This window comes from Mustela erminea, chromosome 9, assembly GCF_009829155.1.
Source record: "Mustela erminea isolate mMusErm1 chromosome 9, mMusErm1.Pri, whole genome shotgun sequence".
Lineage (NCBI taxonomy): Eukaryota > Metazoa > Chordata > Mammalia > Carnivora > Mustelidae > Mustela > Mustela erminea.
The window spans coordinates 25,373,338-25,517,164 of record NC_045622.1 but is presented as its reverse complement, the minus strand read 5'-3'; the positions used below and the strand labels follow the sequence as shown (position 1 = coordinate 25,517,164).

At 46.2% G+C, this 143,827-nt stretch overlaps 2 protein-coding genes and 1 pseudogene across 3 annotated transcripts; 2 read left to right on the top strand and 1 right to left on the bottom strand.

The window, feature by feature from the left end:
• Positions 1 to 37,936: 37,936 nt before the first annotated feature.
• On the top strand, positions 37,937 to 38,715 carry LOC116598858 (annotated as a pseudogene).
• A 7,071-nt stretch (positions 38,716 to 45,786) lies between these two features.
• Positions 45,787 to 72,369, bottom strand: ADAMTS15 (ADAM metallopeptidase with thrombospondin type 1 motif 15). Of its 2 annotated transcripts, XM_032358234.1 has the most exons (9): positions 70,947 to 72,369; positions 68,912 to 68,968; positions 59,536 to 59,668; positions 58,874 to 59,041; positions 58,354 to 58,637; positions 52,890 to 53,067; positions 51,452 to 51,633; positions 51,171 to 51,346; positions 45,787 to 49,312 (listed from the first exon to the last, which is right to left on the bottom strand). In XM_032358234.1, the coding sequence occupies exons 1-9, from the start codon at positions 71,901 to 71,903 to the stop codon at positions 48,538 to 48,540; spliced, it is 2,910 nt and encodes a 969-aa protein (XP_032214125.1). In that variant the 5' UTR covers positions 71,904 to 72,369; the 3' UTR covers positions 45,787 to 48,537. The 2 variants fall into 2 exon arrangements, with proteins under 2 accessions (XP_032214125.1, XP_032214126.1); XM_032358235.1 differs by lacking the exon at positions 68,912 to 68,968 and having other exon boundaries at positions 70,947 to 72,368.
• Positions 72,370 to 89,256: 16,887 nt separating this feature from the next.
• On the top strand, positions 89,257 to 110,557 carry ADAMTS8 (ADAM metallopeptidase with thrombospondin type 1 motif 8). The gene is made up of 9 exons (XM_032358163.1): positions 89,257 to 90,512; positions 98,153 to 98,392; positions 99,713 to 99,848; positions 100,510 to 100,677; positions 101,634 to 101,935; positions 104,307 to 104,490; positions 106,923 to 107,095; positions 107,217 to 107,392; positions 109,105 to 110,557. Exons 1-9 carry the CDS (start codon positions 89,325 to 89,327, stop codon positions 109,673 to 109,675), a joined length of 3,138 nt encoding a protein of 1,045 aa, XP_032214054.1. The 5' UTR covers positions 89,257 to 89,324; the 3' UTR covers positions 109,676 to 110,557.
• Positions 110,558 to 143,827: the final 33,270 nt, after the last annotated feature.

Genomic DNA, 143,827 nt, shown 5'->3' with positions numbered 1-143,827 from the left:
AAAGAAGGATGAGATCTTGCTATTGGCAACAATATGGACAGACCCAGAGAGTATAACACTAAGTGAAATAAGTCAGAAAGAAAAAAACAAATACCATATGATTTCACCCATATGTGGAACCTAAAAATAAATAAATAAATAATGAATAAACAAACAAAAAGCAGAATCAGACTTACAAATACAAAGAATAAGCTGGTGGTTGTCAGAGGAGAGGGGTGTGGGAAATGGGCAAAATTGGTGAAGAGGGGTAGGAGATACAGGCCTCCAGTTATAGGATGAATAAGTCATGGGAATAAAAGGGACAGCATTTGGAATATAGTCAATTGTGACAGATGGTAGCTGTACTTGTGGTGAGCATAGCATAACCTACGACTTGTTGAATCACTATGTTGTACACCTGAAAGTAATGTAACATTGTGAATCATATACTCAAAGTAAAGCAAACAGCCATCAAGTATCCTTCCAATAAATTATTTTTTGTCTAAATTAATCAAATTGGCTTCTTTTCATTACATCTTAGAGCCTCACTAATTCTGAATTATGACAGGAAATGTATCAGAAAAGACTCCCTTGTTTGTTTTGAGGTACCCATCTAACCCTATCTAAGAGCCCATCAAGTACCCTTTTCTCTGGTGATGTTCACCAGACAGTGAAGAGTTACCTGTTCACTGGGCAGTGAGCAAATAACTAAGGAAACTCTTACATTTGTATTGGCTTCACACACCACGTGGGACTCTGCTCCTAACCCACAACTCAACATTCTGCCCTCTGGGAAAGGACAAGTTCACACTCATTGCACACTCACGAATGACCTCATTTCGTTTGGTGTCCTCCTTTCTTATTTCCTTTATTCCAGTGATGTTTTCAGCAAAATATCTGTCTGTAAGACATAAGTGTTCTATAACCCACAGGGAATGATCTGAGAAAGGGAGTAGGTCTCAAAGCCTTCTACCGGTTTCCACCATGGCCATCTTGCCCACATCTCTCCACTCCAAACCATTTGCTGTGACCCTGTGCGTAATTCTGTTGTTTTTCCCCCACAAGGCCTTCTTGAAGAGAGAAATTTCACTCCACCAATCGAGTTTTCTCTTTTTCTCCAAATTCCTGTTCAAAATCTCCCTCTTCTGTGGAATCTGGCTCCAGAAATCAGGGGCTGCATAGGTCTCTGAGTGCATCATTGTGTGTTCTTTTTCTCCTTCTCCAGGAATTCCTGACTTGTTCTCCATGGCCCCACACCCAAAAATCTTCACTTAACCTGACTAGGTTCTACTTCTTTGAATTTAGCTCAGGTACCACCAACTCCAGGAAGTATTTTCTGACCCATCCAGGGTATATCAGAGGCTTCTCCTCTCCCGTCTCCAGATACCCCATGAATACTTCCATCATTGTATTTACCATGTGTGTTCTACTCTCCTTATGTGTTTGTCCTCCCAGGCAGATCATGAGCAATTCGGCAGCTGGCACTTTGTCTTCCTCATCTTCTTACACCAATACTTGGTGCAGTACTGGGCACGTAGTGAGGGTTCGATAAACATTTGTTGAATGAGTGAGTGCGTGAGTGAGTCAGTACTGGGATTCAGCCCCAAATCTGAACTTACTCTGCCCCTGACACCTCATCTGTCAAAAGAGTAAATACAGAGTGTTCACAAAGGTCATTTCCATCCCCAATATCTTGGGAATCATTTAAGTTTTCCCTCATGAAACAACATGTTTCCCATGGAACAACAGTAATAGTCATAGCTAATATTTACTGAAGAGTCAATAAGGCAGCTATACTGCTGAGCACTGGGTAGGGTTATCTCATTAAACCTAGCCAAAGCCTAAACATGCTTCTGGTATGTTTGTGTGATAGCTGTACAGTAACCAAGTGCCCAGCATCATAGGTGAGTAAGAGGGGGGTGGACGCATGTACGGAGCAATTTAAAAAGGAGACAGTCAAGTAAAGGGAAAAGAAGGGGGCAAGTAATTGGATGTGGTTTTCCTGCCAGAAGAGTCTTAAGGAGAAAGCCAGGAGAGAAATAGGAAGGAAGGTCACAATTGTTGAATGTTCCCCTGTGCATCCTCATGAAAACCCAGGAGCAAGGCATTGGTATTCTTTACTAAGAGGAAAACTAAGGCTCAGAGTAGTGAAGGACTCCATCAGAGTCCTGTAAATGGAGGCAGAGTTCAAAAACCCAGGCCTGTTTGATTGACAAGGTTGGTTCATTCTCTGCCCCAAGATGGGAAAGGTCTGACTCTAGGAAAACAGTCCCCAGAGCAAACACTCAGAGCTCTGTCCCAGAGCTTCCCTCAGCCTGTTCTCCCAGAGGAAGTGACTAAAATCACACAAACAGTCACGGCACAGCTGGCAATTTCCAAGGGGACTTCTAATGTTATCTAGGCTAACCTACCAAAGTGGATTATCACTTTGGAATCTAAGAAATTGAATGCCAGGCCTCCATTAACTCTTTGTTGGCTAGTGACCTTCGGACTTGGGAAACTGTAAAGCATTAAACAAATATTAGATACTGTCATTATGGATGATCTGGGAATCCTGGCTTTAATGTACAGTCAGATATGATCTGGCCCTGGATGTTGGTCCCTTCAAGCACGCCAGTGCCTTCAAAAAGGACAGCATGTCTCAGCTAAGCCTGACACAACCTCTCCAAGTCTTCCTGGTCTGTTTATTTGTTCTAAGCATCTGTTTGGTTAGAGAAACACGACAAAAACTGGAAGACTGGTGTCCCTGTGCCTGCAAACCTCCCCTTCAGCTGGACAGATGGGCCAGAGAGCCCGGCTTACAGGAGTGGGGGCGCTAAACAAAACGCAGATGGTCAGCTGACCGAGGCAGGCAGCTCCACGTGCCGGAGGTTGAGCAATGTCACAGACAGCTCCTTCAACACTCCCTCACCATTGCTGTGCTGACCCCTCTGGCAAAGAGCTGATGGCTAGGATGGGCATGACGGCTTAGAAATAAACCAGCTCCAATCCTCTCCCCACCCCCGGCCAGCCCTCCTTCCCACACTGGCTAGATTCAGAACTGTTGTCATCAGGAACGCCTGGAGCCTGGACTATAGTCAGCCGATAGGAACCATGCATGTGTTGGGGGGCCCTGACACTGCCGTCTATGATGCAGAGTAGGAGGGCTTGGGCTCTGTAGTCCAGATGTGCTCTGGCCTCCTATACCTGGCCTGGGCAGGCCTGAAATGAAGTGCCTTGCTCTCACTCACTTCCATACCCTGGGAAGTTTGGATTCCTACTTGGAAGACCTTCCACCCTGCACTCTCCACAGATGCAGATACAATCTCAGAACAGCACTCTGACCAAGACAACTTGTTCTCTGGGAAGCCTCTCCAACTCCCAGGGGCGAAGTTAAATATTCTCATTTCTAACCTCCTGTTTCACCCTGTATAGAGCTCTCTTGAGAGGCTGTATGGTGGGGTAATTAAGAGATAGAACCCAGAGGAAGGCTGCCTGGGTTCAAGCCCAGCTATGCCACTTAACAGCATACAGTTTCTGCAGGGATTGCTGAGTTAGTAGAGGTGAAGGGCAAAGGCAACGTACTGTGTATGCTATGTACATACACATTTATATCATACTACACAGTGTGTAGTATGCCTGTATATATGTATACACATGTAATAACAAATATGTATGCATATGTATTTATGTATATTTATACTTCTAATTTACTACATATAGTTATATGATTTATATATACAAATTATATTATCATATTAAATACTAAGAAATTAATATGTGATTATTATTTTATTATTAATTATGTTCACACTGTATTATATACTAATACATAAAATACACTATTTGTATTCTGAAGGATGAATAATATGACATAGCATCATCTATTTGTCTGTCTTCGTTCGTCACTAGACTGTGCTTTTTTTTTATTTAAGATTTTATTTATTTACATGACAGACTGAGATCACAAGTAGGCAGGGCAGAGAGAAGGGGGGGAATGGGATTCCTGATGAGCAGAGAGCCCGATGCGGAACTCGATCCCAGGATGCTGGGATCATGACCTGAGCCGAAGGCAGAGGCTTTAACTCACTGAGCCACCCAGGTGCCCCTAGACTGTGCTGTCCTAAGAGCAGGAACCATGACTTCTATATTACCTAGCCCCTAAGCCGGGGTTTGGAACACAGTAGGTACTCAGTAACCAATTGATGAATGAATAAAAAACAAAATACTGTGTTGCCTACCCCAACATACATACTATCAACTGAGGCAGAAAAATCCAACTCACTACCCACTCCTCCAGAATCTTTTTAATTTCCCAACAGAATCTCAAATAGAACGTTCCAGTGGAGGCCTGGCTTTAATTTTAAGAGATAAAGAGAGCCAAGTGCTGGAAAAATGCGTTATCCCAGTTTTCAAGCCCTTTTCTCCTTAATCCCCCAAGACTCCCACTCCTGCCTTCCCTCTCCAGCCCCTCCCTGGCTACACCCCATGCTGTCCCGTCCTCCACCCCTGGGCGGCCCTCCTTTCCCACACAGTTTGTGACACCACTGCCTGCTCCCAGGGATACAGAGGAAACTGGCTACCTCAGAGGCCAGGCAGGCCGGTGCCATTCCCACGGCCATCATCCATGGCCTTCAACACCAACCAGCTCTGCTGGAAGCAGCCCAGATGCCTCCAACGCTGAGAGTGACATCCAAACCAGAGCCTCCCGTGGCCTGCAAAGCCTCCCGTGGCTAGAAAGACCACACACAGCAGGATATGCACACCCCCACCCTCAGGCCTCACCCCGCACCCAGGCCTCACACAGACACCCACCTCACACACAGTGCTACGCACAAAAGCCCCTCTCGGGGGCATCCTTCTGCCTCCATCCCTAGACAAAAACATCACCATTAAGTACACAGCTCACTTAAAACTGTCACTTCCCCAAGTCTGCAGAACTTCCTATCATGATCAAATCATGACGGTAGGGCAGAAAGGAGAGCAGGAGTCTTAAGCAAAAATATCACCTTCAGGGCACCTGGGTGGCCCAGTGCATTGGGCATTCAACTCTTGGTTTCAGCGCAGGTTATGATCTCAAGGTTGTGAGATCGAGCCCCAAGTCAGGGTCCATGCTCAGCGGCGAACCTGCTTCTCTCTCTCTCTCTCTCAAAATAAGTAAAGAAAAATCTTAAAAAAAAAAAAAAAATCACCTTCAGTTGCATAGCCTCATAGAAAGACATGAAATTTAAGTGAGCACTGAATGTCAGGTCCTACTCATGCTAGGCACTTTCTAAGAGTGAAAAAGACACAAGCATCTATCCATCTATTTATTTATTTATTTAGGCAAGAACAATGAGGTTCGTGATACCAGTAATTTGACAGTGTACTTGGTGAAGCTTCCATGGTCTCTCTTCCCACCTGGCATTGCCCCAGAACAGCTCCATCTTGGTTTATGTACGAACTTGTAAGTAAACTTTAGTTTGGGGAAAGAACACGATAGCTGAAAATGGATGATCATGTAGTTTCCGTGTCTCATTTCTCTATCATATCCAAATGTAGGGGTTCAACCTGGATGAAGTTTTACTGCCACCTCTTCCCCTCTCCTCCAACCCTCTCTAGCACACACACACTCACATCCACAAACGCCGTCCCTCCCAGGCCAATGCTTATTTGTTCTTGGCTAGGGAAGGGCTACTTATAGATACCAGGCTTAAAGGGCAAAGAAGGCTGAGGTGGCGCCAGTCTTTGCTCTGGGACCAAGAGTTCCTCTGGGAAGCATGCTCATACCGCAGCTGCCGTGCAGCCTCCTGCAGCCTCCCTGGGCTCTGAGGTCGCTTCTTCCTTGGGTTTTTGCAAACCCAGAATTCCATGTTGGGAAATGAGGCCGGAGGGTAGAACAGACGCAATCTCAAGGATATTGTTGGGAAATAGAGGAATCTGTGGAGTAAACACTCCACTGTTCTCAAGTTTGTGTTCCCACAAAAACTCGATACTAGGGAGGAGGATGTATCTGACTTTCTGTAAGTTGTCATCAGATACCACTGCATGCATGACGCAGCATCTGTACTAAGAGGGGATAAAAAAAGAAAGACTTCCGGGGCGCCTGGGTGGCTCAGTGGGTTAAAGCCTCTGCTTTCGGCTCAGGTCATGATCCCAGGGTCCTGGGATCAAGTCCCACATTGGGCTCTCTGCTCAGCAGGGAGCCTGCTTCCCCCTCTCTCTCTGCCTCCCTCTCTGCCTACTTGTGATCTCTGTCTGTCAAATAAATAAATAAAGTCTTTTAAAAAAAGAAGAAGAAGAAAGAAAGACTTTCTGTCTACGAGCATCAAACCATCTCACTGAAGACATAAGACCATGTCTGCTCTCAGGAAGGCACACCTCAACCCAAAGCAGCTTGAAATCAATGTCAAGGGGAGGAAGGAACTCAAGAGGACAGACAGAGAACTCGGGAATTCTCCCTGGAGAGCTGGGACTCCAGCAGGTTCTTAAGCACTTGGACCAGAAAAAAGGGTGAATGGAAAGCATTTTAAAGGACAAAAAGTAACCTGGGGAAGGCCAGAGTGGAAATGAGCAAGAAGTATGTGCAGGATGCTGGCTAGAATGGGGCAGGCTGAGAAGAAACACCAGCATCAGGAGTGGTTACTGTGGGATTACTTATGTCAGGCATCTTGTTGATGGATTTATAAAAATAATGTCTTACTCTTCTGAATCATCCCGGGAGGTAAGTAGTGTGGTCTCAGTTTTATAAAGGAGGAAGGTGAGCTCAGAGAGCTTAAGTCACTTGCTCAAGGTCTCATCCCTACCTCCTCCCCTCAAACAAAGCCCGAGCCTACTCTTCTTGAATCAACAAGTTATTTGGGCCCAAACTCCATAATTTCTACAACAGCTAGAGGAGTGTTTTCTCCTACGAGATTGGGAAAGCTTGTGAGGGCAGATTTGATGTTAAAATTCATCTTAATGGTTTCTCCATGGCCCATATCACCTTCAACAAAGCTAGTGATTTCTTCATTCATTCCATTCACTATAGTGAATATAGTAAACTGGTGACCTGAAGGAAATAGATGTTGAAAGTTTTGAATTTCAGTTAGCCACTGGCTTAATCAAACCACAGCTCTCCAAGAAAGTATCAGGTGAAGCTATGTCTGGCTCGGTGCAGCTCTGCCGAACTGAAACTGAACAGAGTAAATGGCCTTGAACTGCACAAATGAGATGGGAAACCATCCGTGTGCAAGACACTCTGCAGAGGCTTCATTTTTTCTAACTGGAATGCCAACCTGCAAGGCAATTATGTTCTCCTCGCTACGTGAAGAAGAGCCCTGCTGGCTCAGAGAAGCTAAGTAACTGAGGTAAAATCACACATGTAGGATGGAACTTAGACGCAAACCTGGGATCCTGTCTCATTTCGGAGCCTGTGCTGCTGCTGCTGTAGAACGTTACACTTTGCATAAAGCCCATGTGCCTGAGCTGCTGAAATGGGGGTTGGGGAGAGGAACTGTCCAGAGGGAGAAACGACTCTCTGCACATTCCCCTGCGGAGAAGCCACTGGCCATACTCCTCCTCCTTGCGGGGGACCTTACCAAAACATCTGTGCTCTGAGGGCTTGAGGCACCACAGACAGCCAGGGAAAATGTGACCCCTCCCGGGAAGAGCCTCAAGTATGCACAGTACCCATCACCTCTAGGCATTTCCTTCGTCCACAGCGATGTGTTCAAAAAATGGCCGGAGACGGAAGAACAGCCTCAGGCCTTGGGCAACACAGTCCATAAGCATAAGGAAACGCTGAGGTTGCTGTTAGGCACTGAGCCACAGGGGAGCAGGCAGTGCTTCCCTCAGCAGATCAGACCCCAGACTTGAGCACTGGGGGAGTGGGGATGAGTAGGAAGAACTGGAAAACATGGCAGGTATTTTCCTGAAATTCCCAGGAAGCACTGGAACCAAGGGAAGTTTAGACTGTTTTTCTCCCCAGTTCTGGCTACAGGACTCCACGTGGCAGCCCAGTTACCTCACCCTAAGGCAACCCTCACATGACTGGAAGGCAGGGGTAGGAAGTGAGGGGCTACAGGGAACCCCAGCAGTCCCATTTCCTCTGCCCTCTGCTCACCACCTCCTCATCTGCAAGTGCAAACTCAAGGTTGAGCTAAAGGCCAAGCTACTGTGTACAATTTGTCATCTGCACCAATGTGCTCTTTAGAACATAAGGAGGCATCATTAATAATTATGCTGTGACAACAGATGTAAGTCAGAGCTGTGGCAAACTGGAGATTTTGGTCCCCCTAGTTGGAGGGCTCAGAGCAAAGTTTCTGTGGGGTTTTGTCTTTTACGGTAAACTGGTTGATTTCAGTTGAAGGCAGAGATTTCCCAAAGATTATTTTAGAACCCTCAAGGTTTTCAGCTCCTTCTCCTCTCTGATCTAAGGGTTTGTAGTCAGTTTCAAAAACAGGTAGGAGGGTGGGGAGATGAGATAAATGGGTGATGTGTATTAAGGAGGGCACTTGTGACGAGCACTGGGTGTTATATGTTAACTGATGAATCACTAAATCCTACACCTGAAACTGATATTACATGGTTTGTTAACTAACAGGAATTTAGATAAAAATTTGGAGAAAAAAGAAAAAGAACTCTTTTCTCCCATAATTCATAATAGCTCTGCTCCCTGGGGATTAAACCCCACCTGACACATATCTAGAGAGAGAAGTCTTTAAACATCTGGAAAGGTCCAGGCAAATAATATGCAAAGGTATCCGGGCCTTCTGTTATACCCCCACACACCAATGACTCCAAGGAGAGCCTTAGAGGAGGGCTCAGAAGAGGACAACCGGGAGGTAGAGGAATTAGATTCCAGGCTCGGGGACCATGGGTTCCTAGAACCAAATTCCAGTCCTGCCAACTAATAGCTACCTTGGGCAAGTGGTTAACTCCTATATCTCCATTTTCTCCTCTATAGTTTCTCTGGCTCTGCTATACCAAAAGGCAAACACAGAAGTGGACACTACTGCCCCCCTTCTCCCCATATGCCACTTCCGTGCTGGGCTACAACCCCCACATCCAAGGAGAGGTGGCAGGGCAGGAAGAATCAACAATGCCAAACTAGGCTGGGTAGGGAGAGGAGGCATTAGGTAGAGCAGGCAAGGAGGAGGCACAAGGGAGTGTCTGTGAAGAGAGAGGTGTCCTCACGTGGCCTTCCCCAAGCTGCCTGGCTGGGAAGCTTTCAAGGGATGGATTTCAGAGCAGAGTGTCACTTTTCAAGATGTCCATCTCATACAGGGCCAGCATCTGTGTGCCGTTGTGGTTTTGGTGAGCTGACTCACTGTCCACGCCCCTCACCCTCACCGGCCCCTGCTCCTTTGGCACTGCTGAAAGACGAGTGACCGGGCTGCCCAGATGTCATCTCTTCCCCGCCACATGAGCACTGACACCTCAGATCACCATATCTTTGTTCAGACCTCAGCCTGAACTGCATCCTGCATCTTGCTAAACAGGAACAAAGACAACATGGCCCTCCTAAGAGCTGGTGACCTGAACACTCACACATGCAGCAGAGCTTCAGTGGGACCTCCATTCATTCTGGTGCTGAGTGGGAAAGAGATAGGAAGAAGATGCCCAAAGGTAGTGTCCTCAATGAACAGAGCTGGAAAGTCGATGCTGGGGCCCCTTGGCCTCCTCAGAAGACAATCGTTTCATCAGATGATTCAACCTCCTCAATACAAGACTCTTTCCACACCACTCAGTGAGCAGACCATGCTCAATAACAGACGTCCAGAGCACAATAGCTATTGTGGCCATACGTGAGCCCACGAACCAAGCTCAACAGGCTCTCTACCAGATTCTAGTATTTGGGTTCTGAGACTGATCCAGGGATGATTAAAGAAACAAATTTGCTTCAAGCCCACTTTGAAGCTTGAGAGATCTACACTCCACAACAACTTGGTATTTGGCAATCTGAGTCCCTAGAATCTTCTTGGAACTCAGCATCTGAAACTTTTCTAAGCCAATCTTTCATCGGTCTACCTGAAAGCCAGTCAGCCCCCCACCTCAGCCCTGAAGGACCTGGTAAACCTCTAACCCTTCCAGAGAAGTGTCCCATTCCAGGATTGGTCAAAACCAGTGGTTGTTAAAGAGGGGGTCCCAGGCCAACAGCATCAGCATCAATGGGAACCTTTTAGAAATACAAGTTATTGGCCCCCTCTCCCAACCTATTGAATCAGAAGTTCTGTGGGTGGGCCCACAAATCTGTGTTTTCAAAATCCTCTAGGTTTAAGAACCACTGGTCTAGACTTAGGATCTTCTCTTCCTCCATCAGAGCCAGCATATGAGGGCAGGTTCTAGAGGCAAGGGGACCAGGCAGAGGCCCAGGACACTGCTGCACTCAGGGCAATGGCTGGAGGTAAGGAAAAGGTCTGTTTGCTCTCTAATGAGCTAATAGAGACCCTGGCTTTCCCCAAGCAGCAGAAGTCCAGCAGTCTGTCCCTCTGTATCCTCTCTGAGCATCATCTCTCACCAGATGAGTCTGACCATATGTCACTGCAAACATCACAGCTTGCTCTACCAGAGAACAGATGTTCCTAAGAGTTCAGCCGTTTGAACAGAGTTAATGGGCAGCCACAAATCATCAGCTGGAGCCAAGGGGAGGCTGCAGGGGAGATGAGGCCACTTGGCTTGAGCTCGAGCATGAGAACTAGGTGTGTGCTTCATTTGAGCCAGTACGCAGGGCATCAGCCAAATAGGAAGGTCAAGCAAGGCTCCTCCCTGTGCCAGCTCAGAGCTCAGACGGCAGCTGATTCTCACTAATGGAGAGATCCTGAGCTAGGAAAGAATGGATCCCAACTGGCCAGGGTCATATCAACTGCTTCAGTGGGCAGTGTGAAAAGGGCACCATTCCCTCTCCTTTTGCCCCCCTTCCTTTCTCTCTTCATATTGTCTTCACCAAAGTTCTTCACCAAGAGCATGAGTTAAGAAGAGAGGTAGACAAGGAAGAGAGCCTAGAGAGAAAAATGAGCCTGAGAAGCTCCAAAATGCTGGGGAAATGGAAAGGGAGCCAGCAGCCCGGAGGGGAGCCTTTTCCAACATTACTATTCAGTCTTCCCAATTGCAGTATCCCTCAGTCCTGAACTGAACCTGATACTAGATACCTCACTGTCCTATGTGCTGAGGCTCTCCCATGGCAGAGGCACCTGTGCTGAGCCCTGGTCATTTTCTACCAATCATGCTGAAGGATGTGAGCCACTCTAACACACCAGAGCACACTCTTCTTTCTTCATGTCCATATCCTTTCTTCCATTCCCACCCATGTCCATGGTGAATGGCCACTTAGATCTGAATCTCTATCTGTGAGAACCCCCTACCAGATCTGGAGTTCAACGCTGGAGACCAGTGCTATTCAGTTGGAACCATTTATCTAAAACTGAGGTGGGGGGAGGATGGGAACAAGGTAAACTTCCAAGATAGGTATGTGGGGCATTCATACCCAGTCATTTACCAGGAGGATAAAGAGGGGAGAAATCAGCCAGGATTTTTCAGGGAAGGAGTGTAACTAAAATTAGAAGGATTTAAATTCTGGGCCTATTAAATGTGTAAGGAGATGCTAAAATCAGTTTTACTAGAAGAATCAATATAATAAGGACTAGTACCACCATGACTATAAGACCAATCCTGATGTGTGGACCTCACACCACTAATGTTCCAGAACAAATTGCATTACTGTGGGGCCCTTGGGCAGATGAATGCTATAGAAAGGGAACAGAGAGGGCGCCTGGGTGGGTTAAGCCTCTGCCTTCAGCTCAGGTCATGATCTCATGGTCCTGGGATCAAGTCCCGCGTTGGGTTCTCTGCTCAGCAGGGAGCCTGCTTCCTCCTCTCTCTCCGCCTGCCTCTCTGTCTACTTGTGATCTCTCTCTGTCAAATAAATAAATAAAATCTTTAAAAAAAAAAAGAAAGAAAGAAAAGAAAAAGAAAGGGAACAGAGAGTTGTGAGAAAATGTAGAGGAAAAAAGTTCTATGGAGATAGCTGAGGCTGAGTTATCTCACCCCTCTTGCATTTGGGATTACCTTTCAACCTCAGGGATAGTGACATAGGGTTTCTAGGGAATTCCTCAGAAAATGTACAGGGTTTCCTACTACCAGAAGAAAATAAAGAGACCTGGTGTGTGAGTCACTCCTTAGATGTAAAAATGTCTGTGGCTTAGGTAGATATAGCCACATTATCTATTCCTGGAGAATGTGTGCCTGAGAAGAATGTGCATTTTACTGGTATTGGTTGGAATGTTCTGTATGTTAAGTCCATCTTCTCTAACATGTAATTTAAATCTAATGTTTCCTTATTGATTTTATACCTATCCATTGGGGTTTTTTTTTAAGTTTCTATTTAAATTCCAGTTAGCTAACACACAGTGTAATATCAGTTTCAGGTGTACAATTTAGTGTGCTTCAATATTTCATACAACACATCATGCTCATCACAAATGCCCTCCATGCTCCCCATCACCTATTTAACCCATCCTCTCCATGCACCTCCCTCTAGTAACCATTAGTTTGTTCTCTGTAGTTGAGTCTGTTTCTTGGTTTGCCTCTCTCTTTTTCTCCCTTTGCTCATTTATTTGTTTCTTAAATTCCACATAGGTGTGAAATCATATGGCATTTTAGGGGTGCTGTGTTTTATATGTTTTGGATACTAACCCTTTATCAGACATGTCATTTGAAAATATCTTCTCCCATTCTATAGGTTGCCTTTTAGTTTTGTTGATTGTTCCCTTTGCCGTGCAGAAGCTTTTCATTTTGATGAAGTTGCAATAGTTTATTTTTGCTTTTATTCACCTTGTCTCAGGAGACATATCTAAAAAGAAGTTGCTATAGCTGATGTCAAAGTGGTTACTGCCTGTGTCCTCCTCTACAATTTATATGGTTTCAGGCCTCACATCTAGTTCTTTAATCCATTTTGAATTTATTTTTGCATATGATGTGAGAAAGTGTCCAGTTTCATTCTTTTGCATGTTGCTGTCCAGTTTTCCCAACACCATTTGTTGAAGAGATGTCTTTTTCCCATTGGATATCTTTCCTGTTTTGTCAAAGATTAATCGGTCATATAGTTGTGGGTTCGTTTCTGGGTTTTCTATGCTGTTCTATTGATCTGTGTGTCTATTTTTGTGCCAGTACCATACTATTTTCATCACTACAGTTTTGTAATGTAAGTTGATGTCTTGAATTGTTATGTCTCCATCTTTGCTTTTCTTTTTCAAGGTTGCTTTAGATATTCATGTTCTTTTGTGGTTCTATACAAATTTTAGGATTCTTTGTTCTATTCTATGAAAAATGCTGTTGATATTTTGATAGGGATTGCATTAAATGTGTGAATTGCTTTGGATAGTATAGAAATTTTTTTTTAATATTTTATTTATTTATTTGACAGAGAGAGATCACAAGTAGGCAGAGAGGCAGGCAGAGAGAGAAGGGGAAGCAGGCTCCCCGCCGAGCAGAGAGCCCAATGTGGGGCTTGATCCCAGGACCCTGAGACCATGACCTGAGCTGAAGGCAGAGGCTTAAACCACTGAGCCACCCAGGCACCCCGATAGTATAGAAATTTTAATACTATTTGTTCTTTTCGTTCTGTTTGTTCTTTCAATCCATGCGGATGGAATGTCTGTTCATTCCTTTGTGTGGATGATCTATCCGTTGTTGAAAGATAAGTATTTTATTTGTATGAAATACCTTTTTAACATTCCTTCACTTTGAGGGTGCCTGAGTGGCTTAGTCATTAAGCATCTGCCTTCAGATCAGGTCATAATCCCAGGTCTTGGGATCAAGCCCTGCATCAGGCTCCCTGCTCAGTGAGAGGCCTGCTTTTCTCTCTCACACTCCCCCTGTTTGTGTTCCCTCTCTCATTGTCTCTCTCTCTCCGTCAAAAAAATAAATTCTTTTTTTTAAAAATTCCTCACTTTCAACCTATATGTGCCCTTAAAGCTAAAGTGAGTCTCCTGTATGCAAAATAGAGTTGGTCCTGTTTTTTTATCCATTCAGCTACTCTATGCCTTTTTATTGGAGAATTAACCCATTTACATTTACATTTAAAGTAATTATTGATTGGCATGTGCTTACTAATGTCATGTTGTTCATTGTTTTCTGGCTGTTTTAGAGTTCCTTTGTTCCTATCTTCCTCTCTTGCTCTCTTCCTTTGTGACTTAATGATTTTCTGTACTGATATGCTTTGACTCCTTTCTCTTTATCTTTTGTGTATCTACTACAGATTTCATTTGTAGTTACTATAAGTCTATAAAACATCTGTATTTTAAGCCCATAAAAACTATTTACCTTTACCAGTGAGTTTCATATTTTCATATGTTTTCATGTTACTAATTAGCATCCTTTTGTTTCAACTTAAAGAACTCCCTTAACATTTATTTTAAGGCAATGAACTCTGTCAGCTTCTTTTTGTCTGGGAAACCCTCCATCTTTCTTTCAATTCTGAAGGACAGTTTTGCCATGTAGAGTATTTTTGATTGGCAATTTTTTCTGTCAGAACCTTAAATATATCATACCATTTCTTTCTGACCTGCAAAGTCTCTGCCAAAAAATCTGTTCATTGTCTTATAGGGGTTCCTTTGTGTACCAAGTTACTTCTTTCTTGCTGCTTTTTGTTGTTGTTGTTGTTCCAATATTTTATTTATTTATTTATTTATTTGATAGGAAAGAAAACACAAGTTGGGAAGAAGGGAAGAGAGAGAGACGGAGAAGTAGACTCCCCACAGATTAGGGAGCCTGATTCGGGGTTCAATCTCAGGACCCTGAGAGCATGACCTGAGTCCAAGGTAGATGCTTAACTGACTGAGCCACCCAGTCACCCCTCTCTTGCTGCTTTTAAAATTCTCCCTTTGTCTTTAACTTTTGACAATTTAATTATAATTTGTTTTATTGTGGATCTCTTTAGTTCATCCTCTTTAGTATTCTTTAGGCTTCCTGGATCTAGATGCCTGTTTTCTTTCCCCAGCTTAGGGGAGTTTTCAGTCATTATTTCTTTGAATAAGATTTCTACTTCTCTCTCTAGAATAGCTTTAAAGTATATACTCATTTGCTTGATGGTGTCCTTAAGTCCCTTAAGCTATCTTCACTCTTTTGTTCATTTTCTTTTTGCTCCCCCCGATTGAATGATATCCCTTGCACTGTCTTCTGGTTCATTGATCTTTTCTTCCACTCAATCCAGTGTGCTGGATTCAATAGAAAACTTTTATTGAATTTTTCAGTGCCTTTATTGTATTTTTCATTTCTATGATTTCTGTTTGGTACATTTCAATGCTTTTTATCTCTATTGAAATTCTCACTTTGGGGGCACCTGGGTAGCTCAGTGTGTTGAGCCTCTGCCTTTGGCTCAGATGATGGTCTCAGGGTCCTGGGATTGAGCCCCGCATTGGGCTCTCTGCTCAGTGGGGAGCCTGCTTACCCCTCTCTGTCTGCGCGCCTTTGGCTACTTGTGATATCTATCTATCTATCTCTCTCTCTATGTCAAATAAATAAATAAAATCCTTTTTTTAAAAAAAGAAAAAAAAAGAAATTCTCACTTTGTTAATACATTATTCTCCTGACTTTAGTGAGCATCTTTATTTCCATTAATTTGTACTCTATATAGAACAAATCACTTATCCCTAATTCATTAAGATCAGTTTCTAGAGATTGATTTTGTTCTTTTGTTTGAAACATATTCCCCGGTCTCTTCATTTTCCTTGACTTCCTGTATTAGTTTTTGTGCATTAGCTAAAACAGCCACCTTCCTTAGTTTAGGTTAGTCTTATGTGGGAGATGAACCTCATCAATCAGCCATGCCTGAGCCCTGGTTACCTCCAAAACTTTGTGAGTGCCCAACCCACTATCTTTGCTCTTAGTCCCAGTAGATACGCATGTTCAGACTCTCAGAGGACTACTAATTACTTGCTCCTTCAGATCTACAGTGTGGATTAATTGTATACCCAACTTTCAGGTGGCAGCTGGAAAGAAAAACCAGAATGTTGGATGTCCATTCTAGCTTCTATCAGGGAAAAATTGGGAGCTGGGTGTTTTTGTCTATTCTGACAAAATAAGCAGAATAGACTCTGTGCTGAGCCAGAGGTAATAGTCACTGGGAATGCTTATGTGCCTAAATAAAACCATCTCTTTGTTTTGTGTGGCTCCAGGGAACTTTTTTTAAATACCAAGCCCCACTGACTCTCAGAGCTAGGTGATTTGAGATTCAGTCTCTTGGACAGCAGATATAATATTTGGGGTACCAAATATGTTGACAAGCTCCCTCCAGAAATAATATAGAGACTTATTTTTGCTGTTGAAGTGAGCTGGAGGCAGATGGTGAGGGACATATACACACATCCTGCACCCAGGAGGATCCAAATCAGCTCCCAAGTGCAGAGTAGCTGTAGGAAGTGCTTGCACATCCATTTGAAAACTGTTTCTGTTGTTATTGGTTTTTTGTTGTTGTTGTTATTTAATATTTTATTTGGTACTAGTAAATATTGAGCTTCATGGGCTATCACAGTATGAAGGCTCATCCCCAGGTGAGAGCCTTAAAAGTTGGGGTGTTAGATGTATGGACAAGCTCCTTCCAGGTAGAAGCTAAAGGTCTGGTTTTATTATTGTAGTGGGACAGAAGGAGACAGCAGGGGAAATGTCCCCCAGCTCTTTCAGGCACCCGCAAGGCTCTCGGTCAACACCCAGATGCAGACTTATTAGAAGTTGGATGCTTAGGCAACAGCTGGGAAAATATAGTCAAACCTTTTCCAGGAAAAATCTGGGAGATGGGCACTTTTGTCTTCTGCCACTATACTGTGTCCAATGAGATAACCACAGGAAGTGCTTGTGTGCCCATTTAACAACTTCCTCTCTGCTTACTATAATCCTACAGGACTTCTGAATGCAAGACACATTGGCTCTTAGAAGTGATTTAGGGCCCATACCTTGGGTGACAGATTCAAAAAGTTGGGATTCTAGATGTGTGATACAAAGTCTTCACTCCTCAGGGAAAAACTGGGAGTTAGGAGCTGCATCCTGATGATAAGCACTGTGTTGGGAGTGAAGTTTATGGTGAGAGTATGTCTCAGCCTTTCTCGCCTATTTTAATGTCTGTATTTTCTCAGACCTGAGGTGTTTCTGGATTTTTTTCAGAGGTAATTGGTCCATGTGTAAGTGTCTACTCAGTACATCCATGGGAGAAAATCAGGAGCTTCCTGTGTTGCCATCGTGGTGACATCTGAAGTAGTTCTGTGAAAATCAAACCTCTTCCCCACAGTTTGTCAGGGCAAGTGTGGATCATATCTCCCAAGTATTAAGATATTAGCCCAAGAGAGAAAAAGGCAGATTAGGGTGTCTTATAAATTTGTTAAGAGGTTTCACCTAATTGGAAGAAAGTTCCCAGCTTCAAGAGGATAGAGATTAATTCAGAGGTCTGTAGGAGTTGAAAGCAACCACCAACATGAGGCCTTAAGTCTGGACACATAGGCAAATAGACATAACAAATATTACCTTACAATATATGGCATGTTCAGTGACATTACACAATACTTTCAGTGTGTTAGCCCTCATTTGCAGGGCAATGTGTAAAATTTCAGTGGGTATGATTATTTTAACATAGTATTTTCCATTTTCATCCATTATTTTATACTGATGTTCTGCCTCAAATTATTTAGGGTTTTGATTTTCACTGAATAAGCCTATGCTTTTAGCATAGCCCAAAAAAGTAATTAGAAAGATACAGTATTTTAAGAAAAAGAAAATAATATTGTCTAGATTTCCTTTTTTATGGCCCCTGTAGATTAAAAACACAGCCACCAGGTTAAGGGGTCTGCAGAAGGGAGTGGTGTTAAGAATGTGGAAGAACCCACCAAAGTGCCCGCAAGTAGAGAGTGCTCTACACACCCCAAGCACAGAGCCACTTTGGGACTTTTCCAGTCAATAAGGACCTTTCCTATGTCTTTCCTTGCTTTTCTCACCACTCTTCCCCCCACTTTCCAGCCAGGATAAGAAGAGAAACCAACCAGGAATTGAGGAAGGAAGATGAAAAGAAAGAGCTAGAAAAATGAAGAACCAACCACATCCCCTACTTCCATCCCAGTGTCAGCTACAGGGGGGAATCCTACCTGAGGCTCACTTGAGCCAAAAGAAGGTAGGAGACAACACAAAATCTGGTTCAGAATGATTATTGTCTTTGCCTGGACATTGCAGTTTCTGAATTGAGGCTCTTATGGACTTCATGTATTGGTAAAATATATCTGCTAGGCATTTCCTTCTAAGGCAATGGAAGATTGTAGCAGTTGAATAATTTTAAAGGTAAAATAAAAAGTTGTATTTTGATCATGTCATGAGTTGTGAATGTTTATAGAGTACTCACTACATTCTGGTCATTTTCCTTGCAATATCTAATATAATCCTCACAACAGTAACTCTGAGAGTCTGAGTGAGCATTGTTATCTTCCCTTTCATAGCTGAGGGAGTTGAAGCTCAAAAAGCTTAAGAAATTTTTCCAATGACACCCAAATTCAAGTAGAGAATCTAAGACTGACCTAACATGTCTCTGATTCCAAAGTCCTTGCCTTTGATCATTTCAAACTTGACACATTCTTTCTGCCTGTGGGTTCATCACAGATTCTAAAATGTGGGTGTGGGAACCAAGGAGCCCTCACTTGTTTGTTTGCCTATCACTAAATTCCCTAGACCTCTAAATTCTGAACTCTATCTCTTTGACACTCAGCCTTTACCTTCCCTGCAGCCCAAGCTGCTTCCCCAGTAGAAGCAGGCCCCACACAGACAACAGCATTAAAAGTGGCTTTCAGTTCCAGCCAGGAACAGAGATGTGACGTATGAAGGGTGTTCCTTTTTTTTCTTCACCACATACTTTGGAGTTACAACTGCACTTTAAAGAGAATGTCAGATTGGTGGAGTTGGTTAAGGTCCAAGATAAATGTTAGATGTTTGTTTTTAAACCAGGCCTCCTGAGCTAAAAAAACCCAGCAAGCTTATGACAGGGAAAAATCTCCTTTTACGGGCATTCACAGACACAATGACAGAACTCCTTGGACTAAGGAAGATTTTCTTTTCTAGTCTATATAGACTCAGGGGTACAAACAAAGTCAGGTATGACCTGATCGAACTTTTAAACAAATCCAAGTTCTTATGAAGCAGTTTGAGACCCTTTTAAAGGAAAGGACTTGTCTTGGCTTAGAAACTAGAAAAAAGGAAGAGATGGCCTTGAGGTCCTGGGATGAATCCTTGACTATAAGAATTGTCCCCCAGGGGCACCTCGGTGGCTCACCGGATTAAAGCTTCCCTTCAGCTCAGGTTTTGGGATCGAGTCCCACATTGGGCTCTCTACTCCGTGGGGAGCCTGCTTCCTCCTCTCTTTCTCTCCGCCTGCCTCTCCACCTACTTGAGAGCTCTGTCTGTCAAATAAATAATAAATAAAATCTTTGAAAAAAAAAAAAAAAAGGAATTGTCCCCCAGTACCCTCCTGGGTCAATGAGAATCCTGAAAGACACCAACAACCACAGCAAGTGAGATTCTGGCCAAACCACTTAACTCCTACAGTCAACAACCCATCAATAAGCCAATAGCCTGCCAGACTTTCCAGACAGAAAAACTTGGCAGTTAACATCTCAGTAGAATCTTTGAAATCAGGTGCAGGTTCAGAACCCAGCCCTGTACTCACCATCTGTGTGACCCTTGGTAAGCTGCTCGCCAAGCCCCAGTTTCCCGATCTGTAAATTCAGAGTTATAGCAATGCCCACACAAAGTGCGATAATGAGGGTTCAATGAGAAGATATTTATAAAAATCTTGCATAGTTCCTGGCTTTAAATCTTAATATTAAGTGTTAAATACATTTTCACTAATAAAGTATAAAAAATTAAATTAAAACATTATAAAAGCTACCTTTCATCCCAGTCTCCAGTTCGGATAATTATGAAAACTTCAGTGAGGTTCAGAAGAAGGGTTAAATCTCCATTTGTGTGAAGAGGAGTAGATAGAGTTTTCCCTATGCCTTCCACCATGTACAACTAAATGTCCTGGACAGGCTATATAAAACAAACACAAAAGACCCCAGCAGGTAGAAGAAGGCAGATGATATAGGAAACTAGGGAACCATGGACAACAGAGTGGTGACTTCCTTGGACTTATTTTTTGCCTCACATATACCAGACTTAGTGTTGAAGGCAGTGGCAAACAGACCAGAAGACAGACAAACTCCCAATGAAAGACTTCTCTCTTTGGCCAAAGAATCAGGAAAAGTAAGCCAATTAAGACAGAAAACTTGTAAACAATCACTGTTCCATTCAAGCCAGATGCCACAGAAAATGATGTGGTCCCACCCTATCTCTACTGGCAGAGTCTGAAAGAGGAGTTACTTTTTATCACCTCATTAGGCTGTAAAAAGACACCCTAATATCCCAGCATGGACTGTCACAAAAATGAAGAAGGGAGCCAGGAGCTTTGCCCCGCCCCCCCGGGTGGAGATCTATGGGAAAGTGAACATCACATCCACATAGAAATAAAGGTGTCCCCACCCCCTGACCCTGTGTCAAAGGAAACTTAGTGAAATTTCAGGATTCACTGACACCCACCTGTAATGAAACCACCACACCTCCCTTCCCTATTGTCACTGGAGGCCACAAGTTTCTCCTACCTCTGGCAGCCAGATTTCAGTGGAGGTCTAGTGAGGAGCCAGAAACTCCACCCACTATTCAGCGGGAAGTCCCTCTTAGTTGTCATTGGAGGTCAAGTGAGGGACCCAGACATCTATTCTCACCTGGCCATAGTAAGGTGTTCTTCCTCTGCTAGAGCAGTAACTTAAATAAAAAAAAAAAAAAAGCTAAAACAAAAGATTTAAATAAGAATCAATCTCATAACATAACACCCAAAATATTCAAGTTTCAACTGAAAAATTTCTCAATACTCCAAGAACCAAGAAAACTTTGAATGAAAAAAGATGATCAGTAAACATATACACCAATATAATAGAGATTATAGTATTATCTGAGAAAGATTTTAAAACAGCCACCATAAAAATGCTTCCATTTATAAGCATGCTTGAGACAAATGAACCATAGGGGACTGGGGGCAATTCAAATGACTGTAGATTTCTCACCAGAAACCATGAATGTCATGTGAAGGGGGCACAATATTTTCTAAGTGTTAAAAGAAAATAATTATCCCAGGAATGAACCCTCAACTCTATGATCAACTAATCTTCAACAAAGCAGGAAAGAATGTCCAATGGAAAGACAGTCTTTTCAACAAATAGTGTTGGGAAAATGGACAGCTACATGCAAAAGAATGAAACTGGAAAACTTTCTTACACCATACACAAAAACAAACTCAAAATGGATGAAAGACCTAAATGTGAAACAGGAATCCATCAAAATTCTAGAGAAGAACACAGGTAGCAACCTCTTTGACCTTGGCCACAGCAACTTCTTGCTAGACACATCTCCAAAAGCACGGGAAACAAAAACAAAAATTAACTGTTGGGACTTCATCAAAATAAAATGATTTTGCATGGCAAAGGAAACAGTCAATAAAACTAAAAGGCAACCTACAGAATGGGAGAAGATATTGGCAAATGTCTTAACAGATGAAGGGCTAGTATCCAAAATCTATAAAGAACTTATCAAACTCAATATCAAAAAAACAAAATATCTAGTCAAGAAATGGGCAGAAGACATGAATAGATATTTCACCAAAGAAGATATGCAAATGGCCAACAGATACATGAAAAAAATGCTCAACATCACTAGGCATCAGGGAAACAAAGCGAAACCACAATGAGATACCACTTCACACTGGTCAGAATGGCTAGAATTAACAATTTAGGAAACAACAAATGTTGGCAAGGATGCAGAGAAAGGGGAAGACTCTTACACTGCTGGGGGGGCGGCGGAATGCAAGCTTATGCAGTTACTCTGGAAAACAATACAGAGGTTCCTCAAAAAGTTAAAAAAAAAAAAATAGCCTATGACCCAGCAGTTACATCACTAGATATTTACCTAAAGGTTACAAACATAGTGATCTGGAAGGGCACCTGCACCCCAATGTTTATAGCAGCAATGTCCACTGTAGCCAAACTAAGGAAAGAGCCCAAATGCCCATCAACAGAGGAATGGATAAAGAAGACATGAGATATACATATATAGAGATACATATATATATATATATAGAGAGAGAGGGATATGTATATATATATATATATATATATATATATGTAATATCATATGAGATGTACACACACACAATGGACTATTACTCAGCAATCAAAAAAAAATGAAATCTTGCTGTCTGCAATGATGTGAATAGAACTAGAGGGTATTATCCTAAATGAAATAAGTCATTCAGTGAAAGAAAATTATCATATGATTTCACTCATATGTGGAATTTAAGAAACAAAACAAAGGATCATAGGGGAAGGGAGGGAAAAATAAAATAAGATGAAATCAGAGAGGGAGACAAATCATGAGAGATTCTTAACTATAGGAAACAAACAGGGTTGTTGGAAGGGAGGGTGTAGGGAGATGGGATAAATGGGTCATTGGCATTAAGGAGGGAACTTGAAGTAATGAGCACTGGGGTGTTGTATACAACTGATGAATCACTAAACTCTACCTCTGAAACTAATAATATAGTAGATCTTAATTAAATTGAATTTAAATAATTTTTTAAAAGAGACCCATTACATATATAAAGGTCAATTCTCAAAAAAAGACCTATCAATCTTTAATGTATATGAATCTGCCAACAGAGTGTCAAGCTATGTGAGGCAAAAACTGATAGAACTGCAAGGAGAAATAGAATCCCCTATTATAGCTAGAGACTTCAATACCCCTGTATCAAAAGCAGACAGATTCAGAAGACAGGAAATCAGTAAGGACAAAGCTGAACTCAACAAAACCATTAATAAAGTAGATATGATTGACATTTATAGACTACTTCATCCAACAACAGAATATAGATTTTTCTCAAGAATTCACATTCTTATCTAGTTCATGTAGAACAGTCACCAAGAAAGATCACATTCTGGACCATAGAACAAACCTTAATAAATTTAAAAGAACGGAAATCAAGCAGTATCTGCTCTCAGGCCACAGTAGAATTAAACCGGAAATGAGTAACAAAAAAATAGGTGGAAAACTTGAAAACATTTAGAGATTAAACAACACAATTCTAAATTATACATGGATCAAAGAAGAAATATCAAGATAATTTTTTAAACAGTTTGAATTAAATGAAAATGAAACAAAATTTGCAGGATGCAGGGGAAATGGTGTTAAGAAATCCATAGAATTGAATACATATATTAGAAAAAAAAGGAAGATTTTTTAAAAATCAATAATCAAAGCTACACTTTAAAAAACTAGAAAAAGAAAAGCAAATAAACCTAAAATAAGCAGATAAAAAGCAGTAATCAATAAAATTAGAAAAAGGAAATTAATAGAGAAAATCAATAAAACCAAAAGCTCGTCATGTGAAAAGAGCAGTGAAATTAATAAACCTCTAGCCTAGAGAAAAAAGGGAGGACACACAAATGAATGGGGGACATCACTACAGATCCAATAATCATTAACAGGACAATAAAGAAATATAATGAACAACTCTATGTCCACAACTTTGATAATCTAGATGAAGTGGACCAATTCCTTGAAAGACAAAATTTGCCAAAATTCACACAAGAAGAAATGGATGATTTGAATAGGCTTATATCTACTAAAGAAATTGCACCAATAATTACAGACCTTACAATAATTACAGAAAGCAACAGACCTAGATGAGTTCACTGGTTAATTCCACCAAAGGAAGAAATTATATCAATTCTCTGAAATATCTTGCAAAAGAAGAACCAGAGATAATACTAACTCATTCCATGACATTAGCTTTACCTTAGCACCAACACCAAAGACATTATAAGAAAACTACAAATCACTATCTCATTAACTTAGATGCAAAAGTGCTCAATAAAATATTAACAAATATAATCCAATAATGTATAAAAAGGCTTATACACCACAATTAAGTGGAATTTATCCCAGATATACAAGGCTTGTTCAACATTTGAAAATCAGTTAAAATAATCCATTATATCAACAGACATAGGTGATAAATGACTAATAACAAAAATAAGCAAAAACCCTTAGGACTCAACAATATTAAGTTGAACAACCTGACTGAAAAATGGACAAAAGACCTGAGCAGACACCTCACCAAAGAAGATACACAGATGAAAAATAAACATATGGAAAGATGCTGCACATCGTATATCATTAGGGAGATGTAAATAGAAACAATGACATAACCACAACACACCTGTTAGAATGATCAAAATCCACAGACAACACCAAGTACTGGTGAGGATGTGGAGCAATAGGAACTCTCATTCATTGCGTGGGAATGCAAAATTGTACAGCCACCTTGGAAGACAATTTGGGAGTTTCTTACAAAATTAAATATACTTTACCATATGAAACAGCATCTCACTCCTTGGTATTTACCAAATAGGTTGAAAACTAGGCCCGCACAAAAATCTGTAGATGGATGTTGGGTTTTTTTATTTGTTTGTTTGTTTGTTTGTTTAATTTTTATTTATTTTTTTAAAGACTTTGTTTATTTGACAGAGATCACAAGTAGGCAGAGAGGCAGGCAGAGAGAGAGGGAGGAAGCAGGCTCCCTGCTGAGCAGAGAGCCCAATGTGGGGCTTGATCCCAGGACCATGAGATCATGACCTGAGCTGAAGGCAGAGGCTCAACCCACTGAGCCACCCAGGCGCCCCTAGATGGATGTTTATAGCAGCTTTATTAATAATTGCCAAAGCTTGGAAGCAACTAAGATGTCCTTCAGTAGGTGGGGGATACATATACAGTGGTACATTCAGAGACTGGATATTATTCAACATTGAAAAGAATGAATTATCAAACCATAATGTAAACTATGGACTTTCGTTAAACTATTACTTTAGGTAATAATGCTCTATTCATGCAGATTCATTGATTATAAAAATGTACCACTCCGATATGGAATTTTGATGGGGGAAGCTGGGAATATAAGCAAAATCGCTGTACCTTTGGCTCAAATTTGCTATAAACCTAATACTGCTCTTCAAAAAGTCTCTTTTAAAAATTACATTCTCCAATTTATTATAAATACAGCTATAACTTGTTGCAAAAATATTAACAGCAAAAAATATTTGTGGATTTGGTTTTCTTTTCTTTTTTTTTAAGATTTTATTTATTTATTTGACAGAGAGAGATCACAAGTAGGTAGATAGGCAGGCAGAGAGAAAGAGGAGAAAGCAGGCTCCCTGCCAAGCAGAGAGCCCGATGCGGGACTCGATCCCAGGACCCTGAGATCATGACCCGAGCCAAAGGCAGAGGCTTAACCCACTGAGCCACCCAGGTGCCCGGTTTTCTTTTCTTACTGAAGTATAGTTGACATACAAAAAAATCTATTTTTAAGTGTATCTAAATTTTTCTAAATACAACTACTAGACAACCTAGCAGTTGCACATCTTAGCATTTACCCAGAGAAATAAAGCCATGTCACACAAAAACCTGTACACAGATGTTTGTAGCCGTGTTTTACATTTCAGCCCAAAAACTTGAAACAGTCCAAATGCCCTTCAGAGGGTAAAGGTTGAACTGCACAGCCATACCATGGAATGTTACTCAGAAAGGAAAAGTAAGAAGCCTTTGATACAGGGAATAAAATATGCAACAAGGAAACCTGAAAGGTGACATATTGTGTGATTCCGTCTGTCTACAGAAATGGGAAGCTGATTAGTGGTTTCCAGGGGTAAAGGAGGTGTAGGAGAGGGAAGTCTCTACAAAAGAGCAACATGGCTCAGAAAGGGCAACATGAAGATAGTGCTGATAGAAATGCTCTGTGTCACTGTCAGTATCCTGGCTGTGACATTATACTCTGGTTTTGTGAAATGTTACCCTTGGGGGTCATGAGTCAAAAGTATGCAGGCTCTCTCTGTATAGTTTCTTCTAATTGTTTGTAAATCTAGAGTTATTTCAAAATTCAAATCGTACTTTAAAAAATAACAGAAGAATGGGGCGCCTGGGTGGCTCAGTGCGTTAAAGCCTCTGCCTTCAGCTCAGGTCATGATCTCAGGGTCCTAGGATCGAGCCCCGCATCAGGCTCTCTGCTCAGCGGGGAGCCTGCTTCCTCCCTCTCTCTGCCTGCCTCCCTGCCTACTTGTGATCTCTGTCTGTAAATAAATAAATAAAATCTTTTAAAAAAAATAAAAATAAAAAATAACAGAAGGAAAGCTAGAGAGATCCAGAAATGGAACCAACATACAGCGTCCTAAAGCCATGGGGGCAGGGAAATGCAAAATGCCATATGGAGGTATTACAAACTACCAGTTCCCAATGCCACTTCCCTTCTCCTATCCAAAGAACCATGTGAAGCCAGTTGCCCTCAAGGCTGTGAGAAGCTTTGGGGAGGGAAGGTGGTTTATACATACCATTGCTTTGGAAGGAGGCAGACAGAGAGTAAGTTCTGTATCAGTTCAGAGGAAGGGCAGACATCTATAGGCTTACATGCACCCATGTGCCAAAGTTGCTAATTTGACGTCAGCTTCAGAAAACGAGCACCAGCTATGGGAGTGGGAAATGGGAGTGGGAGAGGAAATGAGACTGAATCCCCTGTAGAACCACAGACTACAGACATAGGGTGGCTTCTTGTGGCATGCCTGGCCTGGGGCCAGCTGTCTCTGAGCCCCAGCTGCTTCTTCAACCCATCCTTAAATTGTCCACCACGCTTCAGTGGCTTCCATGAATTTCCACTTTTTACCCTAAGTTAACTCGAAAGTAACGTTTTGTCCCTTGCAAATAAAAAACGTACTGCCCCAAATATCAAGGCTTGGGCCCTGGCATGTAATTACCATAAACTAAATAATTGTCACTCAGAACAAATGGAATCCAACCCTCAGTTGCCCTCAAGCCACAGGACTAGCTTCAATACAGGGAGGCAGTGGGACGCCTATAACAGTAGTCACTTCCATGTGATGCAAAGAAATGGCCTTCTTCTTTCTGCATTGATTTCATCCTTAAAAATGGGATAATAGCAAGGATAAGGTTCACATAGCGATGCCCTACATTCCCTCTCCTTCAAGAATCAACTTGAATGCCAACTGTGTATACTACGTCTATCTTCACTCATCTTCACATAGCTTCTCCCTTCTCTCAACTCCTATAAACTTTATCTGAAACTCTCCCACACTTTTTATTTTGTGTTATAATTAGATGAACATTCTGATATTCCCTATTAAGCTGTAAATTCCCTAAGGACAATGTTTGTTGTATCCTTATTCATCTAGCTCTAGTGTGTAATATGATACAGATAAAGTAGGCAGCCAGTATTTGTTGAAAGAATAAATCAAGGACAAATTGAGATAATTTGTTCAAGATAGGAGGAAGCCCTTTCGAAAGTATAAACCATAGATTACTAAGTGTAAATGTACTGCGTATAAATAAGGTCTGGTTATCCCTCCCCTACCACTTACTGATTGTGTGGTCTGGATCTAGAACCTTAACCTCCTTGGGCTTCTCACAACAAAGACTCTATGGATAGGGATCATGGGGAGGTACAGTTGAATTGTTTGCTTTTGTTTTTGATCCCTACCACTCCTAATTTCAAAGTAACGAAAATGAAACTTGGATACAATAAAACGCCTGTGCATATAAAGGCATATAACAATAAAAATGAGAAATCAGAAATCATATAGAGGAAATGGGGGAAGATAAGTTAACTGGAACCACAGGTGACCACAGGTCACTGTAATTAGGCTCCACATTTAGTGCTAAGCTTCCTGGTAGCCAAGGCAAAAAGCAAAATGCAATAGTGTTCTTAGTTCATAGTGTCAGGGGAAAAAAAAAAAAAAAAAGTTCATTCCAGATATCAGGAAAGACAAACCCTTTCCCGGAGCTGCCTTTTGCAAGAATTATGGTGTAATTACTTTTAAAAGTCTGATGAATAACATTGTGGGTAACATCTTCAACTGCCCCCTCCCTGAATCACAAGGCTGCAGGACAGCCTCTAACCCAGAGAGGCCCTGCTTCTAGGAGAGGATCTGCAAGGGCTCCAGTAAGGAACCAGCCCCCAGCTAACCTCCCCCACCAGCCCAAAGCAGCTGTGTAAATTAGCCAGTCACATCATTATTTAATGCTGTCTGATTGGGTGTAGGAAAGTGCCTGCCTAAAACAACTATTTTCCATTTGGCATAGGGTTGAGCCGTTCTCTCTGACAGTAATTTGCCATTGGACTAGCTCTCTAGTAAAACAGATCATGTCTCCCAAGTGTAAAACATAAGCCATGATAATAAACCATGATAATAGCATTGGTTTCCTGTTTACTGTGGCACAAAGGCATGTGCCAGATGCATCTAAAAAGTCATCATTTGTTTGTAAGTTAAAGAGAGAAGTGTTGCAGAGAGAGGTGAGGAAGTGAAAGGCTGAGGACATGGCCACATGGCCAGGCCTCTTTGAATCTGGGTAATGGGGTACCTGGGTTTCTATTCTCTCTGCTTTTATGTGTTTGAAATATATATATATATATATATATATATATATATATATATCTTTTCCTCTCAAAAGAAAAAAAGAAAAAGCTTAAGAGCATTACAATTTATACCGCAAGATCCTGGCTACAAAATGATTTGAATGGGTAGTAAAGCAGGACCCCGGGCTCACCAACTATTCGCTGCCCCTGCTATGACTCCGCAGCTCCAGGAGGCCCCCAGTGGCTCTCCAGAATTCACACACTGGCCTTGTCCCAGTCCTGGCTGAGGGCACCCGGGGACCCTGTAGACTTTGAGTGCTTCAAGAAGCATCTCAATCGATGAGTTGTTTGTTCCCGTCAGTGGCTGGGCCTTGGAGAACTGGTCTCAGCTGCCTCAGTGCTGACAACAAGAAACTCTGACCCTCCACGGATACTAGGGGAGAAGAGGGGCTTTGGCCCTCCCTGAAGAGGGGGGAGGGAGAATATAGCCCTAGCCCTAGGGGCTGGTGGTGTAGGATGGGAAGAAGAAAAGGAAAGGAGCTGAGACCTGAGGAGGGGTGGGATGACTTTCCTGTCAACTCAAGACCTCTCCACCTGCAGACGTCTGAAAGTGCAGTAACTACAGAATCTAGAGGAGTGGCCCAGAAAGAAGGTGCCTCGAGCCACAGAGTCTGGATCGAAGGGGAAGCTTCTGCAGGGCAGGTGGCACACGGTTGTGACCTGGGCGTGAGAAGATCGTAGAAGCAGATGAACCCTGGGCGGCATCCTCTTGCTGAGGCTGATGCCAAGCCCCGAGTCTGGGTACTCTGATACAGTCTACCGCCTACAGACTGGCCCAAAGGGGGGCATGCTAAAGAACAGAGGGCAGGCAGCTAAGAGGGAAGTTCAGATCTGACCCCTCTGACCTCAGCAACCCCTGCTCCCAAGCAACAGCCAGCTTTGCTCTTCCTCCCTTTGAAGAAAGCAGAAAAAGAAAGTGCTTTGATTCCCCTAAAACAAACACTATGTTGAGTAAAGAGATAAGTCCAGCCTTGGGTTGGCTCAGACTCCCCTGTGCAAGGGAAGTCACACTTCATATTTCCAACATGAAAGCCCAAAAAGGGCTGGGCTTTGTGCAGGCTGAAAGCTGGAGAGGCCACTGGCCCCCCTTTTCTTCCTAAGAGAGAGGCCTGTCAAGCCAAGGGGGAGTCTGCCATGATCCAGCAGTGGTGGAAACTGAGGGCACATTTCTCTGGCTGGCAGGCCTGAAGATCCAGAGCCAATCAGATCTAACAAGGAAAGAACCACATCTGCCCCCAAAGGGACCTTGGTGGCTAATGGTCAAGGAGGGGCCACCTCCCAACCTTGGCAAGTTGGAAAAGTGACCTTGTTGGTCCATTAGTTTGAGTAACACAAGATGGGAAAGGCAGGAAGGAACATGTGTGGCTTGAGGGCAGCGGGAGGACTTCCCCTTCCCCCATAGCTAAGTGCTCCTAACTGCTCTCTGCATTCACATCTTTGTGCCTTCTTGGTGTGACAGTAGGAACAGCCAGGCACTCGGTGTTCTGTTTCTTGTATGTTGTGTCACTTAGTCTGCTCAGCAAACCCACCAGGCATGTACTGCCGTACATCATCCTTACAGATGAGGACGCCAAAGCACAGGGAAGAGCAACCATTGCCAAGGTCACACAAAGTTCAAACTGAGGTTTGAACCTGGACCCTTGGTTCTGGAGCCTGAGCTAGACCATTGTGCCTCAGCTCTCTCTACCCCTCCTGGTTGCAGGGCTTCCCAGAGGCCCTTTTAAACCACTTCCCACCCCCAAGGTGTGATTCCCACCCTCAAGCCACTCACCTGAACTTCCAGTGGCTTGTTTCCATCCATGAGTAGTGTTATACCTACAAACAGTGCTCACATGCCCCTGTCTCTCAGCCCACCCAGCTTAGCTCTGTGGGCCTCTTGCTATATAACCCTCAGGCCATATTCACTGCTAATCCAGAGCTTCTGACACAAAGCCTACAAGCATATATCCTTCTCTCTCACGAAAAAGCCAATTACACATGAGTTCCCTCAAAAGAAAGAACAGGGAAAAAGCAGAAATCAGCTGCTCCCCTCTTTCTAGCTCAAATATTTTTATTTTTTGCCAAATTGACCTTGATAAGCCAATCTTTTAGGATTAAATGGCGGGGCCTGATGGCAATGGGCTCCGGGCTGCCTACAGTGAGCAGATGGGGTCAGGATGGACACACACCCTGAGTACAAAGAACTAGGACATCTTAAGACCAAAATAGCAAAGCTCCAGCATCACTGTCACCACTAACTGAAAATGACCACAGTGGACTTGACCATGGACTGGCCAACAGGGGACCAACAAAACTGGGGCAAGGGACAAGAATTAGCAGGAAACCAGAAATAATCCATTCTCTGCGGAGAAAGTGCCAAAAGCCAATCTGATAGGTTGGGACAATGACCTAAGAAACTATAATTTATCTCCATATATTCAAAGAAGATCTATATTCAGCTATATTCAAAGAAGATCTTGATGACCAAAAAGGAATATTGAAAAGAAAATTTGTCAGATCCCCCCTCCTCACTCTACCTCCCCTGCCACTGCCCAGTGTTGGGGAGATGACACCCAGCTATCATAGGTATTGCTAATTCTCGAGATGTCCAGAATGAGCTGGAATATGCATGACTTAGTGGCACTTCTCTTAGGTAATTTTCCCTGATTTTATTCTTCCAGAGCTGCCTTCTAAATTTACTTTCCTAAATAGATTTTGTTACTAAAGAGAGGTAAAAAATAACAAGAATTGTTGTCACATACTGAATTCTTACTAAGTGTTTTCTAGGTATTCCTCCTTAGGCAGTCACAAGACTCCTGTGTTGTAGGGTTGTTTTGCAAATGAGGCCATGTCTGCCTATTGTTAGGTTACTACAGGCAGGCATTGACCTAAGGACCTTTGTTCATCTGCAGAGTTTAGCATGACACCTTGTATACATAGTAGACCCTAAAATTATTTGTTCATTTGAACCAGATTCAATTAACAACACTTTGGGATTAAGAACACACCTCTTTACTCCAAGTTTCAAATGAGAGCTTCTTTTTTTTTTTACCAGAATAATAAAAATAGCCAATATTTATTGGTCTTAGTAGATGCCAAATACTGTGACTAATGTTTCATATTCATTATTGAATGTGGCTGTCATAAAAATCTTACTATTTTCCCCTTTACAAATGACGCTGTGAAGATGTAGAGAAGCAGTTACAAAGGAGCAAAGCCAGAATTTGAGCCCTATATTCAAATCATGAATCAAGCCATCTGACTCTAGAGTGCGTGTTCTTTATATCTAAGCTAATACCAGAAATAAAACAAATTAAAAATGAAATTCAACCAATAATAAATGGGAAAAAATTCTCCCATAATCCATTCCTGAGAAGCCACATCCCCTTTCCCACAATGTCTACCTCTTTCTCACAAATATCCAGTTAAACGTATGATGAATACTCTTCTCAATGTTTTTTGGTATATGTGTACATATACATTACATACATATTATGTTTTCAAAATGGAATCATACTGACTAAACTGATCTTCAGTTTTTTACTTTTAACAATACTAGAGGCTTTTCCATATGAGAATATATATTATTCGAATTGTTTCCCCAAAAATTCATATGCTGAAGTCTTAGCCCCCAGTACCTCAGAATAGGGCTGTATTTAGAGATAAGAGTGATTAAATTAAAATGTGGTCATTAGGGTCCCTAGTCCAATATGCCAGGTGTCTTAATGAAAAGAAGAGAATAGGGCACAGACGTGTACAAAGGGAGGACCTTGTGAAGACACAGGGAGAAACAGCTGTAAGCCCTGGAGAGAAGCCTCAGAAGAAACCAAACCTTCCGACTCCTTGATCTTAAACTTTTAGACTCCAAAACTGTGAGAAAATTTCTTAAGACACTCAGTCTGTAGTATTTGTTAAGGCAGCTCTAGCAAACTAGTCCCTAGTTTTCCCACAGTTAAAAACTGCCCCGTAGAATTCACTTTTTAAAAAATATTTATTTATTTATTTGAGTTGGGGGAGCAGCAGAAGGAGAGAGAATCCCAAGCAGACTCCAAGCTGAACACAGAGCCTAATGTGGAGCTCGAGCTCACAACTCTGAGATTACAACCTGAGTCAATACCAAGAGCGGGACGCCCAACTGTGCCACCCAGGTGCCCCATGATCAGAGTTCCATTTTATAAACTTATCATAATTGATTTAAATAGTTCCCTTTTTGATAGACATTTAAGGCCTGCTTGCCTGCCTACCTCTCTTTCTTCGTTCCTCTTTCTCTCCCTCCCTTCCTTCCTTCTTTTCTTTCCTCTTTTTTCCTTTTCAGTTGCAAATAGTGCTGTAATTAACACATCTACATATACTCTTGTGCACTGATCGATGTGTATTTCTATAGGTTAAATTCAACCAAAAAGAGTTCCCATATCAAATAAGAAGCGTATTTTATAAGTCAGTACATATTGCCTGGAGGTTTTGAGTTTTGCATGCATGTAGTTTGTTAACTCCTCATATTTCTTTTTCTGTACTAAACTGGCTTCCTGCTCTCCCTTCCCTGTCGCCTGTTTCATTTTTTGAATTTTTGACCTTTATCATAGAGAGCGAGCTAAAAAAGTAAAGAAAAGAGAGCCAGTCACATGTTTAGCTTCAGAAAATGACAAAAACCCTCAACCTTATAGAAGACAAATAGCCCGTTCTATCTCTAGCTTCTATTTGGGTCTCTTCATTTCTTCATTCTTAAACTTACATTAAACCATCTGGGAAGCCACATGATCCTAATGGCCAATATGGTTGCCCTTGCTAAATCCCTCCAGGAATGGTTGTGGGTAGAGAAAGGCAGTGGTGGTGTTGGAGAATTCTCCATAGTTGGTTTCAAAGAGTTCACTCATTTCCTTCTATCTTCTCCTCTTTCTCTTACTTTAAAAAAAAAGTCTATCCCATATGATTTCCCCTGTTTAGAAACCGTATTCACCATTGCTATAGCTTGGCATAAATCCCCAACTTTCTGGGCAGAAATTAAATCCCTCCACAGTCTGGTTCTTATCTGCTTTTAGCCACCACACCTTTCAGGCACAGTGCCTCTGCTTCAAGCCAGCTTCTTCATCATCCTGAAGGCGGTGAAGTTCTCCCTGCCTGGTACCTATTCTCAGGTTAATTTTACAGTCTCTCCATTAGAGTCTGAGCTCTGTCTTGCATTCCATATTCCATTTCATATTCCATATTCAATATGCCTGGAATCAAGTGAAAAAAATTATTAATATTGAAAAAAGAAGAGGAGGAGAAAAAGAATAGGAAGGACATAGTGCCTACTCAAGAAGACAACCTTCCAAGCCACCCACACTCACTCTCTCGCAGCTATCCTCAGCCTCCACATTCAGCCTGTGCCCTCCTCGTCCATCTCAACTCCTGCTCTTCTACAAAACTTTCTGGACTACTCTGCACTATTTATTTATTTCCTAAATGTATACGTAACCCCCCCTGCACTGAAAGATAGGCCCTTTAAGGGTAAGGACCCTTCCTTGGGCTTCTTTCTTATACACCATGGCTCCAAGCACACACTGCAGTACAAAGATATTGGACTGAACTGAAAACACTGTCCAATGATTAGTTCATTCTCCTCTGATGCTTGGGAAAGCAGGTGAGACAGAAACTTCGTTATTGAGAATTTCTATGCAATCAGAGGCCCAGGAAGAATGATTCCCACTGTTTCTAGGCCTAAAACCTACCAAGCTGGTTGTCACTTACCAACGTTGGTTTTCTAATCTGCAAAATGGTAATAATAATGGAACCCACTTCATCAAGTCACTCTGAAGATAAGCCAACATATAACATGAAAATACTCATAATCTATAAACACACATAACATACACAACGTATAAGGACTTAACAGTACCGGGGTGAGATGTAGAAAACCCTCCATGATTAGCCACAGCAGCCTTATTTTTACCCACCTTCCAAAAGGTATCCAGCTTTCTTTCCCCAAGGCCCAGTAGGAAGAGAATGCAATAATGAGAGCTACCCACTGGGCGGCAGTGCAGGGTTCAAAACAGAGTTGGGTGTCTAGACATGGGCAGGATAATTACAGGGAAGAAATAGAAATATTTCAGTACCATTTTCCTGTCCCCTGACATCCAAAACTACTTTCAAAGTCAAGAAAGACTAGGGAAACCACAAAGGCAATAACAAGCCTCTGTACTGAGATTTCTCAAATATTTATACTCCTTTCAAAGGCTGCCTACCGATAGAAAAGCAGGTAGGCATGTTTTGGGTGGGAAAGGTCCAAAAGGAGTGAAGGATCATGGAAATTTCTAAAGTATAAAGCCAGAAGATACATTTCCTTTTGTTTCAGAAGAAATGATGGGCAAAAACCTTTGGAAAATTCCCCTGGAACTAGCTTTTTCAATCTATGGGATTGATGAGTCTTAGGGCTTGAAATGAACCATGCCATTAACGATCAAATCCTATTAATACCTCATCTAACAAGTGAAAAAAATGGGACACCGAGAAAAGACAAATCACTTGTAGAAGGTCAGTGAGCCCAGTTTTAGCAGAATCAAGGCAAAAATTTAGGTCTCCCTGACTCCCACAGCCATGATTTTCCATTTATAAAAAGGTGGCTTTTGAAGAAACAAGAACAAAGTGACTTACTAAGACATTGTGCCCTGGCCTCGTGGAATAGGACAGACTTTCCCACTAAGCAATGGGGCATCTATCTAATTATCTCGAAGGCAATTTGTACATGTCAAACTTTCCCAGGATGGTGTGGAAAGAATAGCAGTGGCCTAACCAATGCAATTTCCATTTCAGGTAGAAATTAGGCAGCCAAGAGATTTACCCAGGTTACTTTAAGAATGTTTTCTTACCCAGAGACAGTACATAAACCTTCTCATTCAGAAAATCCACATTTTTCTCAGCCTGACTCCAATCCACTTGCCAATCCAAAATAGAGTGTGTTACACATTAAAGCCACAGGATTCTTTATGGATAACATATGGAGCCATAATATCTTGTAACCAGTGGAATTGTCCCTAGAGTTAATATAACTCTGTTAACATATGGTTCTGCTATTCCCATCCTGAGAAACGTGTATTAAAATATATTATGCACAATGTATGCTTAATTGAAAGATACAGGGGGTATATTAAAAAATAAATCAGTTTATATGACCTATGTTTAAATACATTTGAAATACCATACAGTTGCTTCCACACTAATGTATGGGGGCTATCTCTGTCTTTTCCCCTGATCACTCTGTCCTTTTCCTTTCAAGCTTGTATGTCTCCTTGTATGTTTTCTTAGTACCAAGGTTACCACAACATAATAAGGTTAGAGGTAGGGTGTTGTTTTGCCAGAAACTAAGGCAGTCAGTAAGGAGGTACGGTAGGAAGTGAGGAGCAACAGGAAAAAGAAAAGTATCAGTCATCCCATCCCTTCCAATCCTGGCAGTACTGAATTTTAGAAACATAATCCAAAGATGAGATCAAGAATATCCACTTTCCTCTCCCTTTGTTCCATGGTCATATCCATGTGTCCAGGGATGGTCTAATTTTATACTTCCTTTTAAAGAGAGAAAGCCATTGAGAGGGAAAACATTAATCTGCAGCTTCCTTTGATTCATTCATCATCATGCCCTGTACACGGTTATGAAGACTGGCTCTTGATGCTGCATATTTCTGGAGTTTATTTCATCCTTTCCCTCTATCATGGAGAGAGGGACCTAGGCATTTCATCCCTAGTCCAGACTATCATGGTCTTAAGTCTGGATTATTGCAGGGGCCTCTTACTTGGTCTTTCTACCAACAGTCTTCCCATTCCAATCCATGCTTACTATAACCTCATCAGAGTTGTGAGCTAATTAAAATCTAATCTGATTTTAAAATCTGATTTAAAATCCTTCCATGGTTCTCCATTGCCCAGAAAACAAAGCACAAACTCCTTAACATGGCATAGAAGGCCTTTCATGATGAGACTCCAGCCCAACCTTGAAGCCTCCTCTTCCACCTCTCTGCCCCTTGCATTCTGTAGTTCAACCATACCATACCACACTATCTCCATTCCTAACATTCCCACCCTTTCCTACATGCTGGCCCCACTGTGAGGCATGCTTTCCCTCCTATCTACTAACAAATTCTATTCATTCTTCAAGAGCCAGCCCCAACACCATTTTCTTTGTGAGGTCCTCTGAGAGCCACTGAATATTATTACCACAATTTCTTCTTATATAATCCCAAAGATCAATATACATTGATATATAATCCATTACCCAATACAACCCTTCCCATACTGCATCAGAATCATTTGCTTATCCCTGCCCATCCCCCTATAAAATGTAAGCCTCTTGAGAACCTCAGGACAAGTGGTTTCTTCTATATCTCATTCAATAAATATGGAGCTTAGTGTCCTAACTCTGCCACTTACAAGTTGAAAGAACACATGCTAGATCTTAACATCTTTAGCCCTCAGCTTCCTCATACACAAAAGAATGCAATAATTTAATATAATTCATAATGCTGTGATGAAGAATAAATAAGATGATACAAGTGAAGCCCCAACATAATACTTGTATATAGTTATCCTAAGAGATGGCTGTTATTATTACATGTATGTCAAGCACTTACTAAATGCAAGGTCGATTAAGGCCTACTCTCAAGGTCCTTAGAGTATAAGCCAAGAGATAGATAACACTTTGTGCAATGTCAGTAGGACATAGAGGATGCCAAAGGAACATGAAATGGGGCATCTTCTATTAAGCCTAGAGGTCATTCTAGGAGGAAGGGCTGACAAGTGTTGAATCTGGGACCAGAGTTGTCAAGGATAGTCTAATGATGTCCTCCAAGTGAGACATGAGGCTGGCCTGCAGTAAGGTAGCTGCAGTGGAAAGGAACATTTAGGAAGTGGGCATTTAGGAAGACAATGAGGAAGTGGAATCCAATCATGTGACTCACTGAATGATGAGATGTAGGGGTCCCCGTCAGGGAGGACTCAAAATGTGCACAGATTCAGGAGAAGTTTAAGTATGTAGATTTTTTTTTTCAGGAGCCATCAATATGCTTGTTTATAACTGAAGCAATGTGAAAGCATGTTTTTACCCAGGGAAAGTGGACGAAATGAGCCAAACAGAGACCTGCAAGAAGCACCACACTTTAAGGCTAAAGAAGCAAAATTTGCCTGGGAGGGACACTGAGAGGGAACAGCCAGAGAGAGAAAAGGAACCCAGCACAGAAGCAGAGAAAAGAATGTTCTTGATATTCTTCACGCCTGATACCTGGTAGATAAACAGGTATTTGTGGAATAAACGATTGAATCACTGAATTTAAGTGGCCCACTTAAAGCTGAAGACACATGAAATTCCTTTCATAGGAATAAGAACTTATCTATATTTCACCCTCAGAGTCTGTGGGGTACTTATTATCATGGACAGAGGGATCTTGGCATTCAGTAGAAGAGTAGGGAAACAAAAGGCTAGCTGAACCTCTTTTTCCAGCTAGAACCATGGAGGGTCCAGAAGAGAAGAAAAAGAATGTTCCTGTTGTGCCAGAAACCCTTAAAAAGAAGCAAAGGAATTTCGCAGAGTTGAAGATCAAGCATCTGAGGAAGAAGTATGCTCAAAAGATGCTTCGAAAGGCAAGGAGGAAGCTTATCTATGAAAAAGCTAAGCATTACCACAAGGAATATAGACAGATGTACAGAACTGAGATTTGAATGGCGAGGATGGCAAGAAAGGTGGCAACTTCTATGTACCCATGGAACCCACATTGTCATTTGTCATCAGGATCAGAAGGATCAATGGTGTGAGCCCAAAGGTTTGAAAGGCATTGCAGCTTCTTCGCCTTCGTCAAATCTTCAATGGCACCTTTGTTAAGCTCAACAAGGCTTCAGTTGACATGTTAAGGATTGTGGAACCACATATAGCATGGGGGTACCCAAACATGAAGTTGGTGAATGAATTGATCTACAAGCATGGTTGTGGCAAAATCAACAAGAAGTGAATTGCCCTGACAGATAACACATTGATTGCCCAATCTCTTGGTAGATATGGCATCATCTGCATGGAGGATCTGATTCACGAGGTCTATACAGCTGAAAACGTTTCAAAGAGGCAAATAACTTTTTATGGCCCTTCAAATTATCTTCTCTATGAGGGGAATGAAGAAAAAGACCACCCATTTTGTGGAAGGTAGAGATGCTAGCAACAGGGAAGACCAGATCAACAGGCTTATTCAAAGAATGAACTAAGGTATCTACCATGATTTTTTTGTAATCTGGCCAGTTAATAGAGGACTGCTCTCAAATGGGAAAAAAAAAAAAATAAAAGGCTAGCTGAAATCCATCTCATAAATGAAAGAACAGCAGGAAGAAAGCCCAAATGTCCTCAAGACCATCCAGAAAAGGTCAGAGAAACCAAGTAATCCAACAGCTTCACTACTAGTGGAATAGCTGCAACATGAGAGCCACACAAGAAATACTGAGGAGAACAGGACAATTCAAAAGGCACCTTGAGGAAACAAAGAATGAAATTCAATGTGAGAACCTTGATGGATCCTAACAAAGACATTCTCGGGACAATTGGGGAAATTTGAATATGTCCTGGATATCTGGTGCTATAATGGGTTTGTTGATTTATTAGGTATGATAATGGTATCACGCTTATGTAAAATACTGTCTTTTCAGGCCCCTGGTTGGCTCTGTTGGTTAAGGGTCGGACTCTTGATTTCAGTTCAGGTCTTGATCTCAGGGTCATGAGGTTGAGCCCCACGTTGGGCTTCAAACTGGGCGTGGAGCCAACTTTAAAAAAAATAATAAAATAAAATAAAGGACTAGCTTTATTCTTAGGAAATGCATGCTAAAGTATTTAGGAGTAAAGTGTCAGATGCAACTTCCAAGTGGTTTGACCAAAAAACAAGTCTCTCTAGGAAAGAGTTGCTGCAAATACTGTAAAATAATAATGGTAGATTCTAAGTAGAGGATATGTTGTTATCTATTACTCTATTCTTTCAAGTTTAATATGTCTCTAGAACCTTGGAAAGTTATCTCCCAAAAGCCATTCTGCAACATCCAGGAAGCAGGAACCACACTGACTCCTGAGGAGCTAGATAAAAGGTAGGAGGCAGAGTCCCAGAAAAGTCCAAAAAAAAAAAAAAATGGGGATAACACATGTATTATTTTAAACATTAAGGAAACAACTATGAGAAGAGTATCCTTAACCTACTTATATTTCAACACAGATTGGGAAAGAACTATGAAAATTCTTTGAGTTATTGATGCAATGTAACTAATTCTCGGTTTAGAGTATAACTAGCTGGCATTGAATAAGCACATTCACACACTTGAATTCACACAAGAGCTGTAAGAGTTAGGTACTCTTGGGGTGCCTGAGTGGCTCAGTGGGTTAGGCCTCTGCCTTTGGCTCAGGTCATGATCTCAGGGTCCTGGGATCAAGCCCCACATCAGGCTCTCTGCTCAGCAGGGAGCCTGCTTCCTCCTCTCTCTCTCTCTCTGCCTGCTTCTCCACCTACTTGTGATCTCTGTCTGTCAAATAAATAAATAAAATCTTTTTAAAAAAAGAGTTAGGTACTCTTATTTCCCCTTTTACAGATAAAAGCAACTGAAGCTGTGTCCTCCAGTCAAAAGTCTCAGCTCCTGTTGGGCAGCCCCATCTGCACAAACTTTTCTAACTCTGGTCCTCAAAACCATTGCTCCCTTCACCCTTCAAGGCCAGTATGGAAACTGAGCCCCACAGTTACTAGCCTGGGGTTCTACACTAACTCTTGGGGTTTCCATCCCACACACAGATCTTTGGAAACGTTTCTCTATTCTACTGTCTCCTCAGATCATCCTAACTGGAGTGTTCCATCTACTTCCTGCTGGAATCTTAGCTGATAATTGCGATGGGGGTGGCGGTGGAGGACTAGAAAATGCGAATCCTACCCAATAGTAAGGTGAATTAGGAAGCAACCCCAGTTGGTGGAGAAGTAGCTCCTAAAAAAAGAAAGGCAAATTGGCAAAACCCTGAGCATGGTAAAACCACTTGGGAGATTAATTTGGAAATAACCCATGATAAAGTTGAAGAATATACCCCATGGCCCAGAAACTCCAACCCAGAAGCTCTCATATACTACATGCACTGGGAAACATTGACAAGAATTTTCACAGCAGAATTTTTGTATTAGCAAATTCTGAAAATAACCTAAATGCCTGTCATTCACAGCCACATAATGAAGTAATATACCAGATTGAAAAACAAGTAAGGTAGTGCTACATGTATCCCTATGAATGACTCTCACAGACCATCTTTTTTTTTTTTTTTTAGATTTTATTTATTTTTTTGACAGGCAGAGATCACAAGGAGGCAGAGAGGCAGGCAGAGAGAGAGAGAGAGGGAAGCAGGCTTCCTGCTGAGCAGAGAACCCGATGCGGGGCTCGATCCCAGGACCCTGAGATCATGACCTAAGCAGAAGGCAGAGGCTTAACCCAGTGAGCCACCCAGGCACCCCTCCCACGGACCATCTTAAGCAGAGAGAGTGAATTGTTGAAGGTGCTACCCTGCATGTACAGTCGAAAAGCATGCAAAGCAAACTGTGCATTGTTTAGGGATGCAGATATACACAGTGAATGGTTGACGGAATGGCTGGGGATAATAAACACCAAATTCAAGATAACGGTTAACTCTGGCAGAGAAGGGAGGGGCATGAAGGGCAGGCATCCTCTGGGAGCTTCAGCTGTATCAGTGATGTTCTAGCTCTCGAACTGAGTGATTAGCACCTGGGCTTCATTTTCTTTCTTTTTTTTTTTTTAAGATTTTATTTATTTATGTATTTGTCAGAGAGAGAGAGAGAAAGAGAGAGAGAGCACACACACCAGTAGACAGAATGGCAGGCAGAGGCAGAGAGAGAAGCAGGCTCCCTGACGAGCAAGGAGCCTGATGCGGGTCTCGATTCCAGGGCTCTGGGATCATGACCTGAGCTGAAGGCACCAGCTTAACCAACTGAGCCACCCAGGCACCCCTTGGGTTCATTTTCTTATTCTTTGTTCCTTCTGTTTGTTTTAAATACTTAATAAGCATTTTAAGGAAGTGAAGGGAGGAAACAGACAGACTTCTGGAGGTTTCCAGGGAAAATGAAGAGCGACATGGATTCCTGGACTCCAGTTTTACTCCTCGTCATTCCTTTCTGCCTCCTTGACACTCTAAATAGTTCAAACCATTGGAGGTTTCTGGCGCTTCTTTGAACTCTGGGCTCATTTGATGGCAAGGTGCTTTCAAGAGCCAAACATCAGCCCTAAAAACCTCAAAGACGGCCCACTAGGAAGCATACCAAATAAGCAATGGAGTGAATAGGCTTCCTATTAAGAGCTGATGGGGATCAGAGCAAGTTTGGGTTAAGAGGTCCTTTAGGAACCATAAAACCTTGCCTCAAGAACATGCTCCTAGGTCATTTGAAGAAATCTTTCAGGACAAAAGAAACAGTTGATTGTCTCTCTGCTGTAAGAGGGGCTGGCAAGGCCTCCGAGAGTCCAGCAGAGTAGTGAAGAGCCTGGTTCTGGAAGGAAACAAACACACTCTTGCATCCTGGCTCCCACTCACTAGGCTGGCTTTGCACAGGGTGCTTCATGTTTTGAAAGCCAGATTTCAGCATCTGTAAGGCTGGATTGGTCTACCCTTAGATGGTTACAGAGGCCAAATGTGTTTGTAGGCTCCAACAGTGCCTGCACAGAGAAAGGGTCCTCATAGTTCCAGAGAAGATGGGCTCTGCCATCTGTCTCAGGACCAGACTCCCTTGGCATTGCAGACCCAGTCTATAAAGGGTTCTTGAAGAGGCACGTCATCTTCCTGAGTACATCTCCTTAGGCTTCTCAAAGGTTCTTTCCTCAAAATCCTCAACACCAACACCACAACATGAGTACCTGCCAGATCACCCATGATGGAGGTGAGAGGTGTTCTCTGCTGATAGTAGAACCCCTAGTCCCACAAGGTTATCTGGACAGTTGGTCAGAAGTCCCAGACATAGTGGTTTAAACTATTGTGTGTACAGTCTAAGACTGTGGCCCAGATGGGGCAGGGGAAGGGGGTAGGTAGGAGACTGTTTGTAACAACTTAGGGATGCAACTGAAATTTCAACCTCCAACTACTCACGTGACCATATTTTCACCATTTTCCCAAATCCAATTCTTCGTGAGGAGATTCCCTCTGTCTTCCTCTCTATCTTGCCCTTTCTGCCAAAATAGCTCTCCTTTGGGAACAAATAGTTCTGTTTCTTCTTTGGAATGCCTCTGGAAGCCAGGAACTCTTATCTCCCTTAACAACATTCTGGCCAATGCTTGGAATGTGATTTACATTACTGACCACCATGAGCACAGGAGAACAAAACAAAGAAAGGGCTTCCCAGTAGAGCATGAAGGGGGCAGGGCAGAAAGTGCTGAGGTGGGAGAGAAAGAGTGAGTGCAGAGTTTCTGGGGGAGCAAGGGGTCTGCCCCACTGCCCAAACCTTCTGCACACAATGGGGAGCCAGCAACATGTCACTGCAATCCCCATCACTGGGGGTGATGTGGCGGTGTCTGGAGAGGCTGAAAAGAGACCTTCTGCTTTTCTGCGATTTGTTGCTTGGACAGCGGTCTTCGGGGCTGACTCACTCAACAGTGATGGCTGCAAGCCAAGAAGTCACGGAAAGACTCTCAGGGTCACACGCGCTGCCCTTGGCGTGCCAGCTCAGCCTGCTGGGGACCAGCCAGGGCTCATTGGGCAAGGGGAGTGAGGCCCAGGGAGTCAAGACCTTTTTGCAATTATGGAGGTTATTTCCCCACTTGGGCAAGAAAGCATTCCTCTCCTGAGGATGGATGACAAAGCAAATGGTTCCTGCCTCTCTCCAAAGGCCAAGAAGGTTAGGAAACCACTCCTTCTTTCTCCAGAAAGCCTAAAAATCCAGGCAGAGTGGTCTGCTCCAGATGCTTCCAGTGTGAAATGCTGTCCCCTCACTTTATTTGGCTCTCAAGGACTGCCCAACTGGCAGCAGGGTGGGACTCAGACTACGCTCCTTCCTCTTTTATTTGTTAAGCTCCTACAACATAAGAAATACACATTTGACTGTGCCTAGTTCCTGACATTGAACTTCTAAAGCCTTTTAAATTTCCTAAGTAATAAGGGAACAAGCAGCATTTTTTGTTCTGTTTGGCCTTTGACCTTGGTTCCTAACACAGGGCTCCTAAATGCCTGGGTTTCCTGAGTGACAGGAGTGGTTCTTTCCTAGTAAGGTGACTCTGGGTGGGCTTCTGGATAGCTTCAGAATGGGGACTTGTTGCCAGAAAGACAAACACGTGATTAGCTGAGAACTTTCAGCCCAACCCCCATCCCCCAGGGAGAGGAGACAGACTGGAAATTGCATTAAAAATGAGAATGCCTATATGAGAAAGCCTTCCCCAAAATCTTTAAACCACAGGGTTTGGAGAGCTTTTGCTTTGATGAACACACCAGGAGGGTGACACAGCCCAACTCCACAGGGACAGAAACTCCTTCACTCTGGGACCCTTCCCAACCTTGCCCTGTTTCACTGGGCTCTTCATCTGTATCTTTTATCATATCCTGAATAATAAAACACTGAACATAAGTAAATGTTTTGTGGGCCAACCCAGCGAATTATCAAACCTTCTAGGGCACCTGGGTGGCTCAGTGAGTTAAGCCTCTGCCTTCAGCTCAGGTCATGATCTTAGAGTCCTAGGATCAAACCCCGCACGGGCTCTTTTTTCAGCAGGGACCCAGGTTCTCCCTCTCTCTCGCCTGCCTCTCTGCCTACTTGTGATCTCTCTCTCTCTCTCTCTCTGTCAAATAAATAAATAAAATCTTAAAAAAAAAAAAAAAACCTCTCCCCAGGGACTGTGGGAAAACTCAGTTTTGTAGCTATGTCCATCAGACGTGTGGATACCCTGGGGACCCACTGCTTATGACTAGTGTCCGAGGTAAAGGCAGTCTCTTGGGACGGAGCCCTTAAACCTGATTCTAATTCCAGCTAGTTACCATCAGAAATGATTTAAATTCTAGGACACTCAGTTGGTGTCTGGAGAGTTGGAAAAGTGGTTGGCGTGGGAAACACACACACACACATTTGGTGTCAAGCATTGTAAGTAGAGAAACCATTTTCCTTTACCCAGAGACCAACCCGTGGGAATTTTCCTTAGAAAGGTTTTCCTGGCAGTCGCTACAATACAAAACAGAAGGGGTAACAAAAATAAAATAATAAGCCCAAATATGCCAAATGTCTTGAGATGGTTTACAAAGACTTTGAAGCTGCTGACTTCCAGCTTAGACATCAACACTCCTGGTCCCTTCCAGGCCTCCAACTAGGTCATCGTGTCAAGTGGACTTTTCTGACTAGCTTCCCCTTCCACAAGAACCTTCTATCAAGTGCCGAAGCTTTGTCCAATTTCCTACTCGGGCACCCTTGCCCTGGGCCCCAGGTCTACAATCAGCCTGTAAAGAAGTTATTTACCCCATGGCCTTGCCCTGCAGGGAAGGCATGAGAAGAAGCCCGTTCTTCTCTGAATCCCAAACTAAAACCAAACAATCATCTGCCAAAGTGTAAACCGTCACTGTGCTTAGAAACACTGACTGTTAAAGCTGGAAGCACCCTAAAACATTAATTCTACCTTTCTCACTTTGCAGATAGAAAATGGGGTCCCGGGAGAGGATCTCCGATCTAAGACCAAGGCGAGTTTCTGGACTCCGCGTCGATGTTCTTTAAAATGTGTCACACCACTCCCCTGCTTAGGTATTTGCTAACATTGTCAGAACAAAACAGAGCTAAGAAGAGGGAAACATTCTTCAAACAGGAGGATACCTTCCATCAGGAAACAGGATTTCCTCCTAAGGCAGGTGCCTGGGAGACCCCACTGAAGGGACCCTCCAGCCTCTTCTTGTGCCTTGCCCCCTTCACCACAGTCCCGACCCAGGGGCCTTCTTTCAGACCCTCCTGCACACACACCTGCTTCTTCTGGTCACCAAGCCCTAGCATGCTGTCCCTTGCAGAAAGACTCCCACCCCTCTCAACAGGGCCATGTCCCATCCTCTGCTGGGCTTTCCTGGTCACTCCACCCATACACAGTCCATACACAGATCCTTGCACCTCCCACATCTGCCACTATTCCGGGTCTTTGCTTCCCAACTGTTTGCCCTACCTCCCCCAGCTGCATGGGACAGAGACAGTGCCTGTCCTTGTCGCTGTGGTACTGTAGCCCCTGGCACGTGGCTGGCACGTGGGCCAGTTCAGCAGATCTGGGGCATGTCTGCGCAAATGAGGTGAAGTCACGGAAGCAGGACACGGATGTTAAATACTTACAACTTTATTAGGAGCAGGCTGTTGTCCCCGCAGCAGCCAGCTCCCATGTATACACAGTATACACAGCCCAGCCAGGACCTAGGTCCTTCCATCCGTCTGCTGCACGTGGAATGCGAAAGAACCAAACACAAAAGGGGGGCTCTGTAAGTGACAGTGTCTAGTGCCTTCGGGAGCCAACTCCCAGGCTGGGAACAACCAAGCCCTTCAGCTCACCCCAGCCCCCTACTCCAACATGGCCAGGCTCACAAGGTTGGACTCCTCCAATCAGTGCACACAAAAGGCAGAGGAGGCAGGGGACTCCTGAGCCCAGATCCTTACTGGTCCACACCCCATGGACGAAGTCTCTGGAACCCCCAGAATCTTCCTCGTCTTCTATAGATATGAGATACCACCTTTTCATTCCATCACCAGAAATCTGTACCTTGAGGCTTGTCTCTGCTCAGCCTTGGAGAACATGGTTGGATTAGCAAAATGGTCAAAGATAAGACAAACCTCCCAAGTTGTCTTGGTCATACTTCTTTTTTAAATGAAAAAAAAAATTCATGACAGAAAAGAGCATTTGAGACCCAGCTCGTGTCAGGAACAAGATAGGTCGTCTCTCCTCGAAATGATTTCTAAAGCTGCTCTGCTAAGGGACCAGTCACCCCCACTGACGGCAGCACCCTTCCCCCCCTCCCCATTCCCCTGCCCGTTCTGCACAGCCCCCGCGCCACCCTCTCCTCACCGAGGAGGGGTGCACCAAGCACGGAGAGCAGTGCTATCGTCGGCTCGTGGGGGTCTACATCTGCCCTGGTGCCCTGCGTCCTTTTGATGGTCTCAGCCCCACGGTTTCTCTATACAGGGAGGAAGATTCCTCCTTGCTTCATTCTCCAGGAATGGCTGCAGCTCTGCTTCAGAGATCCACACGCCCTCTACCCTGCTGTGGGGGTTCCGGTCAAGGGCTCAGCCCAGGGCTGGGCTGGGATTGGAGCACCATCCCAGAGGTTTACCTGAATGGCTGGTTTGTGGAGTCTGCCTACTAGGGGAAGCCAAATAAAAGGACTGAGGCCCTTTCTCAGGGAAGATACTTGCCCCCGTATCACCTCACTAAAGTCCAGGACATATTACCTAACTCAGAAGCAGAATCTCCCACATTCGTGCGGGAGCAGCTGCACCCTCAAGAAATACCCTGCTTGACCAAACGCTCTCTCACCCCAGAACATCTTCCCACTTGGAGCGCCAGGAAACACCCTGGTTTCTACAGCCCCAACACGTCTCTAGGATAGACAGGAGTTCCCGTTGGTGGCTGCCAAGTACCTCTGGGTCAGGTCATTGATTTTCTTTCTTTCTTACTTTCTTTCTTTTTTTTTTTAGGTCATTGATTGTTGTGTCTCCTGAAGCCTGTCCCCAAGGCACCTGAGATCCTGCTTTCATTTTTGGAGCCCTAGTGGGTGGCCAGGCTCTGGGGGAAGGAAGCCATGTACCACACGCTTATCTTTGTGTCTGGGCAGCTCAGTCTGCAGAGGACAACAGCCAGGTCCACTGGAAGCACCAGAGTCACCACTGCCCCACGAAAGGGACAGGTGTGTGTACCCAAAAGCATAGCCTGAGGTAGCAAACAGTGAACCCCATTATCCAACTGCAATGCCATGTGATGTGCCCAAAGCCAGACCACATGTAGCTGTCCAGATGAAGGACCCACCTCCAGGCATATGGATGTTCAGCACCTAACCCTCCTGGGCATCTCCCACGTCCCTCTTAGTGGCCACTCTGAAGGTTCTCTGAGGCAACACAGAGCCCAAGGCAGCAGCCCTATTTATACCTACCTCTCTGGAGGAAGGAGTCATTGAAACTGAGGACTCCTCCCCATCCCAGGGTGACATTGCCCCAAACCTCAAGCCCAGTCCCAGTGACAAAGAACATTCTAGGCCACTGCTCAAGCTCCCTGTTTCACCACAGAATCCATCATCCCTTCCATCTTTTTTCAATGGTCCAGTCCTTCCTGAAGAAGGCAATAGACTCCTTATTGACTTCCTGTACCTATTTGCAAAGCCTCAGCGAGCACGTACTTGGAAGCCCTCCACCCAGCCTAATGTCCTGGACAACACAGGAAGAAGAGGCAGCTCTTGACGGAGGGTCAGGAGTAGAAGGAAGATGAGAAAGCTCCGGACTCCCCCTACACATAAACCTCTTCCCAGATTTGTTATTCCTCACCCCACTCTCCTACCAGTTTCTGCCCACACCAGTCATTGTTTTTTTCATTATTCAGTCCTGGTCAGTCAGAAAGGAAAGGCGGGCTGACAGCACCATAGAAACCTGCCTTGTTCAGAAACGGCTTAGAGCCCCCGGGGCCACCTGAGGGTGCCAAGCTGCTGGGCCATGGCTCTTCCAGCAGCCTGTGGCCTCCCTTACGGGGGCCAAGGTCCCTGAAGTTCTGCCTGGGAGGTGCCCATCCTCCAGGTCCCTCGGAAACTGGGCCCCAGAGCCTCTGCCCAGTGCCCGCACCTCTCAGCCTCTCCCAGACTGGGCCCTGGAGGAGCCGGGCGTGAGGTAGACTGTGCGTTAGTCACTTGGCTTCCCCCGCCCAGGCCAGGGAGGAGGAAGGGACCTCTTAGCCCTGCCCATGGTCCTTGTCCCTGGAAGTGAGTGACGTTATGGCCTTGACACCCGGCCACCGCCCTCTGCCCATGGCTCCAGCTGGCCAGAGCCCTGGCAGCACCAATGGGGCGGAGAGTGAGGAGGAGAAAAGGACAGTCCCATTCAGCATGGCCTCAAGACACAGAAGTCCAGCTCCTGGGGCTTCCGGCGCAGGTTGCACTGGTCCCGGGCCAGCAGCCGCCCTCCAGGGCCCAAACACTTGAGTGGACGCCTCTTAAATCCCCGGCCACAGCTCTTGGAGCAGGGCGACCAGGCGCCGAGCTCCCAGGTTGGGCAGGGTTCCCCACAGGCTCTCATCTCCACTGGCCGATGGGCTGCATCACAGGCAGACGTGGAGCGTGGCCCTGGGGGCCCACGACAGTCGACCACCCTCTTCTGCAGGCCACTGCCACAGCTCACAGAGCAAGGCCCCCAGCTGCCTGCCACCCAGCGCGCCAGGGGCCTGTCGTCCTGCTGTTCCACTTGATTGGAGAGGCTGAGGACACTGTTGTGGTGCACCGAGGAGCCACGGGGGTCCTTGGCGTGGGAGGCCTTGTCCTCCCAAGGCTCTTTGGGAAGGTAGAAGGAATAGCGGACCCGGGGTGGTGTCATCTTGCCCACGGAGAGGACCTCCACAGTCAGGGGCTCCAGGATGGGCCGGGAGGCCTGCAGGCTCTCCACCGCCGTCCCCGTGCCACTGTAGCGCAGTAGGCTGCCCTTTACCACCAGGTCCCGCTCCACGGCCGACACCACGAAGTGCCCATTGAGCAGGTACTTGCCTTGGCTGTTCTTCAGGGCCAGGTAGTTGTCATCTCCAACCAGCCCCTTGTAGCCACGCTGGCGGATGTCAATGCTCGAGGCACCCGCAGGGATGGCCACCACAAAATTGTAGCCGTGCCTGTGGTGGAAAAGGGGATTGTGCCTTAGACAGATGCCTGGACGTTAGGCCCTCTCTCCCAAAATAGTCACAGCTGATTCCCCTTTCAGAAACCCAAGCTGGCAGAGAACAAAGACTAGGCAGATGGCTTCAACTGCCCCTCAGGAAGTCGGGAGGCACACAAACTGAAAGACGGTATGAGATTGTCACCACATCATCTAGAGTTACACACCCTGACTGTGTGCAACCTTTTTTATTCAGGTCATAATCATAACTATGATTGTCATAATCATGAGATTATGAGATCATGACCTGAGCCGAAACCAAGAGTCCGACGCTCAACCGACAGTCCACCCAGGGGCCTCTATACTGTGGTAAATCCTAAGGCAAAGTAAAGCCAAGGTTTTAGAGCCAGACCCATCCCTACCACTGGCCTAGCTGTTGGCCTTGGATAAGTCTCTAAGCTTCTCAGTGCCTCACCTGGAAAATGAAGATCATAATCACATATACCTCATTAAAGCCCATAAAGCCTATGGCCTAGGGCCTGCCACCCAGTAAGCACTAAATATGTATTAACTGTGAGAAGGAGGAGAGGAGGGGAAGAAGATAAGTCTACAGTCCCTGAGTCCAAGGCTGGGGCCAGACACCATACTGAGACACACTGGCCCTGGAGTCGGGCCCCCAGATCAAGCCTTGGATACCAGCTCCATGGTGGCTCAAGCATATTCATCTCTCTGGGTTCCGGTGTCCTCACCTATACAATGAGGAGGTCAAACTAAATGCTTTCTAAGGCTCCTACCAGCCCTACTAGTCTACAAAGGGGGCACCTGCCATTTAGCCAGTGAAGCAAGTCTGGGAATATTTACCTTTAATTCTCCACTTGGCCTCCCCCTCAGATCCCTGTGAATGCCATCCACTTGCAGTGCCCCCAGTTCCCAGAAAAGCTGCCCAGCTAGGGGCCCAGCAGAGTGCACTGTGTCCAGAGGGGGCAGCGGAGACTCCTGGATAGCCATCTAGACCTTGGACTCCCAACTTTTCAGAGCCCACCATATCCCTGCTCAACTCTCTGCTTCCCCCAGATTCTTCCAGACCATGAGTCAGGACTTTCCAAGGAGTACATTCCCCTTGAAAATATAAGGGAATATGCTGGACTTCAGAAAGCCAGGAACCCCAGCTCTGGAGGTAGGAATTGGAGAGACCTATAGACATTTCTTCAGCTGACCCTACACACATCTCTCAGGAAGAGGGAATTCTTTGGTCTTAGCCCCCTGCTTTGCTGTTTATTGCTGTTCTCAGCTCAGTCTCACCCCTGAGGACAGGGCCTCAGCCTCTGTGAGATGGGGAGGCTGTCACATGTGTCTCTAGGCTTGTTTTGTTTTGTGATTGTCATCATGAACACTTAGTGAGCATTTATTATGTACCAAGTAAAATGCTTAGCATTTTAACACCTTCATCTTCACAACAGCACAACAGGAAATATATTCATGTCATACGCACTGTATAAATGAGCAAATCCAGCATTCCAAAGATTGTGTCACATGCTCAAGGTCATCCAGAAAATGGGGAACTGAGATTTGAACACAGGTGAGTCTCACTCTAGAATTCTAGACAGACCATAATGACCCTCTGCCATCTCCTTAACTAGCATCTCCTGTTCAGTAGTGGACTTACCAAGCATTCATCTCTGCTTGACAGATGAATGGATAAAGAAATGAATGAATGAATGAGTGAATGAATGAACGTCATACTCTCAGAGGAAGAGTCCGAGTGGCCTCTCCAGTAAGGGCACTGCTGGTTTACCCCAGTCTGACCCAAGCTTTCATCACCTGGGACAGCTGCCCTCAGCCCTCCTCCCGCTGCTCCAGGACCCAGAACTCACATGGGCTTGGTGAAGAGGCCTGTCACCTTCTTACAGCTCTTATTGTCGCCCCCACACACCCCACACTTGTCGAATTTCTTCTTGGAGCCCAGGTTCCCGTCACAGCCAGCCTTGATGCACTTGCCTTGGACACAGACCGAGGTGGAGTCAGGAGTACACGGTGTACCATCCACCACCTGCAGTGGCCCCAGTGGGGGAGAAAAGGAGAGAGGGGCAGCTCAGCCGGATGCCTCTCCAGAGACTTTCTCTCCGCTTTGGTCTCCTGCCCCACACCCACTCACCTTCGGCGCCAACACATAGAAGTAGCCAGTGCCATTGGCTCGGCAGATGAGCTTGCACTTGTCCCGAGGAGAAACGCCAGAGTACTTGGGCACCCATGCCACGGCAAGGGTAAGCCGGTTGGTGCTGTGGTTATAGCCGTTGAAAGCCTCACACTGCTCCTCCCGGAAGCTCTTGCTGGAAGCTGAGGAGGGAGGAAGCACAGGCAGGAAGCTAAAGGGAGGGGCAGTGCTGGGATTGCCCTCACCAGGATGCTCAGCTGCCTGTGGTTCCAACAGCCCTTCCCCTCAGCCAAGTTACCCTCATCACTGACGCCACCCCATCTCAAAGAACTAAAGTAGACTAGGACCAAAGGATGCAGGTCGCAGACGACCATGCCTCCCCCAGGAGCTCTGCCAATTTCCCCAGTGATCTGACCTCCAATTCTCCATCTGGGATAACAGGTACCCCTGAGAGTTTGGGGCTATCAAACCCCTCAGGAGTCTTTTGAAACTATTTTCAGGATGTTATTAAGTGGATAAAATAAATTACATAGGTTCCAAACAATACCAATTATACTGATAGACAACTATCAATATATATTGAAACATATTTGTGATATTTGTGCTTGTTAATCCAGTTCATAAGATACAACGATTCTAATAACCACTGTCATTTTCAAGTCATGACGTGAATAAATGACATACTGAGAAATCCCACCAACTGAAATGTCATATAGAAATATCCATGATTTCCATTGGTGACAAAGTCACAGGTACTGCTAATAGTATTACAGTTTGTTGCCTAATTAGAAGACATAATAGGGGCGCCTGGGTGGCTCAGTGGGTTAAGCCGCTGCCTTCGGCTCAGGTCATGATCTCAGGTTCCTGGGATCGAGTCCCGCATCAGGCTCTCTGCTCAGCAGGGAGCCTGCTTCCCTCTCTCTCTCTCTCTTCCTGCCTCTCCGTCTACTTGTGATTTCTCTCTGTCAAATAAATAAATAAAATCTTTTTAAAAAAATAATAAATAATAAATAAATAAATAAATAAAAAGAAGACATAATAAATTGTAGATAGAAACAGCAGCAAAATAATATTAAACTCTAATTGAAGGAAATAAAAAATTTAAATTAAAAAAGGCTAGTAAAAATAGAGATGTAATTTCCTTTCCTCCCAAGCTCATGGACCCTGGATAAAGAATTCCTGCTCATGAAGGTGGGCTTGTGAGTTCTTAAATAAGGGGAGATCTAGTGCGTCATTCCCTTGGTGCACTTAGGTTCCCAGCCTAAGCATCAAGAATAAAACACCCCTGCCCAAGGGGAGTGGGCAAAGAAGTGATCCCAAGAGGAATCTGCTCTTCTGCACTTCCAGAATTGGCCCTAGAGGAAAGAATCTTGATTGCAGTAATCTGCAGCCAGGAAGTGGGGGAAAGGGGGAGGGAGAGGGGCCGTCCCCTCCTCACCTGAGCTGGGGCAGGGCTCCAGGTTGCAGGATCGGTATTTCACTCTCACTCCCTCACAGTACTTGCCCCCATTGGCAGGGGTAGGGTTGCTGCACTGCCTCTGGGCCAGCTGCACGCCCCCCCCGCAGGTGCGTGAGCAGGTTCCATAGGGCTCCCACTTGGCCCAGGAGCCGTCCACCTATAAGAAAGAGTCCGTCATACTCATGCAGGGGTTGAGCTGCACATCCACACTCTAACCCTGCAGAAGGGTTACACGGGTACAGCCTCATGGTCCCATCCCACCGGAAGGAAATCCACTGTGCATCACACGGGGGAATTGGGAAAATAGCAAGCAAACGGTCAGCACACACAGTGCCCAGGCAACACTTCAACATGGTAATTAACCTGTGCCAACTGCACCCAGTTATAAATGAGGCTGCTCAGAAGAGAGGCCCCTTTGGGCTCTGGAGTCGGATGGCCAAGTTCTATCATTGCCTCTGTCCTCACCATATGGGTGGTCTTGAGCAAGTAGTAAAACCTCTTTAAATTTCAAGGGCTTTATCTGCAAAAATGGGGCCGATAATACTCAGGTGTGAGATCAGACAGAACTTTAAATGATGCAACATGTATGAAAATTCCTAGCACTGTGCTTGCCACAGAACAAAAGTTCAGAGGTTCTCCGTACCTACTACTGTTGGAGACACAAGTCTCTTAATCTGAGGCAGCAGCAGCCCCCAGGCTTGCCAGGAAACCTTGTTGCCCTAGATATCTGGATATTTTTCTTTGTCAGTGTTCCATAATTCTGACTTCTCTCCCAACCAGACTTAACCAGATGTTCAGCTTAATCAGGAGCTGAATCTGAGAAAGTTTCACTCGAAGAGGTTCTAGTGTTTGTGCTCGGAGGAGATGAAGATAGGAAACTACAAAGCAATCCTAAAACTCTATTTGGCTTCGAGGTGAATGATGCAGTGTTGTTTCATTTTTTAAGAGGGTGGGGAAGGGGTCGAAAATGTATCTTCATTATGTTTTTCTTAGGATGCCAGCAAAGCGAGTTTTCATCCCCTGAACGCACATCAGTTGGGCAACAGGGGAAGCAGCCCAGTTGTACAAGCCTGGGATTAAAATGTTGTCATGCATCCTCCAAAGAGACTAACCCGCGTGGAGCTGATCAGGAACTGGCTGCATGTCACGTAAATACATTAGTTTATGCACACATGCAGCATAGTCCGTCTGCCTGGTCGGATAGCTCTTGTGTCACTGTGTCAACATGTCTCTCCTCCTGTGAGAGAAACACTGGCCCATAGCCCTGCTTCCTCCTCCAGCCAGCGCCCCACCTCATTCCAGCCTTTCATTCCCTAGGAGTGTCTACATCTGCTCTTTGCGCCTCCTCCCTCCTCAGTGCCTTGCACCATGGGCTCGGTCCCCATCACACCAGGGAAGCTGCTCTTTCAAAGGTCTGAGATGACCCTCCATAGACTAGAAGAGTCTGTGCTTAGACCTCGCTATCTCCAGTTTTCCTTCAGTTCTTCACATTGTCTCTGTGGCTTCTGAGATGATGCTGTGTGGTGGTGGTGGTGGTGGTTACTTTTGTTTTTACCCTGGTATCACCTGTACCTACAGAAAACATTCCTCCCCCAGAAAACACTCCTGCCCTACCACGTGCCATTCATTCACCAAATATTTGTTGCATTCTCACTAATGCCTGGCACCTTGTGCAGAAAATCCCTGCTCTCCCAGTGACTGCAATCCAGCAGAAGAAACTAAAGATAAGCCTGTGCTTATAGGAGGGGTTAAATGCAGGTGGGAGAGGGGGAGGTGAGCTGCTCTATATTACAGGGGTCACGAAGCTTCATTGCAGAGGTGACCCTAGTGAAAAGATCTGAAGGAAGTACAAGAGGGAGTTGAGCAGATATGAGGGCAGGAATATTCCAGACAGAAGGAGCAGTGCAAAGACCCTAGGGACAAGCCTAGAGTACTCCAGCCTCACAAGAGGAAGAGAAGCAGGAGATGAAGGCAGAGATAGGGCTCACCATCCTGAGCAGAGAGGAGAGCCCCTGAAGAGTTCTGAGCATGGGCATGACCTGAGCTACATTGTAAAGGATCCTTCCCGCTGCTATGGTGGGAACAATCTGTAAGAAGACCGGCAGCAAGGAGATCACTTAGGGTACAAGACCAATCATCCAAAGTAGCTTGGAGCAGGGTGACTGCAGATAAGATGGTTTAAAAAAAAAAAAAAAAAAAAAAAAAAGACTCAATTCTGGCTCTGTTTTGAAGATAGAGTCAACAGGAGTTACTGAAATATCAGAGGGATGGATGTGAGAGAAAAGAGGGTTGGCCCAAGCCGTGGGCGGATGGGAGCTCGGTCTTACACACGTCATGTTTAGGATGCTTATCGGTTATCCGGATGGAAGTGTTAAGATTCAATGAGATGTGCCCATCTGTAGTTCAGGACAGAGGTCTGGGCTGGAGATACAAATCTGGGGGACTTCAACGTATAAATGTAAGTGATACTTAAAGTCTTTGGTCTAGATCACCAAAGAGGTCAGTGTGATAGGGAAGAGGGCTAAGGACAGTGCTAGAATGCCCAACATTGGAAAAACGAGAGTATGAGGAAGACCCAGTGAAGGGGACCAGAAGGGGCAGCCAGTAAGGGGGTGGGGGGGGAAACCAAGACGCAGTGGAGCCCGTGTTCCCAGAGGAGAGGGTAATCAGCTGTGTCAAATGCCGCTAACAGGTCAGGCAATATGAGGAACGATAATCAATCACGGACTTCAGCAGTGTAGAGGCCATTTGGCGACTATAGTGAGAGTTATTTTTAGAGGAAGAGTAGGACTGAAAGCCAGACTGGAATGGGCTCCAGAGAAAAAATGGTAAGACGGGAACCAGAGAGAGCAATTTCATACCACTCTTTCCAGGAACTTTGTGGTAAAGGAAGTCAGAGAGAGAGAGACTGTGATTTATGGAGAGGAAGTAGGATTAGGAGAAGTTTGTTTAAGGTGGGAGGAATTACAGCAAGTCTGTATCCTGATAGGAATGATTCGGCTCGAGAGAGGGGAAATCTGACACTGCAGGAGAGAGACGGAAGAATTAAAGGAGTGCTTTTCTTGAATAGAGGGGATAGTATCCTAAGTGCAAAGCACAGTGCCGGGCCTCCAGTGAGAGCGTGGACAGCTCATCCATCACAAAGGAGGAAAGATAGAGATTACAGGCACAGAAGTAGGCTGACGGCAGATGTGGAGGTGGGAGCTGGTGGACGTTCTCATGGGATTACTGATTGCTTCTTTTTTCTTAATGAGATAGGAAGAAAGGTCACTGGCTGGAGTGGAAATGAGGAGAAAGAGTTGGTAATGGAGGAGAGAGGCAAAGGTGTGACATGATCGGGCAGGACACGGGGAGAATGAGTGCAGTAAAGCCAATAAAATATGAGATGCCTGCTGAGCGGCATTCCGGGCCCACCTGCTTGTCAGGTCATTAGTTTAAACTGAGACTGCTGAGCACGGTTCCGTGTCTCTCTCCCGCCACACTCAGCCACACTGGCCCAGCTGAACAGGTGGGAGCTGGATTTCACCAGGACGGTAGCTCATCCAAGTGAGTATAGCCAAGAAAGAGAGGCAGGAACATGGGAGCCGCAAGCATACCTGAAGGAGTGGTTGTAGCCATGGTCCATGGAATCTCAAGAAGAAGGTGGATGAAGGCATGAGAAGAGCAAGTGGAGCTGAAGAATCGTTGGAGTCCAGACTAAAGGGCCAGACAACAGGGCCTTGGTGGTCAGAGTGCGATTATGGCACCTGAGATTCTGCCGGCAGGGGGGGCGGGGGGGCAGCTGGGCACAAGGAAGCTGTGTGATTAGGAAGATAAGCTTTGTGCTTTGACCTCTGCTGATTAGGGCAGTATCCTCCACGAAGGGCCAGGGTGGAGAAGGGACCGTCCATAAAAGAGATTGAGGATGTAGTGGATTTTGCTGCTGATGGATCATCTTTCCACAGGCTTCTCAGATCACATTTCCTGTTTCCTATAGCCAATATCCTCTTGGGCAATGTCTTTATCCACTAGACTCATCTTCCCAAGAGAAGGAGCTGGCCATGGCTGGCCTGTCCTCAGGACCGTCTAATTTAAACCCACAGCCTGGTGGTCAAGGCAAGCCCAGACTAGCCCTAAACCATGCCCCCAAAGATCTTTCCCATAGAGCCCCAGCCCGTCTAGCCCTCCAGCTTGCCCCACCTCTCTGCCTGTTGAGACCCTCAAGGCTCTCTCCAAACCTGATGTCCTCACCAAAGTTTGTTCAGACCTCTCTAGTCATCATCAGTCTTTCATCCCTTAGTCTCCCAGGACATGTTTCGCACTTCAGTCTTAACAGAACACACCTTCTCTGTGTCTGGGATCACAGGAACATTTCTAGCTTCCCCACTAGACTGTGAGCCCACTGAGACACGACCCAGGTTTTATTTCTTTTTCTGACGACCACAGTACCTCGCACAGTTCTCTAAACACAGCAGGCTGGTGCCCAATAAAGGGCTAATGGCTTAATTAAATACATGTTTCCAAAACACAGAAAAAGATCTTACATAATTGTGTATGAAACCCAGCTCAGGGCAGCTGATGAAGTGCTGGCAAATGCTTTTTTATGTTATGGTCTCCACGTACTACACCCCCAGTCAAGGTGGTCTGCGGCAGAGGCAGGGCTGGGAAAGGGACCATCACCAGGATCAAGGGAGAGGAGGGACATCTTATTCCTGGCTGACAAAGTCCCAATCCCTCTGTGACCCCAACCCCTAACCTGAAGTTTTGATTATATTCAGAGAGCATGTGGGGTTTGGGATTTGTTCCTATTCAACTGATAGTCTTTTTTACCAGAAAAAAAGAAAAGAAAGAAAGAAAGAAAGAAAGAAAGAAAGAAAGAAAGAAAGAAAGAAAGAAAGAAAGAAAGAAAGAAAAACTTTTGCTCTATTTTGTTTCAGCTTCAAAAACCAATCTTGACAAAAAGCGAAGCTGGGTTCGGGATGTAGGAAATTACTGGAGCCTGCCCAGGGATCTGGTTCCTTTCAGAGATGAGCCTGGCTCCCCTCTGGCCCAGAGCTCCCTGGAAACCAAACACACTCAGAAATAACTGATAAAAGGAGGAGTGGGGGCTGGAAGGAGCCAACAAGTGAGGAATGTCGAAGATCTAGTGTGGGGCTTTGGGTTCAGGGCTCCTCCCCAGGTAGGATGAGGCCCAGAGCTCAGGGCTGGGCCTCCTGGCGCCCGGGGCGAGCCTTCTCCCCCATGTCTAAGGAAGGCTTCAGCAAGTTCTCTGACCTACCGTATGTCTTGTCTCCAGTCTCAGAATCAAGACAGGAAGAGGAACCCAGACAGGAAGACAGAGACACCGAGCTGCGATGTGCACAGTTCCGGCCACGCAGCAAAGCTGTTCCCCCCAGACGCATCCAAGTCCGCCCCCGGCCCCCCAGCAGCCCCAGGAGCTGCTATGCAGCTCCCACACACTCACCTTGTACTTGTTGAGGTTATGTCTCTCCACACAGGTCCCCTTGAGGCAGAACTTGCCCTCGCCACAGCTGGTGCCATCTGCCCAGGGGAAGTGGCGGGTCTGGCACACCATATGCCCCTTCGCCTTGCCGGTGCACCACAGCTTGGTGCAGTACTGCATGTAGGGACAGGGCTTTGAGCCCACGCCAAAGGCCAGCTCACACTGCTGGCTCAGGGTGTAGCTGGTACCAGGCAGGTCCTCAGGCAGGGAGATGGGCTTGCTGGGTGGGTCCAGGAGGCAGTCGCCTGTGGGGAGCCAAGGGCATTCATGAGAGGTGAGTTGAGAAAAGTGGGATTTGGCCAGCCCAGAGTCTAAATGGTAGGGAGACAATGAAGCAAGGGCCAGTGCAATGGACCCCCTTTGAGAGCCCAACCCTTTGGGGGTCATGCACACCTAAGGTCATAGAAGACAGGTCCAGAGAGGTGCTGAGCACTCTCTCCAGGGACAGCACCAAAATCCCTCCTCTGTCCTCCTGGCTTACCATGCCCACTGTCCAGGAAGTCAGTGATGATGGCAGCGCTGCAGGCAGACCAGGGGTTGGCACGGTCGATCTGGATGAGTGTTGGGGACATCATGTGGTTGGCTCGGAGTTTCCCAAACACCTCCTCGCACACTTTCACATTGTCATGGGGCATGTTGAACACATGGCCTGTGGGGTGAGGCAAGAGGACTCAGAGGGTAGAAGGATGTGGGCTCTGCAGTTTTACAAGGAGAAGGGCTCAGCCGGGGAAGCTAGAGAGCCCGAGTCAGCAATTCTCAGGCTGGTCATTTCAACCTAGAGAGAGACTGCTTTGCAAATGTCAAGATGATGTTCTTGTGTTCTCGGTCCTGTCCATTGGGCTGTGGGCTCAGTGGGGACAGCAGTGTATTTAAAATATTCTCCCCTTAGTGACTGATTGATGAGATACTCTGACTGCTAAATCGGACAATATGGCTGGCCAACTGGGCTGGGGCAACTGGAAAAAATAAAACCAAGCCATTGCTAAGGCAGACTCTGACCCTAAGAAAGGATCCCTAAGGCTTCGGGACATGAAGAAGCAAAGATAAATGTCTACCTCCTGCCCAAAGCACCCAGGACAAACCCAGAAAGTCCCCAGAGGGGAGTTCTACGCCCTCCACACAAGAACCGCCCTCTAGACTTACCCAGCTCATGGGCAGTGGTGAAGGCTGATGGAAGCCCATCATCCTCGATCACGGAACAACTTCTCTTGGGGTCACACATAGTGCCCACATCAGCCATGCCCAACGTATCACAGGTGGTGGCCCCACACAGGTCCTGCCAGGTGAGGGGAGAAGCAGAAGCCAGCCAGAAATTAGTAACAGCTACAGAAGGGACCTGATGGGAAGAAAAGGCATCGTATGGGAGATTCCAGCTCATCCCCGCTCCCAGCCCAACCAAGCCCAGCACCTTCCTAGCCAGCCCCTTTCTCCCAAAGCATTTCAGGGTTATTCATGGAATCAACCCCAGGCTGAGGCAGGAGGCTTCAGGAGAAAAGCCCTGTGGGTCTCTAAGAAGATTCTACCCAAATCCTACTCAGGGGCATCCTGTGGGAGGAAATTAGGAGGTACAAATTAAACCACAAGGCCATTGCTGTATGCAGAGATAGATTTCCAAGCCAGAAAATGGTGAGTTCCACAGCCAGGCGAAGCCCTGGTTATGGCTAACGGAGGCAGGTGGGGGTGAAAGACAAGCGTGTTCCTCATCCGGAGTCAGCCCTGAGCTTTTCAGTCCTCGCTGAGCGATTGCCTTTGGACAACCATGAATTAAGCTCAGATTCTCAGCCAAAGGGTCACGGGCCAAGGACCCACCCAAGCCAGAGATTTGGCTTCCTTGGGCTGGGAGGAGGCGGACTGAGGTGGATACAAGCAGCTATCCAGACACAGCTCAACTGGCTGCAGAAGCTCGGGAAAAAAAATCAATGGATCGCCGCCTAAGACAGTCCCTCTCTCTGTAATAAAACTCAACTTGCAGCAGAAGCTAGGACTTCCTGCAACAACCCCGATGGGAAGGGTTTTTGGGGATGTGGAAGGGCAAAGTGGGGCAGCAGGGCAGATATCTCAATGAATTTATCGAGCATTATGGACCAGCAACGCACCCACATACCTTAAGAGCCAAAGAGTTGGAAATAGGATAAGATACTTATCACTTAACAGAAAATACCCTGTTGAATCAGTGACACTAGGGTTCTCTGCATTACATCCTTGCCTTTCTTTACAGTTGACAAGAAACTATTCCATGCATCATCTCACTTCATCCCCAACAGCGTTAGGAGGCAGATATATTATTATACCTATTTGTCAAAGGTGAAAACTGAGGCTCATGCTCATAGCTAATCATGGTGATGATTTATTAAATGCTGACATCGTGTGTGCACTTCACACGCGTGACCATATTTCATCCTCGCAACATCCCACTGGAAGAATGACAGCTATTATCACCTTCCACAGTCAAGGAAGCCAAAGCTCAGAGAGGTCCAAGTCACAGAGCAGAAATGTGCACTGGGGTCTGTATGATTGGATACCATCAGCACTCTTTCCACCACGTCAAAACGGATTGCTCAGCAACCCCTAAGTTAACTCTGCAGAGAAAGAGCTGCGTGTGTTCTCCATGGGAGCCAAGGTATCCGCAGAAACACCCCCCAGAACTGTTCTCAATCTTCATTCTCTTTACGGCTTTGCGCACATGCGTGTGCAGGCACATGCTGACATGGGGGGAAAGGTGGGCAGCAGAGTTGGTGGGCCAGGGGGCATAGGAGGAAAGTGGTCATAGTACAGAAAATCAGCAAAATTTAACCCAGAGTGCTCAGAAGTTTACCAGCTGAGCAGTCAAACTTGGCTTCCCACGGTCAGGTGATGGTCACACCTCCTAATGATGAGTTAACAGTTTCTCTGGCCAAAGATCGGAGAGGGCGATCAGACTCCAGAGTACATGGGTCAAAACTGATCTGCTCTTCTGTGCTCACACATGGCAAGCCTGCCACTTCGGGGAACCCTCGGGGAGAACCTCAAATTCCCCCTCTTCCAAATAGTCTTCCTTCTCCAAAGGCTCACCCTTCCAGAAAGTTCTCCTTCCCCTAGAGTTCTGAAACCTAGAAGAGGTTGGACAGGAGTCTCTGAAAACTCTTGTCTGGTGGTCACAGCCCATAGGGAGAACCTGTAGGACAAACAGGACACTGCCCCAGGGCCACCATGCACACTCACTGCTGGCTTTGTGTAAGAGAAAGGCCACAGGAGGAAGAACCAAGAAGGCTAGATTCTGGTCCTGGCCCCACCACAGATATGTGACTTTGGGCAGGTCACTGGCCCCACAGCAGATATGTGACTTCGGGCAGGTCACTTCTTTCCTCAGGGTTTCCTCCTCCAGAAGAAGGGCCAGTTCTCAGCTAAAACCCAGACTGGACCAGTGCCTTAATTAAGCCTCTGTTCCTGCCCCAATCCCAGGGTGCTCATCCCCCTCTGGTCCTCTCTAGGTTATAAAAGGAACACAAAGAATGATATACTTCAGAATGGAAAGAACCCTGATCTTGTCTGCTAACCCACAAAACTAACTCCCAGAAAAGGGAAGGTCACCCATGTGGACATTCGGAGTCCTAGCCCCTGTGCTGCTCAGCAGAAATGAGGACGCCAGACTGACAGCTCAGACAGGGCTCTCAGAAGCCACTGGACCTCCACTGTCCAGCAGCCTGCCTCTGCCGCTGGCAGGTCCTTAAAGTCAAGAGCCTCTTTCCTCCCTGGGAGGGTGGGTTCTCTCTGGAGTGAAGACATGCAGCTGCAGGCCCTTTCTGGCCAGGAGCAACCTGTTCTTTCCATCAAGAAATCCCGGTTTCCCTGGATCAAACAAGAGGAACAAGGAAGGAGCCGGCGCATTTCCTGAGGGTCAGGGTGTAGTTGAGAGCAGCCAGCCTGCAGGAACCAGTGTCTTCACTGTGGGAAGATGCAGCTGTTTGGGGTCACAGGCTCTGCCTGTCCCTCTTCCCCCAGTCAGAGACTCCAGTGAAGAATCGCTGGACCTTAGTTCTTTGAACGCCCACAGGCGGGTACCCAAGGCTCAGCAGTGCCTCATTTGTGGCACTGAAGATCTCCACCCTTCTGGAATGAACTCAGATGCACTCAAACTGCTTTAACCTCTTCAGCTCAGGCACTTGTCTCCAGCAATAGAAACTGTTCTGGTCCCTTTTGCCTGGAGGGTGTAGGCACTTCCCACCCAACCCCTATCTACCTCACTATTTCTGGTCATTTGCCATTTCTCCTTGAAGCTGCAGCTGCTTTTCCAGATAACCCAAGAATCACCTTGGCCAAGATCCTAGTCCTCCCAGATTATTGTTTTCTAACTGTCCTTCTTCACAGAATAATTTAGGATTGGAACCACAGTTGGAGACAAGACAAACAAGCAAGCACCTTGCAGTGGCTCAACCCACATTTCCCAGGCGCACTCCCTCCACCTCCCACCACAACTCCCTACGGCCCTCCTTCTCAGCTCCTCTCCTTTGCCCTGCTGTGCACTGAGATGCTCATATTTTCCAGCTATAAGGGTGGAGGACCTACAAAAATCAAGCATGCTAACTTTTTTTTTAATGTAGCAGAAAATACATGTTGTCATGTAACCAACTTCCTCTTCATGGAAGAGCAGGGTTCATCTTCATGGCCACACCATAACATCCAAGACTCGCACTCACACAACTTCAGAGCCGCCCTCTCGTTCTGCAGATGGGGACACTAAGGCTCGGTGGACTAAGATTTCTCACCCAAGCTTTTAACACGGGAACTGAACCCCATGCCTTTTGACACCAAAGCCGGTAGTGGTCTTGGGTCTGAACCACAGCATGCTAGTCAGGATATCGTAATTACTGCTGAAAACCACCCACACTGGTATTAATATTGTGCCTTTAATTTGTTTCCATCTCAATCTCTCCCATGCATCACTGTATTTCCTTGTCCAACCCCAAATCCATGGCTGTTTGTGATCCCCAAACATGGGAGGGCCTTGTTTTGCTAGAAGAAAAAAATTCTACCAATTCTAGGTGTCCGGGCAATGTGGCTAAGGATGCCTGATGAAGAAGGGAATGCACCCTGGTCAGGTCCATCCAGGTTGGTTTCGCTGGAATATAAATTCCTCAAGGTGTACAAAATGGCATTACAGCGAGAGACTGAAGATAACTAAGACAAGAATTACCTCAATGAGGAAGCAGAGAAATCTGAAGCTTACAGGAAGACCAAGCTTTCTCTCGGAAATCATCAGTTCAAGTGAGGGTGCACACCTAACGCGATGTTGGTGGCGAGCACTTACTGGGTTGCTCCTGTGAACCAGACACTGTTCTAAGAGCTTTTCTTATTAGCTCATTACATCTTCACAATGGCTTTATGGGGTACATGTCATTATTAGGCCCATTTTACAGATAAGGCTCAGAGAAGGTAAGTTACTAGCACAGGGTCAGTGAGCCCCAGGTTAGACAGGAAAGGAGAGGCAGAGTGAAGGTTGAAATCCAAAAGCGCAGCCTCAGAGCTGAATGCTTCCCTTGCATTAGTACGTTTCTGGTACAGATGCACCCCACAAATGAAGAGACCAGGGAATCTCAAGATAGCAAGGCTGTCCACCCCATACCCTCAGCCCCCAAAGTGCATGTTAGCCACAAAGTGGGTAGAGGCCTGGGAGAGGCTGATGAAGAGGGAAATGGCAAGATTAAGTGCCAAGAGTGCTCTTAGCACAATGCCTGTGTCCCCTTCCTGGCTGAGGAAGATCTTAAGTCCTTGCCTCACACCTGCACTGACACACTGACCCCCTGCTCTGCACCATGTCTGCTGGCTCCTCGCTGGGGCCTCTCCTCTCTCCAGGGCAAAAACTGATGGCAAAGAGCCAAGAAGAAATGCCAGAAGAACCTGAGACTCCCTCTCCCAACCCTGCAGCCTGACAGTTGCAAAGTCTGGAATAATGATCCCCAGTAAGCACCTAAGAACCACCTAAGCATGCATAGCCACACACAGTCTTTCGCTGACATCGGTGCCTTCCTCCCATGAATACATACTGGACAGCGGCAGTATGCAGGGGCCCACTGGAGTGGCCACAAAGATATAAAAAGGTCTTGCTTAAAGGAGCTTACAAGTCAGGGGGAATGGCAAATGCTGGAGCTATGGTTTCCACACAAAAACAGACAAATATTAAGTATACTTACAAGTGCAATGCAACAAAATAGTTCAAAACAAGACTGTCCCAAATGTAAGTTCTGGCAAGGGACCTATAGGTAATTATTCAAAACAACAAACACGTGCTGAGTGACCACGAAAGTAACAATGACAGTAGATGCCATTAACTGGGTGGCTGTTCTGGAACATTTTCTAACTTGCCCTTGATACTGCCTTTAAGCTCAGTACCATTGTCATCGTCATTGTCCTTCTATGGATGAGGAAAGTGAAGTTCAAGTGGCTGATTCATTCAACGTCCATTGTGAAAAGTCAAGTGCCAGAACTGAAACTCAGCTGTGCCTGACTCCAAGTCTGTGTTCTTTCCACTGTGCCACACAACCAAGGACAGGCATTGAGGCAAGGTGTGGGGGGCCAAAGGTATGCACCAAGAGTGATACAAACATCTACCAAGAAGTTCAAAGGTAGGACAAGAGCAGGACCAAAGAAGGGGAAAACACCTCACCTGCCTTCCTGACTCAACCTCGTGTTTAAGAAAAAGAAAGAATATCATTCTGGTGCACATTCCTCCCAAATGTTTATAGCAGCATTATCTACAAGAGCCAAATTATGGAAGGAGTCCAGACGTCCACTGACTGAAGAATGGATGAAGAAGCTGTGGTGTGCACACAGCGCATCCGAAGAATGGTACCTTGCTAGTTGCAACAACACGGATGGAGCTAGAGAACGATACGCTAAGTGAGGTAGGTCCATCAGAGAGAGACAAATACCATGTGATTTCACTCATATGTGGAATTTGGGAAACAAAACAAAATGATCATGAGGGAAAAGAGAGAAAGGCCAATCAAGAAACTCTTGACTCTTACTGCAGAGAACAAACCAGTGGTGACCGGAGGGGAGGGGATTTACGGAGTGCGCTACTTATGGTGATGAGTACCAGGCGTTGTATGGAAGTGTTGAATCACTAAACTGTACACTTGAGGAAAGCCTGGGTGGCTCAGTCAGTTAAGCGTCTGCCTTCAGCACAGATCATGATTTCAGGGTCCCGGGATCGAGTCCTACATTGGGCTCCCTGCTCAGGGGGGGGCCTGCTTCTCCCTCTGCCTGCTGCTCCCCCCTGCTTGTGCTCTCTCTCTCTCTCTCTCTCTCTCTGACAAACAAATAAAATCTTAAAAAAAAAAAAAAACTGTTCACCTGAAACTAATATCACACTGTATGTGAACTAATTGGAATATAAATAAAAACTAAAGAAGAGATACAGAGAGATTCAGGTGCACATTCCTTCCTCCAAACTTCCTCCCCCATCTTCCACTATTAATATCGGCTTTCTTTTTTTTTTTTTAAGATTTTTTTTTTATTTATTTATTTGACAGAGAGAGACCACAAGTAGGCAGAGAGGCAGATGACAGAGAGAGGAGGAAGCAGGCTCCCCGCCGAGCAGAGAGCCCGATGTGGGGCTCGATCCCAGGACCCTGAGATCATGACCTGAGCCGAAGGCAGAGGCCTCAACCCACTGAGCCACCCTAATATCGGCTTTCTTATTTGGTGCAAGTCAAAGAAGGAGGGAGAAGACCTTCCAAGTCAGGGAGCAACAGTATTCCTCTCCTTCCTCTCTCTTTCTCCTCCTGCCTAGAAGTAGTGTTGAGTTTCCATTCAGTGATAAAGATATACAAACTCTTAGATACCGAAACTAAAGATGCTGCTCTCTGCTAATATCTTCCAAGGCCTGACTTCAAAAAAGATCCTGACACAATTATGATTCTCTTTATTGTATTAGGAGATATGTATAAAATACACATTATCATTTTATTAACATTTTCATTGAACACTAAACTTCACTGCCAAGTGGCAAGCCGTTTATTACAGGAAGAACTGACCTCTGTGTCAAATGAGGTTCCAGGCTGCCGTTCCACTCTGCGCAGTATAGAATACACGTACGTCCCTGCCCACCGGTCCCTCAAAACGTAGTACAACTCAAGGCCAGAACAAGAAGGAAGGCGCCAAGCTTGAGACCGAAAGACAGAGAGGTGAGGACATTGGATGAAGGAAACAAAAGAGAAGAGAGAGATGACAAAGAACGGCCCTGGAGAATCTCAAAAGAGGAGAAAGAGCACACCGAAGAAATGGGGAGGGCAGGAGGGGGCCGTGGAACGGCCCACAGTGGTACTAAGCACAACAGAATAAATAACACAAAGGAAGGAATAAATAGGCAGAAAAACCACAAACTGTAGATCCCAGAAGACAAAGTCGGTTCAAAGGAGAAAATGTTACAAATAGCAAAACAGATGGTGGGGTGGAAGAGAGGACCTCCTGCAGTGCCTTCCTGCCACCTGTCCCTCGCCCCACGCCCCCACCCCAACTCAGAGGGCTTCCCTGACTCCAGCCGCAAGGAGAATGCCCCCCCACTGGACTTTGGACAGAGGGCCCATGTCTCCCTCATGGCACTTAACATGCCCTAGTATACCAAGCTATTTCCTTGTCAGGCTCCCTGATATTCAGTAAATTCCTGAGAGCCAGAGGCCACATCTTAATATCCGTACCTCCACAGCCCAGGACAGTACCTGGAAATAACAGATGCTCAATGAGTTATTTTTTTAAATGTAGAACAAATTCATGAAGCCTAGTCTACCACAAAGTTAACCCAAGAGCAGAGGCATCAGACGTAAAGAGAGAGAAGACAGAGGGACATGCAGATCTACTACATCCCAGCACCAAATACCCTATTCCTGCTGCCCACCACAACAAGAAGCCATAGATACGTTTCTTCTCATAGAAATGAATGTCCAGGGGTGCCTGGGTGGCTCAGTGGGTTAATCCTCTGCCTTCAGCTCAGGTCATGATCTCGGGGTCCTGGGATCGAGTCCTGCATCGGGCTCTCTGCTCAGCAGGGAGCCTGTTTCTTCCTATTTCTCTGCCTGCCTCTCTGCCTGCTTGTAATCTCTCTCTCTGTCAAATAAATTAAAATTAAAATTTAAAAAAAATGAATGTCCACCCTGAAAGACTGGCTCTAGTTCTCTGCCAATCCTGGTTCCAATCCCGTGCTGACCTCACCCTGCTGTTATGAGTCTGGAGACTGACTGCTTTGCAAAATCAGATGTGTGCTCCTTCTCCAGGAACATGAACTTACTCTGAATCTTTAAGTAAACTCCTCAAATTGTCAAAATACTTGTTGTATGATCAATTTTTTTTTCTCCTTTGCACACAGCATAGGCTCCTCCCTGGGTCATGTCTTCCTAGTGTTTTGATTTCAACACCCCACGTCCCTCCCTCTCCCTGCCAAGAGGAAAGCAGCATCTCCCCATAGCCTGGCTGAGCCTTGTTTTCACACACACAGCAAGTCCAATGATGGTGGATGGAAGGGGGAGCCCCGGTGCTGGCCAGTCCTGATCCCCTACTGTCCCCCCTTCAAGTACCCGGCACCTGGAACTCTCCAGGAACTGGGCTCACCTCTTCTTCATAGGAAGAAATACAGTCTGACCAAGACTGACCCATTCCTGCCTCCTCCCTGTGAAAACCATGGCTACAGTACTATCAGTCAGAGTCATTAGCCATTTTCCAGAGTTTTATGGGGGGACCAAGGAATAGGTGACTAAAGACATCTGACAGCTCGACATCCATTCTAGGCAAAAGGCAATTAACAAAATAAGCACATTTCTAAAAACTTCTTAGCCAAACAAACTATATACAGTTGACCCTTGAACAATATAAGGGTTAGGGGCACTGGCCCCCCATGCAGTCGAAAATCCACATACAACTTTTGACTCCCCAAAACTTAAACAACGAATACCCTACTGTTGACTGGAAGTCTTACCGATAACAGTCGATTAACACATGTTTTCATATGCTGGATGTACTATGTACTGTGTTCTTACAATAAAGTAAGCTGGAGAAAATAAAATGTTATGAAGACAATCAAAAGAGAAAATACACTTAGAGTACCGTGCTGCATCGAAAAAAGCCCACACACAAGTGGACCCATGCAGTTCAAACCCATGGTGTTCAAGGATCAACTGTATATATTTATCTTCATAGAAATAAGTATGTATATGTGTGTGTATATATGTATATTTCAATATTAGTTTGAAAAAGCATGGATTACACCAACATAATAATAATCAGGGAAGCTCATATCAGAATTAAAGGGTTCCTTTAATTTAAAGGAGGACAGCAGGAGACTCGTCCAGGTTCCCCAAGACCACATCTGCCTCAGTCTACAAAGAGCAGCTGCACGCTCTGTTTTCATCACATACCGTACCTTCCCCAGGGGAGCTGGGAATGAGCAGTTCCTAAGACCCTGAGAACGTGGCAGGCCCTAAAGTCTGCACTGGCAAGGAGGCGAGAGAGAGAGAGACATGTCCATTCTAAAGCTTTAAGCACGTACCTGCATGTTGGTCCTTCCAACACAGCCTCCCCACTTTCTGGATCGCCCTCTAGCCGCCTAAGAAAAAGACAGCCTCTAAAAGTCACATCTTGCCCATCACTGCTTCTGACCCAAGTGCTCATGCATCTTGTCCCCATTATGCATGGTTAACATAGCCCCTGGGTCTAGCACACAGCACTGACAGACAGAAGCTGTCACGCTGCTTGATTGCTTCTTCAAAAGGCGAATCCTTCTGATGGTGTGGCCCATGTTCCCAGCAGGAGTCCTCTTTCTATGGCTGGTTCCAAAAGTCAGCCTAGCCACTAAGCGGCGGAGACTGAGGTCTGTTACTTTAGAAGCCGTGAGTGACCTCCACGGGGGCATCCCAGGTAGCAGATGGGCCAACAGCTGCTTTACCCATTAAGATATCCTGTTCTTGGTCATTGCTTTTTTTTCCCCCGGCAATCTGACTGCCGAGTTGTGTGTGCAGAGGTGGAAGCCACCTCCTCTGCAGTTTCCCCATGACTCAGGCAGTGTGTGTCCGGGCCGGGCAGTGGCAGCTCCACAGACCTCAGCTGGAAGAATGAGTGCAAGGAAGCAGACTCAGGCCAAAGACCTCCCTAGAGAAACCAGGTGGTGGGAGGAGAAGGCTGGGAAAGGAGGAAGTTCAATTCCAGGAGGGGACAAGCTGTGCCAAATGGGTTAGTGTGGAAGACGTTAGCTCCAGCCCTGTGTGTGCCAGCACAGCTCTGAGTGGCCGTTGGAAAGAGTGGAGAGTCAGAGACCCATGGGCAACCAAGGATTCTGGGCCATCCCCTGAATGACATGGTTGTGATAATAACAAAACAAGAGCATGGCACAGATTCGAGCAAAGCCCCCAAAATCAGAGGAAGCAGGTCACTTGGACATCCCTCTTCCTCCCAGTCCCATCCGTGACCTCCAAAAACTTCACGGGACCCCATTGCTCCAACATCTATAACCATAAACGTTCATAAACTCATAGCAGAAGGCAGAGCTGCTTCTGTGATCTGACCATCTTTCTTAGCCGCCTACTCGGTATCTTTCCAATCCCACACCTGGGGCCTGCGGATGCTCTTTACTGAGCACACAGCACTTGCCCACCGCCAGAGGTGGAATCTGGAGCCCCACCGTCAAGTGTGGTCATCGGGAGTTTCAGTGAGTCGCTGTCATGAACCACCTTGCCTGTTCTGCTCCACAGCACACATCAGGGCAAACAGGTCACCCTGGGCCAGCAAGGAAATAGGAAAATTGAGAGATTTTCCCCAACTCAGCTCCAAGTGAAACACCACTAGAAATTCTGACTCCAAACAGGTGCTCTAACTAGATTGCCAGCTCTGAATGGACTGGGATCCCTCAAGTAGAAGGCGGGCCCAGCACAGGAGGGTACAGGAGAAGCAGCAACGAAGGACGGAATGCTCCCCGTACTTGAGTCTGTCCTTTCCATTTCAACCACAAAATATCCCAAATTATTCCCTCCATCCCAGTCCAGGTTTTCCAGGCCTAGAACAGAGGATAACTGAACATGCCCAGAAGAAATGAACCCAGGATCTGAACTGGGATGCTTGCATCACCTTCCAGTTTTACAAGCGAAGCAGAGAAGCCTCAGAAGAGACATCTGAAAGGATTTAGACGCCCCGGTTGAAAGGGGGCGGACCTTTTCCGACCCCTCCAACACCATCCTCAGAGCGCCTCCTATCAGCCATGCAGACACACTGCGGCTCGGGGCGGCAACTTCCTGGGTTCCAGCCCCTCGACGCCTGATCTAGGAGGCGCTGATTGGCCACTCCAGGCCAACACCTTCTGAAGTAGCTGGCGCTCCTCCGACCGCCCACGTGCTTCCAGATGCAAGTGAGCCGAAGCTCCACGGAACCTAGGAGCGGCCTCTCCCTGGAATATCCAAAGTGGGAGTCGGAAGAGAGCAACAAAATTTTAACCCGGCTCACCTGTTAGGCACAAAGGGCATTCGGGGAGCTAAGGGCGGTGACCCTAAGAAAATGAGGCTACTGGGGTCCAAAAAGGTGACAGATCAACTCACCTGCCTGGTGAAGAGGATGGCCGTGTCCCAGTACTCTGGGTGTTTGTCACTCACTTTATTCAGCTTTTTCTGCCAGGCACAGAAGTTGCGCAGCGTCATGGCAGCGTTGCCCGTGACCTTGGGCCCTGTGTCGCGGTCTCCAAGAAGCAGCACCTTGACCACGACGATGTTGATGGGGTTGAGGATGCTAGGATGGCGGTAGAGTCGTGCCGCCGTGGCCAGCAGCGTTAGCAGATAATGCTCCAAGTCCGCGCCGTGGAACTTGACCATTGACTCGTCCGCCACCACCAGAGTCTCCACGTAACGCGGGATAGACACGAAGCGCTTGGCGCGCCCGGACCTCCGCCGACTGCGACTCTCTCCTAAGCCGGCCTCCCGCGGCTTGTAAGGGTCCAGCGCCCGCAGAATGGCAGGGTTCCAGCCTGAGGCCACCCCGCATCGAGAGGTGGGATCTCCGGGGGGCCCGCCGGGGGCGCCCCGGCGCTGGAGGAGGTGTGCGCCCTGGCTGTTGCGCTGTGCCGCCTGCGCGCTGGCGTTGGGGAGCGGACTAATGACATACTCGGCGCCTCTGTACCCAAAAGCTCCGCGTAGACCCCCGCACAGGCTCATAGCGGCGAAGGAATCTGGCTCGGCGTTCACGTCCCCAGAGTAGAAGCAACGTCGCAAGTCTGGAGCGCTCCCGGTGAGTGCCGGGAGGTGGACGCCCAGATGCTCTGTGGCGAAGGCGGGCGCCAGGAACTGAGCATCCAGAGTCAGGTGTAGGTAAAAGTCCTCCTGAAATGCTGTGATCTGAAAAATAAGTCCCTGATCCCCTGAGTCCTCGGGACCCCTCCGGTAGTAGTGGCGGCCGTTGATGTCCGGGTCCAGTCGGATGGGGACCACCACCTCCTGGTCTGGCTCTGACCCGCCTGCGGGTACCCCGGCGAGAGCCAGGGTTAGGATAACCAGCAGAAGCATGGCGCCGGGCAGCGCACGGCCGCGCTCTCCGAAGGGCTCGGCCCCGCTCCCCCGCCGGCGAGTCTCCTTGCAGCCGGCACAGGGGAACCACCAACGCTCCGGGGCAGTCAGTAGCTCCCGGAAAGCAGAGCAAAGGGAGAGAAACTCCTCCCAGAGGAGTGAGCGTGCACCGAGCAGCCCGCGCCTCCTACCTGTGCCTTTCCACAGCAAAGCGCGCTCTGGGAGCTTAAGTACAATCGCTGTCAAGTGCAAGGACGGAGATTTGCAGCCGAGAACTAGAGGGAGGTGCCGGGCCGCTTCTTCGAGCCGCAGCCTCTCGCGGCGCCGCAAACCAGGCGCTGGGCGAGCCTATTAAAGGCCCCCTCCTCTTTGGACTGCCCAGTCAGCGCCCCTCCCTTTCTCCCCTCCCAGCCTCCCAAAGCCTGCAGCCCCGAGCCTCCAGGGGCCACCGGAGAACTCAGTCCCGCCTCCAGAACCGAGAGCCACTTGGCGGGGAGGGAGTGGCCTTGAGCCCAGGCAGGAGGCGTGGGCTGGCTAGAGAAACCAGCCTTAGTGTCTCGGTTCGCATTTTGTCCTCGCGTTATGCCCCAGTGCCCCCACACATCAGTTACTTCTGTCTCGACCGACATCTGTCTGCTCCCTGGGTCCCAGCCTTTCTCTCAAGGCAGTCGGGGTCAGGAGTTGGGAATGAAGACTCCCAACAGACCACCGCCCCCTGCCAGGCCGGCCTCATCCCCCCCACACACACACTCCTTGAAACATCCCTGCTTTTCTTCATCATAGTGTCCTCTAAAAGACCCAGAACCAAGAACTGTCCCTGTAAATGTCCTGTCCTTAGAAGGCAAATTCCCAGGAACATGGAGAACCTGTCTCAAACCCAGGGCCCTGTGGGCCCACCATCTTCCCTGGGGCAATTGTGGGATGATAGCTGGTGCAGAGTTTAAATTTTCAGGGATTTGGACAATCACTCCCTCCCCATTCAGGGACATCACAACAGGACCTTGAAACAGGTCCCAGTGGGAGTTCTTGCACCACCAAATGGGTAACCACTATCACCCAGGGCTTGGGGAAGGAAAGAGACCACTGGACCAGCACCAATGCCTGGGGGGGGATGTAAAGAAAGAGATTGTCCTCCTGCTGGAGAGGGAATGAGTGAGGGTAGGCAACAGGGAAATCTACCAGTACTTCCTCCAAGAGTTTCTCTCATCAAATCCTTGACCAGGTGTCATCTAGGACACTGGAAAAGAAGGCTGAGTGTGGGTTGGTGGGGACAAGACCATCAAGCTATGAGTTCCCATTTAGTTCTGAGGAGCCCTGTTTCAGGCACTGGTCCCCAAGAACTCTGTACCTCGACGTAAAATCCACTTCTCTCTTCTGACAAGGAAGAAATCCAAGTAGACGACGGAAGGCTTTCCTAGTCTCTCCTAATACCTACAAAGTTTTTCCAAAACCAAAAGGCATCAAGTTGAGTTCGCAAGGAAATAGGATGGGTGGGGGGGTGCAATAATTTGAAGCCTAAAGTGGGGTGGGGTGGAAGAAATTTGAAATTTGGTTAGGGAATGGCTCAAGCAAACAACTCTATTATTGTAGGAAAGAGAATTCTCGGACTGGTCTATCAGTCAAGAGCACTTTTTGCCCATTATCTTCTCCCCGTAAAGGACCTGCTCTTCCAAGAGCCCTGTGGTGCCTTGGAACAGGAAAAATGCCTAGATACCCATAATTCTCCTGGCGCCTCTTCAATTGAGATGCATGGGGCTGAAATTCATTATGTGAATGAGTAAGAGATGGGTGTTTATGCTCTATAAATGCAAGGGAGTATGTGCATTTGGGAGGATTGTATGTGAGAGAGAGGGGATACAAATTTACAAAGGCCCTGTGTGTTTGAGTGTTTCAAGAGGGCCTATAATTAAAGGAAAACTCAGACAAACCAAAGGCAATCATAAGTCACTTATTTAGGGCAAGCAATTGCTTTCGTACACCCAGCAGTTTTAATGATGGGTTACAAGGTTTCTAAAGACATTTTACTTTCACTGTGGTGGATGGGGTTTGGTAAGGACTGTGACACAGCAATCAAGATGGCAGGCTCAAGGAGAGGAAGCTCTTCTCCACCTGTGTGTCTTGTTTCCCCTTCCCCATTCGTGGCCCAGCTGTTCTCGCCACTGGGCAGAGAAGCCAGCCATGTGGACTTTCTCAAAGGCATGGGCATGCACTGAGGCCTTACTCTGTGCTGAGCCCAAAACAAGAATTTTATGTGCATTATCTTATTTCATGCTTGTCTCTCCCCTCTTGGAGGCTATGATTCTGTGCAATCACTTCTGTCAGGGTTCCTAACCAGTATCTGCATAACTAGGGGTACGGTGGAGTAGGTTACAAAGAGCATTCAAGGAGAAGTCAGAACTCAGCATCAACCCTCCATTTCCATCACTAGTCTGATATTCTGACTCTTAATTTTCTCATCTGTCAAAAGAGGAGGGATTATCCTAAATCAGAGGTCTTCTTTCAGAAGACTGAATTATAAATTTCTTGTCTCTATGATATCTAAGATCACTTCCAGATCAAATATTACATGACTATTTGAAGCCTATGGATGATCAAGAGCCTAGGCTCAGAGGGCCCACATGTGCATCCTTGCTCGACCCATCTCAGTTGTGCAATCTTGGGTAAGTGACTGTCCCTCCCTAAACCTCAGCATCTTTATTACAATTAGGATAATAATACTATATTTCTCCTATAGTTACTATGAAGATTAAATAAGTTAATGCTTTAAAAGTGCTCAGACATGCTTAGTACATAAAAATGTTTCTTGGAGCATCTGGGTGGCTCAGTTGCTAGAGTATCTGACTCTTGGTTTCAGCTCAGATCATGAACTAAGGGTCCTGGGATTGAGCCCCACATGGTCTCCATGCTCAGCAGGAAGTCGGCTTCCCCTCTTTTTCTCCCTCTGCCCTTCCCCCGTTCATGCACTCTCTCTCTAAATAAATCTTTTTTTAAATGTTCCTTAAATGTGGCACCTGCGGGGCGCCTGGGTGGCTCAGTGGGTTAAGCCGCTGCCTTCGGCTCAGGTCATGATCTCAGGGTCCTGGGATCGAGTCCCACATCCGGCTCTCTGCTTGGCGGGGAGCCTGCTTCCCCCTCTCTCTGCCTGCCTCTCTGCCTACTTGTGATCTTTCTCTCTGTCAAATAAATAAATAAAATCTTTAGAAAAAAAAAAAAAATGTGGCACCTGGGTGGCTCAGTGGCTTAAAGCCTCTGCCTTCAGCTCAGGTCATGATCCCAGGGTCCTGGGATCAAGCCCCTCATCAGGCTCTCTGCTCAGCAGGGAGCCTGCTTCCCCAGCTCTCTCTCTCTGCCTGCCTTTCTGCCTTTCTGTCAAATAAATAAATTAAATCTTTTTAAAAAAGTTCCTTTTAAATGTTATCTAATAGTTAATATCCTTATTAACTATTATTATTATAAATATTAATATTATTACCAAGCCTTACTTGGCCCTCCAAGATGACTGTCATCATCACTTTCTGAAACCTCTGGTATTGCTAACGGACAAGGGATGGAAGTGAATGGAAACAACCTTTCCCAACCCTGCTCAGAAATTTCCGATGTCACTTTGGCCACCCCACTTCCATATTAGGACTCTGATGCTGCCACCCTCTTGCTTTTCCCTGTCCTGCACCATCTTAAGATCTTTGGAAAATAATTTCAACTCCTTCTCCAGAAGAAAGACTGGGGACCTCATCCATGCTGTCAAATATGAATACCTCAGCTTGGCCAGTTTGCCCTTTGCCAACTAGGCAGACCTCCTTGTGCCCTTTCAGTCTCCACCCAGGTTTGCCACCTCTTCAGAGAGACCTTCCTAGGCCACCTGACCTAGAAAGCCCCAAATCATGACCATGATTCCATATTTTATTTTCTCCATAGCATGTACTTCTATTTAAACCTGCTTTGTTCACTTGGATGTTTACTTTTTTATTAACTATCCTCCCCCACACCCTAAGTAGAATGAGAGTGAAACTGTATTTGTCCCACTCTCTGTTATGTCTCCCAGGGCCTGGTTCAGTGCTTGGAAAATGGGAGCTATTCATTTATGGTGGATAAAGAAATTGACTCAACCCTAGTCCCTGCTTGGTCACTCACGGTCTACGAAACTCTGGATGAGATACTTCGTCTCTGAAATGGGGAGGGTAAGACGAAATTTTAGGAGAGTTTGGAGTACCTGAAACACTGCTCCCATAGTTATTAACTCTCTTCACCTCTAATGGAAACCTTCACCCTGTGCCCTAGTCACCTAACCCACTCATTTCCTGGTTGAGGCAGATGAGGGCAAGAGAGATAGTTACTTGTCTAAGGCTACCTGGCCAGCTGCTTTGCTCAAGTCATAAACTCGTTTCTCTTCACCCCCTTACACAAAAATATGGCTCTAGCTAAATTAGCTAGCTTGCCTTCTTTTGACTAGAAGCTGTGGTTTCAACATGCATAACTTCATGTAAACCATTTCTTCCATCTAGGATGTCTTCTCAGTCTCTTTGGAGCCTGTGTATTTCACTCTCACCCCATCCAGGAAACCACTTAATTTAACTCAAACCACACAGTTTTGCTCCTTGTTTCTCAGTTCCTACAGTGTATGCTTATTCCATTTCTAGCATTTCTATTCGAACTTGTCTTTTGCTAATCAAATGTCAAACCCTTTTCTTGGACTGGGCTATGGCCACACAGGACTAGATTAGAAACTCACCAAAACCAGGGCTTCCTTTACTTTTATGTCAGCCTCCATGACAGTCCCCAGAAGAGGTGTTGACTGCTGGCGGAGTCAAGTGGGTGCAGAAGGTTCCAGTAAGAAAATCAGCCGAAAGAGATGATGCATGGAGGCATCTACAGAGGAGGCAGCTACAAGGATTCGTTTTGGAGACTCAGACTTCACTTCTTTCAGATTGTGATTATTCAATGTGAGGACCTGCCTACCTGGAAAATCAAGCATCCTAGACTCTCTCTCCAAATGGGTGGAAAAAATCAAGGAGAAAGAGAGTGGGTAGGCAGAGAAATAAGAAACAAGCTCTATGGTCTAGGCAATATTTTAATGGGGAGGGGAGGGACTGAAGGAAGTCTTCCCATTCCTCAGATCAGACAGTATTAATTCATTGGTTTATCATGTTAGGATTCAGATTAGGTTGTCTCAGAAAATAAATTTAAGAACTTACTATTTTGGATGCCTTATGTCTTTAACATTCTTTGTCACAGATCTCTAAAAGCCCCAGATGTGTCTGAGTGCTCTTCGTGGAAACTGTGTCACAGAAATGGGCAAAGCGTACCACATCTAGAAAAGGCATGGGTTCAAGGAAGCTTCTTGGAAGACTTGGGGAGTGTTGACCTACTGAGCTGCATCATCCGGGCTTCCACCAGTGCTGAATTCCTTGGCCAGTCTTCTTCCAGATGTGGAGACAGCTGAAGCAGCTGGAGATTCATCTGAGGCCCCATGAATTATAACCCTGGGCCTGGGTCCATTCTTCTTTGCTTAGAGGAAATGTTTAACTCTATTTTTCCCCTCTCAGCCACCCACTCTGATTTGTTCTCTGGAGCCAAGTATTTTATAGAAGGCCCTCTGGTACTTAAGTCCTGTATTTGTTCTCTTGGACACTAGGAAATTAGAACAAAGGGTCCTGACTTGGCTTGGGGAAACTCATCAAAACATGGTTTCAGTTTGCCTCCTGCTTATACCCTGAATCCCTCCTTATACAGTTTTAAATAACAGACACTACCCTAAATCCCAGACTTCCCAATTTAACAATTCATTCTATAGATTTAAACACACACACACACACACACACACACACATAAATTACTTTGGAGTTTTTGGGTCTTGAGGACAGAACTAGCATTCAGGTTGGTGGAGGAGGAATCTCTAGACTAGGGGAGAAGAAATGAATACTAAATCCTTCACTCCTGTCTGGGGTTTAGAGAGCAGTTTTATCTGCCAGTCTTCTATCCCCTTTGCTCCTCCCAGTACACCCTTTTCCCATCACCATCAGCATGCAGAATAGTAGCTTCAAGATGTGAGCTTGAACTCGAGCTTCAGGCCATGTACCAGCATCAGTAGTAACGAACCCTGTCCACCTTTCAGAATGTCAGACAAGTCTCCAAAATAAAACACATCATTCCTCCAGGAGGCTGTGTTTTCGTCCATCAGTGTGTTCTTTTTCATAAAAGTACTTGAGGGGCACCTGGGTGACTCTGTTGGTCGAGCATAGAACTCTTGCTTGAAAGAGGTCTCAGGATCGAGGAATCAAGCCCTGAGACGGGGTATGTGCTCAGCACACAGTCTGTTTGAGATTCTCTCTCTCTGCCCGTCCCCTCCACCTCAAATAAATAAACAAATCTAGGGGTATCTGGGTGGCTCAGTCTGTTGAGCCTCCAACTTTTGATTTTGACTCAGGAGCCCCACAGCAGGCTACATGCTAAGCATGGAGCCTGTGTAAGATTCTCTCTCCCTCTTCCTCTGCCCCTCTCCTTTCTCATGCTCGCTCTCTCTCTCTCTCTCTCCATCTCATTCTCTCTCTCTCTCCATCTCTCTCTCAAAAATTAATTAATTAATTAATTAATTAAATCTTTTAAAAATAAAAATACTTGACATACACGAAAGAGTATATGGTTTGTAAAATGAGTTCCTATATATTGCCTGACTTTATCCTCACAGAAACACTTGGGGAGAGAGAATGGTGGTACAGGAATTATTAACATCTCTGCTTTGGGCAAGTAAAACAGAGATTTTAAAAGGGTTAAGGGAATAGGCAAAGGTCATCTGGTTAGTGAGTAGACAAAGGAAGACTGAAACACTCATCTGGTTTTAAGTCCTAGCCCAGCCTGTTTATTCTGTACCTCAGCCAGCTGTCTCTCTTCCAGCAAGACCTGCCATCTGCGTGTGTGCCTAGGACCCTCCTGGTCCCCATCGTGGCCACGCCCTCCTGTCCCACCATAGACTCCCACCACGCGCAGCTCTCTCCGCATCTTCCTCCCATATACACACTCCTCACACTCCTGGACCACATGCTCACAAGCTAGTTTAAATGGGATTTACTAGAACACAGTGACTTGCCTGGAAGCCGAACCCTACTCTGGATCAACAGCTGACTTGATGGCCCCAGTGTGACTGGTCTACTGTCTTTGGAGCCTTTACAAAAAGCCACAGCAAACGCTCATAACAGAGGAGTATTATTTAATTTGTCTTACGAGAACATTTTTTTTCTCTTGTATTCATCTTTACTTCCTCTCCTTCCCGCTGTGGCACGAAGGGGACTCAACTCACTGGAAGTCAGCAGACATCGTAGTTTGCTCTGATGTTCTTCTTAACCATTTAGAGGCTGTGGAGACATCATAAATACTGTGAAACCTCATCCGTGAAAAATACCCAGGCATGTACATACACTCAAAATCTGGCCCATAAGTTTGGGAGATCTGTACTCCCAGAAGCCCATTCCCCAGCCCATGAACTGTGCAGGCCAAGTCCTACCCATGCCCAAACAGGAAGAAACCTGTCCTCACACATGCTGTTAAAATACTTGAAAATCAGATATGGCTGTCCAGGACCTGAGCCTGAAACACCAGCCCTTCTACGGCTGAGAGATTAGGAGCGTGGAACAGTCAAGCCGGCTGCCCAGAATTGCAGATCTTCAAGCCAGGGCTCAGCCCCAGCTCTGTCTGATGTTGGATTATTTGGGGATGCTGGTTAAATGAGCCGGTCTCTGGGAACTTTGAATTCCTCACTCATGAAAGAGCAAGAATATTCTTACCATCACCAGTAAGCACACAATGAGCCCACAGAGTAAGTAGCGTTATTTGGGACTCTTGTAATTAAAAAGTATGACACAGTTCTCACTTCCGGAGTTTGCAATTTATTTGATTTGTTCTGCCAAAAAAAAAAAAAAAACCAAACCTGAGGTGAGCTGCAGGCTCCTGCTCCCTACGTGTAGGTACAATTAGGGGGTAGGCACATAGCCTGTGGAAATCCGGGGCAGCCAACCTTTCCTGTCGGCACCAAGGTCCTCCACTCTTGTCTCCTCCAAGCATTCTTGCCCATCCGCTCCACCTGCTACACTCTCTTCCCTACCCCACCCCAGCTCCCACCCTGCTTTCTGCTCCCTCTCTAATTCTTCTCATAGATCCTCACTTCCCTTCCTCAAAATTTGTTGCTGCCTGCGGCTTAATTTATACTCAGGTGAAACACAACTGCTAACATCTTTAAAATGCTCCCCATTCACATATATTTACACTTAAAAATCATCAGAGTCTTTCTCAAAACACAGTTCTGATGGTGGAATTTCAGACAGGACCAACAAGGCAGGGTCTTGAAGAGGGGTAAAGGGAGAAAGGAATCTCAAAAAGACCTTCCCAGGCAAGGTCACCGTTAAGGTTTTGAGGGTTGTACATAGCCCAGCACTAGGGGGCACAATTCTCATATACAAGAAACAAACCACCTGCATAGAAATGGATTCCATTTCTTCACCCTACACTCACTCATCATACTTATTCCTGGACCCAACAGTTTGGAAGGGTTCTTACTAAATCTCCCAGGATGGGAGGACTTCCACTTAGTAAGCTACTGCCCTCAAATTTTTTATCTGGCTTTTCATTTACAAATGCCTTGTGGAATTGCTACCTCATCTCTCCCTATTTCCTACGAAGCTAGTCAATGCTCACTACCTCATGTCAGGCTTCAGGCCTCTGTTTCACTCTGGAAGTGCAGTGGGCAGACAATGGGTAAAGAACAATGGATGTCATCATGGGCAGCTCTCTCACCAAGGTGAGAGCAGCGAGCCCAGAATGACAGAGATTTCCAACTGAGAGTCCACAACCTAATATGCATGAGGCTTATAGATGCCAGTTTTCTCTGATCCTCAAGAACATCAGAAACTAAAGGGCAGAAAACTCTGGTATTTAACTACAGTAGAACATAAAACTAGACCTTAACCCAGATTAGTGGGTTCCAGCTGTGTGGGCTCAGACCCACCTCCCACCTGCGTGTGGGTCTAAGAGCAAAGCCCAAGGCATCCTGCAGACCCCACTCTTCTCCCACATTGGGTGCCAATGCTCTGCTGAGAAGCCAGATGTTATCTCCTTCATGAACGTTTGCTGCTCTTCACCTGCCCTTGCTTCCTCCTTCCTGCACCTCATCACTGCGGACATCACCAAGAGGTGATGGGACGTGATGATGTCATTTCCTGCCAACCTGACGGGAGCAGCCGCTCAGTTTGTCCAATACTTTCAAGCTGTGGTTGACGAGACTTCAAATATTAAGTTACTCTAAGTGACTTTCTCCCCTCCTTCTCTCCCAGCTACCCAGGAATCTCTTCCTTCCCCTCAGGACACCCCATCCGGACACTGCGAATCAGCCAACAGACCAACTGGAAGACACAGAGAGCCACTGGGTGGGAATCACTGCCTTCCTTTAAGGAAAACCAAGAGGGCTTATGCTTCTGGAAGGGTCCCAGATGTGGGGGAAGAGGAAGCAAGATTAGCAATTGGTCAGGCAGATTTCACTGGACTCTTGGAAGCATGCAAAGAGAGAAGCGGAGAAGAGTAGAAAGAGTAGAAATTTGAAAGAAGTAGAAGAGTAGAAATTTGAAAGAAAACCGCTAATTTCACATACATTCACCCAGCAGAGTGCATTCTTACGGCGTCAACTACCCGTCTCAGTATTTGACTCCCAACTGGCAACTCCTCGTCCCCGTCACTGCTGAGCTTCTGTGATATCCCAGTGAGGCTCCAGCAGGCCCAAAACTAAACTGATTAGACCCTCCTCTCCACATGCCCTGCACAACATACACGGACGTGCACACCTTCTTCTTCCTGTTTTCCCCAACTTGGCCAACGGCATCTCTATCCATCTCACCCCTCAACTAGTCAGCCTTATCTTCTCCCCACCCTGGCATCTGCACCGCCCCTATTACTCCCCGACAGGGCAAACTCAGAGAAGTCCCCGTGTGTTCCTCTCCGTCACCACCACTTACTTAGTCCAGGCCCACACCATTTCTGGAAAGCTTGTCCCAATGGGTCTCCATCTTTCCAATCCCTCTCTTCATGTGGTGCTCAGTCTACATAATCGCTAGAGCAGTTCTTCTAGAAGATAAATGAAGTCATGTTACTTTCCTGCTTTAAGTCTTTAGGGAGTCTTCATCACCTCTGGAAGAAAGCTCCCCCGGGGGGACAAACACACGCCCTCCTTACACGCCAGCCCAGCTGATTCTTCCAGCACCTTACACTACAAACCTGCAAGACTCACTTTCCCAAATGCGAGATTTCGTGTGTGTGTGTGTGTGTGTGTGTGTGTGTGTGTTTAGAGAAAGACTTCAAGCATGGCTTGAAGCTCTGCCCCCATTGTAAAAAACAAAGTAACAATCCAGACCAGGAAGTTCATGGCCAACTGACTGCTTCAGTAGAAACAAATGCTCATTGGGGTTCATCACCCCAGAAAGGCAACAGTACCTAAGACAGAAATTTGGGGCAAACCAGCCAAAATGTATAAGACCACCCAGATATCATCTTTGTATTTGGATTCAGAACCCATTTTGGTGGTGGCAAGACACCTGGCCCTGGCATGGTTTAGGAGTCCCTGGAGTATGTGAAAAAAATGAACCCAAACATAGACTTGCAAGACATGGCCTGGATGAGAAGAAAAAAGACATCAGGAAAACAGTGAAAGGAGCACAAGAACAGAATGAAGAGGTTATTCTTCAGAGGGACTGCAAAAGCCAATGTGGGTGCTGGCAGAAAGTGAGCTGGAGATTGGATAGCAGGAGTCAAAGTTCTTCAGGGACTTTATCTGTAGTGATTGTGCAGATTTTTCATTAGAGGATTAATAAACTAAGAACTTTAAAAAAGAGGGAGAGAGAACTTGGCTGGGAGTGGGTGACAGATGTCACATAAACCATATGAGCTCAGGTTCTGCTCTGCAGGGGAACAGTAGGATTAGATGTGACACTGGGCTGACAATCCACATTCTAGTCCTGAATCTCTGGGAAAATGATTGCATCGCAGATCTCAATTTCCCTATCTGTAAAGTGAGAAGTTAGAAAAAGGATCTCCTACTCTCCGCCTCTAACGTCTGTGTCCCTTCAAAATTCTGCAGTGCCAGTGAATTTGATGAAACTCCAGACAGAGAAGACTGTAAGGAAGAATGTTCTAGGAAGGCAGGTAGGCAGCCAGGAAGGAAGGAAGGAAGGAAGGAAGGACTCACGTGACTTCAGGAAGGGGCCTCAGTGGACAGCTGCACAATCTGCTCTAGGCCGAGATGTTTTAAAAAAAAAAAAAAAAAAAAAAACCTGGGTTTTTTTTTTTTTAATCCAGAGTAAAAGGATGCCCATTGCCTCCGCTACTCAAGAATACTTGAAAAATAAAATGAATGAGGCCTTAAAGTTCTCCTCTCCCACCCAATTCAAGAATTCTCTTGTAACACTCCTGCAGGTGCCCTCTGTTGTTGCTGGAACAAATCCAAAGATCCAAAAGCTCTACCTCAGCAAAGTCTTGCAGAGATGCATACGGGAAGAGGTAACAGGGCAATTACTTGGGAGCCCTAGCATGTGTCCCTGACCTTTCCCCCTCATGGTAGAACCACAGTGTCTGAAATTCTACCATGAGTTGTTTATCTCTGTTGGTCTCTTAAAATTCAGACACTCTTGGTCCTACTTGCTATCAAACAAAAGTGTTCATGATTTCGAGAATCCCCCTCTGTTCATGAGAGCAGAAGGTCAGGTGAGCACCCTGGGCAATTCTAAAAGAAGGGAGACATTGAGGATGAGGGGAAACAATGCCGAGACAACTCCAGATATTTGACAATTAACTCTGCAAGGGCAGGTAGGAATGCCTGATGATGATGATGATAGAAATTAACACCGACGTGTGCTTCATATGTGCCAACCGCTCTTCTTAGCACTTCACATTCCAACTTGCTGTGAACACATTTCTACAAAGCAGATCCCTTTTACAGCAAGTCTCTTGAAATAAAGACCTTGAATAAGCACCTTACCTCTCTAAGAAATTACCCTCCGCCCAAAGATCCTAGTTCCTTTCTTTCATCCGTCTTTCCTTCCCTCTAAAACAAGGAGAAAGGGTGCAGCTTTGCAAGTTAATACTATAAATCTACTTGTGTGTATGTCTGTGTCTATGTGTGTGTTATCAGATGCAGTTAAATAAACCCATTGTTACTAGAGATTTTAGAACCTCCTAGGAGCAGCTATAAAAGATATATGTGACAAGACTTCCATCTAGTGGTTGAATCAATAATGAAGATTTGGGGGCCACCTAATATTTGCATTAATAATTAACTGGATGTGCAGAAACCAAGCCATCCTCACAGTTAAGGTGGTGCCAGGCCTTGGAGACATCTCAGCTTGTCCAGCTCTCCAAGACTGCCTGTAATCTGAGTTGAGAGACATTGGACTGCTGAACACCAGAAATCAAGGTGAGAAAAGAACAGTAGGAAGAGAGAAGCACACTGTGATAAAGAAGACACCCGCACAACACCTCCTCCAACCTTCCCCAGTGACTGGGTATAAGAAACATAATAAACACTGAGCATCTTTTGTGTACAGTTTTGAATAATTGCTGTCTCAGACTTTCATGGCATGATAGAGATTTCTAACTTTTGAAAACGTTGCTCTGAAAAGTATCAGGATAAATACCAAATTGCAACGGTGCCACCTGCTGGCGGTCATGTGGTAAAGCAAGTATGACCTAAACTTAGGATCACAATGTCCATGGTTATTCCTATGAGACTCAGAATCCTCAAGTTACAGTAATATTTACTGACGCACTGCACATGGAATCTTGAGCAACTTTATATGTGGGGTGCCCAACACTGAACCCAATGACTTGCAAGTAAATCACTGAAAATACAAACAGCGAGAATAAAAAGGCTTATTTGTGTGCTTCTTGGTGTATTAAAATCCATTACAATCCGGTCAGCAAGCAAGTCAGCGTCAGCATTACCCTAAAATTTGTGCTAGATCTGGTTCTCAGATTTCTAGAGATAATAGGATTGGGAACACATCCATCGAATGGGTGTCTGTAAGCACCAGAATGATCTGATGAAGGTAAGAAACGCATTCTAATTAGCTAGCACTTTACAGAAGTTAGGAAGTTGAACTTTAAAAGTAGCCTCAGGGGCACTTGGGTGGCTCAGTGGGTTAAAGCCTCTGCCTTCTGCTCAGGTCATGATCCCAGAGTTCTGGGATCAAGCCCCACATCAGGCTCTCTGCTCAGCAGGAAGCCTGCTTCCTCCTCTCTCTCTGCCTGCCTCTCTGCCTACTTGTGATCTCCGTCTGTCAAATAAATAAATAAATAAATCTTTAAAAGTAGCCCGAAGAGTATGAATTAGTGGTTTCCCAAATACTGGGTGAAGTTCCAAAGGTTCCAAAAGATAGAACATTTAGAACTAAGAAAGAATTAGGCAGATTAAAAATACATAGGAATACTTGGGTACTTAACAGGTGACAATCACAAAAACTTGCATGTCAAAGGGAAAATCACAAATGTGATGTCAGAAGCCAAACATAACCTTCCTGGGATAGGTGCTCAGTTGTATGACAGATAAAAACCGGGGAATTGTCTCTCTGCTATAGGCAATGCAGGGTTATGGCCATTACACAATAGCCAAAATTATAGAAAATGAACACAAATTATGGCAAAAAGTATTATTTTGTTTAGAAAGAAAGAACTCTGTTATATTTAAGAGCTAAAACAGTCTTTTGAGAAAATTTGTTTATTCCCTTCTCTGGGATCTCTAAAAATGAATCCTAGAATCACTTCCAGCTCTGTAATGCCATGATTTAATCCTTGGTTCTAAGTAAACAAAGGAACACTAATTCAGTGCAGGACACTGTCACCAGAAAATAATATGTTTAATTGGTAGTTTATGAATGTGACCAATGAATGTCTCCACTACTTATTAACTGAGCCACCCTAAGCAAATTACCTCACCTCTCTCAATCTATTTATCTGTCAGATGCCTTTTTCAGAGGTCTAACCTAATGACAGAGTGGAATAATGCTTGGGAGCTGTTCAGCATAGTGCCTCGCCCCCAGCAAGCACTCTTAAAAGATGGAAGCTCTCATTTACTGAGGAGTAAACAAATATTAAATTAAAATGAGCCTTTAGAACAATGCCTGATCCAGAGAAAGCACTCGATTTTAATAAAAGTTAAGAATTGCAAATGAAATTTGACAGTAATGCAGTTTCTTTACCTTCATACAGGGGGTATCATAGTATCTTGGGAAAAAATTCACCACTAACTATGTATCTTTGGACAAGTCACTGAAACCTCTGCGTTTCTGTTTCTTCTCTGCAAAATGGGTGTAAAGTGGATTAGATGACGACTCACGTGTTTTCCAATTTGGTTCTAGAAGGAGGTTCTAGACAATACCGGAGCCTAGTATACACAATAAGTGTATAATATACACTCTGTAAAACTCCAGTTGTGAGCTAAGAAATAACTAGTGACCAACAGTACAATTAAAAACTTAAAATTGGTATAATATATGGTATAAAGTACCATAGACATTAAAGTCTTTTCATTATTTAAGAGCTGATTAGATAATGAACAATTGCTAGATACAGAATCAAGCAGAAACATGGATATCTGAATTTGAATTGAATTGAAATTTGAATCTCAATTTTCATATAATTGCCTTTAAAGTTAAAACCAAGAAATTATTTTGAGCCTCTCATTCTGTAAAAATCACGTAGTGAGTTTAAATAATCCCTTATTCCAAATGTGAGGACTCCAAACTAATGTTGCTTTACTGTAACCGAGGAGTCAGCAAACATTTCCTGCAAAGGACCAGACAGTAAATATATTTTAGGCTCACTCAACCCTGCCCTTACAAGTACAAGAACAGCCCATGTGTAAATGAATGGTTGTGACTACATTCCAATAAATCAGTAATTGTGGACACTGACATTTGAATTTTGTACTGTTTTTAAGTGTCATGAGTGTTTTTTCTTTTTTTCAACCATTTAAAAACCGTTAACACCATTCTTAGCTTGTGGGCTATACAAAAATGGAGAGTGAATGATTTAGCAGATGGGCCCAAGTTTGCCATCCCCTGCTGTAATTACATACTTTGGGAAAGAATGTGATAATATAGGAAATCCGGAATTAGCAGAATACCCCTTTAGGATTTGCACTGGTTGGTTGATCGGTGTTTGTTTTGTTGTACTGTTTTCATCCACTATTTTCCTAAGGGTTTTCACCACAAACCAGGGACCTCTCAGTCCTAGGGCAAGGGCACGCACTGGGTTTAAGCATAAGTAAGGCAAGCCTGACACCTTGAGGTCGCTCTGCAAGTGGCAGGTGCTCCCCTGGAAACTGACTAGCAAGGAGCATCTCCTGGGAAGTATGAATCCAGGAGGGGGCAGCCTTGCAGACTCCACTCAGCCCCGAGCCAGCCAGCAGCTGTTGTTATTGTTGAAAAGGGGCAGGATAAAGTCCACAGATCGCTGTCTGACTTCTCTCTCCAAAGGCCTGTGTTTAGGGGTATTTCATACTACTGAAAAAATAAATAACTTCCAGAGCCTTCCCAACTGAGACCAGAGGGCTCCAAGGACATGCAAGACTTTCCCTGGTCTGGATAAGTCCCCGCCTGCAGTTATTAATACATTCTGTAGGAGAGAATGGGGTATGGAACACAACGGCCCCATCCCTCTCCATTCAGAGGCTTACAAAGGAAAAAGAAGGGAAATGTGTAGGGCATAACTGCTATTGAAAATCGGGAGTTTTCCTCTGGGAGATGGTGATAAGGGGCTTTAAGAAGCAAAGGCCAGTGACGGAAAAGTTATAACAGGCTTGAAGTAAATACGATTGCTCATTGCCTGTCCAGGTCAGACTCTCCCAGGACTATCATGCCGTTGTGCTGGGATGCAGTGCTTTGCTCATTTTTGGAAAAGGATTGTAGGTGCAGTTCTTTCCATATCCCTCTCTCCAGAAGTGTTTTCCCGAAACATCCGAGACTCAAGTTATTCTTGTCTTGTAAATTGTCCAGGAAAAGCAATCCTACAGCTGTTAGTTCACCCTTGCATCTAACTGAAAGCCATTCTTCTGTGTTTCCCAGAAGGTAGACCGAGGGGACCCTTGGAGGGAATTTGGCAGGGTTTCCTCCCGGTTCTGTAGTCACAGAAGTATTTTTGCATTCGTGAGAGCCTCCTCTTTGGAGGTGACAAAGCGCTAAGGGTCTCACATGCATGTTGAATAGCCATCAGTTCATGGGCTAAAAAGCAAGAAGGACCTCAACCCTCAGTACTCCCAACACACGCAGAGAACTGGGTAGCTGGGTATAGGGGAGCTGGCCAAGGACTTAAAGGTCCCAGTCCCTATGAATCTCCCGCACTGACAACTCAGAACAAGGGCAGAGAGGGGCGACTCTAAAGCCTATACCTAGAGAGAACACGACACTGAATCAGATTCAGAGCTGTGCCATTAAGACGGGGGTGCCACGAACGGCTGGGCTTTGTGGTCCTTCGTGGAGACTGTAGATCACGCCACTCCGCTCTCTCTCTGGGATGCAGTCCCCTATCGTCCTAGGAAGAGATGACAGGGTGGGACAGAAAGAATCAATTCTCACACATCTGCACCCACAGCTATGGGCAGTGCTGTGAGAGGGAGCTTGCCACCTTTCAGGAAGCCCCCCAGGGACCTGAGCAGCACTCAGATCAAGCATTCCCCAACGGGCAGTTGCTGAAAATCTGCAGCCTTCCTAGGGAACCGCTCACCTTCCCTCTGGGAATTCCTCCAGATTCTGCTTTGCTACCAGCCACACCTCTGGTAATTAACCACTGTGCTGGGCTCTGCCCTGCAGCCACTGGATAAAGCAAGTATCAGAGTCCTTGGTTGTGTTAACCTGGTGGTATTTTTTCTCAACGGCAGCTGGTGGTGAAAATGTGGGTTTTCGTGGGGAGCAGGATTTTAGTGTGACCTTTCCTACCTCCATCCTTTGCTTTACAATGAAAAGCTCTGGAACCTCTCCGGAGACCCCTCTTCTACACATCGGATCCCCAACACCAGATCTACGACAGTCAGATCCCCAGAGTGACTCTGCAGGGATGGAACACTCTCTGGGGGCAGTGCAGAAGCCTCTTGGAGGCTGTTTTCTGGGCACTTGGCCTTAAAGGAGATAGCGACTGGGACCTCCCAAAGGACTCTGCCTGAAGAGCCAGTCCAGCATTGGAGGAGTTAATGTGGGACCGCGTAAAGGGAAGGGGAAAAAAGTTGGAGTTGACACTTGCGGAGGGGGGTGGGGGGAACGAGTCTTGCTGACTCCTGATTGGTTTTACATTTCATCCAAAAATTTTTTTCTCTCCTCTCTCGCTCCCTCTTTTCAGTTTCTCTCTCTGATCCCAGGGGAGGGGAAACGGGAATAGTGAGAGATCAAAAATAAACCTCTTATGTCAAAGCCGGGAAGGAAGTATAAATACGAAGGGCTCGGCAGCCCACTCGGTGCTTCCCGGGGTGGAGAGGAGGCAGGAGGCGGCTGCGCGCGGATTGCGCGCGGGACAGGGGCGGAGGACCGGCGCACGCGGGCCGGGGCGCCAGTTGCTCGCGCTCGGCTCGGCGGGCGGGCGGGCGCGGGAGGAGCGGCCTGCGCCAGCCAGAGGGGCCGCTCGGGGACCGCCGCTGTCGCTGTCGCCGCCGTCGCCAGGCCCCCACGGGCAGAGTCGGCCAGCGAGCTGATTGATTTGCTTTTTCCTGGAGAGAGCGGCCGGGCTGCGCTCGCGCAGCCAACACCTGCCCGCGCCGGGCCGCCTTCTTCCCTCTCCCGCGCCGCAGCCGGAGCCCCCATGCCCCGCGCCGCCCCTCGGTGGCCGCCGCTCCTGCCGCTGCTGCTGCTCTTGCTGCTGCCGCCGCCGCCGCCGCTCGTCCGCGGCGCCCCGGCCCGGCCCGGCGCCCGGGGGCAGGCCTCGGAGCTGGTGGAGCCCACGCGGTTGCCGGGCAGCGCGGGCGAGCTCGCGTTCCACCTGTCCGCCTTCGGCAAGGGCTTCGTGCTGCGCCTGGAGCCCGACGCCAGCTTCCTGGCGCCCGAGTTCAAGATCGAGCGCCTCGGGGGCTCCGGCCCAGCGGCCGGGGGCGAGCAGGAGCTGCGCGACTGCTTCTTCTCTGGCACGGTGAATGGGGAGCCCGAGTCGCTGGCGGCCGTCAGCCTGTGCCGCGGGCTGAGCGGCTCCTTCCTGCTGGACGGCGAGGAGTTCACCATCCAGCCGCAGGGCTCAGGGGGCTCCCTGCGCCAGCCGCACCGCCTGCAGCGCTGGGGGCATGGGGCGCGCCGTGAGACCCTCGGGCTCGCCGCCTCTGAAGCCCACCCCCTCCCCGGAGGACCTGAGTGGGAGGTGAAGGGAGAGGATCAGAGGCAGGAGAGAGGAGACGAGGAGCGGGAGAGCGAAGAGGTGGAGGAGGAGGAGGAAATGGAGGAGGAGGAGGAAGGGGGCAAAGAAGAGGAGGCAGAAGGCGCCAGCGAGCTGCCACCACCCCTGGGGGCCACGAGTAGGACCAAGCGGTTTGTGTCTGAGGCTCGCTTCGTGGAAACGCTGCTGGTGGCCGATGCGTCCATGGCTGCCTTCTATGGAGCCGACCTACAGGTAGGACTGACTCACTTTGCCTGGAGGCCCCCAGCCACCTCCTAGAGCCTCCCAAATCATCTCTTTACAGTTCCTCATCCTCCCAAGACTGACCCCAACAAGGTTCTTTCCTGAGAAAGTGCAAAAACTCTTTTCTTAACCTCTGACACTTGGGCCACCTACAGACCCCGCCCCGCGGCCCTTGCAGTTTAGAGTGGAGGTCCTGGTGCTTCCTCCTTTGCTGCCCACCTTCACCCCTCGCATCCTGAATCTCCTTCAGCACTTGGCAAACTGAACTAAAGTGGGTTTTAAAGCGCGCCCCCTCCCCCAGGCACCTGCCTCTCCCAACAGAGATGATAACTGAACATTTGGGAAGAGCATCCACCCCACCCCACCCTCCATTTCTCAGCCCTCCACTGTGTCCAGACCTGAGAGGTTCCCAAGGATAGTCAGCTGGGACGGAAAGATGGGTCTATTTCATTCCCTTTGCAGACAGAACTGAGGTTGCCATAAGTAAAAGATATTGTTTGGAGGGAGTTGAACCTGGAAAGGGGCTGCCCAACTTCTGTGTGCCCAGCTGGTTCTGATCAAGGGGCATGGACTACCTTGCCAACCTGGCACTCGGCCCTGGCCCGAATTTGGCAGTGCCCGCATCAGCACAAAAAAGGGAGGGGAGCAGAATTTCTGCCTGGGGGCTCAGCCTGGGAAACTGAAGCTTCAGTGGAAAAGGGAGGGGAGAAGGGAGTGGGGATATGAGCTCTTTCAGTTAATGTTCCTTGGTCCACCCCAGCGGCTCTCAGCCCAGACACCCCTTTCTCCTGAGCTTGGGCAGGAAAACTGAATTCAGGGGACAACTCCTGTAGCCAAACCATGTCTAACTAGACTCAGAGGGGTGCAGCCTTGGCAGGAGAAGTCTATGTCAGCCCATGTCCCAACTCCTTCCCCAAGAACCTGGTGAAGTACAAGAGTTCCGGGAGAGAGTTGTGCTTTCTCTTCCCCTGGGGAGCACAAAACCAGAGGTGTGCTAGGTAGAGAACACCTGATCTGCCCAGAGGTCAGAGATGCTTGCCACAGGGTTCCTGGCCATTGCTGCAGCTCAGTAAGTGCCTTTTCTGTAATGGCAATTTTGGCCAGTAGCCCTCTTCTAGGTTCAGCCTATGCCTGACTGTTGGTGGGTATGAGTGCTTCTGCATCAGCGGTACAGAACAATCTAGGTGATGCATGCCATCTTTATCCATCTGCAATCCCTGGGAAATGCATCTAGATGGAAGGCTGGGAAGAGCTGGGGGTGAGAGGTCCATGGGCTGCTTCCCTGGCTCCTGCAGGAGCAGGCCCCTTTGCACACTGTTGTAGTAGTCACTTCTCCCAGAGCACCGTTAAGGCAGCTTTGAGCCATCAGTGCAGTCTTCCCAATGGGCTTCGGGACTATGAGGATTGAATATCCGCTTCCCTGACTACCCTGAGAGCGGGGGGAGGCACCAGCTGGCTCCTCTGACTCCTTTTCCCCAAGCAAGTCCTCAGGAGGGTGGCAAGCAAGGCTTCTCCCATCACAGGTTAGGACGACCACACCTGGCTACTAGGCGGCTCTACCAGAGAGAGGCTGAGAGTACAATCATTGCAAACCCAGAGCTGAGATGCTTGAGTCCGTCCCTATGCAGGAACCAGGTTCTGACTTCGGTCTAAGAACCAGGAGATAGGAAATACGACAAGAACACAAAGAAGCATCAGAAAATGTAATGACTTTTCAGACTTCAGAGCCAAAATGTTTTCTCTAGTGCTTTCCTACCGTCTAGCTGTCTCAGCCCACCATCACCTAGTAATTTAAGATACTGAGTATTTACCTCAAGGATGTATTTGGCTGGGCTGGGTCTTCCCCAGGTTCTCTTCACATAGACACCCAGGAGGGCGCCCAGATTTCTGGCTGGATGACAGGGGCATGCTTATCCCATCCCCTCCCCCTCCACATACACCATTTCTGGGCCATTCACAGACCCACACCTTGCACCCAGCCAGCCTACACAGGTCAGAAGAGCACATCAGGCCCCTGTGTAGGCTGAGGTCCTTTCCCTAGAGTACAAACTTCTGGGTCTTACACCCAAAGGAAAAGTGCTTTCGACTGGACCAGCTCCATCACCCCGCCTTGGTCTCATTATGTCACAGCCCATTTACACCCTTGCTGTCACCAAGCTGGGATGGGGCAGGGGCTGAGGGACGGCTGCTCCTATGACCTCCCACTGACCCCTTTGCTTTGACTGCTCACCTGCTCTGGAGATGCCACAGAATAGACTTGAACTTCTTAGCTCAGTCCCTTGACCTTCCTTAACAGGTCCATGAGCTCAGTCAAGACAAGAATGAATGTCAAGTTCTAGTTCCCCAAGACCTTTCCTGCCCAGACCCGTCTCCCTGAAATAGAATCCAGTTCTTTATTCTTCAGGGAGTCTCCTGGAGACTTCATTGACGCGGATGGAAGGCAGTATAGGGATGTCTTAGCAACTTGAGTTATACGGTAAGGTTGAAGAGAATTTACCCCCTGGAAGGTGCATTTCCTCATCTGTGAAGCCAGATCCAGGTCATCAGGATTAATGCAAGCATCAGTGAGGATACTTCATGATGAGTCTTCTAGAAAGTTCATCACTCAGTGGGGAAGCCATTCTCTGAGAACATTCAGTTTGTACAATGGTTTGCATGCATCACCTCAGCAGAAATACCTCTGAGAGAGGCAGAGGAGGAAGGTAGAGCTCACAGGGAATCTGTGACTTTCTCAAAGTCACACAGCTGGTAAGCGGCAGGGCTGGGTCATGACCCCAGTCTCCTGAATCTAGGGGCAGTGCTCTTTATTATTGTACCGTGAGGTTTCTTTAGCCGAAGGAGGGCCTGTGACTGTGGCTCAGCTTACCCCCTACACTTGTCTATATTGTGGAATGGGTCGCGGAATCCAGCAGTCCGAAGATGCCCAGCCAAAGTGGGAGGCCCTATCCTGGGAAGAAACCACCTTCAAGGCCAACAGAAAGAATTAGCCATGCTCTGGGCTGGTCACACTGTGAAGCGACAATGAAGTTTTCCAGAACTCTGCACACTTGAGTTCACTTAATCCCTTGACAGAAGGGGCCCCTGCCGCCCACCTTCTTATCTGGTTTCAGAGTTAATGAGCTCAGACAAAGGGGGCTTTCTGAAAGGAGGGACCACCTCAGAAGACGCCATTAACTCTGTCTGCATCCAGCTGCCGCCGATTGTTGCCTGGACAAACGTGCCCCGCGGAAAGCAGTGTGTGGTGGGCAGAGCCGCGCCTCACGCTCAGACTAGAACTCTGACCGGCCAGTGTATCACCGGCCAGCTGAGCTCTACATTCTCTGCTGAACAGAGAGGGTCCAGGGAGGGGGACTCCTCATCCCCAGAGGAAACCATAGTTTTCCCAAGATGTCAGGCTACCCGTAAGTGATTTCAGGAGAGGGTTAAATCCCAGCCATTCCTTCTCCCCTTACCCATAACCTCTGGAAAAATGTCTTCCACAAGCCCTAATACTAAAATGATCACAGATCCTAGCACAGTCCCCATTTAGGCCTCTTCTGGCATGATTATTAATAGCATCGTCTTCACTCGCAAAAGCATCCTGGTTTGGAAAATAACCGAAGCAGACACGTGCCCCAATTGCTCTGTAGCTACCTACATCTTCAAGGGGGAGAGACATGTCCACGTGTGAACTGTGTTCCCCTCCTAGCAAGCGAACAAGTCTTTTACGTCTCTTTTGTCTGCTCCAGTCAGAATGAGTAACAATAGGAAGTCTTTCCCAAAGAAAGTGCCTTAATATTCAAAGGTCTTTGATTGACCACTTCTGCCTCTGCAGGTATAGACAATGCCAGGGGTAGGCTTGCTTGCTGGCGTGCTTTGGGTTTGTTTTGGCTATGCTGTGGCTGTCCTTGTAGCAGCGAGGAGAGGAGGCAGTCAGTGGGGTGATGAAGAACATATACTTTGAAGGATCATCGATATAGCTGAGTGTCCCTGAACAAGTTACCAATTTCTCTGGACCTTGATTTCCTCCCCAGAAAAATAGGAACAGTTATACCAATGTCCCAGCATTGCCTGGAGGATACAATAAAACACGGAAAGCACCTGACCCAGTGCCTGGCACATAGTAGGTGCTCAACAAAGCATAGCTAATACTGAAGTTGCCTTTGGTGATTTGTCAGAGTAGGATGTTTGTGTTTGTCAGGGTAGGATGTGCCTTCGCAGTCAATCCACTGCCACGTCAGCTCTGCTGTCCCACGCGGCAGGGAGGCCTTCCTTTTCAGCTTGCTCTGCTCAGAGTGTTTAAGCTTAACTCCTTGTGCTAAGTGTGTGTGGTTTTGGAGAGGTGACATTGCCCCCTGCTGTTTTGAGAACGAGGAGAGATGAAGGACATCAGTGCAGGACCCTCTCTTTTCTCCAACTGCCTCTTTACTCTTCTTTGCTTCTCCACCACCTCCTCAGCAGTCTTGGGCCCCAGAGAGACCCCCCAGTAGGAAAAGTAGGGCACCAGGGGCTGAGGTCAGAGAGTTTCCATGATGCTGCTCTTCCTCTCCTTGCCTCTCCCAGGAGTGCTGCAAGAAGCAGTGACAGAACCATGGTATGAAGAGCAAATAAGCAAAGCATAGGGATGACCCTCTGAGTACAGGAGCTGCTGGAAATGCATTTGGCCCAGGCCCAGACTTCTAGACTCCTACAGCAGTTGGCTTTGGCTGCCATGGGAGCTCTGGGGGAGGAATGTTCTGAGTTGTATCACAAAGAATCAAAGAGGCTGTGACCCAGCCCAGCTGCCTAGGCCATTTCTTTCTCTTCAGGTTGTAGGGGCACCAATGAAGAAGGACACTGCCTAAAATAATATCATGCCTTTTCCTAATGAGAATCAGGAGCATGAGGTCCCCAAGTCATTCAAGAGCAGGGCTGTTTGACCACCCCTGGCCAGGTTGGTCATGGGCTCCCACCTGCCTGAGATGGTTCTTGGAGGCTGTCTGCCATGGTGGGTGCCATCTTGTTCCCCCAGTCCACTAGGGGTGCCATCTCATTCACATTCTTCAGCAAGCAGCCCACACCTCGATGGTGCACAAAGAAGTACAAATAGGCACCAGGTGGTGGAGTGAGCCATCTGACCTTCTTGACTGGCTCCTGAGCCCTCTCTCCATGGAACTCTAAGTCAGGCTTAGCCTTTTGGCCCAGGGTACTGGCCAAGACTCAGAGGCTCACAGACCCTCAGCTACTGCCCCGACCGTGTCCTTCCCCTAGGGATCTATAAGATGCTCTGCAAATATCAGACATCCCTGCCATGGTTTCCCAGAGGAGCTAACAGTGGGGATGGTAGTACCTCCCACCTCCAAAATCTCAGTGAGGCAAGACAAAAGGGGAGGTGAGTAGAACCAGGATTGGGGATTTTAACAGAAACACTGGGACTGTGTAGTCCTTGCAGTTTTCTTGCAATGAAAATTGTCTTCTGAAATAGCACCCAGAGGACATCCAAATGCTCCCAACTCTAACCCACTTCCTTGACGGGAAATGGCTCTGAAGCCCACTCACCTGATAGTTATTTAGTGTCTAGAGGATGCTCTGAGATACCTGACCTGCAGAGAGGACTCCCTGAAATTCTGAGTGTCGGGAAGCCTCCCCTGATGCCCCACCTCTTCCTTTGCGCAAAAATGACACCCTTTGTGGCACTGGGGTGCATGGTCCCCACTCAGCCACGTTGCCCCAGAACCTTAGTCTGATCTGGTCACTTGAGAACGCTGAGCCCTCTTAAACCCAAACCTTCCAGGACTGATGCTCTTGTGTTAACATCTTCTTGGTAAAACATCATCTCCCCAATTCTGAGACTGTGAAACTGAGACTCAAAGTGAAGAGATCTTGTGCGGAGAGTTGCAGGCTAGCTCTGAAGAAATTTCAGGTCTTGGTTCCTGGCCCATCAGACTCAACCTCTCCTGGGGCAAGAGAGCAGGAGACTCTGTCTGCCCCCTGGGAACAGCAAAGGCCTGGCCAGGAAGCAGCCTCAGCAAGCTCCCACTCCTCAGCCCTCACCCCCAGTTGCATAATGATGTGATTGCTTTTCTCCCTCAGGAATCCAGCTCCAGGAGCAAGCGCCAAGTTTCAGCTTTGCTGATAAGATGTTTACATCAGCCTAAACATAGCGAGAGTGCTTGACACGCTAAGAAACCTGCCAACCCCTGTTTGTAGGGCTTACAAAATACCTGGCTTGTTGCCCGTGAGGTGAACAGACAGATCCCATTCACAAATAATAGGATTCGTCTGGAACTCCCACACGTGGCCTCAACCGACGGAGTGTCCCTCTTTAGCCTTTCACCCTCTTTGCCCCTCCTTCCACTCCTACCTTCCAGACCACAGGAGGGAAAAAAGAAAGGCTTGCGGGAGATGGTGCCCTAGGGAACAGGGAGCACAGCAAATGAATGGCAGCTCGGTTGGCCACACTCCCGGCTGAAGGCATGCGTGCCTCTGCCCCTTTCTCTTCTGCAAAACAATCCAAGAGGACTCACTTCTCGAGGTCCCTGAGGCAGGAGCGTGAGCTCCATCTGGCCGCCTCCAAAGCCTTGGGAGCAGTTGGCAGGCCAAGGATAGGACAGAGGCCAAGCAATGATGTGAACCCCTTCAGCTGGCCTGGGCAAAACTGGAAGCAGGTGTGATCCTCAGCGCCTGGCTCTCATTAGGCCCACTGCCTCCTCTCAAGCCCCTGGCAGAAAGGAAGAAACCTTTCGTGGTTGTCCAGAAACCCAGCAGTCAAGCACTGGGAAACTTCATTTGAAGAGTGTAGGCCTCAAAGACAGACGTGCCTGGGCTGGTGTCCTGGCTTTCAGAGCTGTGTGACCTTAGACAGCTTATTTAACTCATGTGAACCTCTCTACTCCCTCATTTATAAAACCGGGATGATAATGCCTACTTCACAGAGTGAGCGTGCCCATTTAATGAGGTGTGGGTCTGGTGACGGGGGCAGGCTCGCCGTGAGTGGTGCCTGTTGGAACGATTTCAGGTTAACAGGGCCCATCCTGAAGAGGAGAAGTTTCCCCAGCAGGCACCAGGAAGAGGCTCCACTGGCTTCTAAGGGACACATTCTACTGAACACTCCAGTAATTGCTTCTGGGCTGAGAACAGAGAGGGGATGGGGATGCTTGGCAGGGAGGCGCTGGGTGTTGAAGTTAAAGCAGAATAATGAGTACAGTCCCATGGGACCTTCTGGTGATGCTAGAAATGTCCTGTCTGCTCAGTTTAATACAGAAGCCTTGACCTATAGGTGGCTACTGATGTACTTGAAACGTGGCCAGTGTGGTGGAGGCACTGTAATTTTAATTTTATTGAATTTTAACTAACTCCGTTTTACACAGCCACATGTGGCTGGTCGAGACATTAAAGGCACAGGCTTTGGACCCCAGCCATCTGGGTTCCGATGTTGGCCTTGCACTATTAGCTCTGTGATCTTGGGCCACTTACTGAGCCTCCAATTTTCTTATATGTAAAATGAAAATAAATCAGGCCAGGACCTCTGGGGTTTTGTGAGTCTTCTGCAAGTGGCATATATCCAGTGCCCAGCACAGAGCCTGACACACTGAGGGGCGGTGGCAGCAGGCAGAAGGCCATGGGCTGGGAGATTGAACCCTTTCCTCCCCCTGCTCCCTCTTCTCCAACAGAACCACATCCTGACGCTGATGTCCGTGGCGGCCCGTATCTACAAGCACCCCAGCATTAAAAACGCCATCCACCTCATGGTGGTAAAAGTGCTGATTGTGGAGGATGAAAAGTGGGGCCCGGAAGTGTCTGACAATGGGGGGCTCACCCTGCGCAACTTCTGCAGCTGGCAGCGGCGTTTCAACCAGCCCAGTGACCGGCACCCAGAACACTTCGACACGGCCATTCTGCTCACCAGACAGGTCCGTGGGCTGGCTCCAGAGAGCCCAGGCAGGAAGGGAGGCGGGATGGGCGGATCAAAGGGAGGACCACAGGGCCTGCCCAAACATGGGAAATGTCTCCCTGCTGGCCCCAGCTGGACGCCAGGAGCCTCGTGTGTGGAATGATGAGGGGGAGGTCATGAGGACAAGTGTGAGGTATTTGCAAGGGAAGGAGAGGAATCTCGTAAGGGCTCTTTTCCAAAAGTTTGTGACCAGCTGTCTGCTGAGGTCATAGCAAGAGGAAATGGGCTCAAACTGCCCAGGCAAAAATCTGGAGTTGGAATGAAGAGAGGAGGTCCACCACAATGATTGTTAAACACAGAGGCAAGAAACTGGGGGTCACCCTCGAGATTTCTCCAAACAAGGAGGCTTGTCCTCCTAGCTGTGCAATTGAAACAGATAGCTTCCTGAAGGCTGGAAAATCTAATAACATGTGCCAAGCCCTGTTGATGCCTTCAGTCCTCACAACAAGCCCACACAGGCCCATTTTACAACGGAGGAAACTGAGGCACAGATTGCCCCCACCCCCACAGTGGTGGCACCCATATAGTCAGGCCTAGGCAGTCTTGCTGCAGGGTCAGTACTCTTCAGAACTATGCTATCCTGACTCCCAGACCAAGCCAGCCCTAGGACACACCAACTCTAGGACACAAAGTTGCAGCCAGCCAGCCGTAGGACGCACCAAAGTAGAAAAAGAAATAGAGGGTGCCTGGGTGGCTCAGTGGGTTAAGCCTCTGCCTTCGGCTCAGGTCATGATCTCAGGGTCCTGGGATGGAGTTCCAAATTGGGTTCTTTGCTCAGCGGGGAGCCTGCTTTTCTCTCTCTCTGCCTGCCTCTCTGCCTACTTGTAATCTCTGTCTGTCAAAGAAATAAATAAAATCTTTAAAAAAAAAAAAGAAGAAGAAGAAGAAGAAATTTAAAAAGAAGAAGAAGAATAAAAAGAAGTAGACTTCCTCACATGAGTGGCCTTTGCAAAGAAATAGGGCCTTCAGCTTAAAAATTTTCCTTGAGGGGCACCTGGGTGGTACAGTCGGTTCAACGTCTGACTCTTGATTTCTGCTCGGGTCATGGTCATGGGGTTGTGAAACCAAGCCCTGTGTCAGGCTCTGTGCTGGGCATGGAGTCTGCTTGAGACGCTCTCTCTCCCCTGCCTTGTGTCTTTCCCCTGCCTTCTGTCCCTCCCCCTCCCTCTCTCTACCCTTCTCTTTAAAAAAAAGATTTCCTTCAACTCAGGAAGAGCAGAAATAGGAAGATTTCCTACTGTATGTCTGTTGTCACACCCTCACTCTCTCCACCAAGCAGAACTTCTGTGGGAAGGAGGGGATGTGTGACACCCTGGGTGTGGCGGACATTGGCACAATCTGCGACCCCAACAAGAGCTGCTCTGTGATCGAGGATGAGGGGCTCCAGGCAGCCTACACCCTGGCCCATGAGCTCGGTAAGACTTCCCATGCCAAGCTGACTAGACTGTATTCTGTCCAAGGGAACAGCCTCTTTCAAATCCAGGCCAGCCCAGGGGCTAAGGAAGATGTAGCTCTCACACTTGACCAGGTTCCACTCAGAGTTTTGACAGAGTGATTATATGCAAATAGGTACTGTGCTTTCTCCATTTTCACCCTGAGCTGAGGCCATAATATTAAAATAGGGTCTTGGACCATCATCAGGGGTCACCAGGGAAATGCCAAAATGAAATAAACGCTCGGGTAAAATTGTGACGCTTTGCCCAAGCGAAGCAGTAACGGTAAGAATTCTGGGAAAATCAGTTGCAAAGAGCGCCGTGTGAGGGAGCGACTCATTGAGGACAAGGACAGGCTGAGGCAGAAAACAAAGGGATATCAAGGTTCCCAGGTTTTCTGCAAGAGAAAAGCCCAGAGTGAAGCCCAAACCAAAAATCTTTAAGGAATAAGGACATGGCCGCCCCTGTGAGGAGCTAGTGACTGGTTGTCCCCTGAGACGCCCTCTTTGGTCAGTGGAGAGAGAGGGGTCAGAGAGAGGAAGAGGGGTGCTGGGCCATGTGGGGACCCCTTGGGGTGGGACAGGGCGAGCAGGAGGGCAGTGGACACTGACTAGGATGGGCTTTGGGTTTCTCTCCCCTGCAGGGCACGTCCTCAGCATGCCGCATGATGACTCCAAACCCTGTGCACGGCTCTTTGGGCCCATGGGTAAACACCACATGATGGCGCCCCTCTTCGTCCACCTGAACAAGACGCTGCCCTGGTCTCCCTGCAGTGCCATGTACCTCACGGAGCTCCTGGACGGGGGACACGGTAGGTGTCCCTCAGCTTCTCTTTTTTTCTTTTTCGTCAGCTGCTGGTGTTTGGGGTCTGCCCTGCCTGCCCCGGTGATCGCTGGAGTGCTATTGTCACCTAGGCACTTTCTGGCTGAGCTCTTTCACAGAGCAGTAGAGACAATTCGGGTAGAACCGACATCAGAGAGGTGCTCCTCACCCCGCCTCGTGTGCCACTGGCAGGCTAACCATCCCCCACAAGCCTAGTCTTCCTTGCCCTGTCTTCCAGCAGCCAGCGTGCTGAGCTAAGTTAGATGAAATCCCAGAGCAAGTGGAATTAGTCTGAGAAGGTTTGTCTGGAAGTTCGAAGGAATGGAAGGATGCTGTATGGAGGAGAAAAGAAACCATCGGGGCTGGAGAGATAGATTGTGCAGTAGCTCAGAAATGGCAAAGAGGCAGGGAACAGGTCAGTACGAGAGCAAGGGTAGGGAGTACAGGTGGGTGATGTGCTGGGTTAAAACCATTCGGCTTACTCAGTACAGCAGTGGAAACACAACTTACCCTTGGTTGTTCTCATCGAAGGAGACAGGGACACCTAAGATACAAAACTAGTAGATTATCCAAACATCAGTCCTTAGGCTTTATTTTACATGCCATGGTTTCTGAGAGCACATGTGCGCCCCCAATTATACCTGCTGTAGACCAGTATTACAGTTCCAATCCCTAGGTGCACACTGCATGTATGTAGAATGCTCTGGATAACCAAAAACATTCAATCCTATTAAAATTATACTTAACTTAGAGTCAAAAATTGGATAAGCTCATCTAGATGATTGAGTGTTGACCGTTGTTAGGTTATGGTCAAAGAAACTATGATGGCTAGGTCTTACACCCCATCAGTAGGGATGTAAGTGTAACGTGGGAGGCCATGGGGGAGCTGAGAGGGGGAAACCCCTGCTCGTCATTCTTTTTCCTCTGCTTGCCTCCATTTCTCAGGAGACTGTCTCCTGGATGCCCCCACCTCGGCCCTGCCCCTCCCGTCAGACCTGCCAGGCCGCAGGGCCCTCTATGAGCTGGACCAGCAGTGCAAGCAGATCTTTGGGCTGGGTTTCCGCCACTGCCCCAACACCTCAGCACAGGACGTCTGCGCCCAGCTCTGGTGCCACATGGATGGCGCCGAGCCCCTTTGCCACACGAAGAATGGCAGTCTGCCATGGGCGGATGGGACGCCCTGTGGGCCTGGGCACCTCTGCTGGGATGGCAGCTGTCTGCCTGAGGAGGAAGTGGACAGGCCCAAGGTGAGGGATGGCCACTGGGGTGTGTGGGAGGAAAGAGAAGGGAGGGCTATTTTCCAGGATGAAACCACACTGGAGAGCCATGACTGAAGAGACTTTGGACCAGGCTGCAACTATGACTTCTGAGTAAAATCATTCCTCTTTTAACAAATAAAGCAAAGCTTATTTAGCCAAACTCAAGAGGAGCCCTTTGAGGCTGGACTCGGGGCAAATGGACGATGCCGCTCGTGCTCAGGGCATTCTGGGAACTCCCCCTTTGGAACTGTTTTGGAGTTTTCTTGAAGGTTTATGAGGGTAGGAGATAGGCATGAAGCCTTCCGGCACAAAGACCCGATTGTGGGCATTCAGTAAAGGGAGTCCATTATGAATTCCATTAGAAACAGACAGAGGGATGGCAGAAGAGGAACATTCAATCAAGAGCTGAGGGAAAAGTATTCCTAGCCCACACCTGTCGGAGCTGCATGCGTATTCAGAGGTCAGGAGAATGAGACTAACTGTGAGCCTTCCGTACTCAGGAGGAGAGAGGGAATCAGAGCTATCTCTGGCCAGGCAGAGACAACTTGGCCTAGGACAGAGTAAACTTACAAGAAAAACCAAGGCAACATCAGTGAGAGTTTTTTAAATGATTCGCTTCTTTGCCCTGCTCTTAATGCTTGCAAACTGTGAGGCCGATCACATTTCTCCTACTGCGAGTCACTGAGCCCTGCCTATGAGACAGCATCCGCTGAGTTTCACGGCCTGGTCCGGGCCCAGCCCTGAATCACCAGGGTGGCCTGAGCACTCACTCTCCAGAGCGCTGTCCTCAGCAGCATGTCCTTTTCTCTGAGGCTCGGCATCCGGCTTGGCTCAGGTAAGCCCCACTCTGGCTAAGCTTGATCCAGCGGTCACAGATCCATTCTCAGCCTCTTCTCATCCTCCCCATCCAGACACTGAGTTTCTCTTCTCTGTACTGAGTCTTTCTACCCCCTCCCTCCCCAAAGCACGTGCTTCACACATTACTGAGAGTAGGGGAGGAGGTCTGTCCAACATTCCCCAGCGCCAGAGCCAAGCTCAATTCAGGGAGAGTTTGACATGGAATGATCATGGGACGATGTTTATCGTCTATTTTTAAGGGCAAAGAACAGAGCATAGAGCACTATACATGTGACAGAATCATAACTATGTACAATTAAGACATCACATCTTTATGATTATTCAGAGCAAAAGTGTGAGAGATTATTGATGAAAATCCCATCAGTGGTTTTACTGGGGTAGTGGGGTTTTTTTAAGTTTTCTTTTTTATATTTTTCTGTATTTTTCATTTTTTATATAGGCAGATATTACTTTTGTCATTTCTTACAAGTATTTCCCTTTCTAAAACTCGGAAGCAATCAAGGGCAAAGGTTTGTTCTCATAGGTTGATTATAAGGATGGAAGCAACTCTGATGATTTCCCAGGCATTATCCTACCATTGGAACTGGGAGCCGGTAGACCAATAGCAAGAGCTCCCAGCAATTATTCCTTTAAATAAGGACTTCTCAACTTCAGCACTAGAGACATTTGGGGTCACATATGTGCTGGTTGTAGGAGACTGTCTTCTTCATTGTTAGGCGTTCATTGTCAGATGCTCATTCTTGGGCATTCATTGTTGGAATCTCATTGTTAGAATCTCATTGTTGGATGCTCCTTGTTGGAAGTTCCTTGTTGGATATTCCCTGTTGGATGTTCCCTGTTGGATGTTCATTGTTGGATGTTCCCTGTTGGATGTTCATTGTTGGAAGTTCCTTGTTGGATGTTCCCTATTGGATGTTCCCTGTTGGATGTTCATTGTTGGATGTTCCCCGTTGGATGTTCCCCGTTGGATGTTCATTGTTGGATGTTCCCTGTTGGATGTTCATTGTTGGACGCACATTACTGGATGCTTGTGGTAGGCCTTTCATTGCTGAATGCTTAGCAGCACCCCAACCTCTACCTGCTAAAGGCCAGCAACATACGCCCTCCCCAACTGTGACAACCAAAGTGTCTTCAAACACTGCCAGATGTCCCCACCCAGGATAAAAATGGCCCTGATGGAGAACTGCTGCATTAGACCCAACTTTATTCCTATAAAATGTTGTTTCATTCAACAACTAATACCAAGCACCTCACTAATGGCAAGGCCCTGTTTTTAGGCACTGGGGAGTTAGCAGTGAACAAGTCCAGCACATCCTCTGTGTTCAAGAGGCCAATCTCCAAGTAAGCCACACAGTCACTAAAAAATGACTAAGGCAGTTTACTGAACAACACCCACCAGGATGAGCATAGATGAGGAGGTCAGGGCCATGGCCCCTTGTTACACTGAGAGCTGAGGCCTCCCACCTCTGCTCCTGACTCAGTGTGGCCTTGTGTGTTGCAGGCTGTGGTGGATGGAGGCTGGGCCCCATGGGGACCCTGGGGAGAATGCTCCCGGACCTGTGGAGGAGGAGTTCAATTTTCACACCGTGAGTGCAAGGACCCTGAGCCTCAGAACGGAGGAAGATACTGCCTGGGTCGGAGAGCCAAGTATCAGTCATGCCACACAGAGGAATGCCCCCCTGACGGTAATCAGACCTGACAGCCACTACTGTTGTCACTGTAGCAGATCCCCAGACAGGAAGTAGGGTGGGTCTCCCGGGATGCAGAGCTTTCCTGGGAGCCAGACATAAAGAGACCCTGCAAGGCACCAAGTTTTAGGACAAACTCTAATGGCCCCAACTCTCATTGTGCTGGGAGAGTGTAGCAAAGCCAAGGAAAGAGATTGCCCTGATCTTCCAAGATGTGGAAATCAAGGATGTCATTCCCAACCAAACTTATTCAGGGGGTTGGGAGGAGCTCTGCAGAGAGGCTAACGTCTCAGATAATAATCCTTCTGGAGGCATCTGAACCCTCGTCTGTGTGCAGAATAGAAGTGTTTTCCAAAGCAAGTGTCAGAGCCAAACCTCCACTGTCTTTCCAGCCAACATTCAGCCCAGGGTGGAGGGAGCGTTTCTGAATCTGATTCTAATGCACATTCCTGCTGAGAAGAGTTGCCCATCTTCCCTTGAGGCCGTGGCAACTGCCTGATGGAAGCTTACTAGGGAGCAGCACTGCCTCTACCTCCCCTTGACATACATTCTTATCCCCCTAGTACCCAAGAGAGAGCACACACATTAACTCAGAGGCAGCAGGGGTAGCAGCAGAACTGGTGAGAGGGAATCATTAGCGGTTTTTCCCCACCATCCCATCCAAGTCCCCTTTGTGCAGCTCCAGGAAATATTGGCAGACAGCAAAAGACAAGCAGAGTTTTAAGAGAGATGCATCCAAGTGCAAAGACACACTGACATTGGGTTGGTGTCTAATGAGGAAATCTGTAGGCTTTGCAGTTTTGCAAGACGGGAAGGATCTGCAGTGGCATGCGGCTCTAGAAACTTTGCCCTGGAATCATGAGAGTTTGCCTGACATATGCAGTGAAGAGAGAGAGGGAGAGAGAGACGAAGGGGAGGGATGAAGATAAGGCACAAGGTAGACGTTGTGATTTCAGTTACCCCGGGATCAGCCTCTCCATCAAGAAGTAGTTTTTAGTGCCTCTCGTGTGGCTCAAACTATAATGGATGTTGCAAATGACTTTGTAAAAAAGCACAAAGCATGCTCGTTGTCCTCAGAGAACTTGCAGGCTACTTAGAGATCCATATGCCTTTTACAAAGAAATTAAAGCCTAAAGCTCTGAGGCTTGGGCCGCCGCCTATGCAGAATCCAGAGCAAGGAAAAGCCTGGGCTAGCCAGAAGCTTCACAGGGAGTCAAGGCTGTGCAGGGCCTGGAGGCTGGAGATGGTGATTGGGTGTGGGAGGACACATGCCCACGCAGAGAGGGGAGGCTTGTGAGGGCTAGCATTCACTCGGCTGGAGTCAAGCAGCCCACTAACATTTCAAGGCTGCACAGCAAAGATCTGGGAAAGCTGAAATGGTCTCTGGCGGTTCTCTGGGCCAGCTGTCCCGTCACGTCACCTGTGAAGCTTGTTGAAACACAGAGGCCCGGACCCCACAGATGCATTGAATCAGACTCTCAAGGAGGAAGGTAGGGCCATCTGTGTTTTGAAAAGTCTCCATAGGCCATGCAGAGATACAGCTAGGATAGAGAACCTCAGTAGTAAGAGCAGCTTTAATTTCAGGATCTGGGGGGTGTGGGGAACATTTCTTACTTCTGACAGACTGTTCTGGAAGCAGCATGAAGCAGGATGGGAGAGGAGGTTGGGTACTAGGTCTCACAGGAAACCAAGAGGCCTGGACTTGAGGAGGGTGGACTCAGATGGTGAGAGTGGGAAGGAGACACTTAAAATCACAGATTGTCACAAATAGTGTGTAGGACATGAGGACAGGTTGGAAATAGTCGATCTAGATACTCAAGTGTTAAGCGGATACCAGATGCCCGTCTCACACCAAAATGTGGCAGTATCCCCAAAAGAAAACTAAACCAGTTCATGGAGGAACCATTTGGGGTTGGGCTTTTTTCTGAGCTGGAGGTAATTGCACCGCTACCCGTGGAGGTCCCCCAGAGACATCTGGAATTACAATAGGTGAGCTGTAATAGGGGCAAGGTCAGAGCTGGAGATGTCGATCTGACAGTCTCTGGCCACACGTTCATAGTCACCAAGGAAGTCAAAACAGAGCATGATTAGCAGGGCCCAAAAATATGCTCCACGGATTGTTCGAGCTTACTGATTGTCCCCTGTTCCTAAGTGTATTCACCTATAAAACAGCATTGGTATCTTCCCCAAATGGAAAGAATATTTGTCGCAGAAAGCCCAGCTTGAGGCTGGAGGCTCCTTCCCAGGCCACACGGACCTAGGTCGGACATGTCTAGGAACGCTGGGCCCAGATGACACTGAACCTATGTCCTGGGATTGGATCAAAACCAGGAGGAAGGAAGGGGCCCTGAATCCTGGCATTTCTGCTGCTGGGTCCTCCCGGCTTCAGCAAGGAATGTCAACGTCATACCGTGTCTTCCTCTTTATAGGGAAAAGCTTCAGGGAGCAGCAGTGTGAGAAGTATAATGCCTACAATTACACTGACATGGATGGGAACCTCCTACAGTGGGTCCCCAAGTATGCAGGGGTGTCCCCCCGGGACCGCTGCAAGTTGTTCTGCCGAGCCCGGGGAAGGAGTGAATTCAAAGTGTTCGAGGCCAAGGTGAGAATCTTTCTGGAGCTCAGAACAACGCATGAGGAGGAAGGCCCCCTGCTCCGACCCCACCTATGGGCTGCCTCTATGCACACCACGCCCTCTTTTACCTTCCATTTCCCTCCTGCAGGTGATCGATGGCACCCTGTGTGGACCAGAGACTCTGGCCATCTGTGTCCGTGGCCAGTGTGTCAAGGCTGGCTGTGACCACGTGGTGGACTCGCCTAGAAAGCTGGACAAATGTGGGGTGTGTGGGGGCAAAGGCAATTCATGCAGGAAGGTGTCTGGTTCCCTCAACCCCTCCAGGTGAGTCTCACCCATAGTTCTGTGCGTAGGTTCTACAAGAATGGAATAGGCTTCAGCATCACACTGGCCTTAATGTGAATTGTGGCAGCTACTTACTACCCATGCGGTCCTGAGCTGTAGTTTCTCTGTAAAGCACTGGGAGTCCCGTCTATCTCAGAATCACCATAATAAGTCATGAGATGGGCGGAACGCTTGGCTCAAGGTCTGCCCCATAGAGCGGATGGGGCACAGGGCAGCCAGAGGCCCTAAGGATAGGGGTGTGTCAGCTCTGAGTCAACTGGCCATAGAGCTCTGCTGAGTAACCTGGGACCTTGCCAGAAAACAGCTCTTCTGGGTCTGTTTTGAGAAGGACACCCCACCCTACACCAGTGAGTCCCATCCTTTTTGCAGGTGGATCATTCAAAAAGGGGGTCTGAAGAAGGGGATCTTGGTGGCCTTGCTTTCATGAATCTGAGAACTCTGGACGCTTTTGTGGACCTTAAGGCCATATGTTCATGAAATTCCTAATATTGAAGAGCTTTCACTTCTTTTTTTCTTAAGTGCTTTCATTTCTATGGCCTCATTTGATTCCTAAAATAAGTCTATCAGGTGGCCAGTACTCTTATACCCAATTTACAGATGAAGAAACCAAGGCCACAAAAAGATCACATGACTGAGGTCATACTGATAGTTAATGACAGCCAGGAGCAGAGCCCAGGTGTCTTAATTCCTGCCATGGCATACGATTCCCAGAGAGGAAGGGCCATGGCATAAGTTATGTGGCCATGCTGGGTCCCTCTTGGTCTCTTTCCATCTCTCACCTCGTCCGGCTAGGAGAACAGAACAGCAGACAACTTGGCAGGCCTCAAAGTTAAACTCAAGGGATATAGAAAAAAAGAAGCATGTGGTGTGGGATATTCAGATCCTGGGTCTGTTAGCCGGCTTTCTCATAGGCGTTAGACATATGGGGCTGCAGATCCTTTCAAAGCTGCCCTAGATTCAGCAGCTAGCCTGAGTGGGCTGAAGGCAAGACTAGCAGAGAACCAACTGCCTGTCCTCAATCTTCTTTGCTTTCCTCCCAGCCTTTGTAACCCAAACACTTCGTCCCAGAAGAGAAGAATAAAAACTAAGGTTTCTCCATCCCATGTAAAGTCCTAGAGCTATAGTAGAGCTGAAACACAGAGGAAGGCAACTAGAAGCAACTTTTCTCACTCTGGCTCCTGACCTGGGGCCCCTATGAACCAAATACTAGGGGCTGATAGGCTCTAAGAGGTAGAGAGAGATGTCCGTTCTTGTCGGATTCTGGGACTGGTGTGCGAAGCAGATTTTTCTGCATGGGTTTGAACTCTGGGTATGCAGGGGGCCCAGTGAAGGTTTATGGCCCTGTGGGGAGCTAAGCAGGATTGAGATCTCACTTGAGCCAAGAGCTGCCAGCTTCGGCAGCACCCAGACAGCTTGGCAAGTCCTTCTGGGATGTCTTCCTCTGTGCTGATATCCAGATTCACACATCCAAAGTGCGAGCATTTGAAGCAGAGCCACCAAGCAAAGCAAAAACCCTTGAAAATCCCAATGTGCAAAACATTCTTGTCGGTCTCCACTGTAGTTATGAGGAACTTTGGGGCAACTGCTTGATGCTTTGCTAACCCTCTATGACTGCCCCCCTAGTCACCAGCACGCTAACTTGCTGAGGCGCTAGGCTGGGTCCTCAGGTTGGCTTTCTGTTCCTATCATAGTTATGGCTACAATGACATTGTGACCATCCCGGCTGGTGCCACTAACATTGATGTGAAACAACGGAGCCACCCGGGGGTCCAGAACGATGGCAACTACCTGGCACTGAAGACGGCCGATGGGCAGTACCTGCTTAACGGGAACCTGGCCATCTCTGCCATAGAGCAGGACATCTTGGTGAAGGGGACCATCCTTAAATACAGCGGTTCCATTGCCACCCTGGAGCGGCTACAGAGCTTCCGGCCCCTGCCCGAGCCTCTGACCGTGCAGCTCCTGACTGTCCCTGGTGAGGTCTTTCCCCCCAAAGTCAAGTATACCTTCTTCGTTCCTAATGACGTGAACTTCAGCACACAGAACAGCAAGGAGAGAGCGACCACCAACGTCATCCAGCCCCTGCTCAACGCTCAGTGGGTCCTAGGGGACTGGTCTGAGTGCTCCAGCAGTTGTGGAGCCGGCTGGCAGCGGCGCACCGTGGAGTGCCTGGACCCCAGCGGCCAGGCCTCCACCACCTGCAGTGAAGCTCTGAAACCTGAGGATGCCAAGCCCTGTGGAAGCCAGCCCTGCCCACTGTGATCCTGGGCAGGGTGGGGGATGGTCTCGTGCTCATGGACTCGGGGTGCTGGAGCACAGACCAGGGTACCCACTGCAGGGACCCTACTTGTGGAGGTGGCATGGTCTACCCAGGCGTGTCATTGCCACAGCCCCTCCATGTGGCATGAATTCCTAATGGGGAGACGAGGATGCAGATGACAGATCCTAAAGTCTACTATCTGGCGGGTAGGACCTAGTGTGGGTTCGGGTAGAGGGTATAGGTTAAAAGGTTAAAAATGCGCTTATTGACCCAAACAGGAGACTCAGCCTGTTTGCAAAGGACTAGCACAGTCAAATGAAAAAAAGTTTTCCTATTTGGTTTCCCCGATAAATAATCTACCTCAGAGGGGAAAAACCTTAGTAAAAGAGAAGTGCAGAGTGGGGAGGATAATGATGAATGTCAAAGCGCCCTAGCTGCGCCCCCAAACGGTCTTCAGAAGTGACCGTGACTGTCCTCGGCATTCAGCTCCATGGCCGGAGGGGCTGCAGAGCTGCAGGACTGTGGCAAGCCGCGGGTTCTCAGGCCTCCACCTGCAGGCGTGGATCCATTTCAAGTATTTATGCAAATGTGTCTCTGAACTAAAGTGTGATCTTGTGCCAAGGCAGTGGTATGAGCTGGTTCAATGTTTCTTTGGAAAGGGCCAAGGACCCGAAGCCCAAGGACGGGAGCTAACACTCGGTCAGCTAACCTCGAACACACCCAGGGAAGCTGGCACCTGGCCTCAGGCTCTCAGGCCTCCCTCCTGCTGAATCTGGTTCCCTCTGGCAACTCTTCATTATAATCTACACCGGTGGTTCCCCAACTCCAGTGGGCATTAGAATCATCTATAGGGATTCTTAAGATACAGATTGCTGGGCCTTACACCAAGAGTTTCCGAGTCCAAAAAAAAAAAAAATTGAGTTTCCCAGTCAGTGGGTCAGGAGCTGGGGGGCGGGGTTTCTGAGAATCTGCATTTCTAGCAAGTTCCATGGTAATGTGGAGCTTGTTGGTTTAAGAACCACAGCTCTAGGGGAAATGTCCGACTTGGAGGTGGCAGTGGCAGTGAGATGCCTCTGGACTCATTATTCTCGAGGAAGACTATCCCATCCACTCTGCGAACACCCCATCCTCCCTTTGATATAACGACCAGCCAGAGATACCAGATTCTCCTAGGACTTGAGGAATGCTGAAATGTTTCTAAGCACCATCATCCCAACAACCTCAGCCCCTTCTATCCACGTCAGAATTTATCCCCACCTCGCAACTCTTCTGACCCCAACACTTGCAATGGCCCCACTCAGCTTTTTCTTTCTTTCTTTCTTTTTTGAGAGAGAATGCGCTTACACATGTGCGTGTGTGAGCAGGGGGAGGAGGGAGAGGGCAGAGGAAGGAGCAGAGGGAGAGGGAGAGAGAATCTTAAGCAGACCCCACGCCCAGTGCAGCAACCGATATAGGGCTCAATCTCACAATCATGACCTGAGCCAAGATCAAGAGTCGGATGCTTAACGGACTAAGACCCCCAGGTGCCCCCTCTGTCCTTTCTACACAGAACTGCATTGCTCACCTGCCCCCAAGACCTCCCTGAGAGCCCCCCAAATCCCAACTTCCACTCTGTATCTCCTCGCCTCTTCCTGGCTCCGTCTTCCATATGGTCTCGTATAGGGGAGACAGTGTTGGTCACAAATGGATGAGATGAAAACAGGAGACATCAAAAACTCACATTCTAGTGAAAAAGAAGGAACATATAAACATTTGCATCTTCCCTTTTTTTTTTTTTTTTAATTGACTTTGACCCCTTCATCCTTACCTTTCACTTTCTCTCAAGACCTCTTCAAATAACTGGTGACCTGGGCAGAGAGGAGGCTATACAGAGCCCTAGGGTGAATGAGGAACAGGGAGCTCCTCTGGGAGGACTCGCCCTGGGGGCACGAGACAAAACAAAGAGGATTTCAGCCCCTACAGCAGTGCCCTCGGCTGGTGGCTGCTGGTCACCTCTGTGTGGTGCCCAACTCTGCACCGTGGCCTTCAACATGGAGTTGACTGCCTTTTCCCTGTCTGCCGACTCGTTAGTGAGTGGGAGGCCAGGCTTACCTAAACATAAACAAGCACACACGCAGGCCCGTTGGGGATGACTAGTAAAACCAGCTTTTCCCTTGCTGTGTACCTTTGGTCGAGACTGATGTACATTTCTGCGACTCCCCATCTCCTTCCATTTCTCATTGTCCCCAAAATAACTGAGTCCCAGCGTGTCCCTCGCGCACTGCCCGTATCGGTCCAGCAGTACCATCCCGCCCGGCTGCATCGTTAGCAGCCACAGCATTTGCCCTGGAGTTCAGCTGGCGACAGAGCTGCTGATGTGCAAAGCAGAATGGAATCCAGCTTGGCTCTTCCTTGTTGTGTGGGCTCGGCCAGGCTCACAGAATGCATACTTGTTTGTGTCTGGAAATTCAACAGCTGCAGTGCAGGGACTCAGAAAATAGATCTGCAGAGAGAGACCACACCAGTGTTTCCCCTGGCCAGCCTCGAACACCCTTTTAACCCAGAGAAGGGAAGAGTACGTTTCCTCTGCTGCAAGTTTGCGTTTTCCAGCTAGTGTTCCTGATGGAAACAGGTACCAGCGTCCCCTAAAGTCCCCAGGGGCCTGACTTGACAGGTAACTCCGCCGGTCATTCGTCTGGTTCCTCCCGACACCTGCCAGAAAGATTTCAGACATGGTACATAGCATCAGAGTTCATTTCCTCCATCCTTAAGAAAAATGAATCTTTGCCTGGGGTATGCTCTCTGCCCTTTTATTCCCCTGTAGCTGGCCAGAGGGATTTGTAAATTTACAAAACTATGCAACATTGTTGTTCCCCAGTCCACTGTAGCAAACCACCCCTCCCAGGAACACAGTCCAGGGGTGAAGAGACCAGCTTCCCTCTAGCTCCAGGCCCCCCATCTTGCCACTCTGATGATGTTCACTAGGTTGCGGTTTTTGACCAAGTGAGCCCTCATGATAAGGACTGTCCCTCCTTCCAAGCATCGAAACATGTAGCTCTTCTTGCTTTCCTCCAGAGCTCTCTTCATTTTTTCCAAGCCTCCCCAACCAACCAAAATAATAATATTAATAATTAATAAATAAAAGAAGAAGGAAAAGAGGAAGAAGACAAGAATAGAAAAGTTCTTAAGAGTATGTTGGTTTTTGCTTTGTCCTGATATTTTCAACTTGTGGTCCAGGGCAAATAAAGAGGGAGGCTTTGTTATCATTGCATTCTTGAGTCTGTAGAGTGGTAAGGCAGTGTTGCTGCCTTGCCTTGGTTCATTTTTCCTCAGGAGGCAGTGGGTCTTCCTTGCTTAAACCCAGGACTCGCAGGGTCTGAGTCTCCCCTGGTTGTAGGAGAAGAGGCTCCCAAGCCCACAACAGTTTCTGTTCCACGTATTCTGCCTCAGACCACCAAGCCCCATGGGGAAGCAGCCCCATCCCCTTCACAGTTGGGAAAGAGGAGTGGTTTGGGAGTGTGAACAGAAATGCAGAGGCTGCTGCCACAACCTTGTCCCTTCCTTGTGCCTCTTCTGTCAGCTAAAGCTCAATTACGGAAGATACAGCCAAAACAAAACTTGAGGGAGGGTAAGCACAAGGAAGACAATGAAGGCAACATTTTAGGCAAGTTTAAGCTACCATCCCCAACACCCATCCTTCTTCAACTTGACTCTGCTCTATGCAGAGTGGGAGGGAATCCCCTAAGTAAAGAGACGTGTGTCCTCACCAGCATTCCCCACTCAAGCATGCACGCCCATGGGTGCCAGGACAGAAGGCAGAGGAAGGGAGGGAGGCAGCCGCAATCCTGCCCTTGAGAACTATAAACGGTTTGCTCGCCTTTGGTGGCCCTTGGCTCTGAGACAGTATGTCTGAGAAAGCTCTCTTCTGGCACAGAGTATTTTCCTGTGGTCCTTCAAGAAAGCTGCATGTGGAATGCAAGAGAGAGAGAAGTCATTCACCTAAGCTGACATTTTTGCTGGTTCAATTTAGATAATCACTAAAGTGATACATTGCGGTCATGTTGACCTTACATATGAAAAAATTCTAAACAAGAGAAAATATCACACTGAAGGGGGACTGAGTGTTGGAGCACTGAGTGAGAAGAGTGCTGGGGCCATGACCTCCATGCTCTCCCGCCTCACTGGCACGACATCAGCCCTTGCCAAGTACCTGTCTGCTTTCTAGGTTAACCCTTGCCAACAACCTGGCCAGGTGTATCACAATAGACGTGAGCCCTTCACAGCTCGGTTTATTCTTCTTCAGGAGGTAGTTTGTCTTCCTTGCTTAAAACTGAGCCCACACCCCTTAAAAACTCAATTAAAAAAAAACTCCTCATAGACACTGCCCAATATTGGGAAGAGAAAGGTAAGATGGAATGTACAATTGTAGATGCTAGTGCAGGGAGAGAGAAATTCGGGAGTTTTCAAAGCCACCTGTCTCTTAGAACATACTTTCCCTCAGGCCTTGGGCTCAGTGAGGAGAGACAGGAAAATTCTGGCTAGTCTTCCATCCCCATGAGCTGCCCAGCCTACCCCTGGCAGATACTTGCCTTGCCCAGGAAGGGAGAGAATAAAGAAGCCTTCCCCAGACCTCACCGTTCCTCATTCCAAACATCTTATAAATCCCAGGGGCACTGGAAGAGTTTGTCCTTGGCCAAACACAACTTCCTGTTTCTAAGAAAGGGCGGGGTGGGGGGGAGGGAGTTGAAAGAGGTTTTGGACGCTGAGATTTCGACTTTCAGTAAACGCAAATGAATCAGACACATGTGGAATGAATTTCTCCTGAGGTAAGAAAAGATGCTGTGATTCCCTTTGCTGGACCAGAAAGTAGGAAAGGGGTAGTTGAGGTGGGAGGTACATCAGAGGCTGAAAGGAGAGAGAAAAGCCTTGTTGTGAACGCTGGATCAGGGAGAGGTTCCCGGTGGTGACAAGGGTCAGTGCGGGCCCTCCCAAGGCCACATCCTGAATTTGCTTATTACTCAGAACTTCTCCGTCTCTCAAATCATAAATTTAAATATCCTACTACCGACCACGACCTCCTATCCTTCCAGATACCTCACTAGCTCCCGTTTATTCTGAGGACCCCCAGATCCTTGACCACCTCCATATATACACATTCCCCAGTCTTTATTCCTCCTCGGCGTCCCCTTCGTCTTTCCCTGTGCTGCTTAGACTCCGTGTTCCGGAACCTTCGCTTCAGTCTTGCCAACAGCCCCACCTTCCTTATCCTGTTGACATTCTCTGGAACTCAATAAGCAGAGCCTCAGTCCAGACACCCTCACCTCTCTGCCTCGTGCTCATCATCTTCGTGCTAACAACGAGGCTTTCCTTCACTGAGGGAAATTGCATAGGTGTCACTATAAAGTTGTGGTCCCCAATGGAAACTCTGACCCAAGAAGCCTTCTTTAGTCAGCTCTATTGCTGGCTCTTGGAAATTATTAGACACTTTTTCCACCATCCTCAAACTCGTGATCCTGCCACGTTTCCGCTTCTTTGAGTAGAGAGCTTTACCTCCTACCACCAAGTGGTACCAAACACTGCATCACCCATGATACAAGGGAGAAAGAGAGGACAGTCTCATTGTTAACAAGTCACGGTACAGACATGAATCTCAAATAACATTGTAATTCTACCTTATTTTGGATTCAAGTGATGTATTCCAATTACCGTCAGGTCCACAGAAGAGTGACGATATGAGAGATCACTTCTCTACCTTACTAAATTAATCCTTCAGCTCCTGTGATGGTCATAGCACATCACGTCTAGACATCCAGGACTCACACATGGCTCAACTTGCCCATCCTATCATCCTTGTTGACTCCTCTGTGCTCCACAGAGTAAATGCCTTTTCTACCCAGCAAATGCCTTTCCTTGGGGTTGGCCCCTGACAGGATTTGTCAGTCATTCTGTTCCATGTAGAGTAACTGCTGCATGGAGCTGGGTCTTCAGATGTCAAGGGTGGAGGAAGGGAAGAAGGAAAAAGCCCTCACAGGGACAGGTCCAAGGACAACCTATCTTAAAGACAATAGACTTTCCACAATTCTAATTTTGACCTCCTGCTAGCCTATCTCTGACGTGTTGTAATGCTGAAAAAATGTCTCCCTCTTCTCCCTCTTGAGTTATTTACCAAAGGCCCATTTTGTTTTCTCAGCCTCCAAATGTGCTAGATTTCAGGAAAGGGAATAGGGAGGGGGCAAAAAGAAAAACCTGCCCAAGAAGAAAATTAAGGTCACCATACAAGATGCTCAGTTTCTTGCCACCAGTCCTAAGGTCTTACCTGTAGCTACACCTGTCCTTTTTTTTTTTTTTAAAGATTATTTATTTATTTATTTGACAGAGATCAGAAGTAGACAGAGAGAGAGAGAAGGAGGAAGCAGGCTCCCCGCTGAGCAGAGAGTCCGATGTGGGGCTCGATCCCAGGACCCTGAGATCATGACCTGAGCTGAAGGCAGAGGCTTTAACCCAATGAGCCACCCAGGCGCCCTACACCTGTCCTTTTAAAACCCATTCTCTCTTCCTGTTTCTGTTACATGGTGAGTTTCTTCCCTCTCACAATGCATCCATTCTGGACACCACAGCCCTCCACCTTTTCAAGTCCTTCAAGGATCCTTCCCTCTCCTGTAGATTTAGCTCCCCCTACTCTGCTGGCTCCTTCCCATGAAAGTCTGAAGGCACGCCCTCATCCTGCTGCTGTCCTGTTGTGGTCCCATCTCTTCCCACTCAATTTGCTTGCTAAGTTCCTGCTGCTCCTCCAACGGACACACTTTCTGCTCCCTCTAGACAACCATACGCATTCTTCCCTTGCCCTGAATTGTTGTTTTTCCCTTTTCTCCTCTCCTCACTTCAACAAACTCCTATTTATACATTGAGCCCCAAAATCAAGGTCACCTCCTCAAAGAAACCCCCGGGGAACAATATCCTCATGGTATTGTACACTTCACATTTCAAATACCCAGCACCCTGGTAGTCCTTCCTGTCTTCACTGCTGGACCCACAGTCCATGAGAGATAGACCACATGTTGTGTTCATTTGCATACACCAGGCAAGTCATAAATGAAAAAACAAATGATCGAGTTTTTTTCTACCTCAGTACGTTTACACCACCTCCACATTCTGCTCTTTCCACAGTCACATCTCAGAGGATTGCTTCCCCCATCACCCCCTAACATTCCAGCTCCCAAAAGAACTGCCAACAGACTGTCTTGCCAAGGTTGCCAATGACCTTGTGCTAAATCCAGACATTCCTCTCTCCTACCACCTGAGTTCTGGCCCTCCTTTGTGGTTATGGAGATCCTCAGAGGGCTACTCAGTCCTCCTGGGTGATTTCATACGCTCCCACAGTTTCAGTCTTTCTCACATCCTAATCACTCCCAAATTTAAATCCTGAGGCTGTGTCAGGGGACCCCAAGGCAACCCCGTCATTTGGAGACTCACTGAGGAACTCAACAGAACTCAGCATGTAGCTATTCTCATGGCTGAGATTTATTACAGAGACGCAGTTGAATTATAAGGGACAAAGACACAGGAGGAGACTGGAGGAATCCACAGGAGGCTTCCTTGTGCTCTCTCCATCCCGTGAGGGACCACACAGAGCCCGGCCTTGTTCCAAAACCTGCTTGTGATGTTTCTGCCCCAGGAAGCCCATGAGAGACTCGCTGCCCTATATTTTAATTGGGGATCAGTCGGGTAAGCAGGCTCTGCCTAGCCCATTCTGAAATTCCAGACTCCCATAAGGGAAGTAGGTGTTCAGCATAAATCATCTTGTCTTCACAAACAATGCAGGGAACCAGCCTTATCAGTCAGCTGTTGACTGGGACACCCTGAAAGCCGGGTTCCCAGACACCAGCCGGGGGCCCGCCATGCCATCAGGTCTTTCTAAGGACAGCAGTGACAGGCCTGCTGCGTTCACTGCTTTCTGGCTAGAGCTGTCTCCTCAACAGGCCCATGTCTTTCCAACTTCCCACCAGACTCAATGTCCACAGACTCACGCTCTTCCTCCCAGCTGTTGTGACTATGATTTATCTTCTGTTTCTCCTTCTTCCCTACCCTACTATCCACTGGCCCCCAGAGGCAACCACTCCTCTCCACTCCCACTGCTGCTCAGGGTCACCTCCCCTCAGGATGGCCACAACAGGCCTCTCTAATTCTGCCTGATATTCCTCCAATCTGATGCTCACAGTGTTCAGTTATCTTTTAAACATGAAAATTTCTCATTTCATTTCCCCCATTTAAACTTTATAATGGTTCCCCAATCCACTAATATTATAAATCTTAAACTCCTAACAAGACCTACCAGTTCCTAAGTGAACATGACAGTTGTCAGTCTTATTTTATGTCACTCTCCCCACTATGGTGACATTTGTGTCTTATCACCAAACCCTTTCTCATCCAAGGGCTTCCCACATGCCCTTCTCAAGCCCGGGATGCTCTTTCCTCTGCCCACTCCTGGCTCCCCTCAATTCATCCTCAGGGTCCCAGGTTGAAGGTCTCATCCTCAGGAAGTCCTCCCCCATTTTCCCCACCCTAAATGAGGCACCATTACTCCCTTTCACAGTTAGTAACTATAATGTGCGAGTTGGTGTCATGCTTCTCTCTCCTCCTCACTAGACTGGAACCTCCATAAGGACAAGAACTCTTTGTTTGTGGCTGGATATCCAGAGCCAAGCTACAACCAGCTACACGGCTCTTGTGGTCTCCATTGGCTCGGGCTGCCTGAACGAAGTTGCTTAAACCCAGACACTTCTGGAGACTGGAAGTTCGAGACCAGGGTGCCCCCATGGTTAGTTCCTGGTGAGAACCTACAGACTTTGCAAATGGTTGCTTTTCCTCGGTTCACACTGATGGGGAGAGAGTGACAACCCAAGCTCTCTGGAGTCTCTTCCCACATGGCCAGAAATCTCATCATGAAGATCCCACCCTCATGACCCCCTCTAAAACTACCTCCTCAAGGCCCCATCAGCCTGTAAGTTAGGACTACAACACCCAAATTTGAGGATGGGACCCAGAGTACATTCTCTCAGTGTTCAGGGAACAAATGCATGAATTGCTGACAGAGTGGGATTTCTAAAATGCATATTTAATCTTGTTACTCCTTTACCCAAAGCTCCCTCATGATTCCCTGTGCCTATAGGATAATTCCCTAAGTCCTTGGGACAACCTCTGAGCTTGTGATGACCCAGCCCCTGCCTCTCTGCACAGGGTCTCTCCCCACGGTGCCCCCTGGAAATCTCCCCTTTCTCCTTCAGGAGGCTGTTGGGTGCTCCTGTCTTCTTCTGCCTCCCTGCCACCATGGGATGGTGTCCTCCTCTCTGTGATGGCACCAGTTACACAGCCCCTGCTGCCCTAGGGAACTCCCCCTACCTGCTGGGTGGAGCAGAAATAGTCCCACCACCCAAGCACCACCATCACCCCCACCATCACACCCGGACAAAACTAGGGCGACCTGTCATATCTCTGCATGTGTCCTTGCCCAGTTTGGTGAATGAGTAATGGGTGAGCATGGCACAGCAGACACTTGATGCACATGCTTTCTTTGCCTTTCTTCCTGTCCTCCATCTTGCAAGCCCATCCCCGACTTCCACATTAAACCTGTGCTTTCAGCCCCGGTACTGCTCCCACTATACTTCCTCCTGCTCCCTGGATGACTGGCATTGCCCTCATCACATTATGAACTATCCCAGTGGATACTCTATCAATGCAGGAATTAGCCCATCATTTCTCTTGTCTGGATAGCTTCAATCTATCTGCGGATGGAAAGGAAATTTGAGGGAGAATTTTCTAGAACTCCAGTCTCCTGCCATATTCCAAATTGGAAACTGACTCTGATGTCACCTACATGGTGGAAAGGTTAGCATGTGGATTAGGAAAGCAGTAAAGCAGTAGGCTCATCATCAGATGACCTGGCTTCAAGATTTGTATCTGTCACTCATCAACTAGGTGATGGTGGGCAAGTCACATAGTACCTCCAAGCCTCGAGTTCTTCATCTAGAAAATGTCCGGCCAAACTCAGAAAATCTGTGTAAGAATCAAAGGAAAAAATATTATATGAAGGTATTTTGGCAAATTATAACATTCTACAGAAATGGACGGAATTCAGAGCCTTAAGTATTAAGAGATAAGGGAACCACTTGCTGGAAGAGTATTCTAGTTACAGTCAAACCCCTGGATAGGAGGAGGATGTAGGCAGAAGAGAATGAAAAGAATAAAAGTACCTAATTTAGTGAACACTGGAAATCACAGCATAATTTGCTGCATGATGGCATGCTGGAGAGAATTAGGGAAAACAAAAGTGCAAACCTGGTGTATTTGACTCAGTGGACCAGGACTTCAAATCCAGTACCAAGCTTGGCAGTTAATGTGGAGAGCGACCACTCAGCTCATCACCAGCTCAGAGGGGAGCACCGAGTCTTTGGGGAATAAACACAAGATTTGAGGACCACAAATGTCAACTTTATTATTTTATGGTAACAAAAAGTTGGAAACTACCAGATGTCCATCCACATGGGACCCATTAAATAAGCTATGGATATCCATTCAATGACTACTATGCAACCATTTAAAAAGATGAAAAAAACACAAGGTATTCAACAAAATATAGAGTATGCTACCAATCGTGGGGAAACGTATGCACATATGTATGTATGTATGTATTATTTGCTAATGGACTTACAAAGTATGTCCAAAAGGGTATATAAGACACTGTAGACACCAGTTACCTCTACAGAGGGGACTAAGAAGCCAGGAGAATAGGAATGCTGGAAGACTTTTCATGCTCTGCCCTTTTATGCCTTTTGAATTTTGAACTGTGTAACAATAAGCCTGCATCACATGTGTATATATGTGTGTGTGCGTGTGTGTGTGCGTGTGTGTGTGTGTACATCGGCGTTATCGGACTGGATAAACGTCTTGGACCAAAAGTCAGTGGGCTCCCTATTTCCTACTACTTAGGTACCTACCCTAAATTCAGACTCCCTGACCCACATGGGGGGAAGCCAAATCCAGAGAGCACTGTTAAGTACAGGAACAATAGAACATGTGTCATCAGTCTCCAGCGGGACAGCCACGGGCTATGGACAACAGCCCCCCTTTTACCAGTCTCAGCCGAGGGAAGAGAGGGATTGGAAATTCCTCCAACAGCATGTCCTCTCCTTGCTGTGGTGGTATAAGGGTAGGATGACAAGCCTCCTCCCTAACAGTCCAAGGAAAGTTAGCATCAAGTACAGGACTCAAAGATGGGTCACATGTGTAAAAGAGTGGGGCTGGGGAGGGGGATGCCCAGAAGGAAGGTGACACGAGGCAACAGGCTAAATTTAAGGATTGGGGGGAAAAAATAAGTGGTGTCAGGGTGTTATGGGTCACAAACTTTTTAAGGGCCAGAAAATGAGAGAATGGACCTGAATGGGACCCAAATATTTTATATTGCATCCATTAGTGAGATCGAAGAGTAAAAAAGATGTAACCTCTGATCTGGCACAATTATCGAGGATGCTGACAAGATGGGTCAATGACAAACCTCCCCAGAGCATGATTCAGTCTGGTTCTAAGGAAGCCCCTCCCTTTCCTGATCCCTTGCTGTTCTCCGCGGCATTCCCGCCCCCCCCCCCACATTTAGAAAAGTCTCCTCGTTCGGTGTTCCAATGTTCTGTTTTACATTTGGTTTTGTTCAGCAGCAGTGTCTGCTTCGCCAATTTCTGCTTAGGAGCCTCAGTGCCAAGAAACGACACAAGAAGAGCAAGGCCTGGGCAGGCTCAGAAAATGCCAGAGATGTTGCCACCAAGCCTCCTCCACCAAGACTGCCAGGAGAGCTTTGCAAATGGAATCAATCTGAATGTAGCTGATGGGAAACATCTGAATGAAAGAAGCCAGTACAAACAGAAACTGTTGAGTTTCCCACTGCAGTAGCCTGGTTTCTCCACGTATACGTTTGCTTTTCTATCACAAGGAGGACACATGCTTCTTCTCGGAAAAGTCTCCAGATCATGATGATTAACCACGACCTCACAAACCCCACCTTCCCTCAAGTCCACTCAACACGCTCTGCTGTCGTTTGCCCCTTGGCTGTGGGTCCTTGTCGCCTACCCTGTTTGATATGTTTTTATACAAAGCAGGTGGGAGGTCGACTTTGCTCACAGTATGCTGCCTTCTTTTCCCTGGAATTTGAAAAGGTCAGAAAACCTCACCCACTAACCACGTATGTCCCATCACCCCCAAATAAAAGACCAAGATGCCTCCCAAATGTAGGCAAGGAATCTTGTGTGTGCCTCTAGAATTCCCAAGCACACCTGGTGTCCAACAAGCCGTGGTGGCATTCAGTGTAACACACCTCAGATGAAGTTTTTTTTCAAAGATTTTATTTTTATTTATTTGAGAGAAAGAGAGAAAACAAGCACAAGCGGGATGGGGGGCAGGCAGAGGGAGAAGGAGAAGCAGACTGAGCAAGGAACCTGACGCAGGGCTCAATCCCAGGACCCTGAGATCATGACCAAAGCCGAAGGCAGTTGTTTAATGAACTGAGCCATCCAGGCGCCCCTCAGATGAAGTTATGATAAAGGAATATGATTCCTTCCCTAGAGCTAAGGGAAAAGATCTAGGTAATAAAACCTGGGCAGAGGTTGTCCAGCAAATTCCAAGGAAGAACTGTAGCTAATATCTGGCATTAGATCCCAGGCTTCTGGGTCGGCAAGGGGGGAAGTCAGAACAGTCTCAAGAGATATGATCAACTTTATTTAGTTTTTACATTATGGACTTTAGATAGATGCTGTTTTTTCAGGGTCCTGTTTCCTTCTCCTGATCCCATTTTCACGAAGCAGCCTTCTCAATTATAGGTTAGAGCAGCTGGTCAGTTCCACCTGCCCTCACAGACTGTGGCCACTATACCTTAACGTTGTACTTCATCAGTCTGGTGTTCTTGATGTTTCGCCAGATCTGGCCAAATGCCACACAGGGATTTGGCATCTGTAGAGCTTTGGTTCAGACCTGGGACGCATGGTGATTAAGAGTGCTGTGTTTCAATATTTAGGAACCCTCGAGCACCGGTCCAGAAACAATTAAACCATTGGTCAGGGAGTTGCTCTGATTCTCAGGTTCTCCGAAGGATAACTGAGCTACGTCTTACACTGAGCATAAACATTATGCTGACCTTGATCCAGGAATTTAAACAGTGTCATTTAATGTAAACGCTAGCAAATACCTTCTTGCTGAAGTGGTCTGTTTTCAGGATGGGTTAGGGTTTCTTCTCTACAAAAGCATTTTGAGGCTTTGGATTTTAAACTCACAGATCTGCATTTCTTTTCTCATGGACTTTGCTTGGCCTTCCAAGCATGGATTCCAGCTTCTAAGGTTGAGGGAGCCCTCTGCTGATGGCTTGGGTGAACTTCATAGCATGAGGCCCGGAAAACTGGGTAGTCTTAAGGACTCTCGAATCTAAGAGCCATAGTGTCTCTCTAGACCTGGAGCAGACTACTGCTGTGAAAAGCCATGTTCCAGAAATGTCCTGAGTTGTCTCAGATTACGCATGTCGTTTCCGGTTTTACTATTTCCGGAAGTAGAAGGCGAAAGGTCTGGAAAGTGGTTCTCGCCCTCCGCATCATACGTGCACAGACGCGCACACGCATGCGCACACACGCCGCGAGGGCAGTGCCCCGATCCACTACCAGAAGGCTCCGCTCTGTGTATGCACGCCCTGGAGTAAGGGAGTGGGAGGTGCTTGGGTATATATAGCATCCCAGAATCATGGGACTGGATTCAGGAACATTCGCCCTTTGTGGTGTGTCCAGATGAAGAACTGTGATGAGACCGCAGCTTGAAAGAGGAATTCTTCCCAGCAGCTGTGGCCTTGATGCTGGAGGTTAACGGCTTAACACCAGAGGGTGCTGCCTAGTTCCAAACTCTAAAAATTAATGGTGATAAGGGTGGGCTCCCTGCCAAGGCCTGTGGTGTGAATCCCAAGAGAAGTGCCTTCTATTTTGAGACCTCTCACAATGCACCGATGTGCTGTCCTGTGCTTTGATGTATGTCCCACATCTTTGTCTATGTGCCTCTTTCCCCAACTCTTTTATCCCTAAACTTTCTTGAGCTTTCAACCCATAGGCAGTGATGACCCAAGTAATTCACCAAAAAGAACAGTCATGTGGTAATGGGAGCCAGATACCTGACTCCGATGCTAATCACAGAAACCAATGGGAGAACCCCTGCCTTGCCAAAGGCATCAGAAGAGAGAGGGGAAATGGTAACTAGAAAAATCAAACTGAACTTTTTTTCCCAGGCAAAAGGGGACAAAAGGACAGTATCTTTTCCTTGTGAGAGCTCCCCTAAAAAGGAAAAATAAAAGTGCAACTTGCACCAGATAACAGAACCTACACTGTCCAATAGCTGCACATACCAGAAGAGCCATCTCTGGAAACCGGAAAGATGAAAAGATGCCACACACCTGCTCAAAAATCTTCTGAGACTCCCATTGCCCATAGCGAATCTAAACTCTTTAAGAGATTATTCAAGTGTCTTTACCTCTCCTGCTGCACCCTGCACCCCTGCTCCTGTCTGCCCCAAACCTGTATGCACACCTCCCTCTCGCCTTAACTATTAAACCACTCTCACCTCGTGTTTCTCCTACTGCTGTTCCTTCCTTCTCCATTTGTCAAGGAACTGCTCATCCTTCAAGAGGGAGCTCAAATGTCCCATCCTCCATGAAAGCTTGTCCAGCTCTCCCAGACAGAATAACCTACTCTCTCCCACATGTTCTCAAAGAATTTTCCTTATATCCTCCCTCCACTGGCACCATTATCATACTTACGTATAGTCCTCGCCATTCCATCCCCTCTACAATTTATAAATTGAGATCAAGGCCATGTACTTGTTTTTGCACACTCCCTTGAATTCCCACTTCCATGATGTCATTCCATGCCTCACCCCCGACGGCTCTTCCCTCCCGGCAGGGGTCTGTCCTGTTAACTTCCACATGAGAGATTCTCAATAAGTTGTTTGTTCCATTAAATTCAACTGATAACTAAGAGGACTGAGAGCGAATACTGTCACTCCAAACACAGAAGAAAGGCAGTGCCCTGATGACAGGCAAGTGAGATACCACTTCAGATCCTGCTAAGAACTCTCATTTGCCACTTTCAAGGTGGCTCATCTAGAAGCTGCTCAGGATTTTGAATTCCTTCGGTTTAATGATCCTGCCTTCTACACGTGACACTAGAACACTGAGAACAATTTTTAAGCAATTACAGTGGGGTGGGGGGGAACCAAAATCTTTTTTGAGACTCTCTACAGCCATCTGTTAGAACTTTGTCATAAACACTATCCAAACATGCTGTGAACAGGAGTTCAGTGCCGCCCCCTGGAGTTTGTAGTAAGCAGTCCTCAGGGGCCCTAACCGTGCACAGTTCAGCACATCCAATCAACTGTTTGTCCTCCACAGGGGCTGTGGTAGTGCCCCAAGGGCTTTGCAGTCTAGCAAATCTGAGTTGAAATCCAGGTTAGCCATTATTACCTTTCGTTTCCATGCCTCTAAGATGGAGCTAATAAAATCCTTCTTCATAGGGCTGCTTTTAGGATTAAATGAGATTTTAAATATCAAATACTTAATGACTCACAACAAGTATTCAGTAAGTGGAAGCTATTATTATTACAGTAATGATTCTATAATTTAATACATTTCTGAATGTTCTCTTTTAAAACCACCTTCAAAGCCCCACTATAAGCCACATCCAGAAATCATGGATTTCTCCCCACCCCCGGTTTTTTTGTTTTGTTTTGTTTTTGGTATTCCTTATTTTGTGCTAAAATATCAGGATATTTGAGTCTGCATTTTATTAATCATGTTTATCTAGAAGTTATATTTAGAGCTTTAGGAAAGCCAAATAAAGCCACTATGGAAAGAAAAATTTTTCAACCGCTGACTATATTTTGCAGGTACTTCCGGAATTTCAAAGACATTGTTCAAAACCTAAATTTTGTACAAAAAGTGTTCACATCTGACACAAACATCCCAGACATTCTTCACGAGATCTAGTAAGAGTTTAGACAAACGGCTCCTTGCTTAATCAAATCATCAAGTAGTGATTGAATATGAATATGGAGGCTACTATGGGATGAGAGTCATAAAAACCAGGTCTTCTGAGTTCATAAAGTAGAATCCCAAGAAACCTAAAACTGTGGAAGCAACCCAACATGGGAGCTGAGTTAAGCTGACATTCTAGATGGCTCCAGGGAACTTCAGTGGAGTGATATTCTCTGAGCTCCCTACTGTACCTGAGAATAACTTTAATTATTACCTCATATTGTACTGCTTAGCCAGAGAATGTCCTTGAAAGGTCGCTGGCTTCACTAATAAACACTGCCAAAGCTCTGATTTTTTAATAGGAGATTATTACTCATTCAATCAGTAAGTACTCCCTGGCCCCGCTTATGTACAGGACATAGTCCTTAACACTGTCAAAGTCACAAAGAAGATGATGCATGAGCCCTGACCTCACGGGATTTTTCATCCCAAAGGAGTCTAGAACTCCAATCTAAAATCTGTCGATTCTAATTAGTACATGAGCTTATAAAGAATATATCACAAGTAGGCAATGACTCAATGAGTAAATAGTAGAAATAAGGCATGCTATGGAGAGAAAGACACCTGTGGATGGGAGTGGTCATGGAGGTCACAGAATTAAACTCAGCCTAATAACTAGAAATACTTTTCCACTGTCAGAGAGAAGAAGAATGATTTTAGGGGAGGAGACCAATACAATAATGGCATAGCGGCATAAGTGGCCCAGGGCAACTGAAAATAAAGCAATCTAGTTAAACAGAAGCTAAAGTAAGGATATGGTGACTTATAAGATGGTAACAGTATCTGGAACCATACTGTAAAGGACCTGAATGGCAGGAGTCCATACTTCATCCTGTAGAGGCCAGGAAGGGATGAGCTCCTGCAGCACATTGTAGGAAGCTGGGCAGGAGATCCGGACATGCTAACCTTTGAATGGGCCTTTTTGACATTAGCTCCATTGTCCCAGGGATTCACAAGTGAGTGGGTCTAAATCTTCTACCTTACGAAGAATGAAATAAAAGATTCGGGGTTTAGCTGTACATCTCCGTCCCCCCGTGTTCACCCTGGCCTCTCTGCCCAAGGGTCCTGAGTAATGGGTGATAGGAGCAGGAAAAGCCGAAGAAACTCAGACCTGCTAGTGGCTGGAAAGGAATTGTTCCTGGCAGGGAGATCTGTCCCATCGATGCCTGGGATAAAGCTGTGGGATTAGGTGGTTTGCTGGGCCCCACGGCCTGGTCTGTGGTGCTGTCAGCAGCCTTTCATCAAAACATGATGGGGTAACACGCAGTGCAGGCTGGTTTATGCTCTGGATATTAAATACAGGCTTACATGTCCCTCTATTTATACATGCACCCAGGCCTTCTGGATGACTGCCATTCCATTCAAGAGAGATAAAATAAAACCCTCCCGTGTAGCACGCCGGGACACACACCATGCATTCCTGGAACCAGCAGGCAAGAAAGGGTCTGACCTCCAACCACAAAAAGGAATCCAGCAGGGGAAACCACAATGGCCTACCAGACCACAAAGAGAAATCCATTCTCAGAGTGTGGAAAGCTGGTCTTGGTAAAAGTTGTAGGTGGGATTTTTTAAACAAACCACACCAATTTTGAAGAATGGGACAGCAAGGTGAGGGGCCCTGAGGTCACCACGTGTCTCATTCATATGAGCTTCACTGTCAAATTACGGTCTTGTCAAAACCCTGCCGATGTGAGGCCCCGTAGATTACTCTAATTTCATCCCCTGATTCATCAGACACATCCCACGACTGTCTTTTCCCGGAGACTAAGCCAGCTTCAACCAGAAGAGACCAGATTGCGGGACTCCGTGTAGTTGGTTGGGTGGGTACTGGCTAAACGGAGTCTGAAGGCCCCCAAACAGAGCAGCTCCCCCTGACAAAATCCACTGCTACCTAGACCTTCAGTTCCACCCCACCAGCCTCTCATTCCTCTCCAGGCCCCCACCCTTGAGCATTTCAGACAGACCCAGATTTTTATTGGCCACTTCCTTCCTAAAGCTTTCCTAGACTACCAGACCTGAATGCTTCTTTGTTTGAACTTGTCCTAATTTCATTGTACTTTTTACATATCTCCTTTTATATAATTATTTACATACACAGCTTTCCCTGCCATGAGTTTATAAACTCCTATAGGCAAGCTGTAATTTCCTCCGTCCGCCTACACCACCTTCAACCTCAGAGACATTCAAGAAACTCTTATTGAAACTATGCACCAATTGTAAAACCTCAGTGGGTTTTGAAGAAATGTTGCTGACTCATTCATTGACTTTTAAAGCAAAACGGCACGCACACTTAAGCAAAACACAAATACCACCCAAAATGATGATCATGATGCAAATATTATCACTGTTTGGCCAGACTCTGACCCTCTCTGAAGAGATGACTGGGTATTAAACCCAGTGCTGTTCAAAAATAAAAATTGAGGGGCAGCAGGCCTTGGAAAGTGACTACCAACCTTGACGAAAAGAAACAAATATCAAGATTCTGGCCTCCAGTCCCTCCACTCCCATCCTTTCCTCTTCAGTGCCACGGTCATACTTTCCTGGCCAGACTCTCATCTCCTTCTCCCCTCACCCCTTGAGTTCAAATGCTCACTAACTGTCCCTTGAACTGTGGACTTGTCTCCGAATTGGTCTTCGACTTGAATAGCCTTAAGAGTTTCCAATTTTTTTCTAGATGATTTATAGTTTCCCAAACATATCCCATACATTCCAATCTCCAGGTCTCTGTTCAGGCCTTTGCTAGGCCTGCAGAATATTTTTCCCCACAACTAACTATTGACATTTTATTTATTCTTCAGTCCAACCACTTTATCCTTCATGGAATCTTCCTTGAAATTCCCTCCTGGAAGCAGTTTCTCTTTTCCTCAATTCCCATAGCGTCTGGCACTCTTCCGATGGCATTTAACGTCTTGTACATTGTAATTTCCCATGCATGTCTTCTCTTTACAATTAAGATGGAAATTCCTGAGGGCAGAACCATTTATCTAATAGTATCATGCATCGTTAATTTCATATACTATGTCCTCAATGAATATTTGTTGAGGGAAGAGATGTATCTATGAATGAATGAGGCTATAAAGCAATAATAAATCACTGAATGAAAGAGAGGCATTGTCAGTATTTCCCACATTTAAGGAAAAGGAAAGTCCCTCCAGATATTTATTAGGTTGAACCTCTGGCCTTTACTGAGGTTAGTTATTATTAGTCTCACTTTAAACAGACCAGGCAACCGAGGCCAATATAGACTAAAAGCCCTGAAAAAGTCAGACAGCCCAATGTAGAGTTCTTTCTTCTGTATGATTCTGCTCAATATTAGTCTCTGTCTTTTCAATACCTGGCAATGTACCATGGTATTATCTTCACAAAGGCCAGAAAAGACACCACACCCGATTCTTTTCCTCCTCTTTTCATTAATTTTCTTGGTCCCATGCCTTCAGAAAGCATACAGATGAACGCTTACTTATAGTAGGATGATATCTTTCTCATTATAAACAAGGCAGACCTGGTCTACATAATTTCAAAAAGCACGAGTCTTTCAGGATCAAAAGTAATTCCCAGAGTCTACAGAAATGGCAGGAAGAAACTTAAATCAAAAGAAATATAATCAAAATGTTCTCCTTGGTAGATGGGTCCCTGGACTTGGTTCAATGCCTACGAATGGAAATTCTCAGGGCAAGCTTAGTCTTCTTTCTGCTGGCAAACTGCCACAGAAACATTCCAATGCACCCAGTCCCCACCAGAGAAGCAGGTATCAAATCAAAAGAGCAGAGCACCCACTTCTAGGGACAGGATGAACCTGGCTTGGTAGTGGCCCCAGGCCCCACGATGTGTGAAGACCACTAAAGAGGCTAATTCTGAGATAACAGGAAGAGTTAAGTCCACTCTTGGGAAATCTCTGGCAAACGTTCTCGCAGTTTGATTTGTGAGAACAGCAGTTCCTGATAAAAGTCCAGAAAGAAGATAGTAGCTATTAACACCCTTGGCCTGAGGCCTGCAACTCTTTTGACAGTCCTTCTGCGTGTCAGACAAAAGTGCACAGAAAATTTACAGGCAGGTGGTGGTTAAAGCCACAGCTTGGCACCAAGAGGTAGTTCTCACTCAGCCTTTGTAAGAGATAGGAGGGGTGCCCTGGTAGCTCAGTTGGTTAAGAGTCCAACTCCACATTTCGGGTCACGTCATGATCTCAGGGTTGTGAGATCAAATCCTGCATCAGGCTCCACAGTGGGCATGGACCCTGCTTGAGATTCTCTCTCTCCTTCTCCCTCTGCCCCTCCCTGCTGATTTAAAAAAAAAAAAAAAAAAACAAGAGAGGGAGAGAGAGAGAGCAATAAAAGCTAAATGATTCTGCACCTTTGTTTCTCTTGCTCTAAAATGGGTTTTGTCCTGAGGTTGGACTGTTGTGCTTCTTGTAAAATACCAAATCTCTGCTCCATGAGTGCAGGTCAGATGTCTCCAAGCTGCATCAGCCTGGAGTGGGAGCCCTGACAGAACAATACAGAAGGCACCCTTCTCACCTAGGAGGGGACTTCCTCTCCTGCCTTCTAGTCCAGGAGCTCCTGAGCATCTAATGTGTACTCTGGAAACTCTGCTTCCTCCTGGAGCCCCCACCATGCACATGTCCCCAGGACACTGTGACCTTTTCCTAGCTGCACTGACCCTGTTGGCACCCCTCCTCTGGGCTGAGGAACAGGGCCAGCCCCACAAACACGGGTGTGGTACCCTAGTGCTCTACTCCAACCCCGCCTTACCAAAGCACAGAAAATCTGGCCTTCTTCATTTGTATTATAGTCTCTTTCTAGGCTCTCATATCATCCTTTCAACCCTTGAGTGAAGTATTCGACTGGTTTCCATAATTAAGGTTCCCTGAAGTGTTGGGGTAAAAGACCATTGAAAAGGCATATATTTCACCATGTTACCCTCTGTCTAAAGCGTCCTTATTTAAATGTTGAGGACATTTTTTTAAAAAAGATTTATTTATTTACTTGTTAGAGAGAGAGAGAGAGAGAGAATGAACAGCACCAGCAGAGCGAGCAGCAGGCAGAGGAAGAAGCAGACTCCCTGCTGAACGGGGAGCCCAAAGCAGAGCTCGATCCCAGGACCCTGGGATCATGACCTAAGCCAAAGGCAGATGCTTAAATGACTAAGCTACCCAGGTGCCCCAAGGACATTTTAAACATAATTACTATACCTTCAACACACTTACCAAAATAACAATAACTCCTTAATGACCTCTCCTACCAATCCCAATGCCTATTTCCTTGATTTTTCTCCAATGGGTCTTTTTATTGTTGATTTGTTTGAATCAGGATCCAAAGAAAAGCCTCCCAATGATTTGGCTGTTTTCTCTCCTCTCTCTTCTCTCACCTTATAATAACTCTCCTTCCCTTTTTCTCTAACGCCATTCTTATAGGTGCATAAAGCATATTTGGAGAAACGGGTCACATTTCCCATAGTGTCCCATCTTTGGGATCTAGCCAGTCACATCCTTCTCATTCAAGCAGCTCTTCTGTCCCTCATATTTCCTATAAACTAGTAGCAGTTCGAAAGACTAATCTTTAGTTCTAAAGACTAATTCCAATCTAATGATTGGAATCAGTTTCCATTTTTTAGGCAAGAAACACCATAAGGGATACTGGTGTATCCCGTTGTATCATCTCATGTAATGTTTAGGCTGTCCAACTTTTCAGGAGGCTAAGATTGATCACAGGGTGTAAGTGGTGTCAGCCTGACCTTTCCATTATAATGTGCCCCATCAACAGTTCAGCTAATAGTTTTAGTCTCATTAATGAGTGTTGCCTAAATCAGTTATTTTATTAGAGGTCAAAAATGGTGGGATTTTTTTTAATTCTATCATTCCTTCTGCATTTATTATTTGGAATTCTTCTATACAGGAATTTTATCAAATATCTAGTTTGATCAACTAGTTTTATCTAGTTACTGTAAAATACAGTTGGCATAGAAAAGATAAAATAAAAGCTTTGTCATGATTTATTCATTTTCAGAATATTTAATTATTACCTAGCAACTGCCAAAGGCAAACTATTAGCTGTATTTTGTTTTTGTTGTTGTTGTTTCAGGTATTATTATGAACTCATGGGTTTAATGTATTTGACAAGTTTTAATCCATTGTAGTTATTGTTCTTTTTCATGTAGAAATGGCCCAGTTTAGCCAGTAGGAGCCCATTCGAAGTGGTTCCTGTGTTGTTTGGACATGACCTTAGTCTGGGAGCGCTTCCTTGCAAAACAAGTTGGCTCGTCATGTATATTTCTTTCTCTCTCTCTCTCTTTTTTAAAGATTTTATTTATTCAAGAGAAAGAGAGTGCACACAGAGGGAGAATAAGAAGGAGAAGCAGACTCCTGGCTGAGCAGGGAGCCCAGTGTGGGACTCGATCGCAGGACCTTGGGATCATGAACTGAGCCAAAGGCAAATGCTTAACTGAGTGAGGCACCCAGTTGCCCCTCAGCGTGTACATTTCTTTCCCAGACCTGGGATCAGCCATTTCACCAGGTGAAATGTTATTTGGAAACCTGTCCCAGGATTTTATTTTAATTAAGCATTTTTCTAATTAAGCATTAATGAATACAATTTAGACTTCCTATGCAGACATATCCCCAATCTCATTGCTCTTCTTTTTCTATTGGAGGTAAATACTACCATAAGTACATTATTAATCATTCTTGTTCAAATTTTCACTTTTTTCACATGTATTTTGTATACATACATATTAAATAGCACTGTTTTACAGTTGTTTAAATCTTACAGAATGCCATTACATTTTAAGTATCTTAGTTCAACAAGTTTTTTCCTACATGGTACTATTTTTTTTTTCATAATTATCCATATTGATAGATTCGTTGCTGGTTCATTTTAACTGCTACATGTTATTTCATGGTATATATTATGACAATTTTTTCCTGTTAATTAACTCTTAGGCTTTGAAATTTTTCTATTACAAACAATGCTGAAATGAGTATTCTTGCACACTTCGCCCTGTGCACAGCATGAAAACTTCTCTAGCATATATTTCCAGTGTAAAACTGTTAGGTCCTACGGCATAAGCACCTTCAAATTTACTAAATATAACCAAATTCCTCTCCAAAATGATTGTGCAAATTTATACTTCTATCAGCAGTGTACAAAATGCTTTGTTTTCGAATTATAATCAAATTTTTAAAAAAAAAATTTTTTATAGGCACCTGTTTAGCTCAGTCAGTGGAGCATTTCATTCTTTATCTTGGGATTTTAAGGTCAAGCTCCAAGCTGGGTATAGAGATGACTTAAAAAAAAAATAAGACCTTGGGGTGCCAGAGTGGCTAGTTGGTTAAGAGTCCAACTCTTCACTTGGGCTCAGGTCTTGATCTCAGGGTTGTAAGATTGAGTCCCACATTAAACTCCACACTGGGCCTAGAGGCTGCTTAAGATTCTCTCTCTTTGGGGTGCCTGGGTGGCTCAGTGGGTTAAGCCTCTGCTTTTGGCTCAGGTCGTGATCTCAGGGTCCTGGGACTGAGTCCCGCTCAGCAGGGAGCCTGCTTCCCCCTCTCTCTCTGCCTGCCTCTCTGCCTCCTTTTGATCCCTCTCTCTCTATCAAATAAATAAATAAAATCTTTAAAAAATATATTCTCTCTCTCCCTCTGCACCACCCCCATAAATAAATAAATAAAAAATTTTTTAAATTTTTAATAAATGAATAAGTACAACTGAAACTAAGATAACATTGTGTATCAACTATACTCAAATTTTTAAAATTTTAATAAATAAAAGGTTTCATCTTCTTCCTATATCCTCACTCAAACTTGGTATTATCAGACTTTTTTTTCCCCAGCTCATGGGTGTGAAATGATTTCTCCTTGATATTTTAGTTTGCATTTCTCTGATTGCTAGTGGGACTGAGATTCTTCTCATTTGTGTGTTGACTACTTGGGTTGTTATTTCTATTGAGTGTGAGGGCAGGCATAGTGGCTAAGACCATAGGAACTGGAGCCAGGCTCCTAGGCTCAAACTCAGTCCTACCAGTTACTTCGAGCAACTTATCAAACACTTTCTATGCCTATATTTCATCTATAAAGTGGGAACAATAAACACCTCTCTCACAGGGACATAGTAAAGATTAAATGAGTTAGTATATCTCAAATGCTTTGGACAGTGCCTGGCTATTACCATTATCATCATTATTGGTTTGTAAGGACTCTTTCTATATTCTGGTTACTTTTACTCTGTCAGATTTTGCATTTTAAATATCTTTCCCCCAAATAGCTGCATTTTTTGCCTTTATACTTTGTTTATTGTATCTTTGGTTGGTGTCGAATATTACCATTAATATAATGTAATAAAAATTATCTTTATTTTTTTTCCTATACAGTTTGAGGTTTTGGTGTAAACTCTAAGAAATCTTTCTTTCTTTTTCTTTTTATTTAAAGTTTATTTATTTATTTAAGTAATCTCTACCCCCCAATATAGGACTCAAACTCATAAACCCCAAGATCAAGAACTTCACATTCTGCCAACTGAGCCAGTGGGGTGCCCCTAAGAAATCTTTTCTGGAGTACATGGGTGGCTCAGTAGGTTAAGTATCTGCCTTCAGCTCAGGTCATGATCCCAGGGTGCTGGGTCAGGTCCCACATCGGGTTCCCTGTTTAGCAAGGAGCCTGCTTCTCCCTCTCACTCTGCCTGCCACTCTGCCTACTTATGCTCTCTAACAAATAAATTAATTCTTTAAAAAAGAAAGAAAGAAAGAAAGAAAGAAATTCTTTCTCTGCACAAAGTCATGAAGACCAATATTTCCTTCTAAAAATTTTAAATTTTTTTTCAAGATTTTATTTATGTATTTGTCAGAGAGAGTGAGCACAGGCAGACAGAATGGCAGGCAGAGGCAGAGGGAGAAGCAGACTCCCCGCTGAACAAGGAGCCCTATGCGGGACTCGATCCCAGGAGGCCAGGATCATGACCCAAGCCGAAGGCAGCCACCCAACCAACTGAGCCACCCAGGCGTCCCTCCTTCTAAAATTTTAAAGTTGTGTTTGTTTATTTGTTTGTTTGTTTGTTTTTACTTGCGGGAATTTAACCCACTTGTAAGATTAGAGAGGTACCTAAATTTGTGTTTTTCCATACCGATAATCAATTTCCCAAGCACCACTATTGAACAGCCATTATTTCTCCTCTGATTTGCAATTCTACCTTTATCATATACCAAGTGCCCATGTATGTGTGAGTGGGTTTCTGGGCTTCCTATCCTGTCCATCAATTTATTTTCAAATTTTTGCACTATCCCATGTCCTAATTTTTAAGATGTATTTAAAAACGAGTCTACATATCTCATAGAACAAGTTTCACCATCTTTTTTCAAAATGGCATCTAGATTTTTTGGCTCCTTGCTTTACCATGAAGTCTCCTGGAACTTGAAGAACAGTGTAGACTGTTTCTAACCTCTTGAAATCTAAACAGGGAGAGGCTGGCTGGAAGCTGCTCTGAGGCAGAGCAAACAGAGGCATTAGAGAAATCCCACATCCCCAGAATTTATCTGAGCGAAGTATGGAGGAAGTTCCCATAGGCAAGTTTCCATAATATGTGCCTTTGTGGGATCATCTTAGAGCCATGTAAGAGGGCCAGCTTTTATAAAGAACCAGCATACCTATGGGGGGAAACTAAGTAGAAAAGATGCACTCTTTTGCATGAATGAAATTGTAGGTGAGAGATTCCAGAAATAGAGGGTCTCAAAGAAAGCTCATAGAGAGTTCCATGATTAAAAAATAAATAAAAGTCAGCTTTAAGCTTCTGTCCAGTCCAGGCTCTTCTGATACCAGATCATAACAGTGCTGGGCAAGTAGGACCTTCCTACTGTTCCCCTCCCTTCCCCTGTTTCAAGCCTAGAGGAGTCAGAGACTGACTGACAAGTGCATGAGAAGAAGAAGGAAATCCAGCTGTGGGAAACAAATGAGACGCACGCCTGCTGTCGCTTCCCACCACAAGCTTTCCACATGCCACAGGCTCAGGTGGGGGATGAGAATAAGCTTTAACTTTGTGAATCTCTAAGTTTAACTGTTACCAGGAACTATACATCTGAATTCATAAATTGAGACAGTTTTTCATGAGCAAAGGACTTTTTACTTGGAATATCCAGAGAAGTCCTTGAATTTTCATTTATTCATAGGCAAAAAAGAACTAGCCCCATAAATCTGCTTATAAGGACAATAGCAGAAAGGAAATAATGACACTACATGGCTGAGCCCCACGGATCCTACTTATTTGAAGCATTCGCTATCTCTTACTTTTTAAGTTTTTATTTTCATTCCAGTTAGTTAACATACAGTGTTAGATTAGTTTGAGGTGTAACTCTAGTGATTCAATAATTCCATATGTCACCCGGTGCTCCTCGTAAGTGACCTCCTCCTTAATCCCCATCACCTAGTTCACCCCTCCTCCACCCACCTCCCCTCTGGGAACCACCAGCTTGTTCTCTATAGTTAAGAGTCACTTTCTTGATTTGTGCGTGTCTCTCTCTCTTTTTCCAGTTTGCTTGTTTTGATTCTTAAGTTCCACATATGAGGGAGATCATTTGGTATTTGTCTTTCTCTGATGGACTTATTTCACTTAGCTTTATACTCGCTAGCTCCAACCACGTTGTTGCAAATGGATACCTATTACGTATATTACACTGCTGAATTAAATTTGCCAGTCCTTTATTTAGGAATCCTACATCTACATTCTTAAGTGTGACTAATAGATCATTTCCTTGTATTGTCCTTGTCAGTGGTATCAAAGTTAAACTAATTCATAAAAAGATCTGGGTAGCTAACTTACCTTTTCTATCATTTGAAACAGGTATAATATAATGATTGTATGTTTGTAAATGATTTTGTATCCTTTGTCTCAAACCCTCTGAGCCTAGTGATATTGGGGGACAGGATAGTATGATCTGTAATTCCCCTTAGGTGCAGATAAGGTCTCAGTAGCCTGGAAGCTGCAAAGGATGGGAGCACCATTGTGCATTGTAGGACCACTCGCTTTCCTCCTAAGACACCTCGGGTACCACAGATGCCTCACAGGTGCCTCCGGAAAAATGTCAGTGTCAATTTGGATATCAACTTCAGTAAAGCTGAATTTCTTTTCTTTTTGAATAAAAATCAAATAGAAATTTTAAAAAAGAAAAAATATTGCCCCCAGGCAGCAGCAGAACCTCTGTGCACCCCGTCTTTGGAGACCACTGCTCTAGAGAGTGGACCAAGCATACCAGCAGCTAAAGCAAATCCCTCAGATGCTCTGCGGGGAAAGGGAGCAGAAAGGAAGAGGGGCTGGTAGCGGCCACTGGCAAGATTTTTTTAACCTGTGGGAGGCAGCATGATATTGTGCATTTTTAAGCTAGTCTAATCGTAAGAATCACTGAGCATGCTTGTAAACAAAAAGGATTCCCAGACTTTAGCCTAGATTTATTGAATCAGAATCTCAGGGGCGGAGCTGGGAGGAGAGGGGAGAGTATGTCTGAAAGCCTGTATTTTTGTTAAACACTCCAGAAAATCTTGCCAATGGGCAAGTTTGGGAAACACACAAAAGGAGAAAAGGCCTGCACTTTGGAGTTAGGCCAAGTTGAATAATGACTCACTTTTCGACAGTTGTGTGACATAGAGCGTGTCATTTAATCTCCCTGTGTCTCGATTTGCTTATTTCGAAGAGGGGTTAATCATACCTGCCTAGCAGGGTTAAATGAGAAGATATATGTAAAACACCCTACACAATATCAGACACTTGGTAAACGGTCATCTTCATTTTGGAGAGGGTTCTGGAAAAAGATCTTAAGCTTGAATTACCAGCCTACAAAAGCATTCATCCCTGAAGTGGAGATGAATGTACAGTACCTCAGGTTTTCTTGTTCAGCCTCCAGTCCGGTTTTTCTGGTAACCGTGCCCGTTTTTTCTTGGAGACTCACCAGCGCCTTCTATTGCTAGTTCACATGGTTCAAATTGATGGATCTGACCCTGCCTTTCACCCTCAGGGGTGAGCATGATTAAGCCCAGGCCACTGAACATACTCCATGACCCTGGCCTCATAACTGATTTGGAATAAAGACCATGACCCAAGCTGATCCAGTGAAATTCCATCTTGGGACTTTCACCAGAGATGTGAGCCTGGATCCAAGCTGCCACCTGCCATCTTGCCAGATGAGGGGACAGCCCACCTAAGAATGCAGCAGGAGAGGAAAAAAGAATCAAGACACGGAGAGCATGAGACCAAAGCTTGAAGATATTTTTGAGCTCTGGAACCTAGACATGCTGAAGCAACCACATACAGGACTTTTCATTTATGTGAACCAAAAAAATGTTGACATAGTTTGATTTAGATTTTCTGTTACTTGTGTTCAAAAGGGTCCTGACAATGATCTTAATGCATTTCTTCTTTTTTAGTCTCCAGCGTAGTGTAATCGCGCAAGCTTTTTTTCTTGTCTGATACATTTCCTAACTTTACTAGGAAGAAGCAATCCCATGGCCTTAACATTTAGATTTGATGGATAATGGAAATTGCTATGGCATGATCACTCTCTGGGGATTAGAAAACTCAAATCCTTTCCATCTAAATGGATTCTTTTCTCTCAGGGTGGGAAGGAGTTGATATTTAGGTAAGTCTCTGTTTTCATTCTCCAAACTCTGAGAAAGGTTGCCATTAAAGGGCAATACAACAATTAAAAGCTGTTGGATATGAGAATGACAAGCTTGGCTGGTATGCAATACTGTGCAGCTGAGATGATTATTCTCAATTAATGGGCAAACATTACACAATTGTTTCTTTCAAGTCCAGAGTGCTAATATATAATACACAATCAGGGGGCATTGTACATTGGAATATAACTCATTAGCCAGTGCCAATTCTTTACCCCCAGAAATAAAATAGTCCCTTGTCTATGAAAGCTGCAATTTTGAGTCTTTTAAATTTGCAGTTACAGACCAGGTGAGAGATTTCAAATTGGGAAGAATCCAACTGGAATTGGGAGTAGAAATTCCTATTAGAATTCATTATTAAGGCAAAATGGTGGTAGAATACGGGGCTTGGTGGAACAGTCATGGAGGGTAGACTCTGACCAACCCCCCAGCCTCTCACTGGGAACCAAAGTCAAGGACCTTTGGCAGATCTGGCTGAAGCAGCATCTGCCCTGATGAGGGACATCCCAGAATGGACATGTCCCTGTGTGACTGCCCAGCGAATACCAAATAGATTGGGTCATTTTATTCAAACCTGGAGTACTTGGCTGCTCAGGCACATGCTCTGTGGATGAACTCACTTTTGCTTTAGTCCCACGGGGCTGCTGAAGTCACAGAAGCTCAGAAAGCAAGGGACAGAGGTGAGGAAAAGACGGGGTGGGCGATCAGAGAAGTCTAAGGGGATTGGATTATTGTCAGATTGCAGCGTGTGGGAGACTCTGGGACAGATTCATGGGAGAGCTTCACCAGTTGGCACGGGGCTGAGAACTGTCACAGTCAGCTGTGCTGAGCCAGCTGTACCTTGAGTACATGCAGAGGGCAGGCTAACCGGGAGGAGGAAATCTTAACCGTTACCAAAAACATCCTGCGGTCCATCAGTCCACCCGACTGAAAAACAAAGCATGCCTCTTGGATTCCAAATGTCACAAACCAAAGAGATATCTACAAGGTTACCCCATTTCTTGCTTCATAGGACAAGTTGCTACCAGTCTTTCAGTGGAGACTTCTTAATGTCAAGGTTGTGCTAGGCACTAGGGGAAATATGGAGGAAATATGTGCAGAACTTTCCTCTAAGGAGATGACCACCTCATCAACAATTATAGGAGGAGAAAACTGTAATAGGAGCTGGGACTAAAGAGAGCACAGGTGCTGCAGAAGCCTAGGAAACAGGCCCCAGATCATGTACGTTATGATCTAAAGCTAAGCAATTTGTGAGTTTCTTCGAACACATAGAAATTACTCTTCATGTGCTACCCAACATTATGCCCACCCAACAACGTTCTCTCCTCCAACCCTGTCTCATGTCTGTGACCTCAACATGGTAAAAGTATCCCCCATGAATGTCAAGGTCTAGTGAAAATCCAATGTTTTATTCTCCTCTCCGTTCTCTATGTTTTCACATCTTGGTGGCCTTTCTTTTAGAGTGTTTACTCTGGTTGGTAGAATCTGATATTAAAAGGTCAGGGCTTTCATTTTGTGGGCCATTTAGATTCATTTGGAATGAGGATAAAGACCCCACACCCAGAGGTGTAGCCATCAATCAAATCCAGAGGCCCAGCTAATGTCTGCTGTGACCTTCATTACTGCAGGCCAGAGCAAGAAACCAGAGATGGTTTACTCTATTCAAACCTACCGTCATTACCAGATATGCCATCAGTAGGACATTGCCTTTAGTTTGGCAGTAGTATACATTCACAAATAAGGGCAAATGTGTGTGAGTGTGCGTGTGTGTGCATGTGTAGTTTTGCAATCCCCCTGAGGGCAGCAGAAATAATAATTACTATGAACTTACAAGCATAATCCCAGATACTGACAAGCACACTCCCTTATACCTTTCATGTCTGTGCTAAATATCACCTCCTCAGAAAGTTCTTCCCTGACCAGCACTACAATGTAAATTCACTGGAATTGCTGTTTTGTTCATTGTCCATAAAATTAAAACCCTGAGCTTGTAAAATATCAAGTTCCATCAATTACTTTAAAGAGCACACTCAAAAAGAAAGGCAACCAAGACGTGAAAACAGAGACGACATACACCTAGAAGACACAAGCATTAAATTGCCCCTAGACCTGAACGATTTGGGAGTTGTTTCTTCCATGCTGAAGTCATGAACATGAGACCAGATGCAATGAGAGAACATTGCCGGATGATGGGCATAAGAGAAGATGTGGCATTTCGAGAGTGGTTTATGAGACTAAAGACAACCATTAAACTCTTAGCTTTAAATCACAGCTTACATGATCTGGTGCTGTCTTCTGGGAGCAGTTCCTGGGACAGTGCCTGCCACATGGTCACTGCTCAATAACTATATATTGAGTGTCTGGTGAATTAAACAACCAAGTGCTCCTTTATGAAGCTTTGACTTAATTTTGTAAAAAGGTAGTGTGTTGGCATAGCTCAACATTTATTTCAGTGTTAGAAGATAATACAAAGTCTTTTTTAAAAAGAGATTATGCTGAGTGAAATAAGTCAAGCAGAGAGAGTCAATTATCGTATGGTTGCACTTACTTGTGGAGCATAAGGAATAACACGGAGGACATGGGGAGATGGAGAGGAGATGTGAGCTGGGGGAAATCGGGAGGGGAAGACAAACCATGAGGGACTGTGGACTCTGAGAAACAAACTGAGGGTTTTGGAGGGGAGAGGTGTGGGGGGTGGGTGAGCCTGGGGGTCGGTATTAAGGAGGGCGCATATCACATAGAGCACTGGGTGTGGTGCATAAACAATGAATTTTGGAACACTGAAAAAAAATTAAATTTAAGTTAAAAAAAGATTTTCTTTATTTGACAGAGAGAGAGTACAAGCTGGAGGAATAGCAGAAGGAGAGGGAGAGGGAAAGGGAGACAGAGAGGCCGGTTCTCCATGGAGCAGGGAGCTCGATGTGGGGATCTATCCCAGGACTCCAGGATCATGACCTGAGCCAAAGGCAGGCGTGCAGGTGCCCGATAATACAAAGTCTTGTTCTCACCCCGTTTTCAACCCATCCGGTTCCCACATTCTGCACAGCAACCTCCCACTGTAACCATTTTATTAGTTTCTTATTTATTCTTCCAGGGTTTATGCAAATCATATACAACTATATTTTTATTTCATTAGGCAAAAGAGAATGTACTATACATTCTGATGTCAACCTTACATTTTTTCACTTAATAATGTAACCCGATGAATGAATAAAGAAAAAATACATATAATGGAACACTATTCGGGCGCCTGGGTGGCTCAGTGGGTTAAGCCGCTGCCTTCAGCTCAGGTCATGATCTCGGGGTCCTGGGATCGAGCCCCGCATCGGGTTCTCTGCTCAGCAGGGAGCCTGCTTCTCTCTCTCTCTCTCTCTCCGCCTGCCTCTCTGTCTCCTTGTGATCTCTGCCTGTCAAATAAATAAATAAAATCTAAAAAAAAAAAAAAAGTCTATAATGGAACACTATTCAACCGTAAAAAAAAGAAGGAGGGGCGCCTGGGTGGCTAAGTGGGTTAAAGCCTCTGCCTTCGGCTCAGGTCATGATCCCAGAGTCCTGGGATCAAGCCCCACATCGGGCTCTCTGCTCGGTGAGGAGCCTGCTTCCCTCTGTCTCTGCCTGCCTCTCTGCCTACTTGTGATCTCTCTCTCTGTCAGATGAATAAATAAAATCTTTTAAAAAAAAAAAGAAGGAAATCCTACTATTTGGACAACATAGATGGATCCATAGGGCATTATGCTCAGTGAAATGAGTCAGACAGAGAAAGACAAATAAATACTATATGATCTCATTTATATTTGGACTCTGAAAAAGCAAGCAAACAAGCAAGTTCATAGAAGCAGAGAACAAATTGCTGGTTGCCAGAGGGAGGGGGTAGGGGGTGAGCAAAATGGGTGAAGGTGGTCAAAATGTACTAGTTCTAGAGATGTAATTTACAGCATGATGACTATAGTTAACAACACTATATTGTGTATTTGAAAGTTGCTAAGATCTTACAATATCTTAAAAGTTCTCATCACAAGAAAAAAAAAATTGTAACTATATGAGGTAATGGATGTTAACTAAACTTGTGATTATTTTGCAATATATATACATATATCAAAGAACTGTGTTGTAAATCTTAAACAAATACGTTGTTATATGTCAATTATATCTCAATAAAACTGAGGGGGAAAATCCAACTTGGAGTTTCTTCCATACTCAACTTTGAGAATGAGTTCAACTTTTTTTTTACAGTTCGAGTCAATTCCACTGTGTGAATGTTCCACAATTTATTAAACCAGCCCATGTGGATGGGCATTTGTGTTGTTTCCAATCACTTGCTATTAAAAAACAAAAACACCCTGTACCATATGATAGGATAAATTCCCAGAGACAGGACTGATAAGTCAAATAGTCTATGTATTAGTGATTTTATACGTACATTTCCAAATTGTCTTTCAGGTATACCAATTTTATCCTCATCAGAAATGTAAAAAAATGCCTGTTTCCCCACAGACCTTCCAAAAGAGTTTTATTAAACTTGGATTATTGCTAATTTAATAGGTAATTAATAATATCTCAGTATGTTTTGATTCGTATTTCTCTTATGACACAGAGCACCTCTTTATTTCTATGAGTGGACACTTTATACCTTTCTTATGGTTCTATTAGGTGAATTGTCTTTTTACACTTGACTTACAGAAGCACATTATATAGGGAGATCAGCCTTTTCTCTTGTAATATAACTTGGAAGAAGTTTTTTCCAGTGGTGTGTTGGTTAATGTCGAGCAATGGTCTTTGGGGAAAATAAACCCTGGTTTAGAGCATTTGCCAACTTCCATGATGTAAATATCCCCACCACAGACAATCTCAAGCTACCAATATGTCATCTCTAAATGTGGAGTTGGAAAGAGATGTGCAGTAGCAGACCATTATATAATATCTCCACAGTACAGATACAACAGACGCAAATGACCTCAAGATCAAGAATGACGGCAGAATGTAGTTAAACAATTAGAAAGTGATGAGTTTGGAGAATTTATTACCTTTGTAAAACTCTGTGTTTAATTATAAGCTTGTTTGACTTAATTTTAAATAATGGCTGAGTTTGATAATCAGCTTTCAAAATTCCTGAAAATTTAATAATCAGCCCCTGTGAGCCAGTGCAGACCATCTCCAATGCAATACTGCTATTTATTACATTTGGTTTTTGCTTTTTGACTTCTTCTCAAATGATGTTTTTCGGCATACAAATGTTTGATTTTTGATGTGGTTTTATTTATCAGTCATATTCTTTATGAGTCCAGAATTTTGAATAATGATTGGAAGACCATTCCCATTCCAAGATTATAAGAGTTTTCTCATATTTTCTTCTAATACTCTTATGGTTTCATTTTTACATTTAAAGCTTTAATTTGTTTGTTATATATGGGAGATATGGCTTCT

What these genes read in the sequence shown, in the direction of transcription:
- ADAMTS15 (XM_032358234.1), bottom strand. Translation starts at nt 71,903, where the DNA reads ATGCTTCTGCTGGTTATCCTAACCCTGGCTCTCGCCGGGGTACCCGCA. An exon ending in CTTCCTGGACAGTGGGCATG is followed by an intron (nt 58,638 to 58,873) that starts GTAAGCCAGGAG and finishes GGCTCCCCACAG; the next exon opens with GCGACTGCCTCCTGGACCCA. An exon ending in GGAGCCCTGCCCCAGCTCAG is followed by an intron (nt 51,634 to 52,889) that starts GTGAGGAGGGGA and finishes CTCCCTCCTCAG; the next exon opens with CTTCCAGCAAGAGCTTCCGG.
- ADAMTS8 (XM_032358163.1), top strand. Translation starts at nt 89,325, where the DNA reads ATGTCAAAGCCGGGAAGGAAGTATAAATACGAAGGGCTCGGCAGCCCA. An exon ending in TCTATGGAGCCGACCTACAG is followed by an intron (nt 90,513 to 98,152) that starts GTAGGACTGACT and finishes CTTCTCCAACAG; the next exon opens with AACCACATCCTGACGCTGAT. An exon ending in AGAGGAATGCCCCCCTGACG is followed by an intron (nt 104,491 to 106,922) that starts GTAATCAGACCT and finishes TCCTCTTTATAG; the next exon opens with GGAAAAGCTTCAGGGAGCAG.